Below are 124,032 nucleotides of genomic sequence, written 5' to 3' on the forward strand. Positions count from 1 at the left end.
AATTTAGGGGAAACTGCCATTTTCAACACATATTTACGTCAAATGTGTAAGGTCTATGTCGGGTGCTTAGAGACACTTTCATATTATTGGACGAGACAGGATTAAGAGACAGTCAGGACAGGAAAGACAAATGAGATAGGATTAAGATAAATCTATGTTTTAAATAAATTATTTTACTTTTTATTACGGTGTACGTACACACTTGATAGTTTTTTTTAAAATTTTAACTTTAAAAATCCAGTTTTTTCACAGTAGGTCATTAATATATGTTTAAACGCATTTCAGTGAGAAAAAAAACCATATTACATTAATTATTAATTAATTAAATAATATTTAATGAGCTAATTAGCCTATTTTTTGAAACATAATGTCTGAAATTCTAATTTGTACAGACACATAATTCTAGTTGGAAATAATGCCTAATATTTGTCTTCATATTGTCTGCCTCAATCAAGTTATAAAAATATATAGTTTTTTTAAAACAATTTTTTCATCAACAATGAATAGAAAAAGCGAGATTTTTTCTGTAATTTTAACATTTCAATAGCTATAAAAAATTTATTTCTATAAATATAACTTTGATTGAGGCACTAAACATCCGCTATATCATACAGATTATTTTTATATATAAATAACTGTACTGGGTTAATTTCTTGTTGAGTTATGATTGTTTGAATGAAGCAACATAGTGGAAAAATATCATTCTTCATAAAATGAGTTTTAAAAACACCGTAACTAGAGATTTTAATGAAAGCATCTCAAGAAAAATAATTATAACTCGAGAAATATTTCGAATATTGACAACATCTTGGTATCGTTTGAAAGCTGAAGGATCAGAGAACATTATTAAGCAATAAAAAAATATTCGATATTTTGAACGATTTTCGAAGTTTCAAGTGTGTACATACACCTTTTAAATTATTTTATACTTCGCCAATAAAATTATTTAAAACATTTATACCTGATTGCAAGAAGAAAGATGCTAGAAGAATGTTTCGATGTGAATATTTTATTCAAGGACAGTTTGGATGGTTATCTATTTATCCTTTAAGTCTGGAATTTAATATTTTTCTTTAAATTTCGTGTTCGCTTGACGTGGACCACGCAAAGTTCGTTTATTTACCTTTTTGCGGCTGTAAGTTATCTTATTCAAGTACACACATTCAAATAAACCAGCAGGCCCTTTACAATTTGATTAATTAAATCCAAAATAAAATAATTGTGATGTAAGTATCATATGGTAAATTTCACCTATCTAGCTGTTGTATTTTTTATTATATTATTATTGCACTTAAATGAATATACAAACAATCATTTTTTTAAAAATTTAATACGTTCAAAATATGATAAGAATTTATAATTTTAGTAATAAATCTATAAAAGGAATTTTATCTGTTCCAGTTCGCTGCATTGTTTTGACAGTGTGTTTGTGTTATCCTTTACACGGATGGACAGACGACAGATTTCTCGTAGACGCATTTCGTCCTAAATACGGAAGAAAAAGATTCTTCAGTGACAAATTCATAAACTAAATTTCATTCTCTTTGCTTATTGCATTTTTGATTTATTATGTTCGCTAACACATGTTATTCCAAAAATGTCTTCATTCAGACTACAATATGAAGATTCATTAATATCTATAGATAGAACATTTTTAAAGCGTAAGTATTTTTAAAGTACAGTATTTCTTCTCTTTTTCTGTTTTAAAGAACAAGAGGGACAGCGATGGTAGAAAATTTTTTTCAAATCTGAGGGTACTCACAAAAAGTGCGAGAAAGTAAAAACAAATATTTTTTCAGCGAAAAATATCCAATTTTGGAGAAATTTTCAAAAATACCGTGGAATGTTTTCTGCTTCGGTTTCAACTGGGGCAGGGTTCACGATCTCGGTCGGCCTGGCCTAAAATTAACTGCAATCGACATCCAGCGACAGATACCTCGCCACACTTATGCAGACCGCGCGTTGAAAAAAGTGCACTGCAGGAATGAGACCACGCGTCTGAAAGTGAAATTATTTTAAAATCGAATCGAAACCCAAACTAGACTTCTTTTTTCCTCCTGAATTACATAACTGGGACGACTTGTTCAGTGGTCCGAGTCGCTGGCGGAATTTCTTGGTAGATTTTTTTCCCCCCGCCTTTCCGTGCCAGGCGGGTTGGCAGGCGATTAGCGGTCCTCCAATTAATTCCCTCGTCAGCGAAAATGTCCGCGGTTTCCGAGAGCAGTCGTTTCTGTGTGCTCTGCGCCCCAGCATGGGCCAACCGGCGCAACTCAACCTCAGCCCCGCGCAGCTCGTCGACCTTCGCGATGACGGAAGGAGCCCCACCGAGAACCGTGAGTAGAAAACATTTTCCAATCTCAGAGAATAAGTAACCCATGATTAACGATACTCTTGATAAGAGAATCTCGGTCAAAAACATTGCAGTTCCAACATTTTCATATTCGAAGAGAAAGTATTATAAGAAAAATTCGATGCTGAAATTTCTAGGACTTTTCATGTTTGAATCAGTCCGAAAATATAATTTTTTTCTCTTTTTATTGTAAAGAGAAAGTCGTTGATAAACTTTGCCAAATAAACACCTGAATCCAGAAAACCTATTTGTGGAAAAGTGTCTCATCATCCATGCACAACAATTCAAGAAGGCAACGACCGGGAGGGTTAATATTTGACGTTATCTAATAAGTCAATCGGCATCTAAATTTTTAGCTTTCCTTTTGGCTTCTGCAGTCTGTCTAATGTTTTTTGGTGTACTTAACGAGCTACATAATTGAAATTTCATAAGAAGTATACGCAGAGAGGGATCGCATATTTCTAGCGCTGCTGCCGATTGTTTCGATAGTGTGTCTACGGCCAGACCGCATTTACTAGCTCAACAATACGTTCCTGGACGATAATGTAAACATCCCGGTTGAAGTATTCTCCCGGTATTTAAATGGAACTCTGAATATCGTGGATTCAAAATAGGGATCGGTGACCTTCTGGATAATTTAGTGATCAGCACAAGTGAAAATAATTTATTCTGTTAAACTTCATGCAAAGTATCTTTACTCAAAAGCATTTTACCTTTTCTTCAGTTTATTGGGTGTATAGTGAAAGCGGCGTGCTTTTTTGTTTCGTGGTATTTCGTTTCGTTGTTTGTTTTTTGTTCTTAGTATTAAACAGCTTTATAAATGAAACAATTTTTTTTTTATTCCTCCAATGTTATTTCCCATAATTTATGGAATCAGTCATAGATATATCTACTAATAAACTCGCATATCCACTTTGGATGGATCTTGCATATCTGCTAATAATAAAGTGAATGTGTCTGACATTTCTGACTCTCTGGTCTGTTTGAGCTATCAAATGTGGCACATATATACTTTGAAAGGTGAGAAGGTGCATCCGAATAACTTTGATGCAAATCTGAACTGACAAAAAAATTGAACAAAGCTTTAGCGTTTCTATTCATAATTTCCAAAAATATTATCAAAGAAAAAAATATTTTTGCACCAGCTAACTTCAAAAATTTTCTTTTAAACTATATCAATTTAATTATTGTGAAGTTTTCCTTCACTTTGAGAAAAATTCGCAACAGTAATTTTTATTGTTGCTGTGAAATTCAATCCATTTTCGTTGTTTTTACAAATATACAGTGCGAGTCAAAAAAAAGTAAACACTAATTTTTCATGTGTGAAACAATATATAGCAAATATATTATTGACTTGTAACATAAATTAATATTGCATAGTTAAATAATTAATATTAAAATATTTAAATCGTTATAAATATTAAACAAATTGTAATTACAAGAAGAAATAAGCCGCTTAATCAAAAAATACACCCATTTTTGAGCGTCAAAAAAAAGTAAACACTGACAAGTCTTTCACTATAACGTTATCAATTTTGTAAGTGCCACCACTTTTTTTTCACAGAATCTTAAACAAAAGTGAATTCTTGATGTACATTTCGCTCTTCTGTTAATTTCTGAAATTTTCTGGAACATTTTTAGAAAACTGGATATGGGGAAACAAACATCACTAGAAACGAGAAAAATAATAATAAATTTGAAGAAAAACGAAAAATCATTACGTGAAATAGGACAAATTGTCCAAAGGAATCATTGCACGGCCAAAAAAATCATTGACAAATATACGAAGTATAAGCAGATTAAGGATTTTGAAAGAACAGGAAGACCAAGAAGACTTACTGATGCAGAAGTTAGAACTGTAGTACGAGAGATAAAACAAAATCCAGCTGAAAGTGCTGTAAAGATAGCGCAAATGTATCTCAGACATCAGGAAAATCAGTAAGCGCAAGTACTATAAGAAGAACTCTTAATGATCATGGGTTACATGGTAGGATACCACGTAAAAAGCCATTCATATCGAAAACAAATCAAAATAAGCGCCTGAATTTTGCTAGGAAGTACGAAAAAAATGATTTAAATTTTTGGAATAATATTTTATTTAGTGATGAAAAAAAATTTGAAATTTTGGCCCCTAAAAAGCAGTCGAAAATATGGCGATCGAAGAACGAAGAATTTGATGATAAATGTACAGTTAAAACAATTAAACATGGGGGTGGCTCTATTATGGTCTGGGGATGTATGGCGGCAGCAGGGGTCGGAAATTTGGTATTTATCGAATCTACGATGGATAAAATAGGCTACTTAAATATTTTAAAAGAAAATGTTGGCCCCAGTGTTGAGAAATTAGGACTGTCACGAACTTGGATCTTCCAGCATGACAACTATCCAAAACACACATCTAAAATTGTAAAAGAATGGTTACTATATCGGACACCCAAGACTTTAGACCATCCTCCGCAGTCTCCAGACCTCAACCCCATTGAACATTTATGGGCATATTTAGATAAAAAAGTACGCCAAAGAACGGTTTCAAATAAAGAAGAATTGAAAAAAACTATCTTGGAAGAATGGCAGAAAATCCCGATCGAACTGACGAAAAAATTGGTAGCATCTATGCCTAGAAGGTTAAAAGCTGTAATAAAATCTAAAGGAAAGCAAACAAAGTATTAATTGCTAATTTTTTTCATTCTATTTTGCTATCAGAGTTATCTGTTTACTTTTTTTTGACTCAGAAAGTTGGCTAGACATTTGTTTAAATTGAGCTATTTCTTTTTGTATTTTGTTTTAGCTTAACATTTATAAGCTGTTAAATTCTAATTAAATGAACATTTAATTTTAAGTATTTGTTTTACATTATAAGTCAATAATGCATTTGAAATAAAGCATTTTATACATGAAAAGTTGGTGTTTACTTTCTTTTGACTTTCACTGTATAATGTTTTTTTCAACTGTTGAAAGCAAGGAAAAAGAATTTTATTTATTTCTTCATATTTTTTGCAATTATGTGATGAGTAGTTTTACTTTATTTCTTTATTTCATCTTGATCTTCGTAAATTTTGTAAATAAAAATATCAAGTATATATACAAAAATATTCGTAATAATGTTTCACTTGTTATTCTTTGAATTTTATTAGCCATTTTCAATGCAGTTAACATGCTCAAATAACAAACGCAAAGTGTACGCCAACTTAGTAACTAATTACGTAACATTTATATCAGTAACTTATTATTTAACTGCAAACATCTTATATTGGGTATTAAAAATTAAAATTTCTGCACCGAATACCTTAGATTTCATGCGTTAGATGTTTGGCCCAGTGGACAATTTCACCTTCATGTTACTTTGGCTTCCTATAAGTTATAGGCCAGAACAGGATAAGATTATTAAAATAGTTCTGTTTAAACCTATTACATTTTCGATGTTTAAAAATATTTCATTGGGGAACCATGAATTTAATTTTAAGTAAATACTTTACACGCAGATTTATATCTATGTATAAGATATTTAATTTAAATTAAACCAACCAGTTTTACTAGTTGACAAACCAGTAGTCACCCACTATTTTAGATTTATAAACTCTCTAAAAACAATACGATATATCTGATTACAAAATCTTTGAGATCAGTAGATAAATGATATAATCTAAATGTCAAAAGAATTTTATGAAAATGAGTTGCATAAGTTAGTAATCTGTGAAAACATGCCGACAGATGAAATGGACCAAGAATTTCTTTTTCTGACATGTCTTCGATAAACAAGTGTCATTCTCATTGAACTGTCACCGGCCAGACTTTGCGAGCGAACCATTCTGAATGATTATTTTTTAAATCTAATTTGACTCATTCGATTTCTTTTTGCTTTCATGGAATTCGCTTCTCCTTTAATACTTGCATTACATAACGCGGAAGAGACGAAACGAGCGCAGTTATTCTCATGGTAGATGGATCACCTCGAGGCTCTGTGCTAACTTCTGTAACTAGGAGAAAGTAGAAAAAGATCGTAAAACAACTATTCATCTGCAATATTTTGACATTATTTTTACGCGCATCAGAATTCCATGTCTGATAAGCATTTGTCTGCCTTTTTTTTTTTGATGCTTGAAAATCGTAGCAAGCTAGAATAATAAATTTTGGAGGAAATTCTATTTCTCTTTTTATTATCTGTAATTCAAATTTATTTCAGTTAATTCGAAGTAGTAGTTAATGACGGTTTTTTTTTCTTTCAGAATAGTTTTTGTAAATCAGACATGCCCAAAACTTATACTTTTTAAATCTTAAACGAAAAAAGATTATGCATTTTCTCACTTAATTATATTTTTTATTTGTTGCAAATGATTTCTTACTTACTAAAATTATAATCTTAAATAATAATTTTACTTATTAAAACTGCTAACTTTTTATTAATTTTTTGAATTTTTTAAAATTGTTGAAAAGTAAAAATAAATTTTTATAGAAATTTTAAATTTGATTATGGCTCTTTTTTGTTTCTGTGCTCGTTTATAGACGAATTTTACTCATTCGAATCTTCAGTAAAGCTAGCTTAATCAACAAGAAGCTAGCTTTTTGAAGCGTTTGTTCTGAAATTTACTAATTACAAAGACGAGTATTTCTGCTGTATTGAATATCGCTTATTCTCTGGTTAAAATTATCTTTTAACCATTTGGATAAAAATTTAGCATAACAAGTTTTTTTTCAGCCGCCTGAATTATATAGATTAGCTTTATAAGTTAAGCAGCGTTCACACGAGGCTAACTATTGCCGCGTAATGGTAGGTCACGCCTACTTCAAAAACGACACGTGACCCCAATGGGACTATAGAAAACGGGATTTGTCTCATCGGGATAGCTATTTGCCATTGTCCCATTGTGGTTACAGATCTTCCTGAGGTAGACGTGACCTCTTATTGCGCTCAGTAGTTGGCCTCGAGTGAACGCTGCTTTAGAGAAAAGAAGATGAAGAAACAGCGCGCCAGCAGTGCTGGTTGACGGTACTGAAAATCCTATCCTTATTCCTCACTGCAGATGTTACAATAGTCGATATTGAGACCAGAGGCTGTGCAAAGAAAGAGTGATAGCAAAATATTAAAGCTTGCGCTTTTCTCTGCGATTTCTTTTAAAGTCTTTCTTAGCCTTGTGAAATGTGCGTTGTAGGTGAATAATGTCGCTCCGGGTTTTGAAAGACGCCATGAGAAAACAAACAGAAAGATGAAAGAATCCTTACACTGCATGTCATTCGTTTCTCAGTATGATTTGCAATGCGGTGAAACTTTTCTAGTCTGTGTCTCTGCCCAAAATCGTTTCAATATGAATATAAGCATTATAGACATTCGATAGTGCGCGAATTATTCTGATATTCTCACACATCAATCATTCCTTAAATTGAAACAGAATTCTCTTTGTTGTCCTTATATGAAGGATTATTAAATGGTTTAAAAAAATCAGATCCGTGAAGTTGATGATTTTTTAGATTTCAAATCTCCTTGTGTCAGATTTTTTTTTTTTTTTTTTTTTTGTAATTATGGCTGATAATCAGATTGTGAGCACAACAATAATAATAATAATAAAGTGACGAGTTGGAGGCTTGAAATTTAATATGTGACTCTTCACTAAACTTGCCGGCTTGTAACAAATTTTAGATCAAATTAGTTCAAGAGAAGTTTCTCCGTTCATCCATTCATGTCTGAATGATGCAGATAGCTAAAATCAAGCGCTTTGCTTTGTTATAACAATTGCTATCATTTAAAACTTTAAGATTTTAATTTCAAGATAACTACAGCTTGGCTACCCCGCCCCGCTTAACTAAGACATACGAATTTAAATTGAATAACCGGACCGTCGTGACAGTATTGGCGAGATCTAAGATTGAGTCTTAAGGACTATCACCGGTTAAGATACAGCCTTTCCCGTGGGAAGCGTGTCCTGTCATCGTAAGAAGTAGACAATCCCTACCATTTCTGTACCTACCCTGGTGGCGAGAACCAATCACTATGCTGGAAGCTTGTCATTCTCATATCTCAGGTACCCTTCGGTTGGCGTCATTTCCAGATTAAGATTAAGGGATTGTGATGCTTACAGTTTCAGCATGCTCTTCTGTCAGAGGATATAACACATACCATGCCACGTTACTACAAGTGTTAGAAATCGGGTGTTAATTATGTTTAAAAACATTCCAAGGCGTTTACTTCAAGTAAACGATTAAGAAATGCTCTGTTTCATCATATCCTAAGTTTCTTTAACTACTCTATATAACTTACTTCTTGGAAATCCTAAATAAATTTCAAGTATTATGCATAAATGGATCCCAAGTGAAAATAATGAATATAATGCTGTCGAAATTTCGCTGTAATTGGAACCGTTTCCCGGAAAGCAATACGACAGGCAACGAAACAATTTGGAAGCCGAATTTGGAGAAAAGAGAAACGCATAAATGCGGTTCAATCAATCTTAGCCACAAGCAGAGCATTTCAAATATGAGCCACAACTTTCGCAGGAGATAACCATACCATAGCTCCATTCTATTTTTCCTATTTTTCGGCATTTAAGAAAAGTGAAACTCTATATTCAATAATAGAAGCAATTTTAAGGAATTTTCTTTTATAGTTACGCAAAAAACAAAAATTATTTTTTTATTAAAACTGTTTTTGACTATTTTTAATTTTTAGTTTATTAGTATGCAGGAAAAATGTGAATAATGATACAGACTTTAACGACAACCTACCAATAACGAAGATTAAATCAGTGCATTTTTGATTTTATCTATAATTAAATGCACATGGCTATAACGATAATTTCTAATTTGTTTTGCTTTAAAAACGTTTCTACAGAACAATTCTGTTTTTTTCTCTTGAAATATAATATAAAGAAGAATTCGGGACAAAAAGTTGAAAATCGGAGCCTGTTGTAGCATAGGATTGGGATGTTTATGATTGGAATGCGCAGAAATGTTTATCTTTTGCTTCCGTCTTGACAATATCGATACTGCTCATTTGCATTTAAAAGCTTCTTTTTATTTAAGTTAAAACCTTGAATATATGAAGGCATGGTGCAAAGCATTGGAAGAAGATGGTTTCTGTTATTGATCAAGGACAAAATTGAGCTGTGCTGCCCAAAAATATGAAATTTGTAGAAAGAAAAGATGTAGGGAAAACAGATAGCAAATGAAAATGATTTGAATATATTGTAAATGACGATGTTGACAAAGCTACCATAAAATAGTCTTCATTTTAACTTAAGCCAACCCATTTTTTAGATAAAAAGCAAATATTGAAATTTACAGTAAATAAATATATTTCTAAAAAAATCGAGGGGAAATGTTGCTATTGAGGAGAAAATACGGAAGGCAAAAAACTGAAAAGAAAAAAAAATTATTTTTGTCTTGAATTACTGCCTTATTTATCGAAACTAATCCACAGCTTGATTTTCTTAAAGGCATTTTTTTTTCCAATTCACTTTTGAACCTCACAAAATTTTCGCAATGCTCACTGCTTCAATGAAAGGATTTTAAATTACACTTTTGTTCAGAAAACATCCATCAATCAAGAATGAAATATTGTTTTTATAAAAGAGTTAAAGCGCGTGAAGACCTCAATATTGAGAATTTAGTTCAATAGGCGAAGCTTAATGCTGCAAGAATCGGACATCGCATTCTGATGCAAACATAAGGCAAGATTTAAAACCATTCACAGCGTTGAATAGTAATGATAAGGGTTTTGTAGCGCATTGGATTCAGCGGCCGAAAAAATTAAAAACTGGCAAAATAAAACTGGTTTCTCAACTCAGATTGTCGATTAAAAAAAATAACTCGATTCGCATTTATAATTATTGAAGCATATTCTCGAACATTTCAATTTCAACTAAAAATTCGAACATTCTCAAAAGCAGCACACTATTGTTTATCACACGAATCATCATTTTTAAAAATACTCTTGCTCAACGTGGGAAATATAAATTCCTTACCAAGAAGAAATCGCACACATTATTGGACAGATTTGGGAAAATCGAATATGCTTGTAATTTGTAATGTGCATATGGATACTTTTTACATTTCTATGTAAGTGGATTATATTACTTTTTTAAAAAGGTATTTAGCTTTACTGATTATATAAAAATCACAGATAAGCTTACGCAATTGGTTTTCAAAAAAAAATGTCAAAAATTATGAACACTTTAAATGTATTTTAAACAGGTCTGTTTATCGCCCTGTAGGACAACTAATCACTTTTACTTCTTCCTTTCATATAGATTCGCGTTTCATAGGAAAATACTGTATGGGCATTTTCTAATTTGACCAGATTTCCTTATTAAGCGCTAAATCAATTTTTAAAAATAAAGTTTGTATTACAAACTATCCTCAATTGCTCTTACTTTTAATGTTACAACGTTTTATTAAAACTTCCTTAAGATTTCTGCTTTACAACAGAATGTTTAAAATGAACCACATTTTAAAACCTGTGAATCAAAACTTAAAATGAATCAAAACAATGAAATCAGCTGGGATGTTATCCTATATTTTTTTCCTAAACGCGCTTTGTATTTGACTCCTTGGACACTCGCATCCAACATTCGATGAACATACACAGTCTCGGTGCGAAGATCATTTACCAAATTTATGTAGCATTGATATGTACATATGCATAAACAAAAGGAGGGAGAGTCAACAGTAGATGGATATAGAAATTGGCAGTTGCAAAATTTATACTCGCGACTGCATTCATTCACGTTCCACTATTGGAATGTGAGGAACTTCTCTTTAACAAATTTCACTCAATTTTTAATTCAAAGACTGTGTTCTTAATTTCATTTCTTTAGCTTGTTTCGTTTGAAATGCGACGATTCGTTGAAATCTGTTTGGACATCTCGAATTCAAGAATTAATTCGTGAGTCTCATGTATCAAAATTCTGTCCTCGTAGACCGTCCCATGAGCGGGCCGACTCCTCTTATGGCTGTGCCGGAGCACAGAAGGGAAGTTTCTTTCTATGATGAAGAAAATCGCATTTTGGGTGCAATCTCAGGCATCGATCTGCTTTTGAATTTCAGGTCGCATCCGAATTTCCCGGTAATAACAATTTTGGTGGATTTCTCTTAGTACCCGAAACAGAATGTGAAAAAGAAATTGATGAGAAAAATCAGATAAAAACATGTTGTTACCCATAATAATTATTTAAAATATATTACTGGTGTGCAACTAATCACGTAAAGCATCACCAATACTGGACATTATGATGGATGGTACTATTTTCATACAAAAAGTTTAAATGAATGTTGAAGAAAAAAATGCCCTTTTCTTACTATTTTGTCTTTATTTTCTTTATACCAATCTTTATTTTTTATTTTGTCTTCATATAATCTCTATTTTCTAAGCATCTTATATATATAAAAAATCCACTCTAATCGAAGTCCAACTGTTAATTTTGAAACCATTTGAGACAAGCATATTATTCCATTTGGAAGAATGCTTTAAATGAAATAATATATATTATATACAGGGTGTTTCCGAATTCGACCGACAAATTCAGAGTTGTGATAGTGGGCATCAGGAGGATAAAGAATCGCCATACAACATGGAGTTCCAAACGACGTTTAGAAGGTGAAAATCGCAAAAATATAGAGGGTCGGAGAACTGTTGGAAACTGTAAAAAATTAATAAAAAAAAATGACAAACGATGTTTCAATTATGAATTTTTTAAATAAAAGCACATTTTAAAAAGTTTTTTTTCATGCTGGAAATATGCCGGTTTGATGATACTGGGGGTCGTAAATTACTGAAAACGAAAAAGTAGTTTAGAAGCCATATATGCAAAAATATTAAAATTTGACGAAAAATAAAAGTTTGAAAATATAAGGAATGTTATATTCTATAATTTGATATAAGCGTGTAGTGTGAGAACTGGGGAGTTTTAAAGATATTCAAGAAAAACTAAAATGGGAACCAGAAAACATCGCTGCAACATCAGGACTGATGTTCGCAGAGAGCGAACTACTTTTCAATAATTTACGACCCCAGTATCATCAAATCCGCATGCTACCAGCGTGAAAAAAAAACTTTTAAGAATGTGCTTGCATTTAAAAAAATTCATAATTTAAATACACTATTTGTTATTTTTTAATTAATTTTTTACAGTTTCCAACAGTTCTCCGACCCTCTATATTTTTGCGATTTCCACCTACTAAACGTCGTTTGGGACCCCATGTTGTATGGTGATTCTTTACCCTCCTGATGCCTACTATCACCGCTCTGAATTTGTCGGTCGAATTAGGCAACATATATATAGGTCCTGTGTATTATATTTTTCACTGTCCAGCCAACGTATAAAAATTTAATTGTATAAAATCGCCTTCCTGTAATGTTGAAAACATTCTGGAGGGCAACATTATTTACATCTCCCCGGTCCTCACAAAGAAAGTTCTATTCTTCTGCGATCGAAACTGACAGAGCTATGAAACTTTCATTACTTTATATCAATCAGTGGCAGCCATGAGGAAATGAAATCCCTTAATTGAAAATTGTCTGCTGAAATACTCTTTAACGGGATTTTTTTCAAAAATTAACATACGATTTAGATTGCAAATTTATGAAGTTCAAATTAGATTAGTCGAATTCATAAGATATTTTTTTTTAAAAATGAATGTTGAATTACAAGCAGTTGTCTCTTAAGGTTATTATATTTTTCGGCAAGAATGATAGATTGCAATAATTCTAAGTTTTCATTAAATTGCGATTTGGCACAAGCAAAAATTGTCCATTTTTTAAAATTTAAAGAATAATTTTGATTAATTAGGGAATTTATATTTTAAAATTGTTGAATGGAAATTCCTTGAGAAGTTAATTTATAACTAATTTATAACTTAACATTTTCTGGGAAAAATCCCTAAAATAAAATCAAAAAATAAGGTATAACGAGTTTTTGAATGTAAGATCAATTTCTTATTACTATTTGAAATATATACCGAGCCTGTATAGGGTAGGCATCTGATATCAGATCCCATAATCAGCGAGCGCTGTGAATCGTCAAATAATGATGATGCTACAGACAAACAGTTGAATGGAAAATAATTTCATGCGAATTCGTTAATGTGAGGAGGAAACAAATATTCATTGAAAAAAAATCAGCCATTTTAAAGCTATAATGAGTAATTTCAAATAAGCAAATGTAATTCTTTTTTATTTCTTTATCTATAGAGTACATCAGTTTTCCGAATCGTGTATTCATAACTTGATGCGCAAAAATACGATAAACCGAACAAATATACTATTAAACTGTAGTTCGAAAGTAACAGAGATAGTAAGGTTACACAAATTCGGTATAAGTATTTTTATTAACTTAATGACTAAGTTTAAAGTTAAAATATACCCGTACATTTTGTCTTCATTGCTAGAATGCATAGAATTTTTAACTCGAAAGAGCACAGAAAATTTTATATTAATCAAAGAGAACAAAAACTTAAAATCCAGTTTCTGTCAAATTTCAAAACCTTTTTTTTTTTTTTTTTTTTCCATTTCTCCTTCATCTTAAATTTTCTTATTATCAGCTACGAACTTAAATACCTAGTATTAGACTCTGCGTAACAAATATAATAATTAAACTACAATTTTGGATTAATTATGGCAATCATTTTCTTATATGTCATCCTTACATTCAGTGTTTGCCCAAGAATTTTTTTGCTACATTACAGTACTGCGTAAGTATTGAAATGAGATTATTTAAGAGAGGTTTTCAATTGCTTCGTAGCACTTTCTGAAAAGAATGTTTACACAAATTCAATTTAATATTTCTGTAAAGATGCGTTATATTTTATAAAAATGGTTTGCTTGAAACGAAAGAACGTCTAAAAGGTTATTTTTTAGTTAACTTTCTTTCAAATGTAAAAACATTTCAGTTATGAAATGCCAATTTAAAATAAAGCAGAATAATAAGTAAGAACAAGAGAAATAACATTCTAAATTTAAATAATCTCAAACAACATTGACAATAAATTTCAAAAATAATCTTTTAAAAGTTTATCGTACTTTCATTTATTCATGCAATGTGTTAAAGTTAATCTGGAAGTTTTATTATCCTTTTGAAAATTCTATTAGAAATTATTATTTCGGATGCAGTATCCAAAGAAAAGATAGCAATTGACATTTTTTTCCTGGGCATGTGCTTCCATGCCTTTTATTTCGAATTCTCTCGTTTATAATATCATTTGAGATTTATTTTTATCTACATTATTAATATAATAATAAAACAAAAGGAATTTTTTGCGGAGTTTTAAATTATTTGTAATGAATTTAATTAAAATCTAGAAATATCGCTTTCTGCCAAATGAAAATTGAAAGAGATGATTTTTCTTTAGATACTGAAGAAATAAAAACCTGCATCCTTGATAAGATTTCGAATTATATTAAATATATAAATCATCAGACAAATCAATAATCTACTCAGAGTGCATGTCGTGCATTCACAAAGAGCGCATTTCACTACGAGATAATTAATAATCTACCCAGAATGCATGTGGGGGGGGGGATTGTCACTTGAAAATATAATGTTTGTACCAGTCATTTTCTATTTATTTTCCCCTCAGGGGCTCACCTTCTTTAGGTGAGTACGGGTGTCCCAATCCCGAGGTTCCCAGGGATCTTTACTCCCTTTCAGTTCTCTCTCCACTACGCCTTCTGCTGTCTGCTTTGTCCTTCTATCCCTCGACGGCAAGCGAGGGAGCTCTCCATGAGAAGCTGTCGCCGCTCTGTTTGCTTCTTGCTTCTCATGGACAGCCAAAACCCCACGTGTTTGCCGTGCGTGGCGACCCATTTGAAAGACGGGTGGTGCACTGTGGTCCCCGGTGTATCAATCGGCTGGTATCTAGTCACCTGAGTGGCTAGTCTGCTAGGGATCAAGCGAAGGGGCTACTCCTTGGGCTTGGCGTTAAGGGTGGTCACTGTCCCCGGGGGTAGCTCCCAGCGTATAGGTACCGATTAGCACTAGGGTAAGTACCGAGGTTGGAAATGTCCAGAGCCGGTGGCTGCCTTCCCTTGTTGGGCTCCGTGGTGGGCGGTGCCGTCGGACCCGAATCTTTTGTAATATCGTATGGGCTCCTCCAAACGTGGTCCCTTCAGTGGGCGTCATAATGTGCATATCAATTCTCATTTTGAACAACTTTTTGACAGATATTTCATAGTAAAGCGATTATCAGATAAGAATGAAACTTTTCAGACAGTGTCTCCATTTTTAGTGCAAAAGGCAATCACAACTACTGTTGGTGAAGTGAATTCAATAAAAAAGATGAGGTCTGGTGACTTGTTAGTAGAAGTCAACACTCGAAAACAAGCCCAGAACATACAAAAGCTGAAAGCGTTAGCAACAATTCGAGTTAGTGTCACTCCACACCAGTCACTAAATACATGCAAAGGTGTAATTACCTGTGGTGAAATTTTCAATCTTCCTGTCGAATTAATCACAGAGGAGATGAAACCTCAGGGAGTAATAAATGTAAAACGCATTACCATCAAGAGGGATGGTGAGATAATTGAAACAAAGCACCACATTCTGACATTCAAATCACCTAAATTGCCTGAACATGTCTATGCCGGCTATATCAAGTTGCCTGTTAAACCCTACATCCCGAATCCACTCAGATGTTTCAAGTGCCAACGCTTTGGCCACTCAAGATTACATTGCCGTGGAACTGACACTTGCGCGCGCTGCGCAGAAAAAGGCCACGATAGCCAGAAATGTGTCGCACCTGAAAAGTGCGTGAACTGCGGTGATAATCATGCGTCTTACTCTAGATCCTGCCAGCGTTGGCAGCTGGAAAAACAAATCGCAACAATAAAAATTAAAGAAAACCTAACTTATCCTGAAGCCAGGCGTAGAGTTCAAGCTCAGACTCCTACTCCTGGTATTACTTATGCTTCCGTAGTTAAAAAAACGTTTTGTGCTAATTGTTCATGTGCAAATTGTATTAAACAAACTACAAAAACAAAAGATAATATTAAAACCTCTCATTCAGACACTGAAAACTCCATCAGCAGTAACCCTGATCCTCCCAAGGAAACTAGAGAGAAACCTAAGCGAAAATCAAAAACATCGTCGCTCACATTAAGAGTAGCAAAACGAGGTCTTTCTCAAAAAGATCTCCCATTGAAGCTAAAAGCAGCAAAGTCAAAAAATTCTGTCGCTCTGGGGCTGGCGACGCAGGGTATTGTCCATAAGGACTTATCGTCCATCTTTGGTGGCATGCCCAATAGCCCCGATATAAAGTTGCATCCTTCTGAGGATGAAAATGATCTCGGGATGAGTTGCGAAGATTTGGCAACTCCAACAAATGCGCATTTTCTTTCCCCTTCAAAACCTCTTTCTTAATGGGTACCTTCGTCTCCTGGAATTGTCGCGGCATTCGGCCCAAACTGTTTGAAATCAAGACCATCATTAACAAGTTTCATCCTGTTTGTATTGGTGTCCAAGAAACTTTCTTGAGACCCAATATTGCCATTAAATTACGGGGTTACAATTGTGTTCGGAAAGATACAAACACTGGAGCTAACTGTTCTGGAGGTGTCTGTATCTTCACATCCAATCTGTATCCGAGCACACCTCTAAACTTGCATACTTCTCTTCAGGCTGTGGCTGTACAGGTACATGTACGATCTTTGGTCACAGTCTGTTCTATATATTTACCACCTAATGATATCATACGACAACAAGATCTTGACAACTTAGTGGACCAGCTTCCTTCGCCTTTTATTCTACTAGGAGATTTCAACGGCCATAGTACGTTGTGGGGTTCGGATAACACGAATTCTCGTGGACGGCAGATTGAGCAGTTCATTTCTAACAACTGTCTCTGCTTGCTCAATAGTGAAGAGAATACTTATTTCCATGGACCCACACGTACATTCCATAGTCTTGATCTAGCCATATGCTCTCCTGAGCTGTTACCATTGATGAACTTTTCTGTTGAAAAGTATTTATACAATAGTGACCATTTCCCAGTTGTCGTCTCGTATGCTGATGGAGGTAATACGATTGCATGTCCCCAACGTTACCTTTTCCAACGAGCAGACTGGGCTGCATTCATGCAATTGGCAGATATCACTCAAGCTATGGTCAGTACATCAGACGTATCAGAAGCAATACAACATGTTGTTGATATAATAATAAACGCCGCAAACACCACTATCCCAAAAAGTACTCCACGTTTAAAAAAATTTTGCAGACCGTGGTGGAATGAAACTTGCCGTGACAGTCACAAACAGCAGAAAAAATTATGGAACATCTTTCGAAGGTACCCAACAACTGAGAACCTTATCGCTTTTAAAAGAGCCAAAGCGCTAGCACGCCGCATTCGCCGGTATAGCCAGAGAGAATCCTGGATATCCTTTGTTTCTTCTGTTACCTCCAACACCTCTAGTAAAACTTTGTGGAAGAAGGTAAAGGCTGCTAATGGGATTTACACTGAAACATCCATTCCTATTTTAAAAGAAGGAAATATGGTGCATTCTGCCCCATTAGATGTGGCCAATGTTCTCGGTCAAGCGTTCGCACAAGTATCCGTAATCGATTCCTACAATCCTGCTTTTTTGGCAGTTAAGAAGCGCGCGGAACGGTTGCCTTTACGTTTTAATGACCGAAATACATTCCCTTATAATTGTGAGTTTCAGATGTATGAATTGGAAATGGCATTATCTAAAACCCATGATACCAGCCCTGGACCAGACGGAATCACGTATAACATGCTCCGCCATTTGAGTACAACTTCCCTTTCCAATCTGTTACTGCTTTTTAACAGAATATGGACTGAGCAAACGTATCCTACACAATGGCGTGAAGCTATTGTGATTCCAATATTAAAACCCGACAAAGATTCGTCCAACCCTCTGAATTACAGGCCGATTGCTTTAACAAACTGTCTTTGTAAGATCTTTGAGCGCATGGTCAATGCTCGCCTTGTGTATGAACTGGAGAAACAAGGATGCATCCCCCCGTTGCAAAATGGTTTCCGAAGAGGTAGATCAACTTTTGATAACCTCGTTTTATTGGAAACCCAGATACGCAACACATTTGTTAGAAGGAACCACTTTGTCTCCATTTTCTTTGACATCGAGAAGGCCTATGACCGTGCATGGCGCTATGGTATACTATCAACCCTTTTTAAATTTGGTTTTAGAGGAAATTTACCCATATTTGTACAAAACTTTTTATCACTTCGTACTTTTCGTGTTCGTGTCGGTAATTTTTACTCAAATCATTTTATACAAGCTGAGGGTGTCCCTCAAGGAAGTGTCCTCAGTGTCACTCTTTTTATCGTTCATATGAGCCAAATCTTGAATCATTTGCCATCATCAGTTCATGGTAGCCTCTATGTTGATGACCTGCAGATCTCCTGTCAGGGTAGAAGCATGAGTGTCATTGAACGACAGTTGCAAAATGCAGTTAATAAAGTGGTAGATTGGTGCCATAATAACGGGCATAACATTTCTCCTGAGAAGAGTAGATGCGTGCACTTTTGCCGGAAGAGAAACATGCATTTGGATCCTATTATCCAAATACACAATACGCCTATCCCAGTAGTTGATGAAGTACGATTTTTGGGTGTGGTCTTTGATCGCAAACTAACATTCCTTCCGCATGTTCTTAACCTGCGAAAGAAGTGCCAGAAGGCCTTGAATATTTTGAAGGTACTCTCCCGAACATCTTGGGGCGCCGACCGATCCTCCCTTCTCCGTATTTATCAAGCGGTCATTCTTTCACGTATGGATTATGGTTGTATGGTGTATGGATCTGCCCGTGCTTCCGTTTTACAAAGACTAGATACTGTTCACCACTCTGCTTTACGAATCTGCTCAGGTGCATTTCGTACTTCTCCAGTTGAGAGTTTGTATGTTATTTGTCACCAACTCCCCCTTGATTTAAGGCGTAATAAATTGTCCGCTTTGTATTACTTTCGAAATTTGTCTGTGCCAGAGCATCCTGTGCGTAAAATCACATTGCCAGTTGGTTTTCGCCGGTTGTATGATGCTCGTCCATTTCATATCCTTCCATTTAATGAAAGAATCAAAATTCTGCTACATGACTCGGACCATGATAATATTACTGTTAAATCACCCGATTTATTTTGCTTCCCACCTTGGGATAAACCGCATTTTTCCTTTTTGAATCCGTTCTCCGGATTTGATAAATCTTCAACTACACCGACTGTCTTTCAACAGCTGTTTCTACACCATCGCTATCAGTATTCTACTTTTGCCCCAATCTTCACGGATGGCTCGAAATCAGACGCCCATGTCGGTTGTGGAATTATACTACCATCTGATACATTGAGCCACCGTATTCACAATTTCTGTTCAGTTTTTACTGCCGAATTGGTGGCTATTCTGTTGGCCCTCCAAAAAATTTCACTATCAACTCAGCGGCAATTTGCCATTTACACCGATAGCATGAGTTCTCTGGAAACACTTTCACACTATCATAATCGGATGCATCCTATTGCAATTAAAATTTTATTAACTTTGCGTGCCCTACAAAATGATGGGTTTCAGATAATTTTTTGTTGGGTGCCGAGTCATGTTGGTCTCTTTGGAAATGAAATGGCAGATTCAGCGGCAAAATTAGCAACAGACTTTTTGTCTCTGGAGATCCCTTATTGTGATATTAAGAAGTCCTTCATAAAATGTATTTTTTCTACTTGGCAATTAGTGTGGAATCAGCGAATCGAAAATAAACTGCATTCAATCAAACCTACTATTGGACTGTCGAATGCTCTTCCTATGCGTGAGGTTGACGTCAAATTGACTCGCCTCCGTATAGGACATACGCGCTTCACGCACAAACATCTTCTGTTTGGTGAAGCTGCACCGAAGTGCCCCAAATGTCGTGTGGATTTTACTGTGAAACATCTTTTAATTGAGTGCCCTAATTTTAACTCTCATCGTACTCGCTTTTTTCATTCAACTTCATTGACTCTTAAGGACTTGGTGGATGAAAAACACCACCCAAATATCTTTAAATTTTTAAAAGCTATTGGATTTTATACTTTTATTTAGTGTAACTGATACCTGTTTTATTTAGTACTCGTGCCCACCGTGATCAACAACGATATGATTCCATATTCTTTGGTTTTTTTATGGATGTTTTTAAATTCTGAAATTTTATTGATGCACTGTCACACTTTATAAATTTCAAATTATGAGTTTATAGTACATAATATTTAATATCTGAACTTGTATTTTACCCCTGATGTTATATTTTACCATTTGCATGGCGCAGCTTAGCCAAATGTGGCTCTTGCGCCAAAAAACCTCACAAAACAACAACAACAACTTCTATTTATTTTTTATTGTATTAGATTTATTTTAACGAACCTTTTAATTTTTGGTCCATTAACAAAGAAGTTGATTACAGATTCTCATATAGTGTTTATTCTTTAAATATCTAATTCAATAGTTTAGATTATTAAAATGCATATTTAAAAAAAATAATCGTAGAAAATTACATAAAACCTATTTTTAATTGTACTACAAGTTCCATTGCTTTATTAATATTATTAACCGTATCAAGAGGCAAATTCTTCCATGATCTGCGAAAATGCTATGTTTAATGATACCTCATTGCTAAAAATCCTCTCATTAGAAAGTCCAGAGATAAGAGAAAAAAATAACAACCTTTGCTTTTAGAGAAAATTAAACTTATAAATACCAATAGATAATTTGCTTGGACCTTTAAACTCGTTAAATATACTTCGTGTAGTCCCTTTTTAAAAGAAGAAACTATTCGAAATATCCTTTTAATCTTGCTTCTATGAGAATAACAAAATTAAGCTTGTCAGCATCAATGGACAATTTGTTTGAATTCTTAAAAATCGTTAAATATATTTCATGTAGTCCCCTTTTTTAAAGGAAGAAACTACTTGGAATATCCTTCCTTCTTGCTTCTATGGGATAAGAAATCAAGCTTTTGGGTGCCAAGGTAAAATTTTCTTGAACCCTTAAAAATCATTAAATGTGCTTCGTGCAGCCGTCTCGGTCAGCAAGGAAAACGTCCTTGCTTCTTGCTATTATAGGATAATAAAGTGAAACAATACGTTAGGAAAAAAACGAGTTAACAGAGAAGCACCATTCCTTTGGCCGGAACATGGTTTCTGGAGAAAGCAATGATGCTTCTGACAATGTAGAATCCTCTTGCCTCATCTGCGTGTAAACCTAAGATTAATAAAGCAGCTTTAAGAAAGCTCTTGATGAGAACAGAACTTTAGTGGATTCCCTGGAAGATAAAATATACTTGGAATAAGTAGAAAAAATTAGATTTTATTCTTTTTATGTTCGCCGATCAGACAATTGATAAATGGTTTGGCTTGTATGGATTCTACGAACGAGGCAGAACGAAAAGAGGGAATTTTATTTGTCTTTTCACCAAGAGTTTTCTGAGCAATCACAAGGCTAAAAATTATTTCGATTTCTTTAACAGTATAAGCAAATTTATTACACTCCTGGTCATTTAGACTGATTTCAGGAAACTCTTGGCTGCACGAGAGAACAATGGTTACCTGCCCATGTCAAATAAGTATAAGGCATGTAAGTGGACTATGACAAATTACTGAGGGAATCTGCTGAGAGACGGCGTAATCGAATTCTCATTCAAAAATTTTCAAACCAAAGAATATTTCGGTGTGAAACTCATTTTTTAAATATATTTCCTTGACTCCTCATGTTTCTAATTTATTAGAAATTAAGCTATTGTATATTTGAAGGTTGATTCAATTTTTTATAAGCACAATTTATAAGAAAAAGGGTTTTTAATTTAATGCGTAAACTCTAATTTTAAATTAAATTTTCAACTTAAAAACGAACGAAGGCTGAAGGCGCAAAAATTGTTTTCAGCACATTAAATCCACATACACATTTAACACCAGATGTGCATTGTGCTGTGATTTCTTCATCACATGCCATTTAATCCTAAATAAGAATGAGTGTGCTGGCCACAACATTTCAGCCATCAAGATAGATTTTGATACTTTCTTAGAATAACTTCTGAAAATGTTATTGAACAAAATTGATTTTTAAACTTTTAATTTTTAAATTTATAAAATTTTATTTTTAATAATTCCACTATAATGGGCATGTATTTTTGTTCTAAATTTTGATAATTTTTAAATTTTCTTTTTTTAAAAATCATTTTTAACAATGCTTTTCATTGTTACAATGAGACTTAAAACTTTTTTTGTTTTATTAAGTAGTCAAGATATTTGGAATTTCGTCTATTATTGGAAGCAAGACAAGTATTCTGCTTATGACCTGCACAGTTTATATAAGAAATATGGAAAAGGTTCAGCCCCGAGGAAAACAATGCACATTTGGAAGACAGATTACGCTTTTTATAGTACTATGATATCTTGGTGCCTGACTGGCTTCGTTTGCTCAATGATAATCTTAAAAATATAAATCATTATTGCACCAAATTATCAGACCTTTAAACAGTGTTATTTTAATTGCCTTGTCGTAATTAGGGTTCGTGTAGTTGTGGTTGACTGTAATTATGTTAGAAAAATAATTTTATTTACTTTTAAATTTAAGAAATTAAACAATTTATTTTCACTACAAGCTTTACCGAGGCGAGTGCGCGAGCGTTCTGAAAGAAAAGGAAAGAATAGCATCGTGCGTGTCAATACCCGGATGATGGACAGCGCGCCAGTTACACAGACTCGAAGGAGTCTATAGTTTACAGATTCATATTGATATAAGATTTATGATAGGCACTCACTACAGCCTCTTACGTGTACTCTACTTATTGTGTACATGAAATTTTTAAATGAAGACTCCAGACAGACCCCATGATATCTTGGTGATATTAAAAATTTTAATATCGAGTTCACCTTTCTTCTAAATTTCACGATGTTGTAATTTCATTTTTTTATGCGTCTCGTAAACTACACAGATATTAAATAGAAAACTTGCTCTTTAGCTTTCAACAACGGAAAAAAAAAATCATGCTGGTAGATTGTTGATGAAACAGCGAAAACAGTTTATAATTTCAGGACAATAATGTAATTCATTGTTTAAAATTAGAGGAAAAGATTTTTTTTTTAATTTCCAAAATTCAGGTACATTTTGCACATCTATTAAATTGATATCATTTAAAAGACAATTTTCGAAATTTTAAAATGATGCAAAATTCTTTATTATCTGATAATATTTTTATAAGATATTGTGGTAAAACGCCAAAATACAGTTTATTTTTTAATTAATTGAATTTTAATTAAAACACATTTTAGCTAAAATTTCATTTAAATAATTGAATTATAATTAAAATATCATATGTACATTTGCGCCCTTCAAGGTGTACTTGCTCAAACTCTGGTGGCTGTAAGACAAAAGTCTAGTATGTAGAGTGCCAGCACACACACACATTCATCCTTATTATTAGTATAGATTATAATTTTTTTATTTCTTTTTACATTTTTTTTTTTTGAATATTTCCAAGTTTTTCGTTCCTCTACTGCCTCATTACTTTCTATGTTCTTTGATCTAATACAGTACAACAATAATATTTGTCAGCAATGTTATCAAATTCGAATTTTCATTTGAAAATAAGCTTCATCGAAATTTATATTACACTTCAGACTATGAATATATCCACAAATTAGTCACCATCGAATTGTTTGTTTTTAAATCGGCAAAATTCGGCAGACGAGTAACTATTTTTTCTGTATTCCGTCCAAAAAGTGAATATAGTCATAATAATAAAAAAATATAATAATAAAAGTCGCCATATCCTTATAGATGAATGACCTGTTTTTCTACTTCGTGTGTATCGAGACCCAAAGTCATTTCTTTCTTGTTTAAGTCTGGTTATTTTACTTCAAATTATTTAAAATTCCGTATTAGTAGCTCTTTGCTGTAAAAAATCGCTCAAAATAGAAAATATGTCAATGGTAAATTTAAAAGTTGAAATGAAAATAAATTTGAAGACGGTCTCTTATGTTTATGGCAAAGTAATAAACAAAGGAGCACATTATCTTTATGTTCGCAGATGCAGAGCAATAAAAAATAAACTACAGAGAGTAGACCCCCGAAATTTTTTCGTATATCCTTTAAACAATGTCTAATCCTTCCCTCCGCCTTTGATAAAGTCGCAAATTTCTTGTATGACATTGCCGAACTATCGCTAAGAAATATAGATCTTTGACGTGAATCTAGCATTTTTATTGAATCTATCGTTTCATATTTGTTTATTACTTATTATTTGTTAGTCCATGGCAAGCGATTAATACTGTAAAAAAAATCGAATTTGTGTTTTAGAAAACGTTTTCTCAACTGACTCTATTACATCTACAAATCTATCTTGCACATTCTGATATTAAACATTATAATATATAATTATAATGTTTATTGAATTCAACATTTCGCATTCTACAGCTTCATTTTTATCCTTTTCCTTCCCCTCTGACTATCAACTGGAAAACAGTAGCAAATAATAAAAAAAAAATGGCACTGATTTAGTTTAGTTAGATTAACTGCCATTTTGTGAAGTTATAGATATTTAGAGAACGGTTACGTTATTCTGATATTAACTGTTTGTAAAATTGCCTGTAAAAATCAAATTTGCCTCAAGTGTTGGAAGCTACTCATCAACATTAAGAACATATTAGAAGATTCAATTAAGAAGAGAATAAGTCCACTGAAGTCAGGTTGCAAATGACCAAACACGACTTATTGTTACCAAATACGATACAAAACATGATATGCTTATAATCAATTGATTTAAAAAATTTCATGCTACAAATTCGTTTTTGCTTTTTTCCTCCTCTAAATGGAAGAAAAGTAACACGTTTAATATTTCTGTCTGGTACAGATTTAGTTTAACTTAGATCAATGTTCAGTTGTAACGCTACATGAGGATTTTTTTTATGATGGGCCTCATAATGGTTTAATTCATGAAATACCACCTTAGCTGGCATAGGCACTCATGCCAGCTGAAGCAACGAGAAGATAATTGAAAACAATTGAACGTTACTACATGCCATAAAACTAAAAACAGAATTTACAATTATGCAATGAAATCAAAAATTAAGTGCATACATTTTCTTTAACGTGTATCAAATGCGGTTCTATCGTGTGATAGACACGTGGTTCCCGAACGATTGAAAACAACATTGGACACGGAACTATAATTGTAGTCACATATCGAACTTCATTAAGTCATTGCGTTTATCAATTACTGCGTTTATATGCATGTAAATGATGGTCACCTGTTTCACAGATTTGGTTGGAAATTCGATAAAAATGTACATTTTAGATCTAAACCTGTGTACTCAATTTTATTTACCTAGCTCTTCACATTTCGTACTTATCGAGTTTATTTGTATTTGAACAGCCAGACAGACACACTTCCTGCAAATGGCATTCATTCAAAATTTGATAAAAAAATTTACAAATTTAGTCGTACGTCCATGTGCGAAATATCATCCATTTAACCCAAAGCGTTTTGGGGTTCACAGAAAGGCCAAAAATAGGTTTTTAGAATTCAAGGACGTCTGAAATGTGGAGATACGTTAAAATTTTGAGTTCCAATTTTTTTTACCATTTCAATATTTTTTTTTTTTTTTTTTTATATTTCGTATACGAGAAAGTAAAAAAAGTAAAATGGATATTCAGTGTATACATTTTTTAATAGATATATTTTATGATTTTAAAAATTATCCAGCATTTCTATGTCTTAAAAATTATCTAGTTACAATTAGGGAAGGCTCAATTGATTAACAGAAACAATTTAGAAATGACATGACCCTTTGTATTTTTTTTTACCTAGACTTCTGAAGTAAATTCAAACTGCCAACGGTGTTGTAAGAGTACTCGGGGGAAGGGACGGCAGTAACTTGAAAGCACTTTCCCCATCCTTATGATTCGCCGCGGAATATCGAAATCAAGCTAAATAAATATTTTTAAATAGCATGTAAAAAGAGTTTGTAGAGAATAATGAGTCAAGAAATGTGCCCATTTTGAAAGAGAAATGTATGTAGTCATACAATGAGTCAGAATGAGTCTTGATTGAAAAGGGGTCATCAAGTTCGACTGCTTATTGATTTCATTTCGATGGTGTTTTTTCTGCAGATGAGGGGGAAATGACTGAATTTTCAAATGAATCGATGGATTTATAAAACACGCTATCTATTTCATAACCGAATAACGAATTAAAACAAATTTATTCTGGCAAATTTGAATTTGCTTGCATTGATGTCGATCTTTAATGCTTCTAATATAAAGAATATAAAAAGAGAAAGCTACATTTTTCAAAAAACTTCGAGCTCCAGATTTTGCAGAGCATCTCATGACAATCATCTCCGAGAGTCCGAAATAAATGGAAGGAAAGTGTTTTTAGAAATATTTAGTATTATTTTCTAATAACATACTTTTATTAATGTAAAAAAATCCTTTTCGGTAACAAAAATTATTTCCACGTTTCTAATTTCTTTTTCGTTACGTATTTCATTGTTTTATTTATATTAGGTTGTCTGTCTTGATTCTCTTGATACTTATTCTCAAATTCAAACAAATGACACCACTATAATCGAGTCAAAATTTAATCAATATTTTGAAGCTATTAAAAATGTTCTTTATGTGAGAACACACAAGTGTTCTAAATTTTAAAATAAAAGCACGACAAGCATTATTAGGGTAATGAAATTTCATCTTTATAAACAAAATAAATTTTAAAATGTATAAAATCTGTTTTTGGAATAACATTTCTGTCTGTCCGTGTACGTATGGATTGAGCTAACTAAATAAATAAAATTCGAAAATTCCTTATTTAAATTGTAAATCTACACGAAACATAACTGTCTGCAAGTTGATTGTCTGAAGATCTTTTTCTTTATGTGAACACAGAAACGCAACAAGCAGACAAAATTAAGTCTAATGTATGACCGGAATCTATTTCAAATTTAAAACTTTCTGTCAATCTATTGGTCTGCTTTTTTTGTGCATGAGAGCGTGAAAACTCAACTTTTGATCAGCCCTGATATAAAATGTAGACTTTGCGTAGTAATTAAATCTTTAAAAAAATTCGGACCCAATCTACCAGCAAGAAAAAATTAATAAATACGATTTCAATTCACTTCGCTATATTAGGGAGCTAAGCAATTTGCATAGCTATGAGAGAAGTCGATATGACGGTTCTGGTTTGCACTGGTACTTGTGAATCTGTCCACCTTAACATAGGCTTACAATGAAATTTGTCTCGGAATGAACTTTCTCAAGAATGCAAATGCATCAAATGCATTACTTCCCTGAGAAAAGCGATGGTTTGACAAAACGCTCAAATGAAAGGTCAAAAGGATTTGCATAAAACAGAAAGGGACTGCATGTCATCACGCTCCTGCGAGTGAGAAGCCGATATTTCCTCCAGCGATGGGTTAATTACGACAATTCTTTTATTTCCGATTCTCAACCTCGTTCATTCGGACAGCTATTAACACGCGGGGAAAAAAAAAATGTCACGCTTTAACTAAAAATTGTTCAGCAGTTTCCTCGTACTGAGTACTTGGTGTTAATTCTGATGGAGATAGAATGGGGTGTTCTCCTTCCCTCGTGCGCGGAGAAAAGTTTCAGAGACTTTTGATTGATTGAACTCAAAATTTGATTTGATTATAGTGGCCAAGTTATGTTTATGAGTGAACAGAGAGAGAGATTTGTTTCAGATTTGGTCCCAAATTCGAAACAAATCGAGGGTTTAGAAAATAAAAAAATTAAAAAATTCCCAGGTGGCCTGATGGTGAAGGTATTAGTTTCGGAACCGTAAGTTTCAAGTTCAAGACTCGCTTCCACAGAATAACCGTCGTGTAAGTGGTTCTGGTGCACGTTAAATCCGTCGGGACCAATCGTCCTCTCGCTGATTTGGTGCGGAAATTTAGGGAGGGGGTTCCAGCTCAGGTGTCTTCCTCGTCATCTGACCATGGTTCAAAATTACGAGAGCCGTCCCAAAATAGCTCAAGTGCGGCTTTAAAACGGGACGTTTATATAATTAAACTTATAATTTGATAGATTTAGAACTTTGGAGAAAACATTGCACACTAAATTTTATCCTTCGAACTTGTTGCTTTTTTAACTCATCGCTCCAAAAATGCCATTTTCGGAAGAACGGATGTTCTAATATCCCGGTTGAAGGATTCAAATCTTTATATATTTTGCATGAGAAAGTGAAAAGACAATGAGAAAAATGTTAGTTTTGTGAGTTACCAAATGTATTATTGCTGAAATAAGAAAAATTAAATTGACAAAAGGAGTCATTTATTTTATGTTTAGTAAAATGAAAAAACCCTCTCCAGTTCTTTTTCCAGCATTGGAATAAAGATTACAATTCAGGGTAGATATTTTTTAAACATTTTCATTTCATTCGATTTGTTTTAATGTGTTTAACTATGGAAATTTGTAAGATAATTTTCATTCGTTTTCGATGAGCTAGAATTTTGAAGCTTTTTGTACTTCTGTATTCCAGACATCATTGCGTAATTTTTAAAAAGAATTTAATATTTAGTGAATCGATCCATGATTGAATTTTCCTTCCATGCCACTACCTTTTCTTTATGACCATAAGAAAAAAAAATGATTCCACTCTATTAATATTAATGAGTTTAAAAACATGTACTTTTTCAAATTAGCCTATTTTTCAATACACCAAAAATGTATCTTAAAAAGAATTTAAATCTACACCCGTTTAAGAAATTGGTCAGAAATTAGTTTTGGAATTACTCTTCTCACAATATTGAGAGTTTCCATTCACGGAATGAAATATTTCGTTTTCTTGATAACAATCTCCGAGATTTCGTTTTCTTGATAACAATCTCCGAGATTTCGTTTTCTTGATAACAATCTCCGAGATTTCGTTTTCTTGATAACAATCTAATTTTTCCCGAGAAAAAATAATACAGAAATTGTCAAAAGAAGAAAAAAGCAATTTTTCTTTCGCGAAACCTGAGGAGCCACTTAAACATCTCCGATAGCAAATGCGGCCAAAATAGAAGAAACTTGTTTCGCTCTGTATTTGGAAAAAATTTAATGGCAATGCCACTCCTACCTCAACACCGCAAGCAGTGCCAGTTTTCATAAATATTAAAAGTTTAAACATTCAGTTACTTATAATAGTCATAAGCATCAAATTACTATTGAATTAACATATAGAAATAATTAAAGAATTCTATATAATCTATATATTCTATAATTCTATATATTCTATATAAGCTTTTATTCAACTTCTTTTACACCTATAAGAGTATAATTTTTATGTTTCTTTTTTACTCATGTTTTAATGTGATCGTGCTTTGAAATTTTCTTCACTCGTTTATTCGCAATCATATGCAATATTTAGCATTTCGTGAACTTAATCATCAGTTAATCGATCTAAGTAATTAGATTTTGATTGCATATTTTATCATTGAAATCGAAACAAAAAAAGTAATTACATGATTTCATAGTTTTTACAATATCGTATTGCGAAAAAAGTCGCAGAATAGGCAGAAGAAAGCAGTGAAAATTGAAATTATTTTTGAACGCGCTTTTATTATCTTAGCGAGGAACCACGAAAGCGAGAGGCACCAAAGGCTTTATTGTGAAGAAATGAAGCGGCAATGAATATCAGTCAAATAAAGATTCTTAAATTTCTTATTACTGAAAATTAGAAATATGTTAAATATATGATTAAAATTCCAGATTCAATAGAGAATTTTATCTAATGCCTCTCGCATTTTATTACCCATATTTTTTTATATCCGTATTTTCCGAAAAAAAAAAATCATTTTTACTTTTAAACAATGAAAAACTAAGAGGCCTGTTTTTAAAAAGCTTTTTTTATTTTTTTCATTGGCATATATTCTCTTTTCTTTATGTATACCGTTTCTTTTTATCACGATATTAGAGCGACTCTTTGTTCTTTCAGATCGCCTTTTCAGTTGGATCGGAGAGCAAAATCAAGTGAAGAAAGACGAAGTCTTTTCCATGGACTTTTCTGGTTTCGAAGGTGTGTTGCCTGCTTTTGTTATTTCAAGCTCTACTGTTACGCAATTCGGAGCTATTGTGATGATTGCGCCAACTGCATTTTGATGAAAGTTCATGTTAGTCATAACGAGATTTGTTTAATCCCCTTTAAAATTCAAATGGGTGAGAATTCTACTCTTTAGTTTTCATTAGCATAAAATATTATACGATATCTTTACGATGTTGTTCTACATTTTGAAGATACCATAGCAATATTGCGCAGCGATTTGAATTAGTAAGTTCTTTGACCAATTCAGGATGAATTGAAAATTCGCTGTTGATTGTCTTCTTTGGTGCAGGGTGGTTTAGAATTCAATTTCAAAAGAAACAGTCAGTGAAAGCAGAAAACGCAAAAACTCGCCAGAAAATTATTAACAGAGAAGCCAATAGAAGCAACAATAAGAAGATGGTATTCTCCTGAGCTGTTATTGTGCATCAGCATTAATATTCAGAGAATTTTTAACTGTTGAGATGGTGGACATGCGTCAAGGCTATGCAGCAGTTGAGAATAACAGGAGGATCCCGGCAGAAAAATTCTCCGAAAAATTATTTGAATGCATGCGAAAAATATCACAAAATATTCACAATACTTCAGCGCTACTTTGAAAGCAGGAACATTCTGCTACAAAATGCATGATATCCAGAAACGCATGCTAAGCTTGTCGCAGTATGGACAAGAATAGTTCTTGCGCCAACATGCGCAATAAGTTGAACTAAACCAGCGTGATATGTACCCATTCCCGTGAAGAGACGGCATTCCATTGTGTGGAAGAAAATCTTGGCGCAAGAAGTTCCATTTGTTGCAAACATTTACAAAAGATTTTGTTAATTTATTACTGTCTGCATAGTTGTTAAGGGTTAGCATTTTGTATCGTTGTATGGAAATGCTGCCCAAATATAAATCAAAATGTGGCCAAGTAGAGGTATTCTGGCCGTCATTTCCTCACATCAGAGCGGAGTTTGTTTCATCTTGAACCGATTCATTTTCCCTACACACTGAATTCTGAATCACCTTGCATTTTTTTCTCTATTTCCATTACATCGAGCATTTTTTCTCTATTCCTTGCATTTTTCTAATTTCCAATTCAATGAATTTCTAAAGTAAATTTTATTCGGCCTTTAACTTGTCTCTGAAAACTTTACACATTCAAACCGCGAAAAATTGAATCAAATTTTTCCTACAAATTTGGTGGGAAAACTGAGAAAGTATAAAGACACATTCCATAATATACTAGAAAATCCCTAATGGTTAAGAGACATGAAAGGTGGTATTTTAAAAAATAAAAGCACCACTAGCATTAAACTATTATTTCAAAACTGAACATGTTTCTAGTTCAAATTCTTTTTACGATCTTCGACAATAGGATGATATCCAGTTTTCTGACAAATCTAATGATTTCATGATAAGCAAATCAAAATTATCTATCCTAGAGATCGATTTTTATCTTTCTTTCGTTGGGTTCTTCATTTGGCTCCTTGCCAAATCAGCGAGGAAGTAAAACTTCTCCAGCAGATCATCCGCTGATCGATGAAGAAAAAGTTTTCAATTCGTAAGAAAAACAATTAATTGGAAATCAACGAATAAATATATTTTGATTATAGTTTGAAATTAAAGAGAAATATTTATATAATCACTAGATATCTGATATTATCACTAAAAAAATACAACGAAGTTAGAATGCCAAATGCAGGAAAGTTTCAAGTTTTACAGTTTGAAGGGGAGGGGGGATAATGACTCATTTTTGAAGACTTCTCAAAATTCAATGGAGCAAAACAAATTTTTTTCGAACAACAAATACTCATTTTCTTCGATGGCGCACATATTTTTATTTCTGTAGGCATAGGAAATAAGTACAGAATCACTCTAAATAACACAAATTATTAAATTTAAAACATATTTTTTTAGATGCCCATACGACTACTCGCATGCCAAACTTTTTACAGTTGGTAACATAGATTTGTCTGGACACCTCAGGTCCATCTGAATATTTTACTTTAAGGGTACAGATGACCTATCAGCGTCTACGTAGAAGTGAGATCTGAGTTGGTATCCCTGGCAATACCCCCCTCCCCTCCCACTCCAACTTCCAAAACAAGATAATTATTATTTCATTTTTTCTTCTATAAGCAGAAAACTTTACAAATTAAAATAGCATTCATTTGTAGATCGCTTTCAAGAAAGTTGAATTCAGTATAGAGTGCATTTTTAAAAAGTCAAATTTAAGACTCATTTTGAGCAAAACAGTAACAAATATTTAAACTCGATCTAAATACCATTTAATTATAAGAGAGAAAAACTTTTAGATTATTAAATAGCATATTTGAAAAAAAAAAAAAAACTAGAATAATATGAAACTTTAGAATAGCGTAATATAAAGGTAAGTGATTATAAATGTTATTAGAATAATGTTCCAAATTAAAAATATACGTATTTTAAATCTGAATAAATTCTAGTGCACGTCCTTTCAAAATTAAATGAAAGCGTAAATTGAAATAAAAGCAAGCAAAATGTCTCGTCGATTTCTGCCCCAAGGCAGAGCTGCAGGCCTCTTGCAGAAGACTGGTTTATTGCGAAGACGCAAGCATTCCAGATTTCTGCGGAATTAATTATCCTCTGAAAGAAGCTAACTCAACTAGAGTAGAAACTTTATTCAAATTAAGGCTAGAATCATCCCCATAATAAGCCTTCTGGAAGAGAGGAAACGCTGTGTCATTAAAAGCGAAAGATTCATTTTGCCAGTCCATTTGGTCTTTTTATTCAATATAATATTTTTCGATTTTGAGAGGATGTCATCACGATGGCCGTAAATTGTCAATCTGATCCTTCATCGAATCAACCATCAGAATAATAATGGTGAGAAAGGGTCGTCTCACGTGACAAAGGACGAATGTATGCGGATGATTTATTTGTCGTTATCTACTGAGGAAGCTGATGAGCAGACGCAAGATTTGCTCTTTCTTGTTGAGGTGATGAGAAACGAATGTGGTTGGATCGGCGACGCTGAGACTTCGTTGGTCTCTGGAACCGGATGAGTGTGGAGATACATTTTCACAGAAAACGAAATCTACATTTAAATTTATCAAGAATAAACAATAATACAGACTTATAGAGTATGGAATCCTATTACGACTGAAAAGCTCACCAATGGATAAATATTGAAAAAAATTATGCGCCGAATCTTCACTTTTCGTAAATTGCTTAGAATTTGAGGAAAAAAATGACAAAAAAAATTCTTCCAAAATTTATGTTTACGCTAAAATTATACAGTCTTTTGGTCTTTCATAGAATTTCAATTTTTCATTTTAAATTTGTGGTAAAAGAAAATCATTTTTATGAAATCATAGCTTTATTTTTTGATCTTTCGGGAAATGTCAGAATTTTATCGTTAAACATATTTGCTAATTATTTCATTAAATTGTTTCATTATTTCATTAAAGGAAAAAAATGGTATCTAAAATATACTAAAGAATAAGTATAATGTTTGAGGGATTCGTCAGTCTGATGGGCTGTATGTCGGTCGAGTCGCACTAGTAATTGGAAGTGGCAATTAAATAGTAAAGTGGAGATCAAGTAGCAGATAGAATGTGATGTCAACATTAAAGGAATTGAACCAATAGGCTGGAATAGCTTAGCAATAAAAAAACTGGAAATACGATGTGATCAGCAACAGTGAGGTAAACACTCAGAGCCTAATTCAGTCATTCCTTTATTTATATCACTTTAAGAAGTTACTATCTGGTTGTTTATGTGAACATTGGGAAAAGGAGAAACGATTGAACCGGCGTCATTCTCTTCGAAAATCTACAAACTATAGCTCCATTGTGAGACTTTATCTGTTATACATTTTGAGGTTAATTTCATGAAATCATTATAAATAACATTTATCTTCGGAAAGGCCAGCAGAACTTTCTGCATATTGTCGGAGCAATCCAGCTAAGATACTGAGCCTATGTATCATTCCCAATGACTTATACCTAAAAAATGTCTTATAATGCGAACAAATGCTACATCAAAACTCAAGGTAATTGTAAATTACATTGTAATGATATACACTCCAATCCTTAAGAGATATCAACATGTTAAATAAAGCTTTAAGTATATTTTGAGGATTATTCAAGCAAGGAGCCATCAGCAAGATATTAAATGAATTGAGTGGAGCGTGTTCTGCCAAGCAGTGAACAATTTGCTTGCTGTGATAGGCAATGGGAGATACTATAACTAGGTTATTAGAGGATATTAGAAGCGAGGACCCAAAATCCGAGGTATATAATAGCTTTTAATATTTCTTCTCAAAATTTTGATACCACTGAATATAAAGAGCTGACAGATTAGAAAGAAAGCAAGCTATCGCCTTCTCCGAAGATAGAAAGCTTAACAAAAGGGCTCAAAGATAAACACTGCCTAAATTGGAAAGATTCCCTACTTCCAATTAATCAATGAATCTGTAGAAAAAGTGTTCGAAAAAGAAACAGATACGGCATTGAAGAAATTTAGGTCTCAAGATCCATAATAACAAAATTTAATTAAAAAATCTCAATTTAAGGAAATATTTTTAACAAAAAATAATATAATTAAATAGATATTGATTGTTTGGACGATTGGATATGCTGCAAGTGGAATTCAGAATGTAGCCACATCATATAATAAATTTTAAGTCATTTATAAAAAAGAATGTGACATCGCCGAAAAGCTGCAAAATGATATACTTTTTAAAAGCATAATGTATAAAATCACTCGCATAAATGAATTTTTCCGAAAGATGACCTTTTACAGTCTCGATTATCGCAATACTAGTCGAAAAACAGTAGAAACCTTGAATTTCACATAAATTTTGAGAATTTAGACCTAGTGCGCAAACTTAAAAAGTTTGTTGGGAAATTAAATGGGCAATTAATGGTTATTAATTGCCCATTTTTTTTACTAGGCAACTTATAAAAAGCACCTAGTTGTTATCAAAAACCGTAATTTGAATTCTTTTAGAGAAAAGATGATTTTTTGCCCTTTTTTTTAAAGTTTAAAAGAAATTTTTTACTCTTCACTTAAAAAAAATATTTAAGATATAATGAACATTTATTCACTACTTTTATTATGATAGTATGCAAAGATGCAAATCTTATAAAAATATGATACTCAGAAAATCTTTTCTTTTTCACTCATTTTAAAGACCATCTAAAAAGAAAATCAATTCCAAACCATCGTCTTCCGAGCAGAGTGAAAGTGAATCCTTTAAATGCGCGGAATGAGCAGGAAGAAAGTTTTTTTTTTGCATGAAAAGTCACTCGAGATGCGACTCATGGTCACCAATTGAAACTTGACCGAAAAAGTTTCTAGAACAAGTTATTATATACAGTGTTGTAAGAAAAAGACAGGTTGAGGTTTTAAAAAAATTAAACTAATATCTCTTAACAATGAAATGAACCTTTATATTCTGGTAATAATCATGCATCTAATTATTTTCCTAGTGCAAAAGATTAAAGTTACTCAAATCTCAAAACCTACTGTGGAGGAAAAACATCAAGAACTCATTGTTAAAGCAATAAAGAAATGATTTCGTGAATGCAAAACATGTTGAAAATGTATACTCGCTGTAAGTGTTTATTAAAAACAAGCATGCTCTAACGAACTGCCTATCTCCAGACACGACAACGTCCATCTTCTTTTAAATCAAATTTTGCTCCACGAAATCAACTCAATAAAATAACCGGCTTTAAAACCGTCTCTCAACTGCTAAGTTGTTACCAGTTTCATTCACAAATTAATCAATAATTCTTTCATTTCAATGCTGTTTTCATTTGTGTAGAATTAATACTATTAAAAATTAAATAAATTGTAAAGCCAAAAATGAATTCTAAAAAGATAATACAGGATCTTTTATTCGTAAAATAAGGTATGCCCTTAACTTTGAATACAAAAATTCTTAAGCGAAAGAAATAATGGAAGAGGGCTTTCAAAAATGAAATTCTTCAAAAGGTACAAAATTCTTTAAAGGTTTAAATTCTTAAAAGGTTTAAAAGGTACAAAAAGGTAAAAGAGCGCGAAACTGCCGCTTTAGAATAATGACATAGATGACTGCTCAGAATGTCTGAGATAATATTAACGAAACGAAACGAAGCTTACATTTTCTAGTTATTTGACTAAAAATATTGCAGTAGTAGCAGAATTTTAACTCCTCTTGATCTGATTCGATGAAATGAATAACTGAAAGGCAAACAAACTAACAGCAGAAAATTTGATTAATTTTTGATTTAGAAATACTTAAAGTTCAAAAGAACCTTTTTATTTTCTCATGGAAAAATGTAGCTATCGTCAAAATATTTTGATGTATCTGCAGAAAGTGTACACTCGCTTTAAGTGTATAGTAAAAACAAACATGCACTGAAGAACTGCCTATCTCCAGACACGACAACGTCTATCCTCTTTTAAATCAAATAGTTTCAAATCTCTTTGAATTCGGGATTCACCTTTTTGGTAATGATGCTCGTCTGTCAATATGATAATTTATGAGCACAATGGGCTTGATTTATGAAATTTGGCATGTGATTTTATTATCAGATATCTGCCAAACTATGATAAATTTTGAACTAAATCTTTTAAAGTTCTACTTTTTTTTTTCCTTAAAAAAATAATCTTCATTTATGTAGCTCGAGAATGTCACGCGATTTGTGATTATAATCTCTAAATTGAAGATTTGTGTTAAATTTTGGAGAATGGAAGCAAATCGTACATTATGTTTTCATCTTGGTACTGCTAAATATAATATGAAATGTTTCATATTGTTTACAAATACCAGGCGAGAATTCTTTTTTCTTTCTGTCTATAATAGAAGCGAACCAATTCGATAGACAAACCGTTACACTGAAACTGCGAATTGCTGTAAAATCTGTCAGCAGAAAGTTCATTTGTCTGTCCTTACGCGTGCATGTACAGGTAATACTAATACAACGATGAATTCGATTAAGTATTCATTTTTGTTGCCAAATTTTAAATTCATATCAAATTTAGAATCAAATCAGACATTTTATGTACTGTTTTAGGTCGAATCCTTGATATGTGAACATTAAAAGTCGATAATTAAAGGACAACTAAATAAATTGATTTCAGTAAAGGTTTTCATCCCAGAATTACAGATGAGTGTTAAATATCGGACAACAGATATATAGTCTGCTTGTTTGTATGAAATTTGATATACGATCTTGAGTCCAAAAGTGTAGATCTGCATTAGAATTTGAGTTATATCTGTTGGATAAATTACATATTTGGGAGAAAAAAGCAAATTTATTCATAACATGAAAATATACGAAAAAGCAACATCTTCCCTCGATTTGCCTGCCGTCGATATAAACGTGGGATGTTGCTTCTGTTGAGCTGCTTGAAGTGTATCCGGTGTGTTAGTTGTTCTTTGGTACCTATCGTTCCTGTTGGAATTCTTTTCAAAAATCTCCTCTGTTGTTGGGGATTATGTTCCCTTGCTTTTTTAATCGGAGTTCACAGAGCGTAAAAGATTCGACGTTTTGTCGATCAAAGAAAGCCATCGGAGCGGAACTCACAGTGGCCCGATTGCGAAAGTGGCTTCATTCGAACGTAGAAGGCGATAAAAGAAGCGCTTTTTTATCTGCGACAAGATCCGAATATTTTTCTTATCCTCAAAACAACTCAGTATTGTTTTGTATTACATAGTATTGTTTCATTTGTTTGCTTTTGAAGAAGAGCGAAGGAAAGTTTGACCACTTCTTACTGGAAATGCGAGACCTCATCATACTGACGGGCCTTTTCATTCATAGCAATCGATAAAAAAGAAAGACTGTACCTTAACACGACTTTAACCATAATCATGTTCGTATCTGTTAAAAAATTGAAGGGGATTTTTAAAAGATTATTCTGATTTGTGAGCATGTAATAATGACAGTTTCTCAGCTCAAAAATGAATATCTTTTCAAGAATGATACAAAAAGTGGTGCTTAAACTTATTTTAGCGTAGTGAAGAGAAAGGGGAAACAATTCAAAATCGAGATGACGATTAATTTCTCCGTTTCACACGTCAATGCATATCTTAAGTATTTTGTCTCTCTGAGTATGAATTCGATAAGTCAAAAAGACAAGCGGTTTTTCACACCAAAATTGTAGATTTCTCAAATTTTGAAACAAATCTTTCAACGAAAATGCGGTTTGCCTTTTCTTCAAACTTCAGCTAAAAAAATAGCAATGAACTAGGTAGATAAAATATGGCATACAATTTTATCACGCAAATTGTAAATATGTATTAAATGTTTGACTATGTATATGTATCAAAGGGGTGACCACCTGTCGGTTCGTACCTATGTGAGCGTGCCAACTCTCATGCGCACAGTGGCAGATTTCCAAAAAGACAGTTGCTGAAGACCATTTGGATGAGAGAGGGTCATAACAGGTCAATTAATGAACTTCATTCAACCAGTGAAATTTTATGACTTATAAAATATTAGTACAGGGTCAACACTTTATAAAATACAGTTTTTTTATACGTGTCATTACGCTCATTCATAAATATCCGCTTTAATACTACTGTGCGGTGCTGGGTGGTTTGCAGTCTAACAAAATGAATACATTTTCATGAAGTTAGTAGAATAAACATGTTAAAAATGCATTGAAAAGAGAAACTAACTTGATCAATTTATAATATAATATATAATGTGCCGTGAAATGCTTATAAGTTAAATAAATGTAATTTTCTTTCTAATCTAAATGTAATTTTTCCTACTTTTCTCATCTAAAATTGTAGATGTTTACCAATTATTTGAGCAAAGGCAAGATGGATCACTTACTTATCTTTCGACATTCATAATTTATTTTCGATTGAACTACTGGCATTATCCTCGGCATCTGACTAGGTTCAAAGAAAAAGACGAATTTCCGCCTAGGCATTCTGCCTAGGGTGGAAGGCAGGACAATAAAAAATATGCTATTAGCCTAGTTGCCAAATAAAAAGATTGGTATGAATTACAAATTCAGTGAATTCTAAAGTATTATGAACGTTTTGTCAAGTTATTTGCCACGTTACACTCAGTATTTATAAGCACCGAGCGTATTCAATTGTATACAAATGTAGATGTCGCGCAATCGTAATAAATGAATAGAAACATATAGATTTTTGTAATATTACCAAGCAAAAATGTTGACAAGTTAAAAATTTGTTGAAATGTGACCTGTTTATTAAAACAGGTGTCTAGTCTTGGGCATTACTGACAAGCCTACCCCTGCTTTCTGTTACTCCAAAACGAGCGTTAATGTAAATAAGCTGCTCTATTTAAATCCAAATTTTGGCTTCCAGTGAGCTCACATTACTGAATTACGTGGACTGAGTCTGCTCAATTCATAGAAAACGACCCTTGCGTTTCCTCCATAGAAATCAAATTAATTTTCCATGGATAGTGAGTTTATAACTACAGGGAATTTTAAGTACTATAATCTTGAAACCATGAGCTAATTCTGTTCGCGGCTTTTAAAACAAGTTGATGTTAAAAAAATTGATTACAATAATCATTACGATTTAATGATTAATGAAAGAATACAGCCCAAAAATAAACACAGAAACAGTGGCGGCTTGATTTGCTTTTGTTTCATTCAAGTTTTATTTCATTTCTATTAACTAGAAATTCTGCCACTCGCATATTAATGTATTAAAAATGTGAATTTTGCTTATTTTCTTTTAATAGGATTTCTAAAAAAATGCTTTTTTCCACTAAATTTTATTATTTTCAGAATTAAATGTCAGTTACTTTTAATTAAGTTTCGAAAGATTTAATGCGTTCAAACCTAAATTCATGTGTATTTGATATTGTGCATTTGAGAAGAAAATTATTGGATGATTCCAGTATTTTCTTAATAATAAATCCTATTTTAATCAAAAAACAAGACAATGATAGAAATAAATAGTCCTTTAAAGTATTATTTTATTGAGGTATAAAAAAAGAAAATAATTCTTCTCTTAAAAATACAAACAAACCAAAATGTAAAAATCTGAGGAAGTAATAACGTAAAGATATTATGTCGAAAAGAAAATTCCAAAACATTTATAAAAAATTAAAATATGCTATAAATGCTTTTAAAATTTCAATTTGCTTAAAAGATTTTTAGCATTTCACATTTTTAAGATTTTAATTAAAAAAAGTTATTTTCCCCTTTTATCAACAAAGAAATTTTTACTATCATATTGAACAGAAAGAATAAGCCAGAAAGTAAACATTAAAAAATGTTACGAAAAGGAAATAATAATAATAACAACCTTTTGTCCCAGTGGACAAGTCGCAATGACATTTCTTGTTGAAAGCCTGATTTTGTTGCAGTGATTTAAGAATAGAGATGTCAATGCTGTGTCAAAGTTATTAATACAAGATTTTATGTTGGAAAATAGTTTACACTCTCCCACATTAAATTTTGTTTTATTGAATGCTTCATAAACAGAACAAAATATGCCAAAAATCAGTTTTTCTAAAATGCAAACAGTCGTGAAAACGTTTCGCTACCAGAAGGATTAATTTTCGTTCGATTCATATAAGATGACGAATTTAATTAAAGATTTCATTTAAACTAAGTTAAAATCAAAACAGTAATGTAGCGGAGAGAATGGACTAGGACCTCTGCTGCCTGAACAAAATTTACGAATTCTTCATATCAAGTGTAAAGATCTCTACTAAAATTCACTCCACAGGCTTATTAAATTATTTAAAAATACAGACAGACAGGCAGTGAAGAGATTTGGTGCAAAATTTGATTCAGATTTATAATTCGAGCTGCACGAATGTTTGCATTTTCGGCGAGCAAGCAATTGGAAGCATTCTCCCTTCAACCCTTGTCATCCATTTGCATAATACGATACTTTTTCTGAGTAATGTCCTAATTCAGTAAAAGAAATATAATATTTAGATCCCTTCGATTTGGTAGATTGATCCGAAATTTTATATAAATTCACAATTTTGATCACCCTCTAATGTTTATTTTAAAATTTACTTGCTTTTTTAGTTGGTTTTTTTCCCCCAATATCTATAGACATTCCATATATTCAAATATATTTCTTTGGAGGATTGTATCCAAAATGTGGTGGTTCAGGTGGGAACCTATCTGACAAATTTCATACATCTAGTTCATAGTGCGTTTGAGTTCTTGTATTCACATATTGACTTACTGGCTGACATTTCGATCGATGCCAGCCAGTAAGATTTCTATCGATGGATTTCATACAAAGTTTGGCAAAAATCTAAAACGTTGATGAGAAAAGCGAATATCAAATTTCATCCGTCTGTCTGCTTGCCTTATAGTTTCGCACATTGGTAGACATTCCTGCAAGAAAGCGTGGATTCAGGGAGGTTCTGGAACGAGAAGATCCATTAGAATCTCGAGAGGAATCTTTTTAGTTCTTGCTTTTTCTGTTCTTCTTATAAGATAATGCGATAATGAATTAGAAGATTGAAACATGGAATGAATGAGTTATTTATCTAAGTTTGAATTCGAATCGTAGAACAATTTATCTTTGAATCCTCTCGTTAGACAGAAGAGTTTTCTTTCCAGAGTTTTCTGTTCAACCTTTTTTTCTTTATGAAAGCAAAGAAAAGAAAAGATATAAAGAAGAAGATAAAAGAAAAAAAAAGGAATGAAAATCGTAACTATAGATGTTAAAAGATGAAGATAAGAAGAAAAAAAAGATTTCACAATTAGATTATATGGTTTTAGATGGACACTTAAAAGTAAGTATATAAGCGATTATTCATAGTTAAAGCATTTATATAAGAACTCACTAAATTTTTTGAATGAACTCATTCCAAGATTATTCAGATTTGCATTTACTATTTTAAGTAAGGAATTGGAATGAGGATTGTTTTCTCTTTCGCCAATTACTTCACAACAAAAAATGTAGCATTACAAAGGATTTTTTAATGACATATGGATAAAACATGTCATTTTAAAATAATGATTATCAAAAAAAATGCTAATTGAATATCAATATCTATCACAATATACGCTATCTACCAATTAAGACTTGGACATCTGTGATAAAAGAGATGAACACAATTTATTCATATTCAATAGTTGGTAGAGCCTCCACCAGAAGACAGTTACAGCCTTAACCTTCCGGGACATGTTTTCCTACAAGTGATTGGATAATGGACAATGATACTTTCTTCCACTCGGCTTGGAAAAGACATACAGTTAGGATGGAACAAAAATATCAACTTTCGATTTTTAATTTGTAATAGCGCAGAAAAGTTGACTTTTGGTGTAGATAAAATAAATTATAAATATGAAAAATATTGAAGTACGTTTCGAGATGCCGCAAAGACGTTAAATTCCTAAAATAACCTTCCTAAAATTGAATTTTTTTCTATAATTTTTTAAAGAAATAATCAACTTTTGACTTTTTATTTTAATAGCGCTAAAAATTCGCCTTTTGTTTGTAGATAAAATAAATTAAAAATATCAAAAATATTGTAGTAAATCTTGAGATCTGCAAGGATGTTAAAGTTTCATAAAAAACACTTTTTGGAACTTTTTCAAAATTATTTGCATTTCTCGATTATGAAATAAAAAGTTTTAAATATGCCCTATAATATAAATAGAAATATAAAAACTGTTTTACTATTGCTTTGATATGGCATATAAGACTCTGAGTCATCGCTGGAGCGGATGTTATTGAGCGGAGGCGGAGATTGGTCTGCGTGTGGTGACAAGCTCGGAGCTGGTGTCAGGTCAGCAACTTTGCCGAGTTTAGTTGAATTGGAATTTCTGCTCCTTCTTTTGTGTAGCTGATTAATGTAAGTGATTTGCTATTTTGTGTGTTTGTGTGCTTTCTTATGAGAAAAACAAATCAGGCTAAATTAGTGAAGACAAGAAAAATGGTGAAATGTTCTATTTTAGGGAAATTTAGTGATTTGCTTGAAGTTGAAATTCCAAGAGAAACATCCCTGACCATAATTCCATCTCCACCAAATTTTACTGTAGGCACAATGCATTCTGGCAAACGGCTTTCTCCATGCATACGCAAACCCCCATATTCTACCATCCGACTGGTAGAGATTGAACCTAGAATCATCACCTGTTTCCAGTCATCTACGATCCAATTCCGATTTTTCTTGCACCACTTCAGTCGATCAGCGTTGTTGAATTTTGTAATCAAAGGCTTAAACAACAGTCCCGGATGCTTATTGGAAATTCCTAGAGTATGTGGACCATCGGTTTGACACTGTTTTCCCGAATTTCTTTGGACAGCACTCGTCGGTCTCTATCACTTAGTTTTGTAGGTCTGCAAGATCTAAGTACATTCCGACAATCACCCCTCGCCTTAATCGAAAAAGCACTATCGATTTTGGAATGTTTAACTCACTAGATATGCCCCTTAAGGTTCGGCCATTTCTATGATATTTTACGATTGCTCCTTTCTCGAAGTCAGACATCTCTGAATGGACTTATGCCAGTGCCGTTTCCTGAACAATATTTAAGTACAGAAAGCTTGATGTAGATCAGGACCTCATTTACATAAGTGTGCAAATACTTATTGGTAGATAGTGTATATCTGAATAATGCGCCACCATAAAAACTTGGCACAAAGATTGAAGAGTAGATTGAGGAGATTATTAAAGTTAAAAGCAATTCAATAGTTTAAGGTAATAGTGATAATAAAGCTGTACAGTTGGACGTGAGTCTAAATTTCTTAAATTATTTTGTTTTGAAACTATTTTTGCATTTATAGCACAATTTTAGCACTATTTTTGCATTTTATAGCACAATTTTGGCACTATAATCTATGTTTTCAAATGAAATATTTTCTAATGATGCTTTTCAATTCTCATCAAATTTATAGAAAACCTTTTTAAACAATTAGAACATTTGAGAGTTTGACATGAATTTTACATTTAGTTTACATCATATGAATATTTATCTACATTGTTTAAAGTAATGTTTAACTTTGAAAGAACTTATAATTGATTTCGCTAGAGAATTTAAAAAAAAAATACAAACTTGCAATTAAAAAAATAGTCTTCCAGAAATTTGGTATTAATTCTTAAAATCTTATTTTAGATATTTATTTATTTCACCAAAAATAACAGCATAACTATAACTGATATTTTGTGAAAATCCAAGTTTGATTTTTAGTTCTTTAGCATTTGATTTGATTGAGTTCTTTTTATGTAATGTTTTATAATGTCAATTCAATTAATAAAAATTTAATTCTTAAAAGGTATCATAGCATAGGAGTATATCATTCAGTAGTTAAGCTTAATAATAAGCTAATAATTATTTTTGTTTGTTTCGATCATTATCTTAATCTGTTATAAAATTTAAATAATGTGAAAATTTGTTTCAATATCCATGCGATATATTTAATTTGAGATAATGCAACTAATTTTTTATTTTGTATTATTTATCGTCGTTCAGGTCTACAATTCTTATTCAACGACACCATAAAATAGTTAATTATTTCAAATAATTATTTATAATGATTGCAGATTACTATTATTATGTTATTAATTATGTATAAATTAAATATTTAATTAATACATAAATTATTATATTAAATATTTAGTTATCTTAATATAAATATAAAATCAATTATCATGTGATATTTTGAAACATAATTAGAGAAATTTTGTTTGGTCCTCTCTTCATCCATGACTTGGAAAATTTCTGCCGGCGTTTCTGATCTAAATCCGCTCTTCACGTATTAATTTGGTCTATTCAATTTTCGGCTGCATGCCTTACGTGGAAAAAAATGAATAATTTTGCATCTACCATGTAGATGAAATTCTGTATGCGTCTATATTTAAAATAACTTTGTCTTCTAGTGCGCAAACATTTAACAGCTTTTTCTTCATAGAGTTTTTATAAAATATCACAAATAACTCGGTATGAAATAATGCTTTTTATTCTCATCCACATGTACAAATAATTATTGTTGTTGCTGTAAGGGGTTTTTATGGGTGGTGTCGTATGGACTTCAATTCTTGTTTCTCTCCACTTAGACTTCAAGCGTCAGTTCTCTTCATGTGTTAGAACAAAGTATGAATACATGTTAGCAGAAGTTATTATACAAAGCAGAATACATGTTACGAACTCCATAAATGTCTTCGTTGGAATAAATGGTTTTCATTCGGTATTTTTGCAGGGATGATATTTTTATTCCTTTGTCCTAAGTAGTTTTTTAAGCAATTGATTATGTCAACGTTAAAACCAGCCGGCGTCCTTGCATAGGGGTAGCGCGTCTTCTCCGTGATCTGGGCGTCCTGGTTCGGGCATGGTTGTTCTTCATCTGTGTTCTATCTGTGTGGTGTGTGAATGTGCCCTCCTGTAAAAAGGGGTTGTGCAAGCGACTGTGTGAATTTCATCTTCATATGAGCTAGATGTCAGAATTCTGCCCTCGGATGCTCAGGGGCTTTTACCCTCAGAAGCTACTGCACCTCCTTTCCGGCGTAACGCGGACACGACATCATCATCAGCAGCAGCAACGTTATTACCAAGATTTCTAAAGCTTGTTTTATGAGATATGAGGATAAGACAGGTTAATACTGATAGATGAAAAATGTTTCGATATCTTCGTTTCGAATTTTATTACAATTATTTCGAATTTTATCTTATTGCATGCATAAGTATCTTATTAGGAAAAAAGAAAACAAAACCCATGAAATATCTTCATAGCGCATTTATTTCTATCTTTGAACTCGAAATAATTTTTATTGAAGCAATGAAATTACTTTTTCTAATGATATCACGAATTGAATGCTTAGTTCTGGTTAGTATGGTTGTTGATTCTGGTCTCTATGTATTTGCACAGTTGTTTGAATCCCTGTAATGAATGCTGTAGCCTCCTACTCTTTTAAAGCTATAAGTGTTCCACCTCCCTTCTAAATTATTTCTTCCCTTTATATATAACACTCAGTATTTGCTTCATTAAAATGTTATTTAAATGTTCATTAATATTTATGATGTGAAATCCTCAAACGATTAAATGAGGAAAGATAATGCTAGAAATATCAGGACACTTGTTTTAGAAAAGCAATCTCGCTCACTGGAATTATTACGGTTCCTCATTGGGCTTTAATTTCCTTATTATTCTGCTAACAGAAGTGGTAATCAGGCACTGAGTTTGCAGGGAAATTTGACTCATATAACTATGGATGTCTGATGTTTCTTCAAAATCTCAACCCAATATCAGCAACCAGAGGGAACTTCCAAGCTGACAGTCCATAGATACTATTTCCTTTAGTGTGGAATCAAGTTTACAGAATGCACAATGAACACCAGTTGAAGCAACAAAAACTCAATCTCCACGTTCGATTTTACAAACAAAAATAATATAGGTTATATTTAAAATATAGTAACTTTTTTACAATTTTATATAAAATTACGTTTAAATTTACATTTTGAATTACATGAACATAAGATACTGAAACTAACTCTCCAGAAAGCGGCTCACAATAAAAACTCTTATTTCAATTTGTTACTTGTACAGAATATAAATTAAAATTGATAAAAATAGTTTTGGGAGAAGACACCCAAGACTGACATTTCTTATGAACCTCTAGAAGCTTAATCCATCTCCGGTCGAATGATTGCCTCAGGAGATAAGAATGGTAATTTAATGTTTGGCCCAACTCAATAATTTTATCCAATCTGAGGATTTCCATTATGATTACTTTTCACTTTTTGGGCGGATAATTGAATTACATTCTGATAATTGCAAACTTCATTTTCCAGTTTTTCTTTAATTTTCAATATTTTTTTTTCATGAAATGCTTTCATATAGTTTTTTAAAATGTAACCTTGTACCTGCTCCCGATCATATGCATCTTTTTGGTCTATTCGAGATCTGAATTATCTCCGTTTCCGTTCCTATGATGACGTCATCCTAGTTGAAAGTGACGTCGTGCAGTCCGTGTGGAGTAAAAATTTATGTGAACATACTCTGACTTGCTCCCATGAAAGTTCCCTTCACCCATTTCGATGGTTAAAAACCGGCTTTGAAGAGCGAAAGCTCGAGTCGCCATTCGGGGAAGCTTCACTAACATGCTTGACCCTTATAATATAAAATTCGTGATGTTGCAAGGGTGATCACATTCATGTAAAAACTTTCTGCAGCTGTGGTATTCCCTTAATAAAAAAAGGAAAGCAATACAGAATAGCTTTTAATTTTTCTATGGATACTCGCTCATGTTGGCACCGAAGGTAATGAGACTGCTGGCACCTTGGTTAAAACGGAAGCTAGTGATGCCTCTGTGCCTACTGAAACTCTTACCTACATTGAAATTTTCTCGAGAGCTAAGAGTCAAAATAAAACCATTTGGCTTGTATAAGAGTAGTCATCCAGGGGACTCTGACTCTTGATTGTAGTAGGCAGGATCAGACTACTCTTACTCGCTTTCTCAATGGGCAACTTAGAACTATGAAATATTCTGAGGGTTCTAAGAATTTTGAACTCGACTCCAAGTGTTTTAAGGAAAAGGTTTCACCTGATCACATTCTTATTTGTTTGGATCTCTCCAGGCAGGATTTTATTGACAATCCATAGCTATTATTGCACTTTTTCAAGGAGCACAATTCTATAAATTTGATACAGCTCTGCTGCTCTTGGGGTGTGCAATAACAACAACAGCTTTTAGTCGCTATTCCTAACACTCATATTTATATTTCTACTGTTTCATATAAAAGAAAAAGAAAATCTCTGATAACACATCGTTTGGGCTCGCATTTTTATTGTAAAGAAAATTAATTTGCATATGTGGTGGTCAGGCTAAACAATATGTAGCGAACTGTGCATTCAAAGTCTCTTAACTAATCATTCATACGTCAAAGCTTACTAAACCATTTCGAAATACAAAATAAATAAGTATAAACAAAAAAATTATATATATATATATATATATATATATATATATATATATATATATATATATATATATATATATATATATATTGATAATTATTTTAATGATATCATTTCTGACCAGTGAGAATCTAAAACTTGGATTCTCAGGCGTTATGCATTCAGTAAAAAGTGGAACTATTATATTTCAAATGGCATGTCTTCTGCTAGAATTTTTTTTTAAATCTTACTAACCACACTATACAAGATATCGCAGAGAAAAGGTGTGAAGTGTCCGAAAGAAAAAGTTAACTTTATCATTGTCCTTGTTCTTTTTTCTACTGAGATTTCGCAATAAACCTAAATTATTCGAAAGAGTCACTTTTTTTTTGGGGGGGGGTAATAATTTTAGACCATTCTTATACGACCCCCGTGTGTTAGAGTACTCCGTATCAGAATAAATTAATTGCTCGTGAATGCATTGAATAATGAATTTTGATTAATCGTAAGTAGTATAGAACTGTCTGAGCGATTTTTGGTGGAGGAGAAGGTATGAGGTGGGGGAGGTGTAGATTTCAAAATCCGAGGATCATGAACGTGTTCGAGCTGCATGCCTGAGAGAAGTTTTCGCTACTTTTACTTGCTTATCCTACATCTGATGATTAAGAAACAGAAATATGATAATAAATCCCCCCCCTTCGAAAAAACCTTTTAATGGTAAAATGTTTTCTTCCCTCTTGTAAGCAGCATCCATTAATGCAGAAATAATTGCAAATTTCGAAGAAAAGAATCAGAGAAAAGTTGAAATCTTTCTATCAATAAATATTTTTTTAAAAAAAATTAGCTCTCTAGCTATGAATGAGTGTACTTTAGAGATGTTAATTTAATAACATTTAATTCAAAGAATTTCATAATATGTTAATTTCATAGAACTTTCAATAAACAAAATGAAATTTCGTTTTTCAGTATCTGTATGATAAAACATAAAAGGCGGAAGCGCGCAGTGTGTCACTTTTCCTCCTTGCGTTTTATAACAAGCAGGGAAGAACCTCGTTGGTGCACTCATTTTTCTATTATAAATGCATAAGATTTCTCTTCTTAATTCTATTATTTCTCAGCATCAATTTTTCATATGTTGGTAAACTGCACACCAACACATCGGGCGCCTGACGGTTGCATTGGGGAAACCATAGTAGGAGGATTATATACTAGAAATAAATATACTTTTCAATAATGACACTTTTAAAAGTTGGAATTCAAATCAGAAATTTATCTCCTTAAGATTAAAATAAACTTTATTACAAAGCAGATGTAGGAAAGCAGATGCAGAAAATTCTTTTTCAGTCTCTTGATGGCAACTAAAGAACCGAATCTATATTGAGAAAATAGAAGGGCGGTGAGGAAGAGGATAACAGGAAAGTTAAGAAAATAATGTAGAAAGAAGCAGACGAAAAATTGTAGAATTTCGTAAACTGGCGAGCAACGTTCATTGGTAACAGCACATGCTATCAAGTTTCATTGCTAATTCCGAGTGACTTTAAAGACTAAACTATAATCTTAAAAAGGAGATGGGAGAATCTAAAGTCTCAATATCCGAAGTTTTAAAAAAAAAGAATGTTCGAAGTTTTATGCCATCGCATTAAGAAGAGCATAACTTTCTAGAGAGGATATGTAATAAATTTTAGAAGTTCATTTTTTTAATTGAAATATAAAATAGATGAGCGTATGATTTGATTTTAAATTGTCTTTCCGATTTTGACTGTTATTTCTTCTTTTGTGAATGAAGAACATCCTCGAGAGACTTCGCATGAGGTGGCACTAACGGGCAAGTTCTGAAACTATCCGGGAATATCTCTTTTCCAGCAACCTGCTACTGTGGGCGACGAGAAATTCATTTGCAATCCTTACCACAAGACTTGGAAGAGTTAAAATGTCGTAATTTTATCGCAAGCGATCTGACCAGATGGTATTGCATTAAATTATATAAGAATGTGCTAGCGAGGTGCTAACCTCAAGACAACATAACTCTTTTACTTCATTCCACAGGCGTGTCCATGGCAACGTCGACCCCCCACCTGTTGGACAGCGGCTGGCTGAGCCTGGTGATTGCGGACTCTTCGAGGGACACGCTACCTTCAGCCATTTCGGCCAAGCTGAAGGTACGCTGCCAGAAGATGGACCGCCACCCGAGTCTCTCCTCGCAGGAGGAGTCCTGCGTCTCGTCCTCCAGGAAGAACAGGCCCAAGAACCCCAAGTGAGTAGCAGCACTTTTTTTCACTTAAGAACAAAACAGCATTAGGTACTATCGTCTGAGTAGCGCTTGAAAACAATTCAAGATATTCCGTCGGGATTTGACAACAGAAAAGAATAAACATAACATAAACATTTGAAATAAAAAAAAAGCAAGAAATTTTTTTTTCCAACCAAAAATACGGCGAGAGTCTTCGTGAACCTTTCATTTAGCTTAGGTGTTGGCACGTTGCTATTTTAAAATAATAATAATAATAATTTATTTAATCGTTAAAATCCTTCAAGTGTTTATGAATGATTTCGTGGTTTTTAAGAGACTGAACAGAGATGGTAAAATTATTTCTAAAGACTTTTAAAAACAAACCATAAGACTAACTTCAAGTTCTAAAAAAAATGTCGAATATAAAGAAATTAACACTATTCTTCTTCATATGTGGTGGAAATTCGTTCATTCAAAACTGAAGTTATTACAATGAAAATTTTAATTATTTTGGGCTATTTATTATTTTGAGTTAGAAAATTGTCCGAGAATGAGCAAAATAGAAACAAATGATCCTTTTCGAATTAAAAATGGTAAAAATTATTTATTATTATAGTCTAACTACTTTTATTAGTAATAAATAATAATTTTAATAAGTGAATTAATAATATTAATCACAATTGAATATTTTTAATATTTTATAAATAATAATTACAAATATATAAATGTAGAACAAATAATAAAATAAGAATATGACAAAATAAATAAGGAAACAAATAATATATAGTTTAAAAAGCATCACTAAGGTCATACGATGTGGATACATTTAAATTTCAAAAAAAATCCGATATAAAAATTATTTTTAGAGCTTTTCGCTTTCATTTCAAATGAGTTAAAATCAGTGTGAAGCAATGGAGGATATTTTAACATTATGTTATTGGAGACATGATAAATTGCTCGAATTTTCCCGACATCATTAATATAAGCCTTTTTATTTCCATATGCTATATAAACAAGAAGATTGTTGCCATCTTTACATATATAAGACACTGCTTTAAATTGCATGAATGGAAAAGGAAAAAAAAATCAAGCTGAAATTTACTATTGATTTATTTTATTGAATCAGTTTTGAATATAAACAAACAGTTTAACAAAATCTAATTCCCAGATGTAACTAAATGATAATCAAGATTTCACGACTTTATTCTAAAATGCATACTTTTGATTTAAAAAAAATCTTTTTAATAAGCTAAAAAACTTTTTTTATATATGTTATTTTTTATTACTTTTTATTCTTTGATATATTTCATTACTCATTGTTATAGATGCTGTAGACAATTTTTTATTATTAAATCTAATAGAATCAAAATGTAATCTTTTTTAAATGCAACACATTCCTATTAACTAGTAATTTAATTCTGAAAATATTAAAATATTCTTTTTTATCTGCGAGCACAAAATGAAGCAAAATTTGAACATAGCATCTGAGGAAGAGATAGCTAAAATACTGTTTTATTCTTTCATTTTACTTGCTTCGTGTCCGAGGACCGCCTCGCAATTCTTCTGCAGACTGGATTTCCATAAGAAATTAGCGCTTCTTCAATACGCAACACAAAACGCGACGAATTTGGCCGCTTAATTAATTGGACGAAGGCGGGGAATCGTCAACCATGGGTAACACGCTTCAAACCAAATGGGGCAAGTGAAAACGTAGTCAAGCAGAATTGTACTTTATCATGTAAAAACACATAAAAGACATTTCTTGGTTGAATCTATTAATTTGTACCTGAGTACCGGACCGATTAACGAAGGGAAAGGATTGCAAAATTGTAACTTAAGTTCTCCTGTTAAGGTAAATTTCTATTAATCCGAAGAAAAATTTTCAAATAAAATGCTATAGGTATTAAAAAGGCTTTTATGAAAAATATAAACATAATTTTTGAAACAGAGTCATGGCCGAAGATAGAGAAAAAAATTGAGTTTTTAATTCGTTTTATTTCCATCCTGGGAGACATGATTTATGAACAAGCAGAAGCGACGAGCAACATGAAATGAGGAAAAGTTAATGAAAATTTTATTCCTGTGAATATATATTGTGAGATTTTAATAGGGATTTCCTACACGCATAGACCACAGGCAAGGGAATCATAGGGATCTTCTAGAAGAATTTGCTTAAGTCAGCATTATTTTATCCTTTCAATTGGAGTGTGGGAACTTGTCGGCTTTTAGCCTATTCAACAAATTTAGAACTCGTGTTGAATTAATTAAATAGAAAAAGTAGAATGGAATCAGGAAATAAGATTATATTTTAGAATGAAGTTGATATGTCCTGAATTGAGCTTTGAATTAGGAAATTAATTAAGTTTAATACATGATAACAATAATTATATTAATGATAATAATGATGATTAATTAAGTTATAATACATGATTATATATATATTCCAAATTTACACTTATATGAAATGTATGGCTGATCAGTTTAAGCCATCTTATCATTCGACGACTAGATTCTTTTAATATTAAAAACTTTCTTATTTAAACTTTTCTTCTTAGATTAAGAATGTTTTTTTAAAAAAAATGTTAAAATCCTATGCCGCAGATTTACCACCTCCTTCCCTTGTTATCCTGTCCGATCTATGAGAGCAAATCGATTGGCATCAATCGAATCACATCAACCTAAACCAGTAAGATTACAATTGTTTTTTCTTCTGCATTTTGATTGTTTTCATGAAAATTCGACTGAACAAAATAAAACATTCATATCATGGAATCTCAAATACGTTGCCCTTTAATGAATCTTCGCTGTTTGTTCCTATAATCTTTGCAAATTTGATAACCACAAAAGCAAAATGTCTGCGACCTCTGGATCAGTGTGAAAATTCGCTATTCTTCATTTTCGTGTTCACTAAGTGTAATGAATCCCATTTTGTCTTGAGTGCGCCCTCTATTGGAATTTGGCCGTCTTCTGAAATCGATTATCAGTTTTTTTAATGTCAAAAAAATTTACCTCTTGTAAACCTCATGTTATGTATGATATTTAATACAATTTTGAATACTTGGCGTATTTTTAATACAATTTAATACATTTTAATACAATCTGAATATTCTTTTGTCTTTTATGAAAAATGAATTGCTTTTCCATGAATTTATTCAAAAATGTATGATAAAAATCAAAAATGAATATTTCTACTAATATAAATATTGTATCTACTTCAAAACAATAATAATTTCTTCTTTATTTTAGATTATAAATTAATTACTTAACATAAATATAATGATTTTCAATATACGAAAGGGTTTTGATTTCATCAGTTTTTACCTTATTTCTTTCTGATTCGTTTGTTTAATTCAATAAGTTAGAACAGTGAAATATACTTTATTTAAATGTGGGCACTTACAAAAAGTTGTTACCTAAGTTTGAAGTACAATTTAATGAGGTTAGTGGTAATGGAATGATTTGTAAGGAGGGGATAGTTGCAATAGGAAACTCTTAAAATTTCATAAGTAGTTAGAAAAATATCCAAATACGGATGTTATTTTTGAATAAGATGACATGTTATATCAATTTCAAAAAAAAAAAAAGTTTCCAGAGTAGAATTGCTATTAGACCTTTCTGATTATCGTCATAGATTTAACCTAAATGTTGTTACATTTTTTTTAAAAAAATGTATTTCTTATTAGGTGAAATTAATTGTTCGTTATATAACTTTTCATTTTGGATAAAATAGTGCAACGTGCATAAAAAGGGAGAACCTATTGATACAGAAATATATTAACATTTCGCTAACTGATCATTTGCTGTTGCAAAATCTGTAAGGGATGTTAGCTGAATACAAATTTAATTTTCTTCTAGATTGATTAAACCATAACCGAAATCTACCGCTGAAAAATAAAACAGAATAAAAAAAAAAATTGATTTATACATTAATACATGTAGTATATATTCTTCAGAAATTTCAATTTTTTAAAGATAGTTTATATAAGTAAAATAAGTCGTTAAAAATTGGGATGAAGGAAGTTTTATTGATGCACTCTTCAACAATATACATCTACAATTTTACCGTAAGTTTTTACTTATTAACTATATGATTAAAAAACTATTAATATAATTAGGCAATATTATATATTAATATAATATTGGGACCGAAATAGGCGATGAATTTTAGGTGAATGTTTTAGATAGAATTTCGGTTGTCTGTTTAAAAAATAAAAATGTATTAAGAATCACATTTAAACAAGATAAGTTTTCAATTTCTAATTTACACAGCAGAGTATGAAAAACTTTTCTCCAGTGTACCTCAGTTTTGCAGATTATTTCTTCTTTTCCTCTAGATTTATTTAATGTCTTATTTAATTTTTAATTTGAGGAACGTTTTTCTTTGTTGATTTTTTGACTAATCACTCTTTGTTACGATTTGTCATTTATCTAGCCTCGTCGTATTTAAACATTTCTTCATCCAATTGGAATACTCATGTTAATTGACCTGCATGGACATTTAACGATTGATACCTAACATAAGTATCCTTTATATTCTTCCTATGCATTCACTTTTAAAATTTACAGCATCAATGGAAAAACAAGAAAATGTCTCAATTTACGATTACATAAATTTGTAACAGTGTCGAGAAAGACAAAGGAAATCATACGGAGAATATTTTAAAGTAATATCCATTACATTACAATGTTATGAAAATCAAATAAATATTAAATATTAGATAAGCTTAAAAAATAGTAAAAAATGCTTTCTTACGTATTATTATTTCATTTTCAGTTGTAAGATTCCCTTAAAATATCACGCATTTCAGTTTTAATTCTTAAAATAAAGTAAAAACAATTTTTGGAACTTAAATAAGGGTTTCAGATAACGCTCTTGATATATTCAGCTATATATTTTAAACTTGCCGCATTTGGCGACCAGTTGGTTTCCTGTGATTAATAGTTGATGAAAATTTCAAATGTTTAAACAACAAATCATTCTTCAAATTTTGATATTTATCTGCATATCCCTCTCTCTATATATAATTTACATTCTTTCAAAAGCCTTACACTGATTTTTTTCATCGTGTTTTGCATTTTCCTAATTTTTTGCTTTTCTATCTATTATTTATACACATAATTTTCATTTTTACAATTATATCACAGGAAAAAGCAAAAATATTTTTAAATGAAGGCAGTTTAAAATTTTTTCCAACATTACTTGATTATGAAGTTAAACATTATTTGTAAATAATAAAAAAATCAAAACATTTGTTACAAGCATACTTAATACTGAAACCTACTCAACATGTAAAAATAATTATCTTGGGTATATATATAAATATATATCTTCATACCCTGGTTACAACAATAGAAACAAAGCTAAGATGAAATATTAATAACAACATTGCGAACGGTTTAAAGTTTCTTTCCAACAGTGACATATGTTGTTGCAAAATATGTATAAAATATTACAACAAATTTATTAAATAAAGAAAGTAAAATTACATAGTAAAAAATTAGTACCATTAAAAAGATAATTTTTTGAATTTTATTATGCTGTAAAAGATATTTGAGAAAATTATCACGAAAAAATGTCAATATTTCAAATTATTTTTATTAGTCAAAAATCTAATTCAAAATTTAAAAAAAAGGCTCCGGAAAGCACTTTTCTATTCTCCAAAGTATAGATTTGAGAAATATGGTAGATATAAATCAAACGGTCTGGTTCGTATAGCGCCGCCAGCTCATATGCAAACAAATAGAAGCTTTTTTTTATGTTTAAACAATAAAATGTAATTAAAATACTTATATATTTTCTCACCAAATATTCGGTTGTGTTTCACTTGCGCTTACTCATTACTCATTAACTAACTTAATATGCGCTCAAGCATTAAAACGGCATTTACTCAAGCATTAGTATAAAGTTTATCTTTTTTTACAAGGTTTGGTGCATTGACATCGAAAGATACAAGATAATCAATCAATTCCTGTAGGACACTCCATGTCTGACAACGGAATGGTGCTTCTGCAGAAAAATGCTGATGGCCGTAATGATTGCTTTTTTTTAACATCGCTTTTTAAAAAAGTGTTGAAAGTAATAAATAAAATAAAAGAAATTCGCTTTTATAAGTTTATTAAAAAAAAGAATACATGTGTAACTTTGCCGTACGGAAAGCATTTATAAAAATTATAATTATTATGTGCAAGATACTAATTTAATCTAATAAACTGAAGTATAATTTTAAAATTTAATTTTTATATCTTGCAATCTTAATTTTGATAACTTGCTTTTCAACAAAATAAAACAGAATATAAAAAACTGTTTTAAATTCAAGTTTAAATAGATATTAATAATGCTTAGTTCTTCCATTTATTCTCAAAATTCTTCAACAAAACAATTCTCATCTAGTGTATGTTACAAACTTATTATGTGGCAAACTATGAATACATCGATTGTTAAAGTGATTAAACGTATGAAAGAAAGAAAGAAAGTTTTATACCGTTTTCACGGAAAATGCTATATCATGGCATAAATGAAGCACTATAAATGGTTTTTACATTCTTAAGATGATTAGTATCCAACATAATTTTGAAGATTTATATTTAAATATAAATAAATGTCATAGATTTATTTTTCCCTTTTTATCACTTTAATGGATCGAAAGACTAAAAGTGCTAATTCATCATCTAGAAGGATCTAAATTGTGTTGAAAACTTCTACAGAGATATCGATTTCACAGTTATAAATTTTTTAAAAAATTACAAACAATTAAATAAAGCCTCTGATTCGTTATAGCTTTTGAAAAAGAACAAAACCAATGCAATTCTTGTAAAATAACATTATTCAAGGCCTCATTTAAACTTTGTGGGATCAAAACTATATAAGCTGAGAACTCTTATACATTTTAAAATGCCTAGGTGTTTTCAAATTTCTTCATTTAAACTGCTGCCAAAAGTTCCAGAAATTTTGAAAATATGCATGCTTTTTTAATTAATTAGAATAAATAAGTATTTGCTGATAAACAAAAATTAAGCTATAGAATCCTTTAAATTTCAATTTAAAGTACTTTCCACCTTTATTAAACAAAAGCAAAAGCTGTGATTATGTTTTCAAAGCATATTCGATATAACTTATCGTTTTCTATGCTCATGATGTTCTATATCCTTCTTTTTTGAAAATTAGTTTCATAATTATTTCATAATTTAGTTTTCAGTGGTTTCTTAAAAACTGCTTGGTTACCATAATTGAAAGATTTTTTGAAAATTTTAGATTGATGGTTAGCTGAATATATTTTTATATCTTTTCAGAAATCAATTCTGTAAACGTACCAATGAATGCATTTTTGACATTGAGGCTATTTGAATAAGTTGCATTCAATTCAGTTTTTCTACAAAATAATAAGCATTCTTTTTAGAATAAGACAGTATTCATATTAATAACATTAAAAATAAGAACTGTATAATTCTCAAAAAAATCTCCATATTTTTGATAAGAAAATATAAAAAAATCACTGAAATTTGTTCAAATTTGACAAATATCATTTCATTTTAATCTAAGTAGAAAAACGTATTTAACGTACATTTTATTTGGTTCTGATTCGTTTATTGTCATATTTAAATACATAACCCCGTGTATGCTGAATCAATACAGAATTGCAATATCTACACTTAACTGTTTTGAAACGCTTGCTTTTCAGATATATTGTCAGGAGTTTTATTCACAGATAAAATAGCATATTACTACCAATTGTTTTTTCCAATCTATTCTATGTGCATGCAAATTAAGAAAAAGCATATAATTTCATTATTAATTTATATTTTTTCCCTTTTACTTTTCTCGATTTTTTTTTTTTTTTTTTTTTTTTTTTGTCGAAAGGAAAGAATTACCACGTTTAGACCATCGTTTTGATTGGATCCTTATAGTACTCTCAATATCATTAAATTTTTATACGGAAAAAAAATTATTTATTTCGAGCCTATATAAGCATGTTTTCAGCAAAAAGTTTTTCGAAAAAGCGCTACGCAGTTGTATTTAAGAGCAAGTGTTTGCATTTAGATATCGTTATTCATACGTTTTAAGAAGGAAATGAGAGTCATAGTTACCTTCTTATCAAAAGTAAGTAGCAATACATGCTATATCCCGAAAGTGTCAACTTTTTTTTTACTTCAATTGGCTATAATAATTTTACTCAAATACTTTAAAAAATAAGGTTAGGTGGATTTTGTTGAAAAGTTGCTTAAATTAGACTTCAAATCATTGCTTGAGTTTGATAACCAAATCAAGGAGATTATTATCTCGCCCAAAAAGCAGCCATAAAAACTACCAGTTCTTGGAATTGTAACAAGCTAAATTGAGCTGGAACAAAAAGACACAATAAAGAAATATTAAATACATTAAAATATTGGTTTAAACAGGAAAAAAAACAAAGACTGTATGTTTTTGTATCATATGTGAGGAACAAACGAATAATTTTTAAAAAAAGAAAGAATACCATTCTTAAAATGTAAAAATTGAATTCAAAATTTATATAAACTTGAAAACCAAAGAATGTTTTACTTTATTGGCCTCTAAGAAATTGGTGATGAAATTCAAGGAACCATTTTCTTTGATTGAACCGATCACACAGTTTTAATAAGCTGTATGTTCATTCTACTATGAAGTGTGTCTCTCAAAACAATTTATTCAATTTTGTATTATAAATAAACTATAAAAAGTTTTTGCTGGTACTTGATTACTAAAGCTGTAATTATTACTCTACTTCATTGACAATTACTTAAGTGATTAAAAAATGGCAAATTCCTTTATTTCTGCTGTTTTAAAAGTATATATTTTTTAAAAACGTATTTCTAAAACAACAAACTATTTTCTTCCTAATTAGTATCTTAAACCTTCTTTAATTTTTAATGATTTAATAGGAATATTTAGTAGAATCCTATTTTCAAAGATATTCATTTATGTATAAATTTTTTTTTAATTCAGTTCCTTTTGCATTATGAATCTTATTTAGATCAATTTTAAGGTAATTTTACTCTGCTAAAATGATGTATTGGATGCTATGGAGATCAACATTCTGGTACTTTTATACTTATCACAATTATAAATATTTGTTATTCTAAAATTAAATATATCTACAATTTTTAGTGCCTTCCTTTTAAAGATATTTTAAATTCTTTTTGACTTCATTTCAATTAGACCAGTAATAGATTTTTTTCAATATTTACTGTAAGTCACAGCCTTGTATAGTATAATATCCAAACAGACCAAGTAGTACATCAAGGAAAAGTTATATTTCCGTCAATGAAAATGCACTGATAAAAAAAAATGGTAAAAGGGTAAAATGCAAAATGAAAGTCTAATTTTTTTTTTAAAAAATGTAATGACTAATTAAATAATGCATTTATAAATAAAACAGCTGAAGTATTCTAATTAAAATTTCGCATTTTTGAAATGTTGTCTATCATATATTTATAATATTTGTATGTTAAGAAGAGACAGAGAAAAAAAAGCAGAAATTTTTATTTATGAGAAATAACTTTTTTTAAAAAAGAGTGAGTGTCTATTTAAAATAGATATTCACAAACCGATAGCAGACTTAATGAAATTTATGTTATTTGTTTAAATAGATAAACATCTATTCGTCCCTTTCTTTGTCTGTAAATTTTTAATTATTTATATAAATTCTTATTATATTAAATCGCATATATGAAAGATTAAACCAGATTTCTTTCTTCCACTGTAATACATTCGGTGTTGTTAGTCTAAACTATCACTAATTATTTTATTTTGATCGCAAACATTTCGAATATTGATGATAATTTAACATTGTCTTGCATTAAGAAACACAGAAAAAGTGGTATTTTCCGTCGAAAACAATTATTTTCCAAATTATAAAAATTGTTTTACGATTATTCAATTTACAATATGATTTCTATGCGGGAAGCATTTTCTGTAATCGAAATATTTATTGACTATCTTAAGATAAATATTGAAAAAAATGAATGGTTTTGAATTTATAATGTGCAAGGATACATATGTGTCAAAAATTCATATTCACTTTGAAAAATGCTTTGGAAACATTTCCTCTAGATATCTTTTTGAGATGGATTTATCAATTTCACAAACTCTCCTTGTCAATTTGGCTACATGTTTCTTGCCGTCAATCTTAGCTTCACCTGACTTACAAAATGAAGTAATTTCGGGCAGAATACTTCTGTATCTTTTTTTCAAATGTTCTTTACAGTTTGCAGATTTTTCGTTAAAGCAACAGCATCTAATTGCATTCTTAAAGCTACTACAATATTGTCCATACTGATATCTATTATACACAGATGATGGTTTTGCTTTTGATGTTTCGAAAATTTCCATAGTAGTATTCATATTTAAAATCATGTCAAAGCAATGGAGAAAAAAGCAGGTGCACCGAACACAAAATCAAAAGATAAAATTTCTGTTTCTCGCGTTCTTAAAGGGGCTTGATTAGTTTTACCACAGGAAAAAGAAGATTATTCCATGAGAAATAACCCTTAGCCATTAATCATGTCTTATCAGAATGAAAAATATGCATTCTCTAGAATTTCTATAAATATTTGCTAAGTTTTCCTTCCAATGGTAAACCACCGGTAAACTTAAAAAGTGAGCACAAATAGCACTAGTTAATGAGTGAGCGCAAATGCGACAGAGCGCAAGTTCTACTATCCAAAATATTCGTGCCAACAGCTAACATGATTTTAGCAAACCTAGACTAATTACACCCTACTCCTTTTTTCAATGATTGATTATTGGATGTTTATGACCCGTACGTAAAAGTCCTGTACGGCAGAGTCCCAATACCAGAATATATCAAGGAGGGAGGTGTCTGTCTGTTTGGTTGTCGAAGAACATGTGGAAAAGAAATTTGATTGATTAATTTTCACTCATGATTTCACAACCAGAATTTAAATGTGTATTAGTTTTTTGATGGAAACTATCTATCGCACTGTCTATTCTTAAGCATGTTATCATGATTCTCAAAAACGGCCTCGATAGATTCGTGCATAATGCGTACAACAAAAATGTAGGCCCTTATTAAATTTTGTACCTGAATGGTTAGCACGATGAAGTGTTATTCTGTATTCGGAATCGATTCGCTCCTCTGTTCGATGAAGTTGAGTACAAAACGCGTCGTTTCTCATATCATACGAGGGGAGAACATGCGCACTGACTTAACATAATAATTCATCCATGCACATTCTACATAATAATCCTTGAAATGCTTTTGAAACACATTCTTAAGAAACATTTCTCTCTCTTTCTTTTTCATCTTTTTAAAGGTGTGCCAGAATTCCTCAGTTATTAGAGCATCAACAGCGTGAAAGGGATTCTTTGTCTAAGCAAAGAAAAATAACTGTCAGCATAATCTCTTGAAATAGTTCTTTGTGTACGAAACTACAATCGCACTATTTGCCAAAAAACCATATTTATATATAAAAAAAAATTCCATGCTATCTGAGAAAGTTGCAGTTAAAATTTGCAGCTGTTGCAACGAAATTACTTCCTTGCATAAAAGAGAACAATTATTCTAGTCAAAAATGTTAACATGGAGATTTGGATGAAACTAACTGTTTCAAACCTCCCTGGGTTCCAAAAAACTGCGTTTTTGCAGTAATATTTGTCTGAGAACATACTAATATAGAAATTTAAGTGGATAGAAAGATGTAATTTTTAAATCAATGTGTGTGTGTGTCCTTTTTGTCCTTGCACTCGGAGCGGGAGAAAATACGGATACCAGCTGTTTTATAAAGCGCGTGTAGAATTAATGAAATAAAAAGTGAAATAAAATTGGATCAGAAAATAAAAGAACATTTTATAATGAAATTAATATGGGCTAAATTAAATAAAGAATTAGTAAATTAATAAGAATTTAAATTTTATATATATATTAAAGGGTGAATCTTTCGGACGGTCGGTCAGTGAGTGTGTACTTATGTATTATAACTCAAAGCTAAAGAAATAAAATCTGATATGTGGTCTTATCACTGAATGTGTAGACATTTACTGTTCTGTTTTCTTCTCATTCCCGAGACGTATCCAACGCATGTGGCGTACGTTGAATATGAAGATTCTTTTCGTCCACATGCTCTCATAAATGGCTAAATTGCTAGCGGTGTATATTATTTATTTTAGTCTTCTCGGTGTAGTTAGTTTCAAAAATTTATATGACTAATGTTTTGTTTGGATGACGTTCTTTAAAACTGTCTTACCGAACTGTCTTAACGCAATGATTCAATCATTGCATCGGTGATCAAAAAAGCATCATGCGAGAAAAATGGAGTGAGAACATTCGCATTGACATTCCTGGAGAGCTATTTTTTTATTTTATTGAAACTGATTTCGGCACTTATCGAAATTCAAGTACAGTAGACGCTTTCAATACGTAAAGCTGTTTCGATTCGCACATCAAAGTAAAGCAGGTTATCATATGTTCTAATGAAGATGTGAAAAAAAGACTATTATTTTTTGCCTTGTCTGTATAACGTCATTCCAGTGTTTCATGAAACAGCCGTGCCATCCTTTTCTTTTTTCACACCGGTGACCTTGAACGTGGGGAAAAAGGTGTCTTTTTGACCACCGTTAGTAACATTGTTTGGCGTGCTTGTATTGTGGACAAGAGGAAATCTCTTTTGTCCACACGCACTGTGTACAATGTCACGCGGTCCAGTCAGGCAGACGTCAGAAAGATGCGCTTCGAAGTGTCTCTACTCGGGGAATACTTCGCAGGCAGGTAAGTGGCCTGCTTCGACAGGCATGCGAACTGCAGTTCCTCAAATTTTCTTCGAAGAATGAATTTAATCAATGATTTTTTCCCCTTTGTACATAATATTTAACTCTTAAACATCTGATATGAAAGCATTTTCAAATTACGTATATTTTTAAAAATGTGTGATAAAAATAATTTTAAAAATCATATTTTAAGTATGGCTAACAAACAGTGTGTTGCCAGTCCGAACACGGCACTTCAGTTGAGGAAAAAAATTCTCCTTATAAAATTTAATAATATTAAACTCATATAAATTTTAAGAATTATGATAAGAAATTTCCTCAAAATAATTTTTTAAATAATTAATTTCTGAATAAAATACAAAATTTTATTGAAAATATTAATTTTCAACATGAAAAATGCAAAAAAGGTTCTTTTTATAATCATGACAAATATGAGAATATATTACTTAATTAAGAAACTGCTTGGAAATATTTGAAACAATTGTTTATTCATTAAAGTATAGCCCGGCATGAAATTTTTCAAATTTTGTTACAGTGTATTATTTCCAATTTGAGAATTTCAGGTTCATTTTTTTCTTCTGTATATAGAGGTGTTACACCTTTTTTTGCCCGAATCGAAAATCTGAATGCCAATGTGATGGACTTTTCGGCTGTTTTACCTGATTTTCTTCGACCATTGATAAAGTTCTTCTACTCAGTGGCGGACTGAATCTGAAAATATTAGTTACCAACAGACAATAAGATTCCATTAATAACTAAAATGCTATCATTCAATTTTTATCAAGAACTAACTAGTACCCGGCGCGTTGCTGCCGCAGAAGAAATAATTTTGGAAATATCGCTTGGAATTTGAAATAGCTGTCACGTTTAATTAGGAATGATAGAAAGAATATTTATTTTCTTGTCGACACCGAATACATTCAATGAAATTGAATGATATATAATGGAGAAATATAAATAATATTTATTCTACTTTTTTTTTAAACTTTATTTTTCAAGTGCTTTATGGTAGACAATATTTTTTGTTTTTCCGTCTTCAGCAAAAACAAATAAATTTCCCAGCTGTCCGATTCGTGAGCAACCAACAAACATCTGGCCATGTGAAAAACATGGATTCTCTTGACTCAAAGCAAAAAGTTGGCAAAGTTTTATCGCCATCGGATGAATGGTACGGCAGCAACAACCCAAAATTCATTTTTTCAATTCCTGCTATTATTTCATACTCTCCCTATACATATTTATATATCTTATTCAAATTTTCAATCGTTAATAAAATACTTTTTATTCATCCACTCAAGTTCACATACATTTTTTTAAACTTTTAGTGGATGACACTTGATGTTAATACAGTTTTTTCAAATATTAATTCATTAATTATTAAATTTAATTAATTTTTACCACTTTAAATAGAGTTTTAGCAGTTTGTAATGAAAATTGAAGTCAACAGGCAGTAACTTAATCGGTAAAATGCAAGGATTTCAGTATTTTTCTCGTGAAGGTGAAGAATGCGAGTTAAATACTGGCAAAAGTAGGAATTGACTTTTTTTTTATTACTTGTTATATATTAGATAAATAAAATTTTCAGAAATACACGAATTGAAACCAAAAGGCGTTAATATAATTACCGGCAATATAAAATTGCTATCATTTTGTATATTAGTATTTTTCACATAAAAATATCATAGATATTCTTTAAAAATATATTTATTTGCATGTACTTTAATTTTCAATGAAGTGTTATTATTTAATATATGTTTAAGCTGCACATAACATAACAGCTGTTCCATGTTACGTTTTTAAAAATTTGCTTAATAATACGGAAAAATTTAAGAAAAGTATAAGTAAATGTTTAGTGTCAATTACATAATTAATATTTTATTAATACAAAACATAAAAATATTTTCATCCTGACCGGTATCAGTTAAAAAGTATATATATATATATATATTTTCGGAAGTAAAAAATTGTTGGCTTAAGCATATATGATTTATGACTGAACCTGCAGTAAGTTTTTGGTGGTTGTATACCATAGTGTTACTTGGGAAATTTTCGATCAAACTCTCTAAGATATTTTTTAATATTTAAAAGATATTTCTTAAACAAATATTAACATTTCAAAAGCATAGAGGTATGCTGCAAGAAATCCTTTACACGATGGAATTCATCACAAATTTTAACCCTTAGCATCAGAGAGACCAAGCTTAATTCGTCAGGGTTTTGTTTTCTAAAATTTTGTTTTTTCGGAAAAAATATGTAGATACGAATCTCATACTGATTACATAAAAATATTTTTAAATCTTACTTACATATGAATTGGCCATTTAAATAAAAAAATATACTCAGTGCTCTTATTTTAACATGTTATTCGAAACAACCTGCTTTATAACAGACCATTTTACAGTTTACTTATATTTTTGAACTAATTGTTATATTACTATATTTTTATTAATAATAAAATATTACTTATATTTTTGAACTTATCTCGGTTTTACCATGGGGAAATCGGTCCGAGATAAGAATTTTACTGAAGCTCGAATGTTTAGATTCTGCTTGAACTGGGGGCTCCATCTCTTGGACTCTAATAGTTATAAAAAATGGGGGGGTTTTTTGTATGTGTGTGTGTGTGTAAAATTGTGTTTTTTCAAGAAAGGCACATATATAACCTAAATAATTCGAATATTCGATTCTTTTAAACGTAAATAAAATAAATATTTGTTTCCCTTAAATCAGAACGTAACTCCTTTTCAGAGTCCCTTTAAATTTCTATTACATTTCAGTTTAATGATATACCTTGACAAAGTTGCTCCAGAAACCTAGGTAGAAATGGGACAATTTATCTTTTTCTAAATTCTCGATACTTTTTTACCGAATTGTGTGTTTTTCGAGCTTATCGAGCTTTCGAATGCCAAGATGCGCTATGACTAAATTGGGAAGAGACAAAATTATGTCTCCACCGTGAATAATGAGGAACAGCATCTGAAATCCTTCGAAGTATCATCGAGTCCATTTGAAGACGGAAGATTTTATTGAGGAAAATGAAGGGTTTGCTTGTGCAGACTGGGAAATGCCTCTAGATGCTCTTCGAGAGACTATTTTTAGGAAGGCAGACTCCACAGTTTCACAGATGATGGGATAATGCCAGTCCCTTCCAGATACTTTAAATGCAATCAAATTGCAGCGGTGGGTACGGCCCGCAAATTGAGAAGCAATGATCATAACAACAGAGATGAATCTGGTTGGGCATTTAGTTTAAGTGACACTTCTGACAAAGAGGATTAAATGTTTGATGAAAATCGATATGATCCTTGAGATTGATTCCGCAGCTCTTCAAAACTAAAGCCAAGAGGAAATATTTGTTGTGGTAAAACTCTTGAGAAATGAGAATGTTGAGCCTTTTATTGATGAATTAGCTCAATTGTACGGAGACGGAGTGTTCAAAATATATTTTCGGACGAATGATAGAATTAAAACTATTTATTTCTCAATACTATTTATTTTGCTATGCTATTATTGCTATTCATTCATTCATGTGCAAAATATAACATAATTAACTCTCTTTACAATAAAAACCGTGTGAAGTTCCCCTTTTTCTGTTGAAACTTTCTTTTAGACTTGAAAGGTTTGTGAACTTTAAACACTCATTTTTTTTAAACCTTAAACATTCATTTTTTAAAAATATTTTTAATATTTTTCTTTTCTAAAGAGCTAATATTAATATATAAAATATTACCATGATTGAAAAAGAAAATTATTGCGTTTTTGTGAGAATTTAACTGATTTTAAAACAGTTAATAAAATTTTTCCCGTTTTTAGGATAACTTTGCCATTTTTTTTTTTTTTTTTCGTTTTTTTATTTAAACCAACTTGTTTCTTTAAAATGCAAAGCTGGTGTTCAAGACTAATAATTCATAAAGTTTTAAAATTTTATAATACAATGTGTGTTTAAAAAGAATTGAAAGAAGGAGGGAGTAGTCTCCTTGAAACGTTTTCGCAACAAAGATATTATCCCGAGAACGCTTTGCATGGTTACGAAATATTAACCTTTGACGTGAATTTAGTATTTTTACTGTATCATCCTGGGCGAATTTTTTGGAGATTAATCACTTGCATGTAGTTGATAGCATCCGAAAACCGAATTTCTGTTTTAGAAGCGTTTTCCCAGCCGATCGAAAAATTTTTTTATCCAAAAGTGCCAAAATTCAAGTACCAAAAAGTGCCAAAATCCAATACCGAATTTGATGTATTAAAATAATTCCGCTTTTTAGTTATCGCGTTTCCATGTTTCTAAAAGGGCAGACCATGAAGCAAGCAATCCCTTGTTAGATTTTGTTCAAAATCTCGAGTTCAATTTTTTGACGATTGCTGTACTTTCTCTATACGGCGTGAATGAAAAAGTAAAAATGGAGCAAAGTTGTCCCAATTTAAGATGCATTTCGAAATAGTTATTGCTCATACTTGCGCAATAATTAATTTACTGCAATAATTAATTGCAACTTAAACTAAGTTTGCTATCGGTATATAGACACGATTTAAAATGTAAAGTGATTTCAACTGATGCGAGTTCTGACCTTGCCTAAAGATGAGAATTTAATAATTTATAGAAATTATTAAACTAATCAAAAAATTTAAGTAAGAAACATATTAAAACAAATTGAATATGTTTTTACAAACAAATTTAATTTGCTGTCAATTGTTCCTAAGACGAAATTTTGCTTTATTCTTCTCAGGTGTCACTGACATTTCAATCAATTTCTTCGATTTTATATATATTTGCAATACGTTATCAATTTTAGCAAAATACCCTATTTTGTAAATACTGCAGGTATTCAAAATAGCATTTTTCTTATTCAAAACTTCTCTGAATTACTTAAGTGCTTCTTATTATTATGAGTATCATTCGATCCTCTACTGTTTTTCAAACAGAGGAAGTGCATGCTGTTAAGCAGTCCATAGCAAAGCTGGACTTCGCTTGCAAGAATGCCATCCATTCATTCATGGTTTTTTGCTCCATTTGGGAATCTTCCTCGTGCCAGGTGTGCGAGCTGTTGCATGCGATGAAGTGTGACATGCTAGATAAGGATTGATGCAAAGGCAGTAATTACAACTGCAGTCCACGTCCGAATGACGAAAAATAATTTTTTTTTCCATTTGGCATGATTACTGAGAAACTCTATCGGCGATGGTTAATTGAAAAATGAAAGTTCATTTTCAGTCGAATTCAGTTAACAAGACACTACCCGGTTAGAATTTTAAATAAGAATTTCAGAATACATTTATTCAGCTTTGAATGAAGGTTTCTTCATCTGCAAGTGGAAACACTCAAAATATTGGGGGGGGGGGGGATGAATGTCAAAACTGTGGTTGTCACCTCTTAATACTTATAAGAGATATGGCATCTTGAAGTAAAGAGGATAGAGCATGCATCCGACTACCTTGTGGCCAAAATTTCAAACAAGTCTGTACTTCTGGTTTCAAGATCAGTGAAATGCATCGGTCTTTATCAATGAAATTAATCAATTTCATTGATATAACTTGCTGCGTGTCTGAATTATCATGTTCATACATATAAAAGCAGAATGACAGACAAACAATCAAACTGGAAAATTGGGTTCAAAAATGGACAAATATTTGAATATCAGGATAAAACGACAGGGAAAAATCTCATAAATCTAGCTCTTTCCGTTCCTGAGTCATTGCATCCACATGCGTACTGACTGATAGACAGGCAGACAGACAGACCCCACAGACAAATTCGTCCAAAACTTAATGAAAGTCTACAATTTCCACTTTGATATTACGTACCTAATTTGAACTACCTAGCTTATTTCTTTTCTGTTATTGTTTTTACATACAGTTGGAGTTGGACACAAATCGAAAAATGTAATTTTATTGCATATGGAAGGTTTCACTTGAAAATCAGCCGAAATCGCATAGCCAAACCCATTTGCAAAATATCTCAAATATTATGAACCCATTCGACTCAAGTGCAAATGTTAAAAGTGGTATCCATAAATAATTATGTCAATGCTTACAGTTTTCGATATTAAAGCCAATTCCAATAACGAAAGCAAAAATTATAACATTTAAATGGAATATCAGTTCATTTTTGTTAATAATTATATGTAAAAGAACTTTCATATTTATTAAAATTTCATTTACTTTTACTGCACTAATTCACAAGGTTTATTAGTTTTTTTTTCTGTCTTCTAAACAACATTAACATAAAACTGAGGTGACAAAGGGAATGAGGTGGTGAGGGAGTTCCTTTTTGAAAATGTATTCACTTATATTTTTCGTTTGTTGTTTACTGGAAGTTATTAACAAAATACCTTGATTTAGAACAAAGTTTTTCTCTTAACCCTTTATCCCATAAACTGTTTCGTTTTAAAAAAAATCTAATTAGGTGGCAACATCCGATTAGGGAATGTACTGTCCAATAGAATAATTTCAAAAGCGACTGTGTACGTGAGATGCTTTTTGGTTATAAATAATCTTTATATCAAATTATAACCTATTTTAATGATTTCTTATAAGTTTGAGAAACAATAATTCGATATTTTTATAAGTATTAATTTCCAAATTAGAGCGAAAAGCGTGCTTATTAGCAAGTTCACCATCAGTTAGCAGGAAGAATTCATGGAATGGAATGGAATGAGTTTCAGTCAGATGTCTGAAGATCATTACATTATTTATTTATTTATTACAAATCCGGAAATTCCTAAGCTGATAATTTAAAAAACAAACAAACTAGTTTTATCAGAACTGCAATCGACCGTGTCCCCCGTCCTTGATTAAACGTTCAACTTTAAGTGCTGAATCGGAGTAAACAATTAATAGTAGGATAACTGTCAAATTTACTTAAATTTGTAAAATCCCGATGCAAACAATCCTTTTCTGACAGAGTGAGGCATTCTATGCCCGCCCCCAACAAGGAACTGAACGGCTCGAGAAAACGTTTTCCGTCACCTAGCGGCTGGGAATTCCTTTTGTTGCCTCCCTGGTCCACTGCTCCAGTAAAGCGCGCGCAGCAAACGCCTTCGTCACGCTCACGGGCAGCGTTGACTGACCGCAGAATAGGTCAGACTTCTTTCGGGGTTTCCGCGTTTCCACGGGCCACTAGCTCTCTCCCTCTGTAGCAGGTGGCCACATCTTCCAGGAGCTGTGTCTTCCGCAAGCTGCAGAGAGATACATCGCTTCTGGAAGTCATCCTGAGTGCTTACTGATTTCACAGTGTCAAGATAGAATAGAAGATTTCTTTCAAACTCGATTTCATAAGACAGTTCTATCGCTAAAAAGTCTGAACCCGGAATCTGCCTTAAAAGATACTCTGCTGAGGTTCTCTCTTGCTGATTTTACTTTTGACCTCAAGCTGAAAGGATAATGGATTTCTGTCAAGTGTTGCGCCGTTTGCTTCCACAAAATATTTCTCTGAGATGACACTGCAGAGAAGATCTCGTTTCCATCACGTTTGAAATTCTTCAGAATATTTCAGCTGTATGAACTCTGAGGAGTTTTTAAACAACATTTTTAAGGCTGTCAGTTTTTGATTTGCATATGGGTAAGAATCATATAATAATCTGCGAATTCATTTTGTGAATTGTTATTGTTGCATATGCAATTTATCAATTTGTTGCATATGCAAAACCCAGCGTGTTTCCCTTTGCGTATAAATTTTTTTTGGAAGAAGACTGTTGAACATCATCAGAAAGTATCGGACTTTTTTTTTTTTCAAAATGGAGAATGCCAAAATGCCCAGAATTTTCCCACTACGAAATTTCTTGAATCTTAGGGTAATTATATATATATATTTTCAATTCTAGATTAGGCAATTCGGTCAATCATATCAGAAGTTGATCTTAAAATCGTTTCTTAATACTTACCTAAAAATATACTCAAAAGGCAACATTAATTCTCCAGGAAAGTTCGTTATTGTTTTCTTATATAAGTCAGACGTATATTTTTTCATCATAATATTTGCTATATTCAGTAGGCCTAGCTAATCTCTCTGAAGGATATTATACATCTTATATGTTTTTTTTAAATTTTATTTTGTAAACGTTTGCTAACTCGTTAATGCCTTTACAATTCATCATAAATTAAAAGGGCGAAGTTTCGCTATTGCATTGATATATACAGATAAGACTATTCATCCGATAGAATTTCATTGTTGCGTTTAGTTAAAAACTTACTTTATAATATCTTTTTGGATAAAATGGAGAGTGGCAATCATCCATCTTTGCACACTTTCTTTTAAAAGTATTCAAAAGAACTCACTGTCTTGAGAAAGCTGTAACGTCATCAGATTGTAAGCTGCTCTACCACAAGATTTCGAAATTTGTGTGCTCTTTGTTTCGTTGTCAATGAAATTGGTGATAGAAGACAAAAGGAATTCAATAGAAGAACAGCCAGATCCGAGTCTTCTTTTCCCATTCTAATTAGAAGAGAATTCATTTCTTCTTATGAAAAGCTAAAGGATAAGAAAGACTATGCTTGATACGAAGGTCAACGGTTTTCAGAATTTTTAAATAATTTCCAAATGTGCTTTCAGTTCAACAGTTTTTCCCAACACAACTGGTTTATGTAAAGATCCAGTATTTTTTCTATAATGTGTGACTATTGGCTGAAAGATTTTCATCTCACTTGTGACGAGACTCCAACAGCTTTGTGGAAATCTGAGTAGCTACAGAGGACAGACAGAGAAACATAGACTACACTCCGCATTCTTGGTTCAGGGCAATAATATTTAGAGTTCTGCTTATGCAACGGATTCGAAAATTGTGAACGTTTTCTTAGAAGTCAAAATACTTTATTCGTCGTTCCTGACAAAAAACAAGTCTTAAAATTGCTGGAATAAATATTATTTCTAAAACATGGCATAGGAAATTTTCCTCAGTAGCAACAGCGGCAGTTAAAGTGCGAATTGTGCAAGAAACTCTGTACAGGCTTCAATCCTCTCAAAAATCGTCATCACACCATTTCCTAAGTGAATGACTTATTAACACTTTCAAGGTCATGGTTCTTCTGACATCCCCCGATTACGATCGAATGGGTCCCAAAAACTTTCTGGGAGATCCGGAAAAGGGCCCTGAAGCTCCCAGCACGCGTCCCGGTAGCTCCGTATCTCAACAAAGGCCCCGGGGACTCTATATTCCGAACGAAGAGTTTCGTTCACGGTACTCGCACTATTTGTCGTGTCGAGAAATGTCTTCTGGCAATACCTCGTCTCCAGGCAGGGGGTAAGTTCTTCTCGCTGTCGATTCTTAATTCTTTTGTCTTTTAATGAAATCGCAGGATAATTAGAATAGTTTGATTTACCTAGTGTCATATATGAATTTTACACAGAAAAATTTAATTTTTATTAGGGAGTGTGGTATAGCATATCATATGTGTGTGTGTGTAATGATATCTCTAAATCTAAATTAAATCGTAATTAATTTCCTAATTTTTATCTTAATTCCGCCCATATTAACTTCATTCTGAAAAGGTTTCTTATTCCCTCATCCAATTCCACCTTTTTTTATTTACTTAATGTTACGCGTAAGTAGTAGTAGTACTAGTTCTGTAAAACTGCGTTAATCGAATTTTTCACACTCTCCAAGTGAAGAGATAAAAATCTTTTAAAAGATGCCTATATTTCTCTTTTCTAACTAGAATCTCATAATCCTATCAGGATCTCATAGTATGTCTCTTTCGCTCTTCTGTTGTCTCGCGGACTGACGTATTTCGTCGCTTCTTTCTAGTACATAAATTATGCCTTCCGGGATAGAATAAAATGAAAATTTAAAATTTCAAAGTGTCTTCTCCCTCTATTCGGTAACGACTCTGCTACAAAATAGGATTTTACATTATATATATATAATATGAGCAAATTTTACAAATAATAATAAATAAATATTTATACATAATAAATAAACAGTAAATAAGTTTCATGGATGAAATAAAAGTATTTATGATTTTAAAAGATGAATAACATTAAAAAACAATTTCAAGAAACATAGGATATACAGCTCTTCGAATATAATTTATGGTAAACCTAACAATAAACGTTCTAATTGCCATCTAACATAAGATTTTGAAAAAAACAAACATTTTTAATTGTAATTTGAAACAAATTACATTGTCTTCTCGAGTGCATGCAGAGCCTTATTCATTCACTCAGTGAGGTTTAACTGAAAGAAAGCAATTCAGAAATATCGACGATTCACTTCGAATGGGTCACAGTAAATTCCAATTACAGAATAATAGGAAGCTAAAAAGGAAACAAAAGAAAAATTGAAAATAAGATTCGCTTCGCGTTTGAAATAGCATATTTTTGAAATTGTTCAGAATTTAGGTTTGGTACGTGCGTTAATGAGACTATTTTAACCTTGAGATGCTTCAAAATTTGAAAATGAGAACTTCTTTAAATTAACACCGCCTCCAATGAGCACCTTTGCAAGTATCAACTCTTTGCATTTGGATGTCTCCTCTAAGGCACTATTCAAAACGGTGCATCATCTCGACATTTCATCCATTAGGTTTTTATTATTAAAAATACTTTCAAAGTGGCAAGAAGATTAAATTAATTTTTCGGGGAAATTCAAATTAAAATGTAATTATATATATAATTATTTTTCCTAGCAATAAACGAATCCTTGTATTCGGTGTATAGTTACGCATCGAGGGTAAAGGGTTAACTGTGTAGCATCTCTTCTCGACAAATCAGTTGAAATGTTTCCTTGTTCTAATGCCCATCGGCCAGGAATACGAAGCAACACTTATCACAACGTTGAGAGAATTGCTGCTGCTTTTTAATAATGAACAAATAAATAATATTGATTAATGAATAAAATATATTTAAATAAATTAGATCAAATATATTAATATATAATTAAAATTGATTTAAAACAAATTTTAAATTGTGATAAAATAAATTGAAAGTTGTTATTTGTAACCGCCTAGTTCCAGATATCTCTTGCGAGAGACATAAATTTTAAAAGAAATTAAAAATGGAAATATTTTTCAATATTTTCAAACAAATTTTTATTTATGTCACACAATTATTTATGTCACAATTTTCATTTATAATTTAAAATGAGTTGCAAGCTTCAGTAATCCGAGATTGCGATCCAGTACGGTGTTTTCTATATCTGCTTTGGCTTTCGAAAATGACACCTGAGACTTATTTTTAAGAAATAATTCATTTTTTCAGGTTTTAAAAACAATTATTTATCTTTTCTTATTTAGTTCTTATTTCTTCCGTGACGCGATTGTTGTTGGCGGAATGAAAATCAGTGAAACATGAAATAAAGCTCACAAAAATGAGTAAAAGTATAATTATAATTTTAAATAGTTTTTCTCCCGTGAAAATAGTGTCACTTGTTAAACTACAGACGAAAAATATTTGAATAAGTAACTGGCAATGGAAATGCTCTAAAAAACTAAGAGCGAAATGAAGAAGCTTTGTTGCAAATAATGCTATCTATATACTTCAAGTTATTAAAATAAAACCTTTAAAATCAGTCTCAACCATAAAGACGATCTCGCAAATTGTTATTTCATTTGAAAGTTAGATTAATGACCAGTCTTACTTTCGATGAAGACTACTTCGCTGTTGGTTGTCTACGGAAAGAACCCTCCACAAAATTCGCCGGCCTTTTCGAAAATTTCAATTCAGTATAGAATCTCATGACATTCTGTATGTTCGCCACTTTCCAACTTCGAAAAGCTGTGCTTCATTGTACGTTCTCTAGGTGGGAAAACATTCGATAGTGTTTCCTACACGTAACCAATTAAAATAATCCCATCCAAGCTCATGACTCTAGATCCGTCTCAGTGTCTGCCATCTTTCTCTGCGTTTCGTAGAATAAAATGATGACTCGTGGGGACCCACATTCGGCAACTTCATCGCATCTCTCAAGTAAAAATGAACCATCGAGATGTTGCACCATTGTTGCTCAAGATATTTAATTTAAGATAATATGGCATAGTTAAAAGATTGTATTTTTGAAATAAGATGCATTTCTTTAAAGTTGATTGGCAAGACTCAATGAATCTTATGAATACACGCCATCTTCAGCGATCATATCAATGTTCTTAATAGTGTGTAGGCCCATTTTAGTGAAAAACGTCTCTTCAAAACAAAAGAAAAAAAAACCGTGAAGGCTTAATAATGATAAAGTTTTCTGAGTAGTTAGCAAAGTGCTCGGCTCGGAGGAGAAGCTGGTCTAGTAGTCGAAGTTAATATGGCATTTTACAATGCATCTCGAAATGGATAAGTGCTCGTGATGTATCTGAAAGGCATTACTTTTCATTTGAAACAAAAATGGGCGAAATCGATGGATGATGGATTTGGATTTAGGATGGATGATTTTGAATTGAATCGTACTTTTAAAAATATTATTACAAGTTGTATATTGTTTAATTTTAAAGATTTATTAAAAATAAAGAAAAAAAAACTGTACAGGAATGACATTAAAACAGTGATATTATTAAATTAGTAATAATTATTAAAAGAGTCATTTCACAAGAACCATTTTTAAGAGAAAAAAAGTTTGGTTAGATATGGTTATCAACTTTCATTGTTAAATTTTACTATTACCCTTCTAATGATAGTCGCGCTCGATTAAACTTTCTGTTTAGCATCTTTTTTTTTTTTTTTTTTTTTTTTTTTGGTTTCCTCCGATTGAATGGGATTTTGGAGGTTGCCTCTTTTAGCAATTTTAAATAATATTTTTCAGCTCCATTCATTGCGAAGCGCTGTATTGACAGCTGTAAAACCGTTCAATGCAGCAGTCTGAAAAGTTCACTTTGCGATTTGTTAATATTTGGTTGTTGGAATTCGGAAAACGAAATTTGTATTTTTATACAACTGGGTCTGCATTACTTTTGCATATAGCATAAATCATAAACATAGTATTAGAATGTTGCTATGAAATATATCATTATTTTAGGAAGTAAATAAGTACGCGTAAGTAATTTTATTTTATTGCCCGGCATTTCAATACTTCTTGAAATGTTTAACTTTGCAACCTTCTCTTCCCTTCATTTTAAAAATCAATGTTGAAAATGTTCGCAAGTCAAAGTAAACAACATTTTGCTGATGAACACATTTCTTTGAAGTCTTGGTAACTGCGTGAAGACAAATATTTCCGTCTACTACATATGAAAGTTTTTTTGTAGTGAATAAATTTTTATTTATGAAATAAATATTTTTATATAAATTTATGATCTTCCCTTTTAATTAAAAATTAGCATATATCTGCAAATTTTGTGGGTAGAAATGTGAAATTTTCTGCTGGTGTAAATAGATAAAAATCCCGTTTTACTTAAACAGATAAAACGTAGATAAATATTACAAAAACGTTTAGCGCTTTTTCACTGTATGACGTATGCAAAAATCTTTTATAACTTTTCACTATCATCCTCCACAGAAACCAAAGTGTTTCCATACAAATGAATTTCAAACTTAGTTAATGAAATTTCATAACTGCAAGTATTAGTCTAGGAGCGATATTTAGAAAAATAAATTCTTTTTATACTTTTTTGGGACACTCTGCGCATGCAGATAAAAATATTCGTATATCACTCTTCTTATCCTTATCTATCGCTTGTCGTATTATGATTCTTTTGCATCCAATGCGTTTTCATCATTCCAGCTTGCTTTGCAAGCAGTCATTCTGCGTTTCTGCTTATAAGAAGAAATTATAAGTGCAATAATACTAAAAATAAATTTAAATTATTCTAAATTGCACAAACTGCATCAATATTTTTTTATCATTTACTAAAAATTAAATAATTAACTTTTTTAATTAATATTTTTGAATAATAGAAAAATATAAATTAAAAAGTTAGAAGAATTTTGAACGCTGAAATATAAAATTCTAATATGTCTAAAAATAAAAATTATTTACCTCAATCAGTAGTCAATAACTTAAAATTTCTTGGAATACACAATTGAATGCTTCTTTAATTGGGGAGACAATTTATTTCAAAAGATTTTATTGAGAAGTCCATTTATTCCAACTGAAGTGTGAAGCAGATTGATTTTAAAAAAGTATTTCTTAATTTCGAATTAATTTCTTTATTTAGTTTGTAAAAAAAATTGTATTTGTATCCTAAATTGTCACAAATCTCGAAATTTGATATCTAAAATTCTAAAAGAATTTTTTTTTAATTCAACCATTTAAAAAATATATTGTTATGAAATATCGTATAGACTTATCAGCTCAAGAATTCACTGAAAGTCAGAAAAAGCAGTGCGGTTTTTAATACTCCTTTGTTTCAGAAAAACCTGTCATGAAACTTGATTCTTTCATTTATTCTTTCTTTTTTGATTTGAAAACAGGTTGAAATGAAATGGCACCAATTTGCTTGAAATGAAAACTTCCGGAAACAAAAGCAAAACTAATAGAAGGCTCTAAAAAAAATTAATTTAAAAAAAATGAAATCGAGTCGATTGTTTCTGATCTGGATTTGCTTTTTATCTATTAAATCATGGCTTTTATCCGCTTCAGACGGTTTTAGGCTTAAATGACATAAACAATAAACTTTCCGCCGAAATTTAATCTCCTTACCAAGCTCATAACTGTGTTGATAGCAAGTACTGGGTTAGATTTTCGTTTCTTTTTTCTTTTTTTTCCCTTCCGAGATTGGTTCACATACATTGATTCGATTGTGCATTTATATCCTTATTTCTGTCAATTATAATTTACAAACTGTAGAAAAAATATTGGTAATTGTAAATGCATAATACTCTGATCCAAATAACATGAGGTGTAACTTATAGGAGTAATTAGAATGAACAAGGTATCCTAGGTAGTCCATTTTTCCGGAGTGCTGAAGCGTGCTAATGATCTGCAATTCGTTGTTTGAGTGCGGTGTGAAATTGCCGTTCGATGCAATTTTCTTTCATTGTTTCTATCTTATTTTTCAGTAGATTTTCGAACTCCTATTAAGGATTTGCATGAACCTTGAATTTCCAGCATGCAAAATCGGATAGAATGAATAAATCTTTACAGGATAGAGGATCAACAGGTGAATGAACCTACCTTACCTCCTTGATGGAAACAGACTTATGAAAACATGTTCGGTGCTTGGTAGCATGCATTTCAGAGAAACGCCCTTTTCTATTGCGTAATCTGTGTGTAAAGACTGGTGAAAATGTTTTAAAGTTTATTTGGTCACATATACTCTGATATCGGATCTATCATTTGATACAGAATCTGCAGGTTAGGTGTAAAACAAAATTTCATCCATCTAGCTCTCACACTCCAACAAATTTAATGCTGAAATTCCAGCCCCGACTTATTGATCAAGGGGAATGAATTCGAAATAATAATAAGATTAATGAGAATAACAATAGTAAAAGGAAAAAATTATCAATAGTTTGCATTCTACAGTTAGACTAAATCAACAGACAGATTATATGAAATCATTAGGAGAGGTAATGAAGTGATTGAGTTATTAAAGGTTTATTAGTTCAATTCTCTATTCAGCTATTAAAGGTTGTGCTTCCATATAAAGAAAATATTTTTTGGATGTTTGGGACTATCATTCCTATTAAATGAATGAAAGTATTGATATTTTGAATCATTTTATCTGCTGGCCTTCAAGATATCACACCTAATGCTTAATTAAATTTTTTTAGCTTTTTTTAAATGTTGTTATTAATTTATGGGAAAAAAAGAAAATTATGATAAGTTAAAACATTTTTTGTACAATGTATAATTGAGAGAAATATTTCGAAATTTAAAAATTGTTTGATGTAAGATGTATTCTCATCTTAGTAAAAAAGAAAGAGGATTGTGTGACGTTATTTTTTAGGAAAAAGAATTTTGCGTGTTAAAATATTTCACATGACTTTTTATTTCTATTTTATTTATTTATTTATTATTATTATTTACCTTGAAATACTGGACATGTTTTTAAAAACTGCGTTCTCTTGCATTGCGCATTAGTATTGCTCTCATGTATTATATTCGCGTATAGCATAAACGAGCAAACATAATATAACAAAAATAACAATAATTCACTCATTCATATCACAAAACTAGCCACAGCTAAATCTACGTTCGATAACTATGTCGTTTGTAATGTTATAGTACTTTAAAACTTCCTTACAAAAACTGAAGCTTAAGAAAAGTTTTAAAAAAGGTTTCGGAGCAATTGATTAAATAGATCCTTTTTTTACTAGGTATTTCCATTCTGAGCAACTTCAAATATTCCAGAAAGTAAATGCAAGTCAAAAACAAAATATCTTTTTCTGTTTCCCTCTGTGGAAGAGAGATAATATGAAATGCTTATCTGAAACAAAATCAGGCACGTTTGGTTTGTTTACATGCTTGCGTCATCGGAAGTTGACCGAAAACGAAAAGTTAGGACAAGTGAAAGTGTGTAAGAATTATTGGTAAAAAGATTCAGTCGAAATAAATGAAGCAGAGGTGTTCTGCGTTTTAATGTACGAAACAAACAAACTTTCCTAAATCCACTTTGAAGTATAGATAACAATTCAAAATGTTCTGTCATTAATGCTCAAGTGTAATTTCAAATGATTTATGGATTTTCAAATGAAGTAATATTGTATATTTAATATTAAATGAAGTAATATTGTATAGTAATATTGTGTTATTTTCAAATGAAGTAATATTGTATTTTGTGATATTAATGTTGCTTGACAATCAACATTAACACTTATTAACATTAGCTATCTTTGAACGATTATTCCACTGTTATTAGTATGTCGACTCATTTTGATGAAATAAATCTTATCAAAAAAGGAAAAAGAATTGAATTCAATTTTGATTTTTAAACATTTTAGAACTGCATATTTTTTGCTAACATTTACATATATCTCTCTGCTACTAGAAAATTTCATTTGTATGAATGAGTGATTTATTTTTTAATAAATGATAAAAATTTAATATTTGCAATTCATGCAATTTAAATAATTTTACTTTACGTTTAGTAATCAATAAATATATTTTAATATTTTTATTACTATCAAAAAGGCTGTACGGCGAGCTGCGATCACGTCATGATCTCAAAAGAATGACGAAGTCATTCTTGGGAATTGGTAAACCGAGCGAGTTGGGGGTGAGCCCCCAAATTTAATTATTAAGACTTTAAAAAATAATAAAAATTATCGATTTCGTTATCATTTTTACTACTCTTCAGATTGGTTAAGGATAGAAAACTTCATGTTGATGAGTAGAATCCGAATGCCTTTATAATGTTCTCTGAAACGCAGCGCAACTGGGAAGTTTGTTTTCCTTGCTAATCTCGCTCCTATCCCCGGGTGAAACGCGCCTTTTTTTTCGGCTCTCTTTTCACCAGGAACCGAAGCGCTCTGATTCCCACGGCCGGTTCTTTATTTCCCCTCTTTCTAAAGCACCGCTGCCCCACTGCTCGACCTCCGATGCGCAGTTTTCGAGGTCAGACTCACCTCACAGAATGGTTCTGAAAAGAAGAAGAATCCTGACAATGTGCGATTCAGTGACACAATGTAGAGGTGTAAATCTGAGAAATTTTGATTTTCCCCTTTTTAAACTCTGTAGGAATAATGTTCATAATTAGACAATAAAATATTGATAATCATTTTTGATGTGCAATTTAAGGTAACTTCCTAATAAACTGTTGACTTCGCAATTAATTAAGTAATTAAAACATTATCTTCAAAATGTTTTTAAATTATTACTCTTATTTTTTTTTATTCACTTTTGAAGATCTACATAATTGAGGTTGAAATTGAGCAGTCCTTACTACTAATAAAGATAAATGTGTGTGTTGGCTCTCTACAGGACCGTCCTCTAAACCGACAGCTACGAAATTTCACATATATATGCTATTTAGAGTGAGAATACGCATCTCTGGGCAATTTTTTTGAAATTTCATTTAAAATTTTAATGAATCAAAAATGAAGCTGATTTTTGGCATTTCCCACTGTAACTTCTTAAAATATTATTGCACAAATATGAATTTTGCATCGTCTGGAAATTTAAAAGATTATTTTTTTTTAATGATACCAATTTTGTAGTGTTGCAAAAGTTTCATGAATTTTGGCAAATAAAATTTTTTTCTCTCCTTTTAAACAATGGATTACATTGTTACCCTGAAATTCAAACCGTTTTCATGGTTTCATCAAATGTGGTATCATTTGATGGCGTGATTTTCTTCCATTGTTGAAAGCTAAAGCAATGAAGGATTATGCTTTCTATTGAGTAGTTGTTAAGACGAACAAAGAGGTGAAATTATAGTACCATGAAATTTACAAGATGCATAAACCGTACAGTTACATTTTTAATAGAGCTATGATGTCACGAGACTGAACCCCGGAAAAGTTCACATACAAAATGTATAAAAAATGTAAGACAATTTAATTAATAAGGAAATTGTCGAAATCGTGGACATGAAGTTATATCTAAAAGATTTAATCGAAATTAAATATAACCAATATTCCGAAGAAACCAACACGAATTCTATCTACATTGCTAAAATCGTCCAAAAAAAAAGGATTTGTAGAGCATGAGGTGGAAGTTGGACATCTTGCTCGGTCTTCTCAGTCTCCTGACTTGAACATTATTGAATATTTGTAGGGATATTTGGAGTCAAAACAATCAACAAACAATTTGTTCAAATTCTTCCACTATCTGCTGTTACAGTGAAAATCCGAAATCAGTTAAAACCCGAATTAATTAGGTAAAACGCGTTTTAACTGATAGTGCTAGGGAGAATCCGAATTAACTATGTGAAACAAGTTTTAACTTTCAACGCTAGGGAGAACCCGAATTAACTAGCTAAAACGTGTTCCCGTTTTATTCGTGATTTGTTAGACAATATAATTTGCATCTATCCAAAATTATTGTACTAAACTATACTTACTAAAACAGGGTTTGAGGAAACAACCTATCATTGAAGAAAAAAATATTTTACTCGAATTATTGTTTGATACAGTATCGTTATTACTAATTACTAATTAATTATTACTAATTTCGACAACTACTGTGATACTTAGAATTGCAAAGGGAACCATTTTGCATACAGAAACACCTCTGTAAAACAATCTCTTTTACAAGACTAGAGGACGACCCTTGTCTAGTTTCTACAGCTCCTTTTCTTGCTGCTGTTTTCAGCGAATTTCCTGATTCGGTACTCGTTCTTGAGTCATGTAAATTTGATTCTATATATCTGTTACGACCAAAGTCGAAGTTCGGCAAGTTCGCGAATTGGCTGGCCAATTCGCGTTTTGGCCAAGAGGTTTGGCCAAAGTCCGAAGTACTTGCAATTTATATTGTATATTCTACTTTGGCTGGCCATTTCCCGAAGTGGCTGGGAATCCTTGGCCAAAGGCCGATGTGATAATGGTAGATTGACTTTTAGGCGGCATATCTGTCGCTTCTGTTGTGACGGCGTGCACGTGAAGCAGAAAAAGACTAAGGATTACCTTAAAGGTAGTTGACAAATTGAGTACTCAATTTGCTTTTGTATTCATACACGATATGCAACGCATTTTCTCAAGATATAATTCGCAATTTTGAAGAGTGCAAATCTAATCTAATCTTCAAGCTATCACGTTGTTACAGTATATACGTTCACTAAAAAAATTTCTATTATGGCTTTAATATGAGAACAGAATAACACAATTTTATATATTACAAGCTTATATTTCAATCCCTGCTATTAGTTCATACTCTCCCTATATATATTTATATATCTTGTTCAAATTTTCAATAGTTAATAAAATACTTTTTATTCATCCACTCAAGTTCAAATACATTTTTTAAAAACTTTTAATGGATGTCACTTGATATTAATACAGTTTTTCAAATATTAATTCATTAATTATTAAATTTAATTAATTTTTGATACTTTAAATAGAGTTTTAGCAGTTTGCAATGAAAATTGAAATCAACAATTGAAATCAATCGGTAAACTGCAAGGAGTTCAATATTTTTCACGTGAAGGTGAAGAATGCGAGTTCAATTCTTGCAAAAGTAGGAATTGACTGAATTTTTTTTTTATATTACTTGTTAACTTAAAGGTGTCACTTATATTTGTACTCGTTTCTGAAACAACTGTACTTTTAAAAAAAAACAGTACACAGAAGTACTCATCTTTAAATATTTCATTTTTAAAAGCGTGTAAAACAATCTGTTCTTGGTTTCTTTCTACCTACTTTGGCCGATCGTCCCAAGTCACTTCGCGAAATCAAAAAAAGATCGGACATTGGCCGGTAAGTTTACAGAAACGTTGGCCAAAACGTGAATTGGGTTTTGGCCGTAACATATCGAATTTATGTCTGAAAAGCAGTGAATATATTAAAGTTTTGTATCAAACTTGTACCCTGATTAGCTGTAGTCTTACTTATACTTATAAAGTTAATGTAAATAATAACCATATACTTATTGAATAAATACTGAACTAATTAAGTTTAAATATCATTTCTTACCTCGAATACATTTTGTTCAGAACTCCATCTTTCGTGCCAATTTTGTAAGGCCATCTTTATTTTTTTTTTTTCAATCATACACCGATGAGATTTCGCAAATTAGCTTTAGCTGTCAATATCGTGAATGGGAACAACATTACCTCCAATATTAAACTCAGGATAAGTTGCATTGGAGACCTTTTTCGTTCGTTTGGCTTGCTTTATTAATTTTTCTTTGACTTCCTTTCTAATTAGAAATATGTTGGTCGACTTACTGGCAAGCACATGCTCCCCTGATTGTGCTTATTCAGTTTCTTGCTCTTCTGCATTCATGTCCCCAAAAATTTTCTGAAGTTCATTCTCGTTTTCGATATTTTTTATAAAATCTGATGGCAAGATTGAGGTTGTCATTCCGGCCCTTGGCTCAATCCCAAACATAGATTTGTATCGCGATTGTTTAATTCCTGAATGTACAGTTCTGTTTTTCATGAAGTAGACAAAATAAAGACCATTGAACAACTTTGTAGTTTGATTATCCTTCATCCATGAAGCCAATATATTTTCTACGTCTTGGTTGGCCCTCTGAACCAAACCCTGAGACTGGCTGTGACGAGGTTTCCCATGAACAATCTTCAATTCTGGCCATATTTCTATCATTTCAGTAATTATGTTAGCAAATTTCCTTGAAGTTTCAATTTTCAGTCTGTCTCTATCTTCATGTTCTATGGCCAAATGTGCAATTTTGATTGCGTCAAAAATATCTTCAACTGATAAATAATATTTTATGGACTCATTTGAAGAAACCAACTTTTTTACTCCATTGATTTCAAGAATGTCAAACTTTTCTAATCTGCAGTACTGAACATAAGTCTTGCTAACGGAAGATTTTGCTTTTCCAACCCCATATAAGAGTGTAATATTCATCATGTTTTATAATTTTAAAGTTATTCTATTTTTTATGTAAAAACTGTAATTCTTCAAGAAATTTATTTTTTTCCAATTTTTAGCGCAAATGCATTAATATTTTCTTCAATCATAGTAAATAAATCAACTGCATAAACACGTTCCATTATGAATAAAACTAAACGACAGCACTTGTTTTGAAAATATCACAAGCAAGAAATCTAGATTCATACGGTTTTAACTGGACAAATCGAAAATAACTAGAGAAAATAGGTTCTCCCTAGCTCTATCAGTTAAAACGCTCTTTACTTGGTTAATTCGCGTTTTGACTGATTACGAGTTTTCACTGTAACACACACACACACACACACACACACACACACACACACACACACGCACATATATATATATATATATATATATATATATATACATACAATGTTGAATTTCAAAAAGCCAAGAGTCAACCTAATTTTTCATGATTAATTATTCAACTAAGTGGTAGAGACGTAAACGCTGTTAATCAAGCCGAAATAGCACACTGGAAATTCTGTGAAATCGGTTTGCATATGTCGGCGAACTCGAATGTCATTGATTTATCTCATTTCTGAATAGGAAGTTTGCCAGAAATCAAACAGCTTTTCTGGATATTTAGACTCGTTGATGACTCTTCTTTCGCACTTTCTGTTTAGAGAAACTATTTATCTAGTAAAGCGAATTTATTTTTTCTCGTCTCTCAAATTTATTTTTGAGCTTTGAGGACGTACAGATGTTAGACAGACTGCAAAAAAACGCTGTTTTAATCTTTTATTTAAAGATCAATGCTCTTTTATTATATTGATTTTTTTCCACTGGCAAATTGAGACGCTTTTGATTAGTTACTTCGACAGCAACTTCTTTTCCTATCTTATATTCCTTGGGATTTCTGATTTTTTTGAGTATTCAAAGTTGAAGTATCTTCTGAGATCTTCTCATAGTTCTCACGTATGCAGCAGATGCTTCCGGAGATTCATGGAAGACAATTTCGGTTAATCAACACTAGAAATTCCGTTCTTTCTGATTCCAAATGATTCTAGATCACAGAAACACAGATGATTCCAGATCATTGTCTGCCGTGACGTACGTGAAGGGTTGCATACTTTTGATATCATAGCAATCATTCAGTTTCTGGTATCTTAGGAATGCTCTTTCTAAAATTTTCTTCAAAGGCTTTTTCACTAAACCATGCTTCCATGGTGAAGCGATGCGTCCGCCATTCGCTTGACCATGGAACTGAATGCAGTGTAAATTTCCAAATGCTTTATTTCTTCTTCCTCCTGTCAATACAATAGGAATAACTGGTGAACCCCATAAAAATCGGTACTTTATCTGGAAGATCGTCCATGGAGTGCGTTATAACATCAGAATGTCCGCAAACAATTTTTCGTCGACAATGAGAAGATAATTCATGGTAAATCCGACCGTATGCAGCACGTGCAAAAAGAACAATTCATGTTGTATTAGAATTAGCTTTTAGAAATAATGAACCAGATATATTTATTCCAGGCATTTTAAATATACTTGCATCTCTCACAGAATTTTCCGATAAGAGTGGTAGATTCATTTTCACAGATCAGGAAACGTTTACAATGAACGCTACTGTTCGAAATTTTCTGATTGTTCTTCTTTCACTTCAGTATTCAATATTTCGCTCGAAGAAAGGCTATCAAAATCTCAATTTCACAGTGCATTAGACTCATCAAATTCTCTAAAACTGGGTGGGTGCCTTGACGATACTTAATGTTTGTATTATTGTTAATAAATGGCTCGAGTCTTAAGTCGAAGTAAGACAGTTCTATCAGATATAACACATTTTCACATTTTTTAGAAGTTCTTTTTAACGTTGCTGTATCTTTAATATCGTTCCTGAGTTGATATTATTCCGGCTTAGCTTATTTTCTCAAATTGTGAGCAGTAAGGAATCCCTCAATACGGAAAATAGGACTTTCTAATTCAGTCCATTTGCAAAGACGATAAAATAGTTTTAAAATATCAAAGCTATTATTTTAGAATCTGTGGCAGGTGGATGAAACCTCTGAGCGAGCCACATTTTGTTCATTTATGACCTAGCAAGATGAAACTTGGTATGCATTCTTTACACCGAAATTGTTTATATCTATCAGTATGAATATAAATCCAGTACTAAGAACTGCCCTTTTGTATCTTAGTACGCTTCAGCGGTAGCTTATAAACGGAGGGCCGGGGTACTATCTAAATAAAACTTCAAAGCATAATCCTCACATTAAAATCGCACATTCCAGCCAAGTTTTGAAAGAAAGCCTTCAGAAATTATTTTCCCTTGGTCTGTCTATTTATCAACAGTCATCTTTAAAAACAAAATTCGGAATCAGCTCCTGTGCTAGTTATTAAAAATATTCATTTTCTGGGAGGGAGGTTTGTTTAAAAGGGTGAAAAATTCCCATTCATTCCTTCATGGCTCTCACTGACCAATTAAAAAAAATTAAAAACAATTTTTTATATATTCATTCCTTTTTTATTTTCTTCAAAAAAATTTTGCCTTCTAAAGGGAAAAAAATAATGTTGAGCTTATGTTGCTTCAAGGAAAAAAATGCCAAAAACTTGATTCAATTTCCTCTTTTTTTTTTCTTCTTTTTTTTTTCCGTTGGGAAAAGAAACTGAGGAAGTGGACGCTTCGTTTCGGAAATTTCATTTAAGAGGATACTTAAATTTAGAAATATTAATTTCAAACTCTGATGTTGAGAATTGGGTCAAAGGGAAATAATCTAAAAGACGGTCAGCAGTTTCATGCTAAGCGGGACAAAAGGATGCGATTCTTTTCACGAGAAATGGAAAAACGCGATGTGATCAAGCGTGTGTCACAAGATGTTTACGGTGGACAAAAATAGAAGTCGCCTCAAACGTAAGCACTGCGCGGGAGAATTAAAAAAGGGAAACCTAGAAAGTAAACCCGTGTTCATGAACCTTGCAAAGCTCCGTTCCGATGGCCCGTGCGCGCCTTGAATCCTGCTCATTTTGCCCTCTCTCTCCTCCTCATTTGTGGTTTTCCGGGGTTCTTTGATGTCTGTTCATTTTACCGACACTTTGTGGGAAGCTCCCGATCGACATCCACAGGCTAGAGTGTTCCTACAATGGGTCAGATGGCAGATTTACGACCCTATCCGTAAAGGCAACGGGCCGTCTGAAAGAGGATTAACATGGCTTGTCTAAAGAGCAGAAATTGCTGAATGAAAAAGCAAGAAGAAGATATATTTAAAAGCGTTTGTAAAACAGTATTATAGATTATAAAATCACAATCTTATGTAACATTTGTCTCAGGAAACTTAGACATTCGAAACTGCCAATAGAAACTTTTTTTTTCTTTCTTTTCAGAACCCAGCAATTCATCCTGATGAGTTCTATCTATGCCCAATTGTTGGTGGTTATCTGCGTCGTCTTCTTCACCTCCGAAATCGTTACACCCCGAGTACCGCTCTTCTATTTCGAGGTAAGAGCATTTCACTTTATTGCAGCAGCCAGCCTGAATTCTTTTTGAATATAAGCACAGGGAAACAGTCCAGAATTGGAGGAAGTTTACGACCCATCGATTAAGCTTTCATATTTCTGAAAAATAACATAAAATGCAACAATTTTAAAAACATACAAAACTCGTGCTTTTATTAGAGCAATAATTTTCCATTACTCAGAAATTTGGAAGTAAGAAAAAACACAAAATGCTTAAATAAGTATTTTAATTACAACAATAAATACTAAAAGAAATATATATATGCCCTAATAAATACTAAAGGTAAATTAAAATTCTTTTTTTTTAATTTTTGATATTTTAATTTTTAATGCTTTGCACTTTTAATTTCTAATGAATGCTTAAGATTTTCCTTAATTCTAATATTCATTAGGGCTGAATTTACCACATTGCATTTTTCCTTCAGTATCCTACATTTTTACAAGTTTTTCCGAATTTTAGCTCACAAATAAAAGCTTGTTTTATGAAAGTCTTATCTGTATTATTCTTGCTTCTTTAATGTATTTCAAAAATCATTATATGCTATTATCGTATCTAGGTAATCAATTTTTTTTTCGTATTTATTACTAAAAGGCAACTTTCGAATTGAATCCAAAAATAGTCGAAATTATACTATAAACTGCTAATAATGTTCTAAAAATATTGAATTCGCGTGCTATGATCAGTAAAAAACAATTGAAAAAAATTTCAGAACTTCGTTACATCAAGAAATGAGTGAAATTTCGCTTCAGAAATTTTGGACGTTACTTGTCTGAAATAAGTTAAATAAAAACGTTTTCTAAAAATAAATTTATGCATAATAAACAAACTCACTAAATAAAAAAAAATTACTCAATAGAGATATAAAATGTTTGAATATATATTTTATATATCCTTACCTGCATTTCCTACTCAAAAAATAATAATAATACAATGTAGTTTCATACGGTGACTATTTTTTGCTATTATTTTGGATTGGCATGGTGCTTTGCGTCACATTAATTTGTTCTCAAGATGTGCACAGGAAAAGTTGGAAAGGTGATTGTCTCAAAAAATACACCTTAAAAAATAAAATTTAGTCAATCATTTTTAATAAGAAGAATGTGTTGATTTATAAAGAAACGATAGAGTTCATTTGAGATAAGGAGAAAAGAATTGAAAATCGGGACTTATAGTATCCTTTATCTTTACATTATTGTCAAATAGATATTCGTACTTAGCGCTGTCTTAATTATTTCCATTTTATGTTGCCCCTGCGGGAATTCCAATTCATACATTGCTGTCAACACTTTACAGGGTTTCCAATCGAGTGAAAATGAATTCCAAGCAATCGAAAAAATTACAAAACTAATTGGCTCCCAAAAAATGTTCTGAAATTAATGAATGAATTGAAAAATAATGAAATAACAGTTAACAACGGAAGCAGACAGTGTTGAACAGCACTTTACAAACCCGCTGACAGTTATCTGTCGGCGATTTAAGCCGAGTCAGCGTCTTTAGTTTTTTCAGTAGCGGCAACTAGGGCCAAGAGTACGACTTAGCTACTTCGTACTTCACATTCGCTTGCACAACCCCTTTTTTTTTGGTATTTCATGAAAGAATAGGTATCTGAAATTATGGCTGATGAAGGGAAAGAGTTCAATCTGCTGAAAGCACTCTCCAATGAGTGCCTGAGCTTCAGCGAAATATTACTTTCCTCTCTACCAAGCAAGAGGTGTCTGTATTAGATCCTTCATGGGGGAAAAAATTATTGCCAATTACACTTAAATCCGAAATAAATCGATCCCTCTCCAGTGATTGTAGATTGCAATTTTCTTGGTTGAAATACTAAATAATTTTTGATTTCCTTTCCGACAGGGTTTTTATGTGTTCCTCTACTCTGTGAGCCTTCTCTTTCTTCTGTATGTCTACACCTACTTGTTGCGTGAGCCTGCCACTGCCAGGACCCCTCGCCGCCTTACCCTCATCGAAGGACTCAAGATGAGGATGGGAGGTGAGAGGGTAACCAAAGCACCCGACGTCGACTCTCCGAACCCTGCCGCCTGTCCCCGGGCTAAGAAGCACCGGATCTCAGAAAACGATAGGAGCCATGGTTCGCTCTTCCTCAGAATCGGAGCTATTGGTGAGAGAGAAATTTTCTTTTCTGTTGCATAAAGCAAAATTAATAACAAAAAAATTTTAAATTCTTCAAAAACGCTGAAAGATATATTATAAATTTAAACCTAATTCCCTAACAATAGTTCAAAATATAACCCTAGTGTTTTAAAAAGCAATAGATATATTTTACGTTTCAAAATTTCAAATACAAAGTATAGGCTGAGACACAAAAACAGCCAAAATCATAGAGAAGTCGAGTGAATGAGTTATAGGGATGCTATAGTTTGATTTCAGTGCTATGTGTTTGGAATTCCAGCTGCTTGCAGAGAACATGAGTGCTGAATTGGCGGACGACAACCAAAGCCACTTATGATGTTTGCAAAATGCAGCTCATTTTCTCATTGCCAATCGAACAGTTCATCATGCTACGCCACCGCTGTGAAGCGTGATGAACTGCTTATGGTAAAAACTTTGAAAAAAAAATAGACGTGTCTAAGTTCTGTCTAGGTATAAAGTAGTGCTAAATATGAGCTATTTCTGTTTTTTCCCGGCATTTCCATTTCAGCATTTTTCAATGATTCTGGCATGTTTTTGTGTTTCCTGTGTACCCACCTTGAAGTAGAAGCGTAATTAAGTATACTGCTCATTGTTTGCTTCGCATGTACGTAACGCATTGCCTGACGTTTGCTTCTCCCTGCCTAGCTTTCGGCCTGGGCACCATGGTGTACAACGGATTGGAATTCGGCTCTTTCTTCGAGATTCCCTCCTCTTCTCCCTGCTACAGCATCCTGCTTGGCATCAATCCTGTTCTGCAGATGATGTTCACCTTCGCCCAGATGTACTTCATCTTCGCCAACGCCAGGGTGAGTGCGTTTTCTTTTCTCGTAACCTATTGATTTGTTCACCGTGTATATTATGTATATAACTAATTCGTGGAGAGGTACGTTCATATCAACAAAGAGTTATGATATGCCAGATTTTATACAGAAGCACAGAGAAACTTCACTAATCAAAAATTCACCATTGAATGAAGATAGAATAATGCCATTGGAACAAAAAGGACAGAAATCGCTGTTTTCTCTCGAGAATTCGGAATTTTTTGATAACATAGATGACAGTTTAAATCACCACTTGGTTCTGTATATTACATAAGGATGAGATAAGGGGGGGGGAGGATAATTATAAGATAATTGTAACAGCCAACAAATCTTCCGTTTCGTCCCTCCATCTAGGAAAACAGTTAACAGGCGATAAAGCACATTCTTTCTTTCTAATAATAAATACTGTTTCTGAGGGTATGACAGAATTTATCTTAGTTATATGGCAAAGTGAAGTTCCTCTTCAAAAATGTACCGAGTTTTCCCCAAAAAAGGAAAAACAATTTGACGAAACAATGAAATTGATTGATTTTCCATTACAAAGAGAGAAAAATTCTTGTAAATTATAAATAAAATTTTGAAATAACTAAGGGAAAATTATATGACAAATTTAGATAACTGAAAATGTAATATTTTAACAATTACAAAAGTTATTTTTATATAATATTTTAGGGTGATATTGGAAGAAAAAAAAATTCTATTAAAAATTTCACCCTGCACATTCACACCAACTAAAATATATTTGTGCTAAATTTGATGACCTATATTAAATAGACCTTGTTGGACACTGGAAAGTAGATAGACATAGAGGCATTTTCTTTTATTATAAACAGAGACATACAATTTTTAGTTTAATAATTTTAATACTATAAAAATAATTTAATTTAGATTAGATAATGAAGTCAAAGAATGTCCATACATTTGAAGGCGAAAAGTACCCTGTTATTCGAGCATTCTTTAAACTGAATGTTAATCCTAAAGAAATTGTGCCTCGAAAAATTCTCCTATTTCTATTTTATCTCATCTGATGAAGAATTTCTCTACAGCTGAACATTCACAAGTTCAAGGTGCTGGCACGGTTCGGCCTGATGCATGTCGTAGCCACCAACATCTGCGTCTGGATCCGTACGGTGGGCAAGGAGACCCTGCAGGAGATCGTCAAACACCACCTGTCGCAAGAGAGGGGTCACCCTTCCAGTCTAGAAGAGCTCATCTTACCCTTCAGAGGTGAGTGGGATTGTTCGAATGTATCCTACTGTTTTCTAATTAAAAAAAAATACTCAAATACAAAAAGATGGTCCGAAATTAATAAATTGTTCAGAAAAACACGAAATATTTAGTCTCTTCCGCAAATAAATTTTGCGAAATTTAGGGCAATTCTTTCCAAAATTCCAATGATATAAATCAGTATACCTGTCCGTCATTCAAAACTGCCCTAAATTCTTCAGAAATCAGGCCATTGCACATTTAGCCAATTTCCATTTCAGAAATAGAAAGCTGAGAAACAGGAAAGTGACTTAACGTAGTAAACAAGATATGGTCAAAAATTAATAAACAATCTCTGTTGAAAGTGCAGGGCTTTGTGACCAGTTTTTCTCACAATTTTCTCAACCTAAAACTTTTATCAGAATCGCACACTCCTAAATTTGGTTCACTGTCGATGTTTTCATCAACACATGAGACCATCTTTGAAGCGTTCACAGCTCTCGCCAAAAAGTTTAAACCACTTTTTTCCTCTATTGTATGTTATCTATATAGAATGCTTTCCTTATTTTATAAATTTAATCACAAATTTTAACAAAAAATCTGATGTTGAATATTTATTCATGAATTTCGATTATCATCAAAAACAGAAAACAAGGCTGTAGACAAAACATATAACTTTGCTCTCGCTTGACGTCGACTATCTGTTGACAGACAGTTCACGTTAGCAAGAATCATCTGAAACCGACACTGTTGGCTCAGTTGGCTCATCTGTTGGACACACTATTCAAAATGTAGCAAAAAACTTAAATCGTTCAAAAGAAATCAATTATTGGAAAAAACTCTGAGCATATCAAGCACCAATTTACTTTACCTAGAAGGGAAAGGCTGAAATGAAAGAATAAATGAAAATGTAAGAATTAAATAACATCAAGCAATAGATGCTGAACGTTTCTGAAATGTATGCAATAGAATTAACCCAGACACTACCTGCACAAAAAGTTGATTGTTATATAGTACTCAGTTTCTGGTAAGTTCCAGTTGCTTCAATCAGTTTAATTTAATTGGACCTCCTTCGTGATATGCCCAAATTAGAGTAAGAAATTTGCAGATGACCGGCTTCATTTTTTGAATTTGTTCTCTTAAACTAATCCTTGTTGTCTTTCAAACTTATGAGATATGTTTCCTGCAATTAAAATTGCTTTACAGTTTCAAAAATAATGATTTGGTAGAATTTGGAAATAAAACTTCAAATAGATTGAATTGCGAATATCTTCCTCTTTTTTTCAAACCATGCAATTTATACCTGAACAAAAACTAATATAGAATAATCTTTTCTGGCGAAGTATTTAAAATTTTCAATTAAATACTTCTACTGTTTTAAAAATATAATTTATTACACATTCTTACTGAATGCTCAATTCAGCTCTCAAACAAGGCGTTAAAATCAAAATATTTGTTTCCACCTCTATAAAGTGGAATATGTTAAAATTGCATTTTTTTATGTCATTTCCAAATACATTAATGAGCTGACTATTCTGAAAATAGTCAGCAAAACAGAAATCATCCTTTATTTTCTTGAAAAGGCGAATTTCGCTTCATGAGAGTACAAATCCGTTTCGATTTAAAGAATATTATTTTAAACTCGAGGAAACAAACACATATCAATTGAATATTTTTATCCATTCATGATTTATTATCTTTTATGTGTAAGGTTTACACAAATAAAAAGAACATTTTGGTTATATCTAAAGAATATTTTAATAACAGTTTACCTACACATAATGGCCGTCAGCAATGAAATAATGATCTTGAATACCCACACTTAGGAAGGAAGTAGATGCTTTCACTGAAGAAATGTCCATTTTTTAAAAATTTCTTTTTTACAGATATCCATTAACCTTTCAGAGATATTCTATAGAAGGTATTCAAAGATGTGAAGAGGGTAGGTGGTTTCGATGTCTTTGCAAAGGATATTTGAGGATATTCCTTCGAAAATGTGTTAATAAATTAAGAATGATCTTTGAAGCAAGTGGACAAACGGTTTTGTAAAACAGCGGCAGCCCAATTTGCTTCTATATTTCTTTAGGCTTCATCGTTATGTTGCTGGGCATAAATGGTTTGACTTGTCTCAATTAGCTGACAAGTATAAGTCCTTATCTGTCGAAAAAGAAAAAGGTATAACTTTTCAGGTCTTCATTGTAGAATGACTCGTTTTCGGAAATGTCGGCATTCAAAGCCATATCTATAAATATGTTAAGCCATCAGAATTAGACCCAACAGCTATACAGCAAAAGTCATAATTTCACTTCATATAGTCTGTAACAAAAGCTAGTTTTGAAATAATTATGAACATTACATTAATTTTTGAGGATTACGTACAGAATGTACGTAAAGCTCCTTTCAAGTGAACGAGTTTCAAGTTAATTTTAAAGAACTGCAGATTTTGGTATTTTGCGTTTCTAGACGATGGACATTATTAGGTTCCTTTTTTAATTACACTGTTAATTTAATTTCACATTTCAATATATATTTAATATATTAATGCTTTAATTTAGGCTAATATATACATGCTTTAACTTTGTGAATATGTGTTTTTTTATATGACTCTACATTGCATGGCAATTACGTTTGTACGCGATATATTCAAGCGGATATTCGATTTTATTAATTCTTATAAGTAATAAAATGTATAGAAATCTGAACACTTATAGTTCATACAGTTTGATTATCATTCTAATATTTTATAATTCAGAGATTTGTATTTTTTTTTTTTATTTATTTATTTGGCACTTAGAAAGATACTTTTTTTGTAATCAAGCTATTTGCAAATGTTCTCCACCTAGCGTCCCTAGACAGCTGCCAAATTAGAAATCCACCATATACGTGAAGTGCAGGGCACTTTGGGAAAGGATGTGTGTGAAGCTCACACAGCAGTGAAAGATAAGAAACGTGTACGATTGTTGCGAAAATGAGCGTGTACACATTCTTTTAAATTATAAACCCTGGCATAATAAAAAAATCTCCTATTGTTATTAGGATTTATTTTTACATATTCATGTGCAATCTATATCGTATTTATGTCATTTCTGGTCACAAACTTCTTTATGGAGAGAAAAAAAGTTGAATTTTTGCTTTCTATCTCCCCTAAGAATTTTTTCACTGAACTTTGAAACACCATCGTGCGCTGTCAAAGCGCTTATAACAGAACAAATAAATTTGTATCCTCTAGTATATGGTCCACACCGGCACCTGTCAAATAGTATCCCCATCCATCTGCACTGGGTTGTTTTCACATATATTTTGTACAAGCTGCTCTAAACTTGTGCATACTTGCTCCAAACATTGAAGGTAGAACTTATTCCTTACAGAAAATTATATCAAGAACAACAGTAATCCTTGCCAGAAGCAGGATATCATGGGCTCCATCGTCTCGGACTCCTCACCCTTTCTCTTCCCCTTCATCGTCGAGTACAGTCTGATTGGAGCGGCCGTCCTCTACGTCATGTGGAAGAACATCGGTAAGGACCCCGTTTTCGCCGAGTCTTCAGAGGATGGGCTTTCCAGGGCATCCAGCGTCCAGACCCTTCCCAAGATGAACTGTGCGGGCTCCTCCAAAGGTGAGTTTTCTGCTTTGCATTATACTTGATATTTGCTGGGCGGCCTAAAAATATATGCACTCTTTCAATAGGCATTATGTAAATAATAAAAGTTTCATAACTCAAATGAAGCAATATCATGTTTATCATCAAGGCGTGAAAGTGTATTTTGCTGCTGTTTACCCCTTTGACTTCCCAGTAAGGAAACTTCTTCACTACGATAGCCACTTTAGTGTGTAAATGCTATCTCCCATAGAGAACATCAGAGAAAAGTACCGACACATGCTTGAAGTGGCGTCAGCTACTATAGAAAGTGTCTGAGAGTGAGACTGACACGAAGCTTTTCTAGTTAGGCATTAGTTGCACTGCGCTTTACATTTTCCATGGAGAAAATAATAACCGGAACGCTACTGCCTGCAAGTAATTCTTCGATGCGTTTGTTTTAGATATGATAACACTAAACTCAACAAACAAAAATGGCTGACAGAGTAATGTTGTAAAGTGTAGATATAATCTAGAAAAATTGTCCAATGTGCTATCCTGAATTAAATCCCTCACTAATACGATTTGGATTGATCCTATTTAGTAGAAATTGAATAGATAATTATTGGGAAATGAGCACCTTTGCCTCAGAAACTGATTAATGTTTTTTGGTGTTGTGTAGAACAGAGAGTATCACATAACAATGTCGATTAGACTAGTTTCATAACTCAGGGGCATATATTTGTTTTTGCATCTCAGAAACAGACTGTCATACAGCATGCATCCACTTCAATTTTATGTACTTTTATGTATTCTTTACTATCTAAACACGGTGCATTATTTTCTAATTTCCACATGCGAATTAAGGGAAGAGAAATGCTCCGCGCTCACGTTTTGCACATTAATGCATTTTACTTCTAATTATTAAAGTTCTTCACGGAAAATCATAACACACACCGCGTAAAAATAATTTAAATTAAATTAAACCCGTGTATTCAAATTTTAGTTAATATTTAGAGATTAATTTTACCACTCAGGTTCAGCTGAAGGCTTCTGTAAAGAATAAAAATCCTAAAGCTCTTCTTTTTTGTAATAAATTGAATGTGCATATCAAAAGGCTCAAAGAGGGGGAAAGATTTTTTTTTTTAAATTAGCAAAGCAGTGTAGAAAAAAAATATTTAACGTAACCAATGCCAGGAAGCACATACAAAGCTTTTGAATAGTTTTCTGTTGAAATGCTTACTTAAATGCTTGCCAAAAAAATGTGTTAGCTTCACAATAAGTTAAAAAGAAAATGTTGATCCAAGAAAATTATAATCAAAGAAATTCATCCTTCAGAAAGCGTAAAATTAATACTTTCCACTGACATCTAAATTACACGAGTAATTAAACTAATTATATGTCGATGGTTCAATGTTACAGTTAGCAGAAACAACAAATTAAACGGTTATATTTACACACTTTTATTTTATATCTGCATAGAGCGAGATTTTGTAATCTATTTCCTTCTCATATCTTGATGCAATAAAATTCAGAAACTTTTTACACTTATGTATTTCCAATTAATATCTTCAGAAATTAACAATAATTTAATCATTTAATTTCAACTAAATTTTGAATTATTACGAGTAGAGCCAACTGACACAAATTATAAAAACCATTCATTAAGAGATTCCTTACATTTATAATAATAAATTATAAAATATATTAAAGACTGGAAAATTAAATTAATTTGAATAAAATAGTTTTATGAAACGGGTTTTTTTTATAAATTAAAAAGTAGGAATTCATTTTTTTTTTATGAAAACCATAGATGTTAAAATAAAATTGGAAAGACATGAAATAATACAAATGTAATTAAAATTCATTAACAACTAAAATTGTATTTTAAATACGATTAAATTCTTGTCTGCTAAGAGGTCATTTTTTGTCAGAGCATCATATCTTTATGTTTTTGATATCCATATTTTTGGTACACAAAAATATTTTTCATTTCTTTGTACATTGAATTAAAAGTTTTTTTTTAAAAAAATGCTTTATCATTCTTTTTCTCAAAGGAGGATAGAGTTAAGCTCTATAGAGGCCTTTAGACAATGAAATTCCTCTTCCGAACTTTCAAAACCAAATGTATTCCTTTTATTTAAATTTGATATCCACGTAAGCAATCTTTAGGCAACAAATATCACTGAATTTCAAATAATAAAGCATTTCATTGAGAGTTACCTTCAATAGATTGATTTCAGATTTCCTGTGTAAAAAATAGTTAAAATTTAAAATAATTTTAAGCAAAATAGTGAAAAAAATTAAGAATATTGGAAAGCAGTTTTTATAGTCAAATACAAATAGTTTTCCAGAATCCTGGGAAAAATGGACAGCACTATTTGCAATTGAGTTTGGAATGTCCTGATTTTGAAATTTAAGTTAAAACCGAAAGATCCTATTTTTGTGAAATGGTTAGTGTGATTATATAATGGAATTTAATCTACTTTTAGCGGTTAATTTTTACTAAAACTCAATAATTCCTTTTTATCTGAAGTGCACAGAACACTCAGATGGGACAATAACATCAATGCATACTTGTTGACATATCTTGGAAATATTAAGCATTTATTTAAACATTAAAATATTTGATCGAATAACAATGATATTGAAATTTGAAAGTATGAATATATTAAAATTGGTTCAACCAAAATTCAATATTTAATTTTACACAATCACTTGAAAAATTAATTTATTCCTGAAAGTATATTTAAAGACACACCCTGAATTTATTTAGTATTTTACCAAGAGATGATAGAAGCTTCATCACTTCAAAATAAATCATTCCTTTTTGATATTTTCATATTAAAATTCGTTGCCATAGTCCTCTACAGTCGGTTCAAACCTTTCAAGTTCTTTACTTTTGAAAACGGATCCCGTACAAGGTGTTTTTTGTGTGCAAATAAAATGACTTAAATTAAGAAAAATATTCTTCTTAGTACTTAGATTTCAGATATCGTTATTTTTAAGTGAAGATCTTTAAAGCAAATAAAATATATCTAAATAAATCTTCTCATCTTTAATGGGATTCTTACATCTACCCCATGACTTTACGGCTGTCGATTCAATTAAAAGACGCAGCACTTTCTAAAAAAACAGAACAGTACAGCACAGCTTTATTTTAAAACAAAAGACATATATATATACATGGAAGCAGTAACACATCACTAGAGAACGGCGCAATTGGAAACAATTATTCAACATCTTCCCCCCTTTTGAGCTGACAAAGGAAGTCTCAAAACCTCTGGAATTTCTTTACGAGGCGACCACTTCTAGTAACTGTAGTATCATGAGGAGGTGCAGCCGGATGTTGTAGACCGATTGGATAGTCAGAAACTGAATAATGATCAACGGAAACTCCAGAGGCGCAAGGAATTTCAGCTCGGTGCTGAGGAACATCAGAAATTAAATGAGGATCCACGGAGGCATCAGCAGCTTTCTCGACATTAGTATCTTGAGTACCTACAAGTCTCTGAACTTGAAAAATAGAATCATTACTTGGGAGTTCTATTATACAGGGTATTCAATTCTACAGGGTATATTCTCTGAATTGGGCGCAGGAAAACCCCGTTTTCACTTCTCAACTTTACAGTCCTAACTTTGCCGTCTTTTCCCGGCAGAAATTCCAGCACTCTAGCGAGCGGCCAATTCAAACATTTCCTGTAATCATCTCCCCCAAACACCTGGTTCCCTAACCTGACGGATAGACGTTCTTTGTCCAGGCCCCGATTCTGTATTAACTGACCCAGATACTCCCTTCGAAAACGTCTTCTCAATTCCTCACTCTAAACTTTACCCTTTGACGAAAATGTTTAGTATCCATTCTATCGATATCAGAAATTCGCGATTCCGATTTTTCAAGTAAAAACATTGCTGAAGTAAGGGGAGCTAAGTTTCTAGGCTCTTCAGAAAGGTAAGTTAGTGGTCGGGAATTAATAACATATTCTGAATCACACAAAATAGTATAAAGTTCTTCATAATTCAATACAGCTTTTCCTAAAGTACGCCTAAGAAGGTCCTTCAAAGTTCTAACAATTCGCTCCCACCACCCATTCCACTAAGAGGCTATTGGGGGATTGAATTTCCAAGCGATTCTAAATATATCGACTGTCTTAACAATCCTATTCCAAACAACTTCCCGCAGGTAATTATAGGCTCTTTTAAAGTTTGTGCCATTATCCGAGTAGATAATTCTTGGCCGGCCTCGCAATAAACGTCTGAAAGAAAGTAGAAACGAGTCTGTATCTGAAGAAGTTACCAGTTCCAAATGAACGGCCCTGTATATAGCACATGTAAACAGAACTACCCATAATTTATCACCATGTTTAAGATACAAAGGTCCAGTTAGATCAATTCCAACTACTTCAAAAGGGAATGCATCCTTAACCCTATCATAGGCAAGGCTACAGGATCGGACCCCAATGATTTTGCCTCAAATCGCTTATATTTCATGCAGCAATTGATTAATTTACGAACAGTCGTCCTTCCACCTATAATCCAGAATTTCTCTTAAAATACTTAAAAGAATCTTCCAGCATGGCAACGTAAGAGTAACGTAAGAGTTCCAGCATGGCAACGTAATTTATGTAATGCTCAATTAACCGCTGGGTAAAAATACATTTATCAGGTAACAATATTGGTGAAATGAAGGAAAGGTTGTCAATACGCTCGGTTATTCGCGTTTTAACCCTAAAAATACCATCTGCATTAACAAACGTTTCACAAACAGGGATACTGGAGGACGAAAAATATTCCCCCTGGACCCTTTCGATTAAATACCGCTCCGCAACATCCTTTTCTTCTAAAGAAAGTTCCCCAATTTTGCTTTCACTTCGTTTACCTCTGACACTATCAATAAAACGTAAAACCCATGCTGCAGATCTAAGGCTGGTTACACACACAGCGTTTTTTCCCCACTGAGGATATTTTACCGTTACCGCTCATAGAAATCGAAGGTTTACACAAACGGCGGTAAAATTTCCGTCGCTCGTAAGAATCGGTGTAATTTCATCAACAAACAAATTTACTTTAACTGTGTTATTTAAACTATTTACAACTTAAGTGTAATGTGAAATGAATAGAGTGCAGATTCTATCTTTATTGTTATTTTGTCGTCGAATGAAGAGGAAAAGGAAAAAATCGACTTATTTGGATTTAAACAATTAATGAAAAAAGAGAGGAGTTAGGAGCTTTTTAAACGTAATTTAAGATTTGAGGCAAAAGAAATTAGCATTAAAAATTCTTCAATTACTTCAAAATGCCGAAGACTTTCTTCGGTGGATTACATGAGCGGTAAAAGTTATCAGCATTAAAATACCAAAATAAGGAATTCCATTCAGCCTGTAGAAATTCTGTCAATAACTTTTGAAATCTATTTGAGTATTAAATTGCATTGAGTAAAATAAATGTTTTACTTATAATTGTTTTCTTACATTGTTATAAATTTTGAAGGAAACTTTGTTTATTGATTCAATTCCATAAAAATATACAAATCTGAACAGAACTTTAGATATGTTTCATACACATAAATATACAATTACAAATTAATATACAATTAATATTAATATATATTAATTATATAATTAATATTACCATTCAGTTTTGCTAATGGGCATTGCCGACAGTAAAGAACGTTTTATTTTGTGTTTGCCAGGCACAGAAATTCCAGAAGTTCTTTACTTTTTTCAATTCCTGCTATTAGTTCACACTCTCCCTATATATATTTATATACCTTGTTCAAATTTTCAACCGTTAATAAAATACTTTTTATTCATCCACTCAAGTTCAAATATGTTTTTTAAAACTTGCATTGGATGACACTTGATGTTAATACAGTTTTTTCAAATATTAATTCATTAATTAATAAATTTAATTTTTAATACTTTAAATAGAGTTTTAGCAATTTGTAATGAAAATTGAAATCAACAGGTAGTAGCTCAATCGGTAAAACACAAGGATTTCAGTATTTTTCACGTGAAGGTGAAGAATGCGAGTTCAATTCTTGCGAAAGTAGGAATTGACTTTAATTTTTTGTATATATATTATTTGTTTGTTGATGATTCAGCATTTGGGCTGCATAAAAATTTGCTCAGGCCATATGCTGGAACACATTTGACATTCGAAAAAAGAATCTTCAACTATCAATTTGTCAAGCAAGAAGATGCATAGAAGGAGCTTTTGGCGTCCTCAACAATAAATGGAGAATATTCCATTCGGCCTTTTAATGTTCTACCACAATTTGCGCATGATATTATTAAAGCCTGCATTATTCTTCATAATTCTGTTAGGAATAGAGATGGGTCCGTGATTGAGGATACAGTGTCAGTTATAGGATTGGAAGATATTCAAGGAGAGAATATTGCAAGAGGAGGCTTCAAAACAAATAATATGAAAAACGTTCCATGTAGATATTTTGTTTCAAATACAGGCATGATCTTCTGGCATACATCTACAATATAAAAAAAATATTCTGATTGCCATGATATTAGTGATAGATAACTGTAAAATAAGCCACTTTCTTAGTTGGAACAAGTATTGCAAGAAAAAACGGTTTTTTTCACATTATTTTTATTTACTTGTAAAATATTCTTGATTTATTAGAAATAAGTTTAAAGCATAATAAAACTTTTTTGCAGAGCCTAATATTGTGACTGATTTTCCACTAATACTTATATTTTTACAAAAAAAAAAAAGTTCTTTGTTTATAATAGCTAGCTTAGAAATAAAAAAGAATTGATAATTAAATGCAGGAACAATAGTGAAATATAAATAAAATTATCTGGAATTAGACAGTGTTACTACTTCATTTCTAGACTCTCAAAATTAGGTTTTTTTACGACTCCATCTTTTTTCTAGTAAGTAATATGAGAAAGTAAAGATTTCCCAAAATCGTTTCTTTTTTTTTCTTTGAATAAATCAGAGTCGTTAATAATTTCTATACAAATTTCATGTCAACTGTTACGTTCCAATCTTTAAAGCCCCTCAAAGCAGGCCTTTCTTGGGATAAAGCAATTAACGTTTCTTTTTAGAATTTTCCCATGCGTCATATATTCCTATAGCCTCAAGATCCCATAGTTTGTCCACAGTAGAATTGATCCAATGCAACAATATAGCATGCATGTTATTGCATCGATCACCTTCAATAACCCCGCCGTGGGAACAAGGCTATCACCCAAGTTTTCCGTACCTATTAAAGTGTGACCCAACCTAGCTTCTAACACAATTACACCAGAACTTAATTGCGCAGAATTACCAGTCATTATCAGTCCAGCAACATCGGCTCTTAAAAGTAAATCAATAACACAATCTTTTGAATACAAATCTGATATCACAATACTATTTTCTTCTAACTCTCTCAATGTAAAAAGAGTTCTAGATTTAGGCACATAGCTGCATATTCTTTCCTCAGACATAACCTCAATGTCTACAGAAAAATTACCTTTTAAATTGGAAATCTTAATTTCGTGTACCTCATGCAAACGTGACTCAATATTTACCCCTCCGAATCAGCTTTACACTAAATGCTGCTTCCTTTTAGGTTTAAATTTAAGCTCTTTAATTATTCTTGTACTTATTTCCAAAATCGTTTCTTTTTTTTTCTTTGAATAAATCAGAGTCGTTAATAATTTCTATACAAATTTCATGTCAACTGTTACGTTCCAATCTTTAAAGCCCCTCAAAGCAGGCCTTTCTTGGGATAAAGCAATTAAAATTTCAAGCAATTAACGTTTCTTTTTAGAATTTTCCCATGCGTCATATATTCCTATAGCCTCAAGATCCCATAAAAGAAAAGAAAAAAGTGCAGAAAATTTCTGCACTTTTGTTGAGTTCGTCCCAAGATTTCCAGGGCTTGCAGCTTGCCCATGAATTCATCATATATAGCTCAGAGGTTGGCTATAGCTCTACCAGATGTGGCATTCTTCATTACCATACTTAATAATTCTCGAACGTAAATTTGCATCTAAATGTCTTCACGCCCGAAGCGTTCCTTCAGAAGTTCTACTGCCTTTTGATAATTTGCCAGTGTTAATGGCAAGCTCTCAATGATTCTAGTAGCCTTTCACCCAGGGACCATTGCTTGAAGTAAATACTGGAACTCTCTTCGGAAGTTTAAGGTTTCAGGTTTCACTCAAATCCTTCTGCAAAGCAGCGTCGTAATATTTTCTGTCGATCTCCGCTACCAGTGCAAAATAACGACCTCTGTATCCCTCGGCGATCTCCAAATTCTCCAAATAAGCCTGTTTGGAATCTCGCAATTTCAAAAATCTCCTGCAATACTTCCTCTTGGCATGCAGACAAAAGATCAAACTTATTCTTTAGTTGATACTTCAAAATTAAAGTAGATATCGAATCCAATGTCTCCTTTGAAAGTTTTTCTTCCAATGCATTAGTACACATGGTGAAAGATGCTCGAAGACTTTTTCGTTTGGTTTTTTAAGGCTTCCATATCAAACCCAGATACTGCTGTACAAAATAAAAAATCCTAAACTTGCATAGCTTTGTTTCGGATTGTGGCCTAAGATTCTTTTCTGGTTTCCTATGGAATATTATTATTATTTCCTTATTTTTCTAACTTCTCAGCACATTAGCATAATATGTTTTGAATATGTTCTTGGAGTTTACTGCAAGGAAGTTTTGATACTCCCTGAAAGGTCAAATGTCCTTTTTCTTGCAGTTAATGCATATCGGTTCATATATTTTCTCCTTTATATGGCGTATTTTCCAATTTTTAATTAATGTAGCATGGTGTGAGCCTGCAAATTCTTATTTCACAGTTGTGATAAAGCTGGCTCAGTTAAGGCCATGGCTTTTTCAAATTTTGTCTTTATATAGGAGAGTTGCTTCACATTTTATATATTGCTAAAATTTCCTTCTTGTATTATCTCCACAAGGAAAATTGAATAAAAGCTTTTCTATTTGTAATTCTTAAGCTGTGAAAATCTATGATTAAGAATTCCATTTCTGTTTTCTTATTCTATCATTTTTACAGCATTCCCTGGCAGCTTCTTTCATTAGATTTTTCATTGGTCACTCTGCTGAAATTTCAGATATGATAAATTCTTTTTGTCCTCTGTTCTAGAAATTTTTACAAAAATTTCTTTTTTCTGCATTCGCTGATTTACGAATCCATTTAATTAAGAATTTTCGGTGTTGGGAGATTTTTTTTCTGGAGATTTCTTATAGAGTAATATTATAGTCATCTGTGAGTTTCAAGTTAATTACCAGGATTTGTGGCTCACGGGTATAAGTTCCAATTGATTCATTTTCTAGAATTTGCAATTGATCTGAGAGTTCGAGTTCTTTACTTTCTTCCAATGTGCTGTGTGTGTGTGTGTGTGTGTGTGTGTGTGTGTAGATGTCAACATTTGATATTTTATTAAATTTATATCTTCATGTGCTGCTAGTTAATGGCGTTGCTCGTCTTTCGTGAGTGAGGCAATTTCTGCTGGGCATGATCTAAGAGTTGGTAATTTTTCTTCCAATAAATTTTTCTATAAATTTATAATAATATAAATTTAAATTATTCTATTAAATTCCTTTCTATATTTTTTTCTTTCATTCTTTCTTTATTCTTCTGTCTTTTTTTAAAAAACTCATTACAATCTCCCCTTTCCTTATTTGTCTCAGTTGATTGGAAAATTCTACCTGCTATTTTGTGTTTTCTAACCTTCAGTTTCCATTCTGGCTAAAATATGTTGACGGTTTGTGATTATATTGTTGATAGCCTATGTTTGAACGCATCTTCATTTGAAGAGCGCAACAAATATTTTCCGTTAGTTGATTGCAGAGATAGGTCTTGAAATACAGCTACAGTCCGACCAAATACTCCTTGGCGATTTCTCATGACGACTGTCCCCTGTCATAGGTGGAAACTGAATCGGAAAAAATAAATGACATTTTCTTTCCTTTTTCTAAGCTTAAGTAGCTAACTTTAGTGGAGATATTTATTTTCGTGTTGTTTGATCTCTCAGCTTCACTAAAACAAACTGGAAAGACGAGTCTTTCGCCAGTTCGAAATTACTACGTGCAAATCGCCATGTTGGGTATATTTCCGCCATTTCTTCTCATCAAACATTTTCCCAAATTATTACACAACAAACAAATGAACAAAAAATAATTGCACAGTAGTAGTAGTAGCATCATTAAATTTCAGCACATCTTAAAACTTATTTAGCAGTTTAAAACTGAATTATATTCCATTCATTACAACCAGTTAAGAAGTTAAAAGTCCAATGATTGTTATTATTTAGAACAGTTTAATCTTCAATGTCTAATATCAGTATTAAGAGAACAATTTCGAACCATGCCAAAATACTATGTTGCACACAAGCATAAAAATTGTCTGTTGAATAATGCTATGAAATTTGCGTAATATTTGATTTATTTTACTATGTTTGCACATAGGGCCTTCAAAAATAAATGATTAGATAACCATGAAAATATCGAAAAGATCCCCCCTCTCTTAGTCACCTATTTAATAATGTCTATTTTTATTTTTTTAAATTTTCCGGTGTAATAGGTATACATCTCAATTTTTTTGTAGAGATCTCTTATTAAAATAGATAACATTTATGCTTTTCGCCGAACCGGTGAACAACAAATATGTCATAGGCCATATACAAAAGTAAACCTAAACATTCCTTTCCTTATTGGCAGGTTTGTTCTTCGGTCTTCTCGTCTTAGTCATCGCGACCATCTGCCTCATCGTATTCTTCGTGCTGATCGAGAACGAGCACTACAGCTTGCTGGCCATTTTCCTCAGCGACGTCTCCCACTCTGCTATCATGGTTCTCACTCTCTTCACGATCGGAATAGGCTTCTTCAGGATCCAGAGATTGAAATTCCAGGCAGACAGGACAGACCATCTAAGGGACATACTTCTGACGGTGGCTGCTTACGGCTTATATGTGTACGCCATGTTTGGAATCATTGCGGGAACGCTATCGCCGAAGGACTACGTACCGAACTTATTAGTGATGGTCACTAGTTGCTTGACTATTGTACAAGTCACGCTGCAATCGTTGTTTGTGGCCGAAATTACCTGCAGGACCACTTATCTGCCAGAACACGACCAAACTAAACCCGGAAGACAAGTGGTGGCTTTTCTTATGATGGGGAATCTTACTTTATGGATTATTTACACATTTGAGATGCAGAAAGCTGAAGCCAGTCCAGTACAACTGGGATTCTATGGCTTCATGGCGTGGACTGTTATTGTCAGAGCGACATTACCTCTGAGCATTTTCTACAGATTCCATTCTTCTATCACATTTGCAGAGGTCTGGAAGAATTCTTACAAAAACGTGGCAGCTTAGACTCTTTGCTGACAAAGAAAAATAACCAGAAGAGACTAGTAGATTCAGTGACCTAAGAACAGTGCTTGTAGTGGCACGAGTTTTGCTTAGTACTGAGATTCTGCTTACTAGAGAATTCAAGCCGAGTTTCTTGAGACACTAGTTACAGAGTTCGGTGATACTGGCCCAAACTTCCAGAATTACCTGCACTTTGAATTAAATTTAAGCTTTTAGAAATGTTCTAATTTCTGTGATACATAATCCAAATTGAGTGGCACCCAATTTTATGGAATCAATTCATGAGACGACTCATTCGCAAGATAAAAATAGCTGCATATTTTATATAATATTACAATGTATGACCTCACGCATCTGTCATCTAGCATTTTGCATTATATGATATTGCTGTATTTACATTTTGCACAAAGTTATTCAGTGTAAAAATAATGTTATACAACAGAAAATATATCATTAATGTTACATACCGCAAAGGCAAGATGGATAAAACTTTCTAAATTTGAAACGGCGTAGCGCATTTTTGCCTAATCATTGGAGCATGAATTGATTCCATATCCAACAACCAAAATTTTAGTGATAGTAGTAATCTGTGATATATTTGCACCTGATGCCATCAGTGATCTTCTAATTCCACTAGTCTTGCATACGTAAATTACATATTAGCGCAAAATTCATTGAAAAAATGAATCTGATTTTTTTACAGTACCTCTTTAAGATAAAGATTTTACTGAACATAAATTTCTTTGTCAATATGATTTTTTAAAATAGTATGAGTAATGCCAAAAAAGGATTGTTAAATAGCAGAAAATTTTATATTTTCTTCTATAGTTTTTGTAGTTTGAGCGGTGCTAAAAATGCAAAATTATACACAAAATTATTTATCTTTAATTATTTATCGCATTCCTTTCATAAAATTTTAAAAAAGATTATTCCGATAAGCGTCTCTCTACATTATCATGAAGCAAGCATTCCGGTACTGCTTAGACCAACTGCGTTTCGTAATATGTGATCTTCAGGACATTTAAATGGTTTAAAATAAACGCCATTTTATGAAATCTGATTTGTCCTGCCCTATAAAGGTTCAACTTTCTACAATTTTACATTTTAGAATCGTCTTGCTAGGAACCACCGATAGTATTTCACTAACTCAAGGCGAAGCATACAAAGGTGCTGGTTCGTCTGAACGCATCCTTTGTTTTCATGAATTTCAGTGTTGCCAGCTGTCGAGAATTCAGGTTCAGTTACTGGTCTGGTCCTAATTCTCCGTAGCAAGTCCCAAATGCTATCACAGCAGCAATGCTTAGCATTCTCTATGACCGCTGTCTGTTACTTCAAAGCGTAACACTAACGTCTTAACACGCATTTCCACATAACATTGAAAGATAACTTATTCTCTCGTATAAACGATTCATTGATGGAATATATGTAATTCCGTTCCCTATTACAGTGGAAAAAAGTGGCTGTGCAAATAACCCATTGCACGTCTATTAACACCTTGTTATAATGTAATTTATAATTTTATTTTTTATTTGATTCATTCGATTCAAAACAAAACATTGCATATTATTATTTTATTTATTTGCGTACCAATAGTTTTCGTTCGTAAAATATATCTGCATTTTGCGTACAGAGTGCTTTGGGTCAATGAATAATTTTTAAGAGATTTACATGAAAACTTGATTGCTATGCAATGCATTCAATTCAAAAACACCTAATCATCCAAAAATTCGAAAACGATTGACGGGAAACTGATTTCTAATGTTATTATGAAGTTTTTAATCTGTGACAAGGTATCCTGGTTTTTTTTAATTAATTTTTTCCCAAAATTCTCAATTTAATTTCAAAAAATTCTCAGAATTTAAAATCTCTTTTTAAAAATTCTCTACAATCCCATTTTTCACCTGAAAGTAGGTAGCGCGAAGATTAAGAAAAAAAGAGAAAGAGAAATGAGTGCATTTCTTAACAAATGGATTCTGAAGAATTAGCTTTTCGAATTTTTACTTAGAATAATATTCCAGAGAATAATGGCGAATCAATAACATAATTCAATTCATGTCATATACCTAACTCCCAGTAACTAGAACTCCTGGGACTGAAACTGTCCTGTGAATGTGTCTCATGTTTACGGTCATTGTAGAAAAACGGGTCGTAAGGGGTTCTCATTCCGGTGCCTGCCATAAATAGTACTTCCATACTCACGTTTATTCGATGTGAAATAAGTAACTTAAATTATCAAAATCATCAACTGCAACTATAGACGTAGTTCAATAAACAAATTGTGCGTATTTAATATAATTTTATTGACCAATATCTGCATTGTATCGTATTTTATTTAAATAAAGATAATTGAATATATTTATATTTTTTGTCTTGTTTTCATTAAAAAAAATTACAAAGATTGCTGTAACATTCGTTACCTTAATCAGTGGAATGAAACTGATGCATTCAGTCATTTCTCATTTTGGCAATATGGGGAAAGATTGCTTTCATCGTCTGAGAGATTTCCAATTACTGAACCGAAAACCGGAGCAGTGTTACTATTTCGAACTCCACCCTCTAAAGCGGCGTTCACACGAGGCGTAGACAATAGAAGGTCAAGCCTACGTCAAAAAGATCATGTGACCGCAATGGGACAGTAGCAAATAGTTCTTCGGAGGAGAAAAAGCCATTTGTCATTTTTCCAGAGGGATCACGTGATGCTCCTGAAGTAGGTGCGACTTCCCACTGCGCGCAATAGTTGGCTTCGTGTGAACGCTACTTAAGACTTTATTACGCTGGTGGGTTGAAAGAGATGCCCTAAAAAGTGAGCAGGCGGTGCCGTCGTTTTAGCTTCCGGTGTATCCCAAAGATGTGTACCATAAAGTGCAGAATTTTTGATATTATAAGAAAAACTTCAATATCTCTGTTGTTCTTTCCGACACCAGACGGATGAGCAGAACAATATAATATCCAAAATAAAATGTGGCATCTAATTAGAAGTTTTCAATTCAAGAGGTTCATCAAAGTTTTTAGGAACCCATAAAAGCTGGACTATCGAGTTCGAATTATGATGTCGTCTTGCTTGCTTTTCGATTCCATTCTGTCAATATATCACCATAATTTTTGCCATTAATTGTATTTTTGATGCCGTTCGAGATAAACAAGCATTTTATTCTTATTCAAACAGCGGGAGCTCTTTGTCCTCGATTTTTCATGTGCTCGCTTAATATGCTCCTTCTGACTTGACAATTTTAGCAGAATGAAAAGAATAAAAAAGAAGTTGAGAACTTTTTTCTTTTGATCGACTATAACCTAAGTTGGATGCAGGTTGTCGGCGCTGCCGAGCTTTTTTAATTCTTATTTCTCATCAGAAAAATTAATAAGGCAAAGACTGCCCTTTTAGTAAATAAATGTAAACGAAAATAATTGGCATGACACCATATTTAAATTTTTTCACAACATTTAATTGACGTAGGACGAAACATAACACACAAGAACACTCTTACAAAATTCAGTACATTAACATCATAGAACTTCCGAACCTCCAACAACCTTCTCTCGGCCCCGTCTCTCCCACCGTCCTCCTTCTGCACCCTCTTCCCTTCAGTTCGTTTTCTGGTTCTAATCATCCGCAGCGCCCTCACACGCTGCCCCTAAGAGAAAAACTGGTCTTCAAACGGCAAAAGTTTTTCTCTGATTCCTTTGGACAAAGTTAATAACATATAAGGAAAAATAACTAAACGAAATAAGAACATCTCATCCACATATTGAAATAACAATGAAAGCTCCGAATATATATATATATGAAAAATAATTAAACGAAATATGAACATAGCATACACATATTAAATAAAAATGAATACATATATTGAAAACAATTAAACACAATAAGAATATAGCGTACATATATTGAAATAAAAACTGAACAAAACATACATTAACACAATGGATACTGAGAACTAATTTTAACAAGAAAAAGAGCTAATGTTTAGTTTGTAGACGAGATAAAGCATCAGCGTCTTTATTTAAGATTCCAGGACGATGAGTAATTTTGTAACTCCATCGTTGCAAAGCCAATGCCCACATAGTTAATTTAGGGCTTTTTGGAGTTTTTTCAATTAAGTATTTTAATGGATTATGATCAGTTACGATTTCTACCGTAGTTCCATGCAACCATTTATCAAATTTTTTAAATCCAAACAAAATAGCATAAGCTTCCTTTTCAATGGTTGACCAATTTTTTTGAGTTTTGTTAAATTTTTGGCTTACAAATGCGATGAGTTTATAATTTCCCTTTCCATCTTTTTGGGTTAGACAACAACCAACTGCATAGTCAGAAGCGTCTGAGTGAATTTCGAAAGGTTTACCAAAATCAGGGGCATTTAACGCTGTCGCCTCACATAAAGCTTTCTTCAATCTAAAAAACAATTCTTCGCGTTTTCCCCAATTTACATCTCCTGATTTTTTTCATTTGGTTAGTTCAGTTATAGGGGTTGCAATTTCCGCATAATTAGGAATATATGATCGATAAAACCCCATTAGTCCTAACACAGATCTTACTTCCTTTTTCGTCTTTGGCCTTTCTAGTCGTTTTATTGCCGCAATTTTCTCCTCGTCTGGTGCATGCTTACCTCCTCCTATCTTATGGCCTAAAAATTGTAGTTCTCGGGCCGCGAAAGTGCATTTTTTAAATTTTACAGAAAACCCTGTCTTTTCTAATTCCTGCAATACCTTTCTCAGATGAATTAAATGTTCGCTCCATGTTTTGGAGTACACTATTATATCGTCAATGTAAGCTTGAGCATAACTAGAATGGTTTCGAAGAACACTATTCATTATTTTTTGGAATGTACCCGATGCTCCCGATAGACCAACAGGCATAACCTTCCACTGATATACTCCGTTATGAGTGGAAAAAGCTGTTAAAATTTTGTTCTCATCATTCATTTTAATTTGGTAATATCCCTTTAGTAAATCTAGACAAGATAACCATTGAGCCATCCCCGCAGTAAAAACTAATTCTTGTGTATCTTTCATGGGGTAATTAGGAGCTTTTGTTACAGCATTAAGGGCTCTATAGTCAATACACATTCGAATGGATGCGTCCTTCTTTGCCACACATACTATAGGATATGTAATGTCTGCATTCGAAGGTTCAATCAAGTGTAAGTCCAACAGTTCTTTCACTTGTCTGTCCACCTCTGCTCTATAAGACATTGGAACACTGTAGAAATGCGGTTTCCGTCTAGTAATATTGGGCAAAAGTTCAATCACGTGCTCCCCGATTGCAACTGGTTGCACTGGTCTTTTGAATAAGGGTTCAAATTCTTTTAATAATGTCTCCAATTTCGTTTGCTGCGTAGTTGATAAGTCAGGTGAGGCTACGGATTTTACTTCCTGCCAAAAGGAGTCTTCTTTCAATGGATTATTTTCGATGTCACCAAATTCTTCTTCCCCTTCAAATATGACGTTCACACTTCCGGAGCTAGCAATAAATTCTCTCATTTTATTTTGATCCACATGCCTCAGACTACCATCAGGCATCTTCACTAAAAATGAATGTTCATTCTTTCGTGATTCGATGGTACATGGACCTTGCCATCTAGCTAAAAGCTTGATGGCAGAATCAGGTAATAGAACAATTACCTTGTCTCCTGGATTAAAGACTTTCTTCGTAGATCTCAAATTGTAATAATGAGCCATTCTTTCTTGCTGTACTGTTGAAATCAATTTTGCTTTCTCAGCTGCGTCTTCTAGCTGCTTCTTAAGCTTTTCCATGTAAAGAGGTACTGGAGTAGTATCCAACTGCAAACCCTCTTCATCTGCCACCCAAGTGTTCCTCAGAATAGATAAAGGTCCTTCTGGTTTTCGTCCATATAACAACTGAAAAGGTGCTACGCCGGTCGTGCTGTTGGGGACTTCTCGATAGGCCCACAAAATGAATGGTATTTTTGTATGCCATGTACGTGGCTCTTCCAAAATGACATGATGTAGCATGTGCTTTAACGTCTGATTAAATCTTTCTACCAGCCATTTGACTCTGGATGCAATGGTGTCGAAAATCTTGGGCTGGATCCCATTCTTTTTTCAAACTCTTGTGTCAAACTAGCATTGAAATTAGTCCTATTGTCTGATGCTATTATATTAGGCACACCTGTCCGCATGAAGATGGTTAACAGTGCTTCACATGTAGCTTTGGCAGTTAAACTGGTCAGTGGTACTGCCTCAGCCCATCTCGTGTGTTGGTCAACTAGACATAATATATATCTGTGACCTTTTGCACTCGGCGGATCTATAGGTCCAATGATGTCGATGTTTACCACTTGGAACGGCAATTCTGGTCTTGCCACAGGAGTAATTGGTACTCTGTCCTTTTGATTTATTCGCCTTGTCAACTGACAAACTTTGCATTGTTGACAAAAAGCTCTGACATCTTTGGATATTCCATGCCAGTAAAAAGAATACCTTATTCTTTCAGCAGTTTTTCTTGCGCCCATGTGACTTCCAAATACCGAACAGTGAGCTAAATTTAGAACTTCAAGTCTACGCTTCTTAGGCAAAACTAGCTGAGCAACGGACTCCCCTAAAACTTTTTCTTTGTGAAACAAAAATTTATTATGGAAATAATATCCTCCGGACTTTTCATTTGCACATTTTCTAGCATATTCCAAATCTGGACAACCCACTTGATCTTTAAGAAATTCGTCCGACCTTGATAGTTCTTTAACATTCTTTTCTGAATTTTCCACAGAAAATGCCCTTATTTCTTCACTTTCCAAGACTGGGTTGTCATCACTTGTTTCATCGACGATTTCTCTATCTTGAATTGTCTTCAGTTCTGTGTCCTTTTTGGAAATATCAACGAAATAATTTTCTTGAACACCCTGCAACTTGTCCCTTATTTCTGGGGGCAACAGTAAATCATCCACCAGAGTAGGAGCAACTGCACACTGCACTTCTTGGTGAATCATGTTCCCGTCTTTGCCAACGATGACACCCATTGGAATATTGACAAGAGAACATTTCTCTGCTGGACCAAAAATGCCTTTTATATAAATTGAAGTCTTATCTTCAACAGGAAAATCAGTCAATATATCTCTTCTGACTACAGTTATTTCAGTACCAGAATCAATTAAAGCTGTTGCAGGCTTTCCACTCACACTTATACGTATCTTTTCTAGATTACAAAGACCTTTATCAAGAGAAGGTCGTCTGTGAGACATCACTTTAGCCACTACTGCCGTTTCCTTAGTTACCGGTTCTGGGTCCACGACAGTTCTGTGAACATTTGCCTTTCTTCTACTATCTTGATCTGAGTTCGTCTTTAAAAGTTTGGGACAGAACTTCTTTACGTGACCATCCACTCCACAGAAATAGCAGGTAAACTTTGGACGGTTTTTCGGTTCGTATCTATCCGTGTGAAACCTTTATCTTGCTTCATCTGTTTAGGACTATTATTATAGTCTCTGTTATCACGGCTAAAGGCGTTATTTCTAACATTTACTTGTTGATGTGCCTTGGGATTTGGATTCGATGGTCTCCGATAAGTTTTTCGAATACACTCGTACTCGTCTAGCTTGTCTGCTAAATCTTGGGATTTGACTAATGTCCCCCACACGTCAACAAAATGGTCACGAATCTCTTGTGGAACTCTCTTCTTTACTTGATCCGTAATGTTCAAATCTTTCAGTCCCTCCAAATCTGTGACATTCAAAGCACTTATCCAGCCTTGAAAGTAATTTGTAACTTCATAAATGAAATCTTTCCAACTCTTCTCTGGATTTCTTTGGTGCTGAACAAATTTCTGCCGAAAACCTTCAGCATTCAATTTAAACTTCTTCATCAGGATTTCCTTCACATGTTCAAAATTAAAAAATTCTTCTTCTGGAATTCTTGCGATCAGTTCCACTATCTCTGCAGGCATGAGAGGTATTAAACATGACACCCAGTTTTCCTCATCAATTTTCAACCTCTTGACTTGTCTCTCAAACAATGACATATATAAGACAATGTCACATTCTTTTTCGTCGAATTTTGGCATGAACTTGGAAATTTCAATATGCGGATTGATATGAAATTGTCCACCACTAGCTGAACTAGCATTAGATGCAGCCATTCCTGCTTCTATTTTTTTCTTTTCCAATTCAAATTCCATCTCTCGCTTTCTTGCTCCCATCTCCATCTGCAATTTCAACTCATTCTCTTTCTTTATTGCTTCCATCTGCAATTTCAACTCATTCTCTTTCTTTGTTGCTTCCATCTGCAATTTCAACTCATTCTCTTTCTTTGTTGCTTCCATCTGCAATTTTAATTCTTGTTCCTTTCTTGTAGAGATTATTGTTTCTAGTAAAGTTTTGACAAATTCTTCTTCATATACCTGACTGCCAGTAATTAATGTTTTTAGCCCATATACTGTCATATCAGATTTCGGTTCCTCCCCCATTTCAGTTGAAAACACTATAAGATCACACTTGATACCCTTTGCCAAAAACGCCATTATTAAATAATAATTCTGACCCGAAAATAGAAATTTACCCTGTTTCTTTTAAATTATACAAATACTTTTTTGTTGTTGTTTTAAAAACGCGCAACAAGAATTCTGTTACTGCGGAGATACTCTTTACTATATTGAAAAAAAAAATACTCAAATGAAAATAAAGTAAAATAATAATAATTGCTAACAATATTATCTTGATAATTTTTAATTTCATAAAACTTATTTTAACAATCTAAAATGCAAGTACATGTTCCAAACAATTTCTGTTTTATTCGAAAACATTTCTTAAAATATTAAACATAAAATGGTTTATGCACTTGCGACAAACTTCTTAGAATGTAACACAAATTAACTTTTAACAACTTTTGTTGTCGTTCTATTTCACAACAATAAAATATAATCTCTAATACAACACTCCCTTTATACTTATATCAATAAAAAAAGAAAATGCAAAAGTAATAAATCATCCATTAATAAAGATCATTCATATTAAAATATTAAACCAGAATTATTTATTTGAGCTATAGTCAAATGTTACGAAACAATAACTGAAAGAATTTAGTACATAAACAATCATAAAATGAAGAGAGTATTAGAATGCTTTCCCGAATAACAGCAAATAGTATTAATTCTAAGAAATATCCTTTTCATAAAAAAAAACAAATGGCATAAATTAGATCATAAAAAAACCCCATAAATCTACTCTTTCCTTTTACTTATTTCTTGTTTTCTTTTTTTTTTTAACTGCCGTCAACAGGATTCATAAAACAAGAATGATTTATCCGGAACACCGGAAATACGTATATCAATCAGAAAAGAATTATTTTTAAAATATCTTTCGTTCGGAATCGAAACGAAAGTGTTACTGGTAATTATTTTTCAACTAAAATACAGAATTATAAAGCACAAAATTCAATTAAACATATCACTTATTTATTAGAATACAGAATTATCAAGCATAAATTCAATTAAACATATCACTTATTTAAGACAACAATCAAAATAAATTCTTTAATGTCCAGAATATCTGAAAAAAGAACATAAATATCAAAACAAGTGAAACAAAAACTGGTAGATCTTATTATTGTATTTTCCAAGAATTAATTCGTTGCAATGTTTATGGAACAATTACTTTATTATATATTTAAAAAAATATATCAAAAGAACACCAGTTTTATTCTAATAAAAATAAAGAATTTATTATAAAATGATATACAATTATTTACGACAGCATTCACCCTTTCAAAACGAAACGATAGTGTCAACAATTGTTCAGCTCATTTCTTGATAGAAATAAATTTTTAACACAGCATGTTTTAGTTTTATTTCTCTAAAAGGTACAATAATCAACTTTCTTTCTTTTTTTTTTTTTTTACTCTCTTTATTTTACTGACGTAAACTATATTTAATCATCGTAACCACTGACGCGGTATTATCACTGACGTAACAAATAAAATGGAAAGTTCCTGGCGGAACAAAGTATAAACTATAATTAATACTTATTTGTGCTGTAAAGATATATTAAAACCATGTTAGAAGGTAACACAACATGCAGAAGTTAGAAATCTGGATATCACTGGCGTGATACAACAACTTATATTCCTGACGGAACAAAATCACTGGCGTGATACAACAAATTATATTCCTGACGGAACAAAACTATATCTTTACATGCGCACCAAATCAGTAAACATTTAGCTTACCTGAGTTCCTTTAGCTACTGCCGTAACTTCCCTCATCACATACCTGGATTCGTTGGGTTACCTCGATTTCCTTCTGGATTAAAAGAAAAGATAATAGACACCTTCATTAATCCAGATCCCACCGCTGCCACCAAGATGTCGGCGCTGCCGAGCTTTTTTAATTCTTATTTCTCATCAGAAAAATTAATAAGGCAAAGACTTCCCTTTTAGTAAATAAATGTAAACGAAAATAATTGGCATGACACCATATTTAAATTTTTTGACAACATTTAATTGACGTAGGACGAAACATAACACACAAGAACACTCTTACAAAATTCAGTAGGTTAACATCATAGAACTTTCGAACCTCCAACAACCTTCTCTCGGTCCCGTCTCTCCCGCCGTCCTCCTTCTCCACCCTCTTCCCTTCAGTTCGTTTTCTGGTTCTAATCATCCGCAGCGCCCTCACACAGGTATGTATTTTAGAAATAAAGATCGCATAGTAAATGTTTATTTAGAGGGTTTGATTCAAATGGACTGGTGAAGTAACAATCTACCTGTCGATTTATTTTATGCAAAACGCACGTCTACAATTTTGTTCAAAATATCACATTCTAAAATTTGTTCAGCCACATTGCCCCGTCTTTGAGCAATCGTGTTCAAATGCACGAAGGGAAGACATAGATAGTCTGTAAAATGAGAATTTGTTCTAAAATTGGTCATAGGGAACACAGGATGTACATAGGGAAATGAACAGGCTGACTTTTTTTTTTTTTTTTGATAGAATTTTTCCGAAATTTGACAGGAATTTAGAATTTTGAAATTAAAACTACAAACTAAAACTCTGTATGATGGCGCAGAGTGATTTTCAACCGCCTGAGTCTTGTTCGAATTCACTGCCTTATTATTTAAGTATTTAAATCCAAAAGGTTGCAGAATTCATAGAGATTATAAAGAACTTTCTAGCAAGAATCAGTTTGTTATTGTGTACTGTACAGGGTACAAATAAAGAAGTCGTGTACGTATGTTTTGTAATATAATAAATAAATTTGTTACAATACAAGTTTACATGTATTCCACTCATACGAAATATTTATGGTATCAGTCGACAATATTAAATAACTTTGATTAAATTAAAAGCACGTAATGAATAAGCGAACAGAATATAAAACATAAATCAACTTCCAGTCCAGTTACAACTAGAATAATATAATTACGATATACATTTTTGTCTAAAAATTAATAGAAAAAATTTCTATCTTTAATTAAAACTATATTCGTTACTTTTTCTAACTGCCAAGTTGTGCTCTATTAATACCTGTTGTATCTCTTAGCATTCAATGATTTCCGATTTCATAAAGGGATCATTTTCCGAATTCTCCTACAAAATCGAGGATATAATGATTATAAATTATTTCAAATTCAAGATATTATACAGTTCCAATAGTTTGTAGGCGATATTTTAAGAAAAAAATTATATTTTTATTGAAAAAACAGTATTTGGGTAATAGTATGGCTGTGGGAATGGATGTTGAAGTGAGTTCGGAGGCAATGGGCAGTCGGCATTCTTTTGAAACTATTACGATTAAAATCCAAATGATTTCTCGGTACTTTCCATAATACAGTACTCCATGTTTCTGAAGTAATTAGGAACATATCGAGGTAATTATGAATGTCTCTATAATTGAGACTGGTTAATTAATGAATTAAGTTTTAAAAAGAAGTTATTACTGAATGAGTCTTTTATAACAAGATTATTTCATCATATAAATTATAAGTCTACCCTCATTTCAAGTCGAAGAATTATGTTTCTAATTACCTCAACTGATTTTACTTGAAATGAAGATAAAATCTGAATTTTCTCAATATATTAAGTAATTCAGAACGATTTAATTCATTTTCAGAAAAGAAAGTTCAAAGTGGTGTTTTGGTATTTAAAATAATTTTTTACTGTGAAAAAAATAGGTGATTAGTCTATAAAAAAAGAACTTTAGGCCACTAATCACTCTATTATCAGAGTTAAAAACATATGTTTGCCAACTTTTCCAGCCAAAGATAATTATATTCCAATCAATTTACGTTATGTTATCGTCTATATTCAATATAATATATAATATAAAATTATATAATATTCAAATAATATATTTTCAGGGCGGAATTAGAGAGCTGCCCAGTCCAGGGTCCGTGGACTGAAGGGGGGGGGGTAATAAATTCATAAAAGCATACAAATTCTATGAATAAAAAAAATGTAGAATTTTATTAACACTTTGCCAAGTATTAGTGGTTAGGTTTCTGTTTGTGTCATTAAATTCATTTAATTATTAAATTGATTATTAACCCTTTGCACCCGGATGGTGACTCACATTCACCAATCAAGATGGTGCATCATTTTGATGTTTTATTTATTTGTTTTTCGATTTAGATTGTAAAAACTCCCTACAGAATTGTAAAAAGATGTAGATTAACCTTTCGGGGAAATTCAACTTTGAAACAATTATGTAAATTTATTTTTCGGAACAATTAACAAGCTCTTGTATTATGTGAGTAATTTTGCATCGAATTATCTTTCCTAGTTCAAAGGGTCAAAATTTCATGATCAATAGTTGTTAAAATACGCCACTCGTTGATTCTTATCATGATTTATCCATTGCACTCGGAAAAGTAATTCGATGCATAATTATTCACCTAATGCGAAGATTTGTTTATTGCTCTGAAAATAAATATACATAACTGTTTTAAGTCGAATTTCTTTGATAAATGAATCTACAATTTTTTACCATTCTGTAGGCGTTTTTAAAACAACAAATTTGAAAAATAAATAAATAAAACGTCAGAATGAAGCACCTTCTTGAATGGTGACCATGAGTCACCATTCGAATGCAAAGGGTTAATAATACATAGTATAATGGCTGTGATTACATATCGGGTCAACGGCAATTTAGTGAATAATTCCCATCCGTTGAAACGTGTAATACATTATAAATTTTATTAAGCACTAATACGAAAATAATTTATAAAATACCAGAGAGGAAAAAGAAACGCGACAAAAGGAAACCGAAGAAAGAATACAAAAAGGTCCATTCCGCGATCACGAAAGAAAATGAAATCTTGATTAAAGTCTTAGCATTAAGAGGACTTCTGCGAGTGACATTCAAGATGCGAGTGACATTTTACATTAGCCACAACTACCGAAAAATTTGAAATACATAAAAACAGTAACAAAGTAGAATTTGAAGTAATATCTGAAATTAACAAAGACAATGTGTCAAGGGTTTTTTTTTAATGCGCATTCAAAGTATGAGCAACTTAAATGCGGATAAATTTCATGAAGAATGGATCTAATTTCCACGAAACCGATATTAAACTAACTTAGCGGATCTTGGAACATGAAGTCTACTGAATGTCGAGGCTGTAGGTTATATTGTAAGAAATATACAACAGCATTTGACAGATGTAAAAAATATAATTTTTCACAATCCAAACCTGTTGCCTATGAATATTTTAGATTTGCAAGTACTGTCCCTTTTGAGGTAGAAAATGGACAGTAGAAAAAAAAAGAGGATGGATGATGTATTCGATTCTAAAAGGATGTGTCTACTGCTTACCATGTAAATTGTAAAAATACGATGCAAGAACGCAACGCAACAAACCTTTATACGAGGAAAAAACTGATTCCGTAATACATCAAATGTGTGCAAAAGAAGTAGTATATTTCAAATTTAATAATTTTTTTATGAGTTACGAGACATGGAAGATGCTGAGATTAGCGGAAATCAAATTGTTTTTGCGAACCTATCAAACTGGTTTATCTAAAGAGTTCAGTGAAAAATGCATACATTTCAGACCATTTGCGCATGTACTTGAACAAGGGGGAAAAAAAGCTCACAATGTTCCTGAGAAATTCTTAAAATTAATTCTTGATTCTGTTGTTTCCCCAACGGTAATGTTATCGCAATCTTTAAAAAGAATAAATTATTACTTGAGAAGCTTTTCAACGAAACTTTAAAGTGCAGCAAGACCTGAATTCGGTGATGAGAATCAAGATTTTGTTACTCTAATGGTACGTCGAGTTGAACTGTATGTTGAGTTCTATAATGGATTAATTATTAATAAAATATTGAAAAATTAATTATGCTTTTAAACTGTTGGATTATATATCACTTAACAAGATCCTCAGAATATTTTTAATACCATGTTTATTTGAAGTTTATTATCATTGTATTATCTAATACAATAAAGGCTTTTATTTGTATCCAACGAAATCATTATTCAATATTTATGATTATTTTTCAAAAAATTTATAACTTTAGAAATTTTTCCCATGATATATATATATATATTGATTTATGTCTTTTCTTCACTTCCACATGTGAGAGAATTTTAAAAAATTTTGCATTTTTAACAATTAACCGAAAATTTTAGCAATTAATCGATTGATTTAGTAAAATTTTGGCGTCTCCATAAGAAAATAGATATAGGGTACTGAATTTGAAAGAAATCTTCTCACTATAATATTTTTAAATGAATTAAAAATGAGAATATAAAAAAAAAATCTTTTTTTTATATTCGTTTCCTCAAAGTGCATTTTTATTTATTTATTATGATTTTGAAATCGGACAAGGGCGATTCCATGGCTAATCGAAAAAAAGGATTAAGTGATTATTCCCCTCTCCCAGCTGTTCGCCCTTGGCTGCAACAGAGCCGCAATTGTGAAGCAATTGAACCGTTAATTACTCACACAACGCGGGGCCGATTTCCTGCACTTGGCGCATACAAAGATGATCGCCGTTTCCAATGAGAAGAGGCCTTCTCGGAACAAATTTAGTTTCAATTTCGAGCACCACGACCAGCGGAGGTCGAAAAACATTATTATTTCTTTTCATCAAATGACAGTTTGCAGCAAATGTACTTCTTAACAAAGCGAAGGTTTTGCCATCGTCGCAAAATTAGATCAATAGATTTTTAATAATCTCAAGGTTTCCAAAGCCTGTTCACTATGGCGGGAACACAGACTCAAATGGCCAAGAAATTGGATGTCTCTTGAAGTCGGAGAACTCATAAAAATTCCAGTCATTAAATCTTCTATTAAGGATATTTTGTCAAATCTTTTGTAGTTAGCTCTCTCCTAATGCAAAAAGTCAACACACTCATTTTAATAGATTTTATGCATTTTTAATGTTTCACAACTTAATATGTAATGTAAAATGTAATGTTTTTAAAATTATTTTTTATTCTTTTTCTGTACCAATATGCGTTTTCTCTAGAGAGTTCTTTATTGTTTGCAAGGGTCCAATGTCGTTAAATGTAGTTTGTTCATTCGTGCTAGGTGGGGTTGCTCTTCGGCTGCCCCATCAAGTTTCCCGCATGGCCTCTGGCTAGGTCGGGGTATCTCGCAGTATTATATATTTCGATGAGGAATTCTTTAATAATTGTAATGCCTCCTTTTTGTAAATGTTATATGCAAGGGGGGGGGGGAATGCTCGATGTCCCCGATTTCGAAAATTCCATGTTTGATGTAGATAAATATCAGTGAAAGTGAAGAGTGAAATCTGACATTTGGTCTTCACACTGTTCTTGGAATTGCAGGTGTTCCAATCTGTCTAATGTGTTATGTGAATGCGACAATTCAAAAAATCATAGAACTAGAGAAATGAAATTTCGAATTTAATCTTGGCATTATAGATCTGAATCAAAACCAAAGGAAGAGAGAATCCATGAAGGAACATTCCCTTCGCTTACTGCCACTTCTTTTCCTTTCAGTTTTAGTTCAATCATCTGAAGAGCTGTAAATAAGTAGGTGCCAGCGAAGGCGAAGTGAGATCAAGAGAGACCGTGTTGCACTCGAAGAGGCAGAAGATTACTTGCCTGTTTGTCGAGAAACTTCGTTAGAATAGTTTGTTTCCCCGGAGATGCGGTCTGTAGGTTAAGTGAACATTCATTCCTGTCAAAATTATCGTATGTAAAACTGAGAATAAACTTTTAGATAATGTGGGGAAAAGAAACAGAGCGATAATCAAACTATCATCGAGAAACAGCTATTTTTTTTATATAGTTTTTGAATAATTTACTTAGTAATTTCTTGGAAAAAAAAAACGCAAGAAAACAGGCAAAAATGTAAGTAATAAAATGTTCATGGAAAAATAATTCACATTTTGAGAGGGTTTTTGTAGATACCGATCGAAAACATTTTGTTGGAGAAAACTCGCAATTTATTTTTCCCGCTTTTCTTTTTCTTTTAATGATTTGCTTCTTATTATAAAAACGGAATGTATAATTGGTTGTTTCCCTGCTTTTTGAGGTTCTGAAAACTTGTATGTTCTTGATTACATTACGCAATCCCTGATAATTAGTTAATCCTAATCTTTTTTTCTTTTTTTTTTAATTCAGCATAGGAGATGGTAATGCATTTGTGATGAATGAAGAGGAGTGAAAAATGATAACAAAATTGCACGATAATTTCAATAAAGAATTGAAAAATGCGTTTTAAAGAATGGGAAGTAAAAAAAATAAATAAGTACATTTTTATTAGTGAGTTAAGATGTACAAAATAATCTCGAGTTCAAAGCCAAAATTGCAAAACCGTGAGACCGTAGAAGAAATGTAATAACGGAGTTAAGCCGTAATATATTTAAAAAAATCGAACATTTCTACATTTCCATCAAAAGTACTATGAGCGATCTATCAATAAAATGTGTTTGTTTTGATTATCAATTAATCTCCATTTTGATGAAACACAAGGCTATTTGGAGACAGACCTCACCTTTTTTTTTCTTCTTTTTTT

General features: G+C 32.2%; 1 protein-coding gene across 3 annotated transcripts; it reads left to right on the top strand.

Moving 5' to 3' along the window:
* The first annotated feature begins 50,372 nt into the window (after positions 1 to 50,372).
* LOC129981858 (proton channel OtopLc-like) lies at positions 50,373 to 109,399 on the top strand. 3 transcript variants are annotated; one of them, XM_056092893.1, is made up of 7 exons: positions 50,373 to 50,435; positions 87,851 to 87,965; positions 89,838 to 90,102; positions 90,780 to 90,940; positions 92,002 to 92,182; positions 95,530 to 95,778; positions 106,435 to 109,399. In XM_056092893.1, the coding sequence occupies exons 2-7, from the start codon at positions 87,870 to 87,872 to the stop codon at positions 107,091 to 107,093; spliced, it is 1,611 nt and encodes a 536-aa protein (XP_055948868.1). In that variant the 5' UTR covers positions 50,373 to 50,435; positions 87,851 to 87,869; the 3' UTR covers positions 107,094 to 109,399. The 3 variants fall into 3 exon arrangements, with proteins under 3 accessions (XP_055948868.1, XP_055948867.1, XP_055948866.1); XM_056092892.1 differs by lacking the exon at positions 50,373 to 50,435 and adding an exon at positions 63,092 to 63,154; XM_056092891.1 differs by lacking the exon at positions 50,373 to 50,435 and adding an exon at positions 70,299 to 72,389.
* Positions 109,400 to 124,032: the final 14,633 nt, after the last annotated feature.

Source organism: Argiope bruennichi, chromosome 8 (assembly GCF_947563725.1).
Source record: "Argiope bruennichi chromosome 8, qqArgBrue1.1, whole genome shotgun sequence".
In the NCBI taxonomy this organism is placed as follows: domain Eukaryota; kingdom Metazoa; phylum Arthropoda; class Arachnida; order Araneae; family Araneidae; genus Argiope; species Argiope bruennichi.

Bases quoted from the DNA above. Each gene is read 5' to 3' on its own strand.
- LOC129981858 (XM_056092891.1), top strand. From the start codon at position 72,166: ATGGTTCTTCTGACATCCCCCGATTACGATCGAATGGGTCCCAAAAAC. The intron at 90,941-92,001 runs GTGAGTGCGTTT...ATTTCTCTACAG, and splicing joins TCATCTTCGCCAACGCCAGG to CTGAACATTCACAAGTTCAA. The intron at 92,183-95,529 runs GTGAGTGGGATT...TATTCCTTACAG, and splicing joins GCTCATCTTACCCTTCAGAG to AAAATTATATCAAGAACAAC.